Below are 129,003 nucleotides of genomic sequence, written 5' to 3'. Positions count from 1 at the left end.
AAGAAAATAGCATGAAACCAACTGACAGCGGTCCCCAAAGTGTCATCCTACCCGGCTCTTTCCCAGCAGGCTGGGGATTAAGATATAAATGAAACATATGGAGATGGGAAAAAGCATATGTCAGGCCGGCTGTGGCCCGTGTTCCTGTCGAGTGCATGCACGGGGTCATTTTTAATCATGAAAACACCACCAAGCAGACTGCTCAAATATTTCTACAGAACTAAAATTGAACTCAGTGCTTTATTCCTCACACCTTCTTTCTGAAGTCAGCCTCATCGGCAGCTTCCCAGTGCAGGCGTATCCAGAAGGAACCAGAATTCGGCATCCACGCCCCTCCTTCCAAAGAGAGAGAGAAAAGAACTGGGTAGTTCTGAACAGTTCCTCCTGGGTGTGTTTCAGTTGAATTAATTATCTCCAGGCATAATAATATCGACAACAAAAACATATTGAATACAAACCCTCTACAGAGCACTGCGCAGAGTTCTGAGGGTAACACGTATAACAAACTAGCCAGGGCTTCCCTGGTGGTGCAGTGGTTGAGAGTCCGCCTGCCGATGCAGGGGACGTGGGTTCGTGCCCCGGTCCGGGAAGATCCCACGTGCCGTGGAGCGGCTGGGCCCGTGAGCCATGGCTGCCGAGCCTGCGCGTCCGGAGCCTCTGCTCCGCGACGGGAGAGGCCACAACAGTGAGAGGCTCACCTACCGAAAAAAAAAAAAGAATGTACTAGCCAATAAATAGCCCCCATTTATAAAGCCTGGTTTTAAGAGCCGTTCCTTCCATGAAGCCTCTCGGGCTCGGCTGGTGCTCGGCCCATCTCCTCCATCCCCACCTCCACTCCTAGATTCAAATAGCAGCTGGATACGGCCACGCTTTTAGCCCCCGGCATAGACCACCAGGCACTGTTTTGAGCAGCCCTCTCTTGCTGTAGCTCCTCAGACCTCTGGAAAGCTCCAGAGAAGTCTGGAGTCCGATTATCCTGAACTTGAATCACACTTCCGTCAGGTGGGGGAAGAGTAGATCAAGAGGCCAGCCGGAGCCCAGGCGTTTGCCTGGTCTTGCTGTTGCAGAACAGGGTTCCTGAGAGGAAGTAGTGGGAATTGTGTGCAGCAGCAGGTAGGGGCCAGCTCATTGATTCCTTCACAGAAATAACGCCTGTTCAACATCCTTTAAGTGTGTCTTTCTCAACTTCGCGGGGTCTCCATCTGTTTCCCTCCCGTGTCCGTTTCAGTTTCATTGGGAGGATATAGGTCAAATTCCAGCTGGATGACATAGTGGTTCCCAGCACTGGGTCAGCAATTCTCACTTTTTTTTTCTTCTTCCAAAAGATTGTTTGGACAGCCTTTCACTTGTGGGCAGAGGTAAGGGCATTAGATAGGGTGTAGGGAGACCTGGGTTAAAGCAGTGGGAACTTGAGTCAACACGCCTCTCTGAGCCTCAGGGGAAAATGAGAGGACTCAGCTTAGTGGCCTTGACGTTCCTTCCCAGCTCTCACATTCAGTGATGTGTCCTCAACAGACACTAATATCTGGAAACTAAAGAAAAGCAAAGTCAAGGGTATGTGTCTTTCCTGAGAGCAGAGAACGATGGTCTATTCACTTGGCCTCAGGGATGACCTGCTCTTTTCCTCTTCTCCCCCCCATCCACCCCAAGAGTCTTCTCTGAAAACTCTGGAGGGTTTTCTTTTCGAGGGGCTGGCTGTGGGGCCTTTAGAAGTTTTGTTCCGTGTTGTTGCTGAGTCCTTTACCCCAGCTGCGTAGAGATGAGAGCCCTGCTGGAAGCCTGCTTCAGCTCTCTGCAGCCCACGTGTGCATCCCCACAGACCCACGTTTCCCGAAGAAGAGTGTGCGCACAGTTCCCCTTTGTCCTCTTGGGTCCTTTTGTCTCTCAAAGTATACATTCTCTAAATAGCTCTGGGAGCCGGCCATGAAAAAACAATGAGGTTTACAGTGCAGGCTTTCGGCTCTGCAACTGTAGCAGTTCAGCGACAAACAATTGAGTTTTGCAAAGGGGTCCTCAAGAAGAGGCAGAGTTAAGGACACAATTGTTTAACCATTCTGACCCCGGGAAACATTCCCCCCTTGGGTCGTGAGGAGAGGAGTTTCTTCTGCATTTCATTTCCCGTCTGTGATCTGGATGTCTTTACTCCGCCCCCCCCCGCCCCCCGCCACCCCCCCCCCCCCCCCCCGCCACCCCGTACCTATGTTAACTCCTTTTCAAATGTAGGTGTGTATGCACGTGGACTGTCCTGAGCAGGTGGAGGTGGGGAAGAGAAGGAAAACCGTGTATTCAGTGTGTTGTACTACACTCTGTCACAAGAAGCTGCGGTACAAAATGCTCTCAGGCATCCTTGCAGGCAGCTCCCTGTCTGTGATGCCCCTGCCTCCATTGCGATGCTCACCCACAAGGTCTTGGCCAGATCTTGACTTGCAGTGAAACCTAGGGCAAAGTATCTGTCTTCCCCTAGTAAACAAATGTCAAGTATCAGGATGTACATGACACTAGATCTGTATTAGAATTTTTAAATGTTTAGCATCATCAGAGTGTAATGATATTAAGCACTCAGCTGTACTTGACATCACAGTAGACATTCGGTACATTTCCTTAGGGGTATATGTTAGTTATACAACTAATAACACTTAGAGAATCAGAAACTCTGGGAATGAGGCCGAGCAATCTGTGTTTTAACAAACCATCCCGATTCCTCTTTTCTTCTCATTTTCTCCCATCTAGATTTTACCAATTTTTAGCTCTATTAGAAATTCCGAAGTGTCTTTAAAGGGCATTCTTTGATATTTTATACTTTCTGGCATCCCCTGAAGCTTCCTTTATATTATAGGCCCTGTATTTAGAATGAGAAGGCACAGCCCATGTTTGCTCTACTTTATTTGAAGTTAAGAAAAAAAATGAGGACATTTTCTTGCCCTTTGATAATTTTAAGTCTAGACCTTTTCAACACCCCGGTGGCCATCGAAAATTCCCCTTCAGTACTGTGGAGGCTTTCAATACTCTTTCATTCATTCAACAAGTATTCATTGCAGGATAAACAGTGCACTAGATGTGGCACATTTTCCTTTACACATGCATTTTGAAGTCAGTCCTGAGTACCTGGCATTTATGGACCCTGTGAGCCTTTCTAGAAGGAAGGCTGCTTAAGAGGAGTCTTATTTATCTTTACTGCCAGACATGTTAAACACCCATTTTTCAATGGTTTCTTATGGAATAGTTTGAGTCAATCCTAGTAAAGACTTAAGAGACTGCTATAGTGATACTTGGGTTAAGAGATGTAGTTGTACGAAGACGTTACCACTGATAAAAAGTGCATCTCGGGACTTCCCTGATGGTCTAGTGGTGAAGACTCCGAGCTTCCACTGCAGGGGGCACAGGTTTGATCCCTGGTCATCGGGAACTAAGACCCCACATGACACAAGGTGAGTAGCCTGAGTGTGGGGGCTGGATCAATGGAGAAGTGAAGACGTGGGTTAGGAGATGAGTAGACTAGGGCTCATCACCTGGTAAATTGGGAGACACAGTGGAAGGAGTACTAGATATATATGGCTTTGAATCCTGACTCTGCCACTTCCTAGCTGTGCTAACCCTGGGGAGGTTAACTCTTTCCTTATCTGCAAAATGAGGATGATAACAGAAGCTATCCCATGAAGCAGTGGTGAGGATCATATGAAACAATCCATGTAAAACCTTAAGCACTGTGCCTGCCAGTGCGTAGGCACTGGACAAATGACATATTTCTTACTGTTTACTTGTGAGTATCCGAGATGCACCTACTGCTCCAAGCAGATTGCCATCGCTGCCACCGTGCTCTCCCCCTCTGAGGTTTGTCTGATCCAACTGACAGTGGTGCCTCTTCTTCCTCTCCTCGGAAGCTCCCAGCCCCCCACCCTGGTGAGCTCAGGCCATGAGAATCAGTCCCCCACCCTATCCCTGGAAAGAGAGCAAGGTCACCCTGGTCCTCAGTGCAAAGGGAAGGGGAAGGGGAATGGGGGAGGGGTGGTGAAGGGTCATTGTGGGGAGCGGGGGCGAGGTGCTGCAGCAGGAATTCCGGAGCTGGGAAAGCTGCCATCAACCAAACAAGAAATGACCAAAGCCTGAGGTGAGTCTGTAACTGAGGAGAGAAGGAAAGTGCAGATTGGGGAAAAGAAAGGAAAATGTGAGTAGAATTGGCAAGAGGTGAGTCCAGAATGAAACATCACGCTTCCCCCTGCATCACAGCCAAGCTGCAACAGATGCGAGGCAAGAGTCAGAAATGAGAGGAGAATGAAAAACCAGAGCCCTGACTCCGCTGTGTGTGTGATGGCTGAATCCGACAGGTAGTTAAGGATGGAGAGGAACAGCCACCTCAAGGCTGTGAAGCTTAAAACTCTTACTACAGAGCTGTGATGGTGGCAGTTTAAATGCAAATTTGTTAGACTTGATAAGTCCACTGGGTGTTTATTACATGTGAATACAATGTTTTAGTGACACTTCCCAGACCTATTATGACTGTGGGGTTTCTGAATATTTTTCCTGCTGGTATCAGGTTTAAGAGAAAAAATAGCCAAGTAAAAAACTAGTGAGCAGGATTCCAGTTCTTTTTCGCTCACTGGGGAACATAGGCTTTCCAAACGGGGGCAGAGAGGAGTCAAGCCTCCTGGGTTCTTTCCCAGCTCTGACTGAGTTGGCTTCAGAATAGACTAACTCTCCCCAAGCTGGCGGTCTTTAGTTCCACTCATTTTCTGAGAAATGTACAGACAGTCTCGTGGGGGGCTCCTTAGGGAGCTGCCCTAGCCCCAAGGAAACATCTGAGGGGATCTTCCCTGTCTCTTTCTCCCCAATACTGAATGAATGAATGAGTTGTAAATTTCACAGTGATCTGTCAAAGATGTTAGAGGAAAAGAAGAGTTTATCTATAGATTAAAAGAGACCTAAAAGGCATATCAATTAATGCCACGTGTGGACCTTGTTTGGATTTTCATTTGAACATAAAAAATGAGATAATTGGGAAAGTCGAACATTGATTAGCTATCTGATCATTTTATTTGCCCTGCACCCTGTTTTGCAAAACTTTTAACTTTGTCATCATTGTTTAAAAAAAGATTTTACATTAAAACCTAGATTTCCATCTTATTTTGAGAAATAGTGCAATCTAGCCACAGATGGGCGCATTGCCTCACTAAGCTACCTGAGGACCTCTCATTTGGTCCTCAGGTCCAAAACAAGTGCCAATTTTTCCACAAAGCGTTCTCTGATCACCCCAACCACGAGTGATTTCCCATCCCTCTGAGCTCTTGGGACCCATTTTATTTTATTTCTTGAAAAATTTTTATTGGAGTATAGTTGGTTTACAATGTTGTGTTACTTTTAGGTGTACAGTAAAGTGAATCAGTTATACATATGCATATACCCACTCTTTTTTAGATTCTTTTCCCATGTAGGTTATTACAGAGTACTGAGTAGAGTTCCCTGTGCTATACAGTAGGTTCTTGTTGATGGGACCCATTTTACTTACTCACCCAGCTCCCAGCCTATTCCGCCTGTATTTGTTTTCTTGTAGAGACCTCTTATTGCTACTTGCCCCCCACAACACACACCTGGGCAGGATTAAGACCTTTAGAAGTTCTAAATGCTGCAAAGATTATGGAGGGTGCCTCCCTGTATATGTAATGCCAAATCAAGTTTTATTTTTCAAAGTGGTGATGTTTAGAAGTAAGCTGAAGACAATCTTTCTAGATTTAAAATAAATTCTTCAACTTATTTTGAAAAATTTCAAATCCATGTTAAGAGTTGAAAGAAGAGTAAAACGAGCTTCTGTGTAACCACCTAGATTCACAAGTTTTTAATATGCGTGATATTTGCTCTGTTTGTTCCTATGAACTACTTGACAGTAAGTTTCAGACATTATGATGCTTTATCCAGCAGTTACTTCTTAAGAAAAAGGACATTTTCCTACATGACCACGATACCATTCTCACACCCAAGAAATTTGACTTTGATACAATAATATATAATATACAGTTCATATTTGAATTTTCCCAATTGTTCCAATAATGAATGCCCTGTAAAAATTTTTTTTAATCTAGGTTCTAATCAAGGATAATGCATTATTACACCTGGTCTCTGTTGCCTCCTCTGATCTGAAACACTTCCCCCATGCTTGTTTTTAAAAATCTTTCATTTTGAAGCATCCAGGTCAGTTGTTTTGCAGAATATGCCACAGTTTGGATTTGGGCGAATGTTTCCTTATTATTAGATGGGTTCACTTTCAGCAGTTTTGCAAGAAACTACAAAGCTGATGTTGCATTTTTCTAGATTTTCTGTTTGTGAAGTTCCAGATAAATTCATCAAAGCTGAATTTGTGTGTAGGTATATGTGTTTTGCTAGTGCCCCAATCATGTGTCATAATAATCATAGCTCATGCAAAGCATTGGTGTCTGTATATATGTAGCAACAGGGCTTCAGGTGATATAATGCCAAACTTCTTCCCCCCGCTAGTGTTTTTTTCTTTCACTAGTGTCTTTTTAATTGAAGTATAGTTGATTTACAGTATTATTTTTCTCCACTAATATTAAACTACATCCTAACCAACCCTTATTTTCCACTCTTTAATTTTTGCCAAATCTGTAGGTGTAACATGATATCTGTGGTTTCCATTTGTATTCTCTCGAGTGCTTAAGAGTTTGAGCATCTTTTCTTATGCTTATTGACCATTTGTGTTTTCTTTCCTGTGAAAGGCATCTTTATGCCTTTTGCTCACTTTGGGAGGGTTGCCTATTTCTTAAGTAATTTTAAAATCTTTATGCATTCTGGATACTAATCATTTACGAATATTATATATCTATCTGGCGAGATTAACACCAATAAGTCCTCTCCTTCACTTTAAAGATCCACAAACACCCTAAGATAATTCACACAACTTTGAGACCTAATAGTGTCACGATTTATTCTCAACAACTTAAAGTCTTTACTCATGATCAGGACCCCTAGCACCTCACAGGAACCTATCTCTCTCCCAACCCCTCTCTAGGCCTCTTCACCCAACTTGGGCCTTTCTGTCGTGTTTCAAAGACTAGCAAACTCTTGATGCAAGCGCACCCAGGAGGCACTCAGGAAGTGCTCCCTAAGTGAACGAATGAAGAAAGGAAAGAACATTACTGCGTTTCTAGGTAAAAGAGTCGAAAAGAAAAAAGGAATGTTGGAGGGCCACGCCGGCTGATGATTGGCTGGCATCCAGGATGGAGGGTGCTGGGAGAGCGCGGGACGTAGGAGAGGGTTTATTTACACCAGGTGGTCGCCGCCCAGCGGCTCACCACGTGGTGCGCAAAAAGCAGCGCTTCGGCAATCGCCTGTCCGAGGCGCGCGCGGCGGCCCTTTGGGCCCCGCCCCTTCCCGCCCCCCGGCGCCACGGCCCCAGCCCCCGCGGCGGCCGCGCCAGAGCCTGCGCACTGGGGACCCAGTGCCTGCGGCGGCTCCCCGCTCGGCTGATCTGAAGATGGCGGAGCGCGCCGGTGGTGGCACATCCCTGAGGGGGCTGCGGGAACGGATGGGTGAGCGGGCCGGCGGCTCCCGGGGGGGGCTCGGGCCCGCGCGGGAGGCGGGGTTCCCGCGGCCCCGGGGACTGTCGGAGCGGCGCGACCCGCGCCGGAAACCTTCACTTCGGAGTCGCCTCGCGCGCCGTCGGGTGCTCCCCTCACCCCCGCCGGAGCGCCCTGGGACGGGACGGGGCGCCGAGAGGGTACGCGGGCGGGAGGGGAGACGGCCGGCCCGCGCCACCAACGGCCCAAGTCCCGCGGCCCAGCTGCCACCGCCAACGGCCGTAGTCCCGCGGGCGGGCGGGGCGCGAGAGAACTAACGGGCGCTGCTCGGGCGGGAGGGCGGGGGCCTGGCACCCCGTAGCCCGCGGACGGTCCCGAGCCCCGCCTGCCGTAGGGGAGAGGCGGACGCTCTCGCAGCCGCCGGAACGGACGCGCCGCTGCCTGGGAGGTGCGGGCGCCGAGACGGCCCTCGTGGCTCGGGGCAGCCCTGGAATCTTCCCTCTGCCCGGGGCGCTCGCGCTTTCATCCCCTCCCACGGTCGCAACCCCGGTCTCTCCCGCATCCTCCTGGTCAAGGTCTGGTTAAGGTCCGGTGAGGAGGGGGCCTTGGGGGTCTGGCTTTGAAATTTGGGATAAAACTTGGTCCCCCTGCTCCTCCTGGTTTGCCTCAGCACATGACTTCTCCAGGATGTCACCTTCCGTGGGACATCTTGCAGACCCTAGGCTGGACTGAACGGGACTCAGCGCTTCAGAGTGCTTTCTTCTAAACTGGTCCCATCGCCAAAAAGTCCCCCCCCCCCCCGCGAAATCATTAATTTTATAAAATTTGGCAGGATTTGGCATTGCTTAGCCCAGGAGACTGCTTCGCTACTTGAGCGAGATAGTATTTCTTGCTTGTGGGAGGTTGCTTTTAGTTCTCGGGCTAGTTTCCTCCTATATGAACTTGAATAAAACAGCCTTGCTGATTTTACTGAAATCCTTAGGGATTTTTTTCATTTGCAGTTGAAAAATTAGACCGGCTGCGATTTGGGAGGGTTTATGTTACTTCAGAACGCTTTGAATCAACTCCCCAGAGAATAATGTCAGAAGCAAAAACACTTTCATTATTGCATAGCGTGAAAAACTCTTCTGTCTCTAGCTTATTATGGTTCACCTACAGGGAGAGTTTGCAATAAATTCATTGTTTTATTGCTTATTGACACCTAAGGTCCTCTGACATTGAATTATTTCACTGATTTAAACTAACCGGCCTTCTGGATAGCCCCCCCAAAGTATTTGCATACTGAATGTTGAAAAGTATTTTTAAATTTTATATGGGACAGTTGCTTGAATTCACAGTATTTCAAACTAAAAACTTAAGCAAAAAAGGCTTAACCGAGAACCTAGTTGACCTCCTTGCTGCCCATTTTGTATTAGGAATTGAAAACATCACATGTTAAACTTCTACAGAGGACCACCTTGACCAGAAAGAACTTACTTCATGGTCTCAGCATTTTCCTGAAGGGGACAGAGTCAGTGAAATATTCTGCCACTTTGTGGCAATTGCTTCTTTTCTGTTATCCAGATAACAGTGAGTAGCTTTTGTTGCTGTTTTAGGCAAAGCTTCCTGAATCTGCCTTATTTTTGTGGTTCCCTGATTGCAAATGTCTTTGGTTTTCTATTTTTTTCTAAATATTTTCTCACCCTCTCCCTGGCCTAATGACATGCAAACTGTAATAAGGCCATGAAGAGAGACCCTTGGTATGGGTGGAATGGATCTGCACTCCCAACTGCTCAGCTTTGAATGAGGGTGGATCCAGGACTGGGCCGGCAACTGTGCGAAGGGTCAGGGACTGGGCTGCTGGAAGAGAGTCTGCTGCTAGACACCCCACAGCCTACACTTTGAGGGCTACATCCAGCAGGAGTGCAAGATAAGACTTAGTAGCAATTGCTTTTTATTCTGTTATCCAAATAATGGTGAGTAGCACTGATCTGTAGCAGTTAGCCCTAGCCCTTCTTATAATAATTAAAAAAAAACCTTTCAATGATTTTTTTTGCAATCTATGCCCTTTGCTACCTAATGAGAAATACTAGTGTACTAGTTTGTGTAATCTAATGTTTCTAATTAGTACAGAAGAAAGGTCATGGAGAGGTGGGGCTACAGATTTTTTTTTTTTTTTTTTTTTTGCGGAACGCGGGCCTCTCACAGTTGTGGCCTCTCCCGTTGCGGAGCAACAGGCTCCGGACGCGCAGGCTCAGCGGCCATGGCTCACGGGCTCAGCCGCTCCGCGGCATGTGGGATCCTCCCGGACCGGGGCACGAACCCGTGTCCCCTGCATCGGCAGGCGGACTCTCAACCACTGCGCCACCAGGGAAGCCCGGGGCTACAGATTTTAGGTCGAACTCTGACTGAGTGATGTCAAGAGCAGCAGCTGAGGCAGACAATACAGAATTGCTAATAAGCACTGGGATGAGTATTTATCATTGGCATCTCATGGGATTAAGCATTTTGGGGTGATTGTGCTTGGGTGCAGCTTTAGGAAGATTCTTGAACTAATTGTCATGGAAAAGTGTTCTTCCTTCCTTTCTTGCATTTAGCTTGACCTAGTGGAGCAGAGCTCTTGTGACACAGATTGTGTGTGTGTGTGTGTGTGTGTGTGTGTGTGTGTGTGTGTGTGTGTGTGTGTGTGTGTGTGTGTGTGTGTGTGTGTGTGTGTGTGTGTGTGTTGAGGAAGGGGGAGTGGGGTTTCTGGAGAGAAGCAGAAATATTCCACTATGTTGAAGTCAGTAGTGAGCTAAAATGCTTTATGTCCAGAAGGGGCCTCAAAATTTCAATGACATCTTTTAGAAGTCTATCAAGTGTAAAGCATTCTTTAATTTTGGCATGCTAGTGGCATCTATTTTTGGTTCATTTCATTCTGAGGTTTTTATTGGGCTAGATGGCTAGGATGATTGAGTTTGTTGTTTTCCCATCATAGAAGGAGAATGGGGGAATTCCCTGGTGGTCCAGGGGTTAGGACTCTGCACTCTCACTGCCGAGGGCCCGGGTTCAATCCCTGGTCAGGGAACTAAGATCACACAAGCCGCGAAGTGCGGCCAAAAAAGGAGAATGATTTTCTTTTTGTAACATCTTTTACACACTTTCTCTATAAGCTTTTCTTAGCCACAGCATAACAGTGCTTACTTTAGAGGGAAAAAAAAGTAAATGCTTTATTTTAAAATATTTCCATTGCTGTATTTCCAAAGTATATTTTAAACCAAAGCCCGTATATTTCATTTACTTATTGTTGAATAAATTTTATACATTTAGATCTTAATTCCTTCATTGTGATATTTTAAAAAGAAGTAACCTTAGAAGTAGCTGAGGTGGGAATATTAAACTAAGTCATATAAAGGTTGATGTGGGTTTTGTACAGTCTGGTCCTTGATAATTACATAATGTTTCAAAGTTAAGTTGCTTCTTAATCTACAATTAAGTTCTGGTTTTACCAGTTGCTACCTGTGTGATCTGGGAAAGTTATGTTTAGCCTCAGTTTTCTCATCTGTAAAATAAGGAGGGGAAAATAATAATATCCACTTTATAGGATTGTTATGAGAATTAAATGAGGTAATAACCAATGAAAACAACTTCATAAATGGTGGTATACATTATTTGTTATGGCAGATTTTTGGAAATACAGATTAAGATTCATAATTCAGTTTTAGTAATAAACTCTACATGTTTTCTTATGTAATCTCCAGGCAAAAGGTAACTTTTAACTTTAATTTTGGACTTAGAGTTAGTATAAGAACTGTAGAAGTACTCTATTGCACCTGTTACTTTAAAGTGAATTAAGTAAATTCTCTCATTGAATGGAGTTGAATAAAATGTTCATTTTGTTAAGTCCAGACATAAAGGCTTTCTCCCATTGTTTGCACATTTTTAGAGCCTGTTCTTTTGGTGAATGTATTTCTTGCCAGTAGGAATTTGGACGTAAAGATCTAAAAATAAGTTTTGAGGGGACTTCCCTGGCGGTCTAGTGGTTAGGACTCAGTGCTTTCACTGCCGTGGCCCGGGTTCAATCCCTGGTCGGGGAACTGAGATCCCTCAAGTGGTGCGGCACAACCAAAATTTTAAAAAAATAAATAAAAATCATATTTGATATTATAACCTTTATACGATTTGGTTCGTTATTGCCATCACAGCTATTTCTTAGGTTACTTCTGATTAATAAGATCTTAAATCTGGTAAAATTGTACATTTTGAGAAAAATTGTCCTTATGGCCAACTAAATTATGCCAAAATATGGACTTTCGTTAGGATTTTTTTTTTTTTTTTTTTTTTTGCGGTACGCGGGCCTCTCACTGTTGTGGCCTCTCCCGTTGCGGAGCACAGGCTCCGGACGCGCAGGCTCAGCGGCCATGGCTCACGGGCCTAGCTGCTCCGCGGCATGTGGGATCTTCCCGGACCGGGGCACGAACCTGTGTCCCCTGCATCGGCAGGCAGACTCTCAACCACTGCGCCACCAGGGAAGTCCTCCTGTGCTTTTATATGAGAGTAGAAGAGGAGTTTTCAGTGTTATTCTCCAGCTCCTTCCTGAAGATGCCTGGTACTATGGGGCATTTTATTTTATTTTATTTGAAAACTTGTTCTACCTCTTTATTTTATTTTTTAACATCTTTATTGGGGTATAATTGCTTTACAATGGTGTGTTAGTTTCTGCTTTATTACAAAGTGAATCAGTTATACATATATATATGTTCCCATATCTCTTCCCTCTTGCGTCTCCCTCCCTCCCACCCTCCCTGTCCCACCCCTCCAGGCGGTCACAAAGCACCGAGCTGATCTCCCTGTGCTATGCGGCTGCTTCCCACTAGCTATCTACCTTATGTTTGGTAGTGTATATATGTCCATGCCTCTCTCTCGCTTTGTCACTATGGGGCATTTTAGATACAGCCATATATGGAATTAGAGTTCAGGGAATTCCCCAAGAACTTGTTTTTGTATCATCTTAGAATTTTAGTTTTTCTTACTTTCCCTCAAATTGTGCTCCCATACTCTTATATTTCACCCTTATTGAAGTTTATTTGCCATTTTCTACCTGTTCACACAAGATGTGTAAATTTATATTATATAATTTATATTTATTTGCTTGACATTTTCCTACCTAGAAAAATACCATCACATTGTCAATTCCTTGAATGTTTTCTCCACCTTCACTGTGCATCAGAATAGAGCTTTTAGCAACTGCAAAGGCCTGGGCCCCATTCTCAGAGAGTGGAGGCGGGGAGGGGAAGGCTTTGCTAATTTTTTTTAAAAGCAATTTGGGTGACTCTCGTGTGGAGCCAGGGTTGGAAGCCCCTGACCTAGGTAATTTATACATGTACTCCTTATATTGGGCCCAATCTCTGAGGCTCTCACTGTTGACACTTTTGCATCCAAATTCAGATCCATAAACTCCAAATGTTTTCTAAATTCCCCCAATTTATGGTGAAACATTTTTCCAAATCCTTGCCAGCTCAGTTTTTCTAGTACTTGCTGTAATGTCTGTCTGAGGCATTTTTGAAAGCTATTAATCAGCTCTTACTCACCTACCAGCTCGTGCTGCTACTTCTACTGACAACTCTGTGCGCACAGATAGGCTGGCATGTCTACGGTAAACACTGTTAACTCTTTGTTGAATTATTGTTGAACATCATAGGTACTCATTATGTCTTTGCTGACCCAGAGTCTGTCATGATTTTGCCTTGTAGAAGAGATTCTGTCCTTTATCATCGAAGATACAATTGGCTGTGCTTTGCCACCCCTGGATTAGCTGTTCGTATTCTTTCTTTTTTAAAAAATTAATTAATTTATTTATGGTTGTGTTGGGTCTTCGTTGCTGCATGCGGGCCTTCTCCAGCTGTGGCGAGCTGGGTCGTTGTGGTGCGTGGGCTTCTCACCGCAGTGGCCTCCCCTGTCTCAGAGCACGGGCTCCAGGTGTGCAGGCTTCAGTAGCTGTGGCACGTGGGCTCAGTAGTTGTGGTTCCTGGTCTCTAGAGCGCAGGCTCAGTAGCTGTGGCGCACGGGCCCACTTGCTCTGGGGTATGTGGGATCCTCCCGGACCAGGGCTCGAACCCGCGTCCCCTACATTGGCAGGTGGACTCCTAACCACTGTGCCACCAGGGAAGTCCCACTGTTTGTATTCTTAATATCGAATCCCTTTCCTTTATCTCCCTGTATTTTAGTTGCTGCTGCTAATGCCATTGCTGAAGAAAGACGGAGTCAGGGTAGCTTTAGCGCTCTTCCATCACAGCCCTCAAATATAAAATCAGCATTTAAACCAGGTATAATTTCTAGAATGCTTTGATAGATGTCAAAGTGTTATATCCTTAAAGTTTGATATCCTATGTCTAACTGTATTCTTTCTTTTTTTTTAGTAATAGATGGATCTGTGCTTAAAAATGATGTAAAGCAAAGATTAGCAAAGGAGCGCAGAGAGGAGAAAAAAAGACAAGATGATGGTATATTTTAGACTTTTTTTAAAAAAATTAAAATGAGTGAATTTTACGTTAAAGTTATATATTTCCAAAGTGGTTTTACTTACTTTTTAATCTGTTCATATGATAGATTACACGTTTTACAGTATGTGCTCTACTGGATTAAGAGCTTATACTAAATGAGATAAAGAAGGTCCGTGAAAAATATTTGACCAAATTGTTTTATTTTTGAACTAGTAGTTTCTGTTAGCTTTAATTTTCTGAAAATTAAGGTATGAAAATTTCTTCAACATTTGTAGAAACAAGCAAAATGGGATTTCAGAAAAATGACTTAGAAACAAAAATGAGGAAATTCCCTGGCGGTCCAGTGGTTAGCAGTCTGCTTTCACTGCTGGGGGTGGGTTCCAAAACAAAAACAAAAACCAAAAAAACAAAAAATGGAGTTGCTAATAATCCTAACATGGATATGGTATCTTTCACTGATTGCTATGCTTTTCAAGTGTAACTTTGTATCAATTAGGATCTAAAAGAATAATCTTTCTACACCTTGAGAGAATACTTTTTCATCTATGTATTCTTCTCATCTGGCCCTGTAAATCCACTGCAAAACTAGTGCTCAAGTTCCTTCAAATAAAATAGCAATTGTCTTTGTTTTGGTGAGGAGCTGTTTCTTCCTGTAGCTCTTTAGAAGAGTATTTTACAACTTCATAGATGGCTCTCCAGGCTTTAGTGAGGGGAAATTTGAACGCAGGAAAGCATCATGCTGGTCAGTAATGTGGTATGTGCCTAAAGCCCACGAAGGTCAAACTGGCATGCTTAATATGGTCTGTCTAGATGAGGCCTTTGAAAAGAAGTTTCCTAGTAGAAGGGAAAAAAAACATATATTCTGGCCATGTGTTTTTTTTACATCTTGTTTTAATGTATAGCATATTAATCTGATGGGGTTTGACTTTAGCTCAAGTCAGCAGAAACATCACATGAAAGAAAACATTTCTTCTGAATTTGGAATTTTAGTTCGGACAGGAGAGTCATCTAAGCCAATTCAGTTCTCAGGAGTTAAACGAACACCCAGTGGAAATGATTCTTTTGTGGCCATCTCTGTTCACTTATATAATAAGTCTTTAGTCATTAGCACAGGTTATGTTATTTTTAAGAAAGAGAATAAAATATAAACTTTTTCCTTCTCTGTCTGTAATGTGGAAAATTTAAATATTTTCTTGGCTCTTACCTTGCATTTGGAATATTTCAGCTAATAAAGAGACACAACTACTTGAAAAAGAAAGAAAGTCTAAGATCCTATACGAAAAACAGATGGAAGAAAAGCAGCGAAAGCTGAGGGAACAGAAAGAAAAGGATGAACAACGGAGAATATCTGCAGAAAAAAAGAGAAACGAAAAGTTACAGGAAGAAAGGGTACATGTTTTTCTAGGCTGTTAATCAGATGATGCACTGTGTTGCCTGGTTCTGCAGTACTTTTTTCTTAGCCCTTCTCTGCTTTTACTGGAACCAATCCCAATTCTTCTTTCATCTTTCCTTCAACATTAGCACCTCTTGCCCCATCCTGATCCGAGCCTTGCACGTCCAGGGAGAGAACCCTGTCCACTTGCAGGGTGCCTGCGGCCTGGGCTTTGCTCTGAGCGGCTTTCTATCCTACAAAAGTGTTGTCCCATTGCCTAGTATTCACCTATCCACCGTCCCAGGGCCCCTGAGAGGCCCCCTTGTGACCCTGACCTGCTCTGCTTCTCACCTCAGCACTCGGCTCATCGAGTGAGTGGCGTGAGTGGCAGAGGCCCAGCCAAGCGAGAGCCTCGCACTCTCCCACGGTTCCCTGGCTCTCTCCTTTGCGCTCTCTCCCCCCCGCTTCTTGTTCCTTTTTTTCCTCTGTTGTTCTGTAGCCCTGCTGTCTTTTCCTGTGGGGACTCTGCTTTGGTGTCTTTGGCACTCTGTTGCTATGAGTCACCGCCTCTGTCGTGCCCTCTCGTTCCCCCTCTGGCGCTCTTCATTCACTTTGTCTTTGACTGTTGTGTGGGCATCTGGCTGCCTGTCTCAATCTGTATGATTCTCTGTGGCTCCAAGTTGTTCCCCTGTAGGTTGTTCCACAGCTCTCCTGAGTGTCCTTGGCTCCTTCTGAATTCACATGTTCTGTCCTGTTCCTCGCTGTCATTCCCTCTTTTCTTTGTTCCAGTGACTCTCAAGTGTCCCTGAGTGAGCCTTGGTCTGTCTTTGGCTCTCTGTCTGACTGACTGACCTTTTTCTGCCCGAGGCACCTCCCTTTTCTTTCTGCTTTCTTTGTCTTAGCTTCTCCCTCTTTTCTCTCCCCATCTTTATAGAGTTTCTGCCTCTCTCAGTATATGGGTTTTTATCTCCCTCTCTTTTTTTTCTGTTGGTCCAATTTTAAAATGTTTTTCCCTCTCCTTTTCTCTTTGGTTTCATTTCTCCCTAAGAGCCCCCTTCTCTGTGGTGCTCGCTTTTCCTCCTAATTTTTGCACACAGTTGGCTCTTGCAAATGCCTCACCCCCCAGCCCTTACCCCCATTGGCGAATCTTCCTTATTCTAGGACTATTCCTGTGCTGTTTCTTCCCTGTCCATGGTCCACTAGCACCTTCTCTGTCTTTTTTTTCCTTCTAGCACATTCCAGTATTTAATGAATTCTCATTCAGAACTTGTGTCACTCTCTGTCTTCCTCTGTGAAACATCTCCTTAATTTACTTCTCTGTGGTAAAGAGAGTGAAGGCCAGAGAGACTGAACTAGGTAAAGAGAGAACCAAAGAAAGTAAAATAGAAAACTGTGCACAGAGTCGGGGAGGGTCCCTGGAGGAGAGAGAGTCCTGGGGACTGGGAGAAAAAAAGACAATCTTAGAGAAAGAGGAACCTGAGAGAGAGAACACCAAGAAAGAAGAAGCAACAAAATGATACTGTAGACAGAGCGGGAGCCAGAGACAGGGCAGGGGAAGAGGCCAGAAGACAAGGAGAAAGGGCAAAAGAGAACCGACCCCTGAGAGCCAGCATGGGGGAGTCCCAGACAGAGCAGGGACAGGTCGACACTGTGAGGAAGCTGCACGGAGGAAAAGAGGAGTGCTGAGGAGGGGCGAGTGTGGGCGGGGCTGCACGGGAGGCAGGCCGGGAGCTTGCACGGGAGCCACAGGTGCCTTCCTGGAAGGAACCTGAAAGAGCACAGAGGGTCAGCGCATCTGCAAACAGCAGGTTAGAATGCTTGGGAATCAGAGATGTTTGAGAAATACAAGAAGATTCTCTGTTTTTAGTCTTTATTATACTTTTTGGGTGTCTAACTAATTTAGAAAAAAAACTTACTTTCTGTTAGAAAATATAATTTTAAAATATTGCCATTAGATAAGTTTTATTTTAAGAATTGCAGTTGCTTTTCTCAGAGCATATGGGTGACTCTCTGTTTTCCTAGTATGTTTACCCTATTTGCCCTCAGAGAAACGGTGGGAACATCGTAAGGATGATGTTGCTATGAAACGATTGTTGTCAGGGAAGAATAGAAAACCTTCTGGCCCTGAGTTGATTTGCTTACCTGAGTGTAGTCCATGGTATGTTACAGCACAGGGTGAGGAATAGCTGAAAAAAGAAAACTGCCTCTCATTTCCAGCAATGGCCTTGTTTCGCCACAGTGTAGCATTTACATTTGTAGAGCTGTTATCCTGCCCAGTTCAAATTGAAGCTGAGGTCAAGACAAACACATCTCTTTAAAAATTTGATTAGTTAACGCCAGAATTTAAGATGTTACAAATGTGGGTATAACAGATGATCTGGCATAGATTTCACATATGTGTATTAGTTGATTTGTTTTTCCTGCCTCATTCTACAAAGAATTTAAGGTATATTTTAAAAAAGACATACCACAACCAGATGAGAAAATAAGTGGTTGAGGGAATCAAGCAGAGGGGGAAATTAACGTAAGAAAATAATAAAACATAAGGTATAATTAGCATACATCAAAGTGTACCACTCAGTCTTTGTATAGTTGCTAGAATAGGCTACACGTTTGGTTCTAAATTTCCTAATGATATAATAAGCAAAGAGGGAAGCACAGTCAGCTCCTTGATTCGTGTCCATAAGATTAAAACCTAGTTATTCGGGAGAACGTGGATTGATACCCGAGATGTATTGAACTTTAACTTTTTACCTGAGATGTTTCCAGTTCTATCTTTTATTTAAAAAAATTTGCCTGATTGGAAAATTTGGTAGTGGGGGTATTTTATAACCGACAGATCAAAATTATACTAATCAATATAATGCATATGTAAAAATTTGTTGGCGTTTTTTTTAAATAGGAGAGATTCAAAGCTGCCCTTCATCGTACACTGGAACGGAGCAGCCGTATTGATTATCAAAAAAGATGGTCATGGGAAGGCTCTACAACAGTGAACTATCAGAATAAAACTGGTAATTAATACAGCTGCTAAACTTTAAGTTCATTCATTTTCACATGTAAATATTGGCTACTAGTATAAGGTTGCATTTACTACAAAAGGTTTTGAGGTTTGTATCCTAGGTGAAAACACTGCCATGTACTTACTCTTTGGCATGCGTTTAAATTTGTGTCATGTGAGATCGCCAAAGGACCAGGTGAAATTTTATAGTAATTGTATTTTATCCACTATATCCAAAATCTTACCATTTAAACTTGTAATCAGTGTAAAAATGAATAATAATTGATAAGTTTTACACAGCTTTATCCAGTGCATATTTTAAAAATAGTCTTGTTTAATATTGATGTACTGTAAATTTTTCCTATGTGTGGACATAATTCTATACAGTTGCATAAAATGTAAGTAAAATTTATATAGTTTATGCTCCATAGAAGTACATCATGAACTCATTTTGTTTCAGCTAGTGATGCTTTTTTAAATATGAGTACAGTAAATCTTATATCTTTTCTCAGCCAACAGACATTCTGTATCTACTGAAAAGCTTGAACAGGGGACTTCTGGATTACATAAACAAGTGTCATCTGCAAGTCCTCAAAATTCTATTGCCAAGAGTAAGTAGTTATTTCGTGTATTCTACTGAGTTTCAAACCAATGAAATCAATTCTTTATATGTATTTCCACAGTACCACTTATTTAGATTGTAGGACATTTCAGAAGAACACCACCTTGTTTTACAGTAGAGATGGTCATTACTATTCTGTATTTTCATCAGTATAAATACTTGTTTCTTGATTTGTGTACTAATCATATCAGATGGGTTTGTTGGGCTTAGGTAGCCCAACAAATATGAAACATATTTTGACCAAAAGACATTGCCATTAGGTGGTACAATAATTTATTTTAGAATTAATTCATATTCTATTTAACCTATAAATGAAATCACTTTTTCTAGGGACTAGACTGGTCATTCAGTTTTCATTAAGTTTCATGAATATTACCTCATTTAAGGAAAATAATAGCATATATATAGCAGTGGACAGGTTGATCTGCTTCACATATATATAAAGTTGACAGGCAAGTATAATTACCTTCCTAGTTGTATAGTTAAGACCCCAAGAAATTCGGTGATTTCCACTCCTCCATACTTATTTATGGTTTATATTTTAGTCATTTGATGGATGGATCATGGTATTTAAATTGTACATTCCACTAGCAAGTCCATGTTTTCCCCCAAAGCAAATAAAGTGGTAACAGTGTTTAATGAGAGAAGTATTGCTAAGCTCCACTTTACAACTCTTCCTGCAGGTAATGCAGTGTTCTTTAAAATAAAACAAAGTTATCTACTATGGATACTTCAAATACCTTTTGCTCCTAGTGTTTGCACTTTTAATTAGCGTTCCTTTTTTTCTTTTTTTTTCTTTTGGCTGCCCGGCTTGTGGGATTTTACTTAGTTCCTCGACCAGGGATTGAACCCGTACCCTACGCAGTGAAAGCACGGAGTCCTAACCACTGGACAGCCAGGGAATTCCCTAGAGTTCCTTATCTTTAAAAAAAATCTTTACCAGAGTGTGTGTCAGTGACCATTTCTGGCTTGTAGTACATGGTGCTTCTCATTGATAATTGAAATGGATTAGACAGCCATACCCATATGGAGAAAAAAACAGAAGTGATCTGGGCAGGAAAAAGACATGGCAGACATACTCCACATCATTCCCTCAAACTTAGCCGTAAGAAAAGAAGAAATACCACCTTTGTACCTTGTGAATTGAGAAAAAGGCATAATTATAGTTTGAATTAAAAATGTTTCTTTTGTATTATTAGGTGCCTTGGCAGTTTTTTGAGCAATGCTGATTGCTCTAAAATTCCACTACAGCAAAAGATTCTGGACCTCATTTAAAGTATAATTAGTTAATTGTCTAACTTAATAGGAAAGATTTCCATTTTTGTCTAAATATTATAGTTTTAATATGTTGAAAAGGATTTTTGTTTTGTTCATCCTTACGTTATTAGTACTTTTAGAACTCTTACAGTTTCCAACGATGAACTTGAGAGGTCTTTCATTGTTTGTCAGTCTTGGTGCATCTAATTTTCTCTTGTAATGGTCCAATAAAAGTTGATCCACTTTCCACCCTTACCCTCAATATGCTTTCCCAGAGCACTTTTATGTATAGTCCAGGTTCATTCATAGATTAATGTGGGAGGATTTTCTTTAACACCTTGCTTGTCATGTAATTAATTTATTATTCACAAACTCAATCCTTTAGAAAAACTAGGTAACATTCATTGTAATGTTATGTTTATATACTTTCATTTTAATTTATTTTAATTGTTTCATAAGCATTGGCCATGTTTTACTATCTAATTGCTTGGAGGAATTAGCAGAGATTTCTTGCACAGACATTTATTACATTTTTAATATAATGAGCAAACACTAGTGTGTTTTCATTAATATGTGTGCCTGCTGTATCAATGAGACATGTAAAGAGAAGGGACAGGTGATGACTTTCAAGTTAATAATTAGTTGAATTGCGCTGAAGGAACAATTCCAAGTAACTTTTTAATATAAGAAGGTATGTGTGGAAGATACTTTATGAAAGAGTTTGCTTAAAGTTACAGTATATTGCACACTCTGAAATGATGAATGCCGTTAAATTAATGATTCCAATAATTTTATTGAAAATAAAATCAATATTGTCAGTGGCTTACCTTTGTAAAATCCCTTCAAATTGAAATAAAACCTGTTCAATCCAGAGAGATGAACATTTCAAACTCAAATGAAGTTTATAATCTAACCTGTGATATTTTAAATAGCGTTGCTTTAAATCTTGACTGATTCAAATAGTCTGTTTTTCTTCTGCTCACTGCTGACTTATAATAACTGTTCACACTATTTTGTCATTTCTTGCAGTGTGATAATGAGGGATAGGTGATTTCATCACATGGTCGAATTGATTACACTTCTGTGGTTCATGCTGTGCAATTACATTATCAATTCAAGAATTTTCACAAGACGCTATGTTGTCATACGTACTTTAATTTAGAGGTTCCCAAAAGAGAAGTTCTTCTTTAAAGACTTTCATCAGTATCCTGAACCATAATATTTCAAGTGAAATGGAAAAGACACAAAAGTGTCTTTTCCCATATGACTGGTTTGGGTTGATAAAATTGTGACATCTATACCAAATGTTAATGATCATTTTTATTTAAAAAATGCTAGTTAAGGGACTTTCCTGGCAGTCCAGTGGTTAGGACTTGGTGCTTTCCTTGCCGTGGCCTGGGTTCAATCCCTGGTCAGGGAACTAAGATCCCACAAGCCGCGTGGCACAGCCAAAAAAAAAAAAAAACCAAAAAAACCAAGTTAAAACTGAACTATAAATTACTTTAGTAATAGATGTTATGGACTGTGTCCAAAATTAAATGTTGTATATTCCTAATTTGGGAACTTTGATGTTGTCAGTATCAGATTTTCCCGCTTAATTTTTACTGTTTCCTAAATAATTTTATTTCACTTCGTATAACTTACTTAAAGAGTAAACTAGTTTTAAGTTTGGGCATGTAAAATTTCTGCATAATACTTGAAATTTAAATAAGATAAAAAATGTTTGGGAACGGGTGGCTCACCCCTGAAATAATATATATAAACAGCTTGTAAAAGGTAAAATTCTTTGCCCTTGATCTCCAGAAACAACAGAAAAGAGGAGAAGCTCATCTCTGAATAGAAGATGTAGCAAACTGCATTCATCTACAGAACAAGTGGAAGAAAAAACACCTGGTTAGTTATTTCTATGTACCGGTCTTAAATGGTGGTTTAAAAGCATTATATTTATGTCAACATTCAGCTGCTTGAAAAGCCATTCCAAAACATTGGAAGCCAAAATATCCCTTCTTTAACTAAAAAATGTACTTTGGTGCCATGCTTATTTGGCTGAAGCCAGAAGAGTCTTCAAATGAAATATATAATTCTGCAGTGAAGCTGAGGAGGTCACAGAATGTTGGTATAGACAGAGTTGTCCTGAAGCACTTGATTCCCTTCAAATGTTTCATCAGTTCGCACATTGAAGTTCTAAATTACCGGCAACATTTTGAACTTCAAAGCTTTGCTTTCTTGCTTCACAGCATAATCTACATCTATCCTTTGGGTGTGTTTTCACTGCTGATGATTACACACAAGATTTCCAAATTATTACTGAAGTACTTCTTTATGTAAAGTTGTTTCTAACACCCCCCTAAGTTTTCCCTGTTAAACATGATTTTCCTTTCTTTTCCGTAACAAACTGTTCACTTACAGAAGACTCTCCATTTAATTGATTCAGGTCACATCCTCTTATAACAAATGTCATTGTCACAGGGATCTTTTTTCTTTTTTTTATAAATTTATTTATTTTTATTTTTGGCTGTGTTGGGTCTTTTTTTCCGGACATGCAGGCTCAACGGCCATGGCTCACGGGCCCAGCCGCTCTGTGGCATGTGGGATCTCCCCGGACTGGGGCATGAACCCGTGTCCCCTGCATCGGCAGGCGGACTCTCAACCACTGCGCCACAAGGGAAGCCCTGTGTTGGGTCTTTGTTGCTGTGCACGGGCTTTCTCTAGTTGCAGCGAGCAGGGGCTACCCTTCGTCGCGGTGTGTGGGCTTCTTGTTGCAGTGGCTTCTCTTGTTGTGGAGCACGGGCTGTAGGCACGTGGGCTTCAGTAGTTGTGGCTCATGGGCTTAGTTGCTCTGTGGCATGTGGGATCTTCCCGGACCAGGGCTCGAACCCGTGTCCCCTGCATTGGCAGGTGGATTCTTAACCACTGCGCCACCAGGGAAGCCCCCACAGGGATCTTTTTGAACATAAAAATTTATTGGAGCAAGCTATTTACAAGATTTACTTTTAACAGAATAATTCACTCAGTCTCTTGGAGCTATTGGCAATCGACTTGACCAATATGACTGTCAGTGACATACATCTGGAGGAATCCATGTCAGAGTTGTTTTGTCATGTACAACTATTTTCTCCACGTGTGAGTTCCTCTGTAGAGACTCCATACATTGGGTATGGTTCTGCTAGATACATTACCTGGATTCCTGCTTTGGCGTTATTGTGGTATGCTGGGGCCTTTGCCCCTCTATTCAGGTATTCTTTTCCCTAACAGTGTAGTCCCATCAGGTGGCAGTTTTCAGTCCTGTTATATATGTGTGGCTCTCATTGCCTCTGCTTTTAGGCTGGGAAAGTTATCATTTGCAGCAGTTCACATTGCTCCTTCTTGCTTTGCATTTATTTGTGAGACCTCGAATCAAATCCTTTCTGTTTTTTTCTCATCATTTAGTTTGTCAGTTATACACTAGTCTTTGGGAGAATAATTTAATCCGTCTCCTGTTCATCCCAACAAAAGCGTCAGTAGCCAGGAACAAAAGTGCTGTTTCATTATTAATCTCTGGAAGCAGTACTCCAGGTAACAGGCATAGAGTAGAGTGCCTGAAAGTGTTAGTATTTGTGCTTAAAAGTAGGTTGTATCACTTAGTTTTCTACAGTAAGGCATAAAAATAATTTGAATCAATACTTTGCAAATGAGTGATTCTACCCAACATTTTATGTTGCATATTTATGATTTCTAGCAGGGTAGAATAGTTATCAGTTTAATTTATAGGATGAGATAGGGACCTTTGGTTGTTAAATTGTAAAACAGTGGGTTTCTTAACCTGTGTTTAAGTGTATCACAGTACTGTGAAAAGTACTGGATTTTAAAAATATAGAAAAACTTAAATAATATCAAGGGAGAAAGTGTCCTACTCCACCCTTCTTTTTTTCTTAAAATGTGGAAGAACAACATTGAATGGCTCTTTAGCTTTTAATTAAGAACATAAAGATTGTTAGTAAAATAAAACAGATCTTCAGGGTTTTGTGGATTTTCTCATTTATAGGTTACATATCATGTTAGACATGCCTTTAGATAGTAAGTCCTTAGTAATGGAGAGCTCTAGTGCATTGTTCCCATCCTTTTTGTCTTTTTTTCTCCACTTTTTCCTTTCCAGAATATATCCCACCCCCTTTGCTTATTTTTATGTCTATATCCGTATGATTAGTAAACCAAAGTGCTGTCATAGACTTTGTGGTAGTGCAGCTTTACTTCTCTTGGTAATCCTCAACTTTGTTTATGCCTAGTTGTATGTGTGTCAGATTATTTTCTACCAGTCTCCCCTGAGTCTATTGTAAGGTATTCTAATTACTTTCATTTTATTTTAATATATTACTCCTATTAAAAACCTCAATATTTTACCTTAAATTTCTGTAGTTATTAGAAATCTAGTTATTATACTTACTCTATTTTCTGTAGCACAGTCAGTGTTAAATAAGTGACTGTTTAGGCACATACAAGTATGTAAGTAAAATGCTTTCTCTACCAAAAGTGAGGGACTAAAAAATAACCGAGTCTTATATTTACCAAGTCTTTAGAAAGCTACCACCAAACACCTTCCTTAAAATGTTTACTTTAGGGAATGCCCTGGTGGTCCAGTGGTTAGGACTCCATGCTCTCAACGCCGAGGGCCCAGGTTCTGTTCCTGGTCAGGGAACTAAGATCCCACAAGCCACGTGGTATGGCCAAAAAAAAAAAATCACTTTATTATAAAGCAATAAATATTTAGTGTAGAAAATTTTTAAATATAATTTTCTATTATTCCAATACCCACTGATAACTGAATATTTTCTTTGCGTTTACATATTTTTTAATAGAATGGGATCGTAACCTGCTTTTGTTTAAACTCAACATATACTGTTTTCTATGTCCAAAAATTGTATATTATTACTCTTAATGACTGCCTTAGTATAGTCCAAGTTTTGTGTTGAATATTTGGATTATATTTAAATATAATTATTAAATTATATTATTAAACAATGCTGTAGTAAGTAATCTCATACATACATTTTCATTTATTTATCTGATTTTTTCTTCAGAATAACCTAAAAGTGAAATTGCAAGAACAAAGAGTGTGGACTTTTTATTTTAAAAAAATATTGATTGATTGATTGATTTGGCTGCGTTGGGTCTTAGTTGCGGCATGCGGGATCTTTGTTGTGGTGCACAGGCTTCTCTCTGGTGTGCATGCGTGGGCTCAGTAGTTGCGGCACGCAGGCTCTCTAGTTGCGGCGCGTGGGCTCTAGAGCATGCAGGCTTAAGTGCCCCGCGGCATGTGGGATCTTAGTTCCCCAAACAGGGCTCGAACCCTTGTCTCCTGCATTGGAAGGCAGATTCTTAGCCACTGGACCACCAGGGACGTCCCGAGTGTATACTTTTTAGAATGGCTTTTGATACACTATTGCCAACATGCTTCCCAGGGAGCATATACCAATCCATACTTCCACCAGCAGTGCATGAGGTTGCTTGGTTCCCAACATTAGTATTATCACTTTCCTCTATCTTAGCTGGTACCGAATATTAGGACTTTTGTCCATTTGTTAGGCTAAAAATATTTAGATTGTTAAAGCTGGAAGAGACCTTGGAGATCCAGCCCATTCTGATTAATGTCTTATTACAATTTTTAGTATGGGTGAGAAAATGCTTTTTTATACTCTATTTTAAAACGATCATATATAGAATGCCTTATGTAATCACCTGTAATGGTAAGATCCCTGGCCTTGGTGACGTTGTTTAGATTACTTTTAAAAAGCATTGAAGGTCTTGTAATTTTCTATGAAAATCATTTCTGAACTATAGTGTGATTAAAATAGAAATGGCTTACGGCAAACATCAGCTTTGGAGAAGCATCTTATTTTCGTCTGGAGTGGACTGTTTTCACAATGCCTCTCTTGGTGGTGGTGCTGCTTCTGAAGTACCAACTTTGCGATGCTTCTGTTCTGTGTCTGTGATCCATTTCAGTAAACATTTCTGTGTTGTGTGTAATCCCTGTCATTTCCTAATAAACGCAGTCTCTTTGTTTTTATATTGTTACATGGTGCATTTCTGTCTTATCAAATTTCTAGCTGTGTGGAATTTCACTCTCTGTCCTCATTTACCTACAGGCATCCACAATATATTCCAATATGTAAACATGCCCCTGCTTAAGCACAGCAGTGATGAGTTGAAGAGTACCATAGTGCCTCACAAGTCAACAGTGGTAATACCTCCCCAGGAGAAAGTAGACACACCCTCCAAGACAAGCGTGGAAACGGCCCCCAAGGCGAGTGTGGAAGTGCCCCTGGAGGTGAGCGTGGAAGCACCCCCCAAGGCAAGCTTGGAAGTATCCCCCGAGGCAAGCTTGGAAGTATCCCCTGAGGTGAGCGTGGAAGCACCTCCCGAGGCAAGCTTGGAAGTATCCACCGAGGTGAGCCTGGAAGCACCTCCAGAGGCGAGCGCAGGAACACCCCCCACTAGCGTGGAAACATCACCTGAGGCAAGCGAGGATCTGTTCCTTGAGGCAAGTGTGGATCCGTCCCCACAGGTGAGCATGGACTCATCCCCAGAGGTGAGCGTGGACTCGTCCCCAGAGGTGAGCACGGAAGCGTCATCTGAGGCTAGTGTGGAAGCATCTCCTGAGGCGACCGTGGAAGCATCCCCAGAGGAGAGTACAGAAGTGCCCTCTGAGGCAAGTATGGAGGCGCCCCCCGAGGCCTCCCCTGCGGTGACCATGAGAATGTCTTCCAAGGTGAAAATGAAAGACTCTTCACAGGTTCGACAAGTGCCTTTCATTGAGAAATTTTCTATTAAAATCTGTATGTTTTGTTGTATAGATTATGATAGGTCAGATTTCACAACATAAGCAACTTCTTGTTTATAGCGTTCTGTGATAAAATAAATTCACTTTAATAATTTAAAATTATATGATATTCGTTGTTGCAGAGTTTACCCCCCCAAAGCTGGAATATTGGTTAATTTTTAGTAGAAGAGACAAAATAAAGCAGTTTATATGAACTGTGTTTCTAAACTCTGAAGGAACGTTTTTGAGAACTATTGCAAACCTCAATTAGGATTTAAAAATAAAAGTAGGTTTTGAAGTAAAAGAATTCTTTTAAATTATTTCTATGACATGCTTGAATTGTGTAATATAAATTGTTAGTCTGGAAGAATGTATCTCTGTACCAAATGCTCATGCATGAAAGGAAAATTGGGAGTTTAAGGAGCTATAATTATATGTTATTCAGAATATTTTTCTCTTGAAAAGCCAGCTGCAAAAGGTAATGCTAGTAATTTCTTATCTGATTGTATTGATCTGTTCAGAAATCAGGAACGGACAAACAGGCCTCAAACCCGATTACGAAGAAGCGCCTATCACCATCACAGATACCGTGTTATAGATGGTCATCTTCTCCTACAAGCAGGTGGTGTCCTCCATCTCCCATCAGTGCTAGGTAAGTAGCTTATTTGCCACTGTTCCTGATACGTATTTTACCAGGATAAATTTCACATCAGTGTTTCATAAATAATTTAGTATGCATGGTAATGTAAATATAAAGGGAAGAGCCTTTAAAAATGGATTTACCTTTGTTATAAAATATCATTATATCATAAAGTCAAGACATTACAGCTTATGAAATGGTACACTAAAAATCATCACATATGTATTACAAAACCATACCAGACTTGCCCCATTAACGATTACTTTTTCCCAGCAGGCAAATCCAAAAGAATCGCCCCCCGTCACCTTCACCCGCCACGTCAAAACAGTCGACGCAGTTTTCTTTTTCCTGTGGAGTAATTCCTATGCAGCGTACCGTATTTGCACAAAATGCATTAGGTACTATTGGAATGAGAAATGAAGCCATCTCTAACACCATTAACAGCTCTGAGACTGCAAGCCAAAAGGATATGATCTGTGAAGGTGAGTTCGTTCACTAAGAAGTTCATTTCAGCAACACAGAAAAGGTAGTTTGGGAACTGTCAACGTCATTTTACTCCCCAGTGCAGAGAACTTTAGGAAGAGAACTTTCTTTTAAATAAAGAGAATTTCATCAGTCACGCTGGCACACTGCTTTTTGTTTGCTTGCTGGAACTTCTTACCCCCATTTTTGGAACTGATATTGGAAGTATGGATGGGTTGGATGAGTGCCATGGTCTAGGTGGTGCCTGCATTTCCCTCCAGCTCCGATAGTGGATGGCCCTAAGGTATTTTCCGTCCTTGGAGAGAGCACGCCAGCCATTTGTGGCTGAGCAGGTTTCCTTCAGGAGCTGTAGGGCAGTTTCCATACATAGACCATACATGTGTCAGGTCAGTATGTGGGTTCCAAAAAGTATCATATTGGTATTTTGCCATTCTTTTTTTTAATTGAAGTACAGTTGATTTACAATGTTGTGTTAGTTTCTGGTATATAGCAAAGTGAATCAGCTATATATGTATTCTTTTTCATATTCTTTTTCATTATAGGTTATTGCAAGATATTGAATGTAGTTTCCAGTGCTATACAGTAGGACCTTATTGTTTATTTTATATATAGTAGTTCATATCTGCTAATCCCAAACTCCTAATTTATCCCTCCCCCTGCTCCTTTCCCCTTTGGTAACCGTAAGTTTGTTTTCTATGTCTGTGAGTCTGTTTCTGTTTTGTTTTTTTTAAATTTTAATTGAAATACAGTTGACTTACAATGTTGTGTTAGTTTCAGGTGTACAGCAAAGTGATTCAGTTAATACATATATATATATATATATAAATATACACATATATATATATAAATATACATTCTTTTTTTACATTCTCTTCCATTATAGGTTATTACAAGATATTGAGTATAGTTCCATGTGCTATATAGTAGGTCCTTGTTGGTTTTCTGTTTTATATATAGTAGTGTGTATATTTTAATCCCAAACTCCTAATTTTTAAAAAAATTTTATTTATTTATTTTTTATGGCTGTGTTGGGTCTTCGTTTCTGTGTGAGGGCTTTCTCTAGTTGGGGCAAGCGGGGGCCACTCTTCATCGCGGTGCGCGGGCCTCTCACTATCGCGGCCTCTCTTGTTGCGGAGCACAGGCCCCAGACGCACAGGCTCAGTAATTGTGGCTCACGGGCCTAGTTGCTCCGCGGCATGTGGGATCTTCCCAGACCAGGGCTCAAACCCGTGTCCCCTGCATTGGCAGGCAGATTCTCAACTACTGCGCCACCAGGGAAGCCCCCAAACTCCTAATTTATCCCTCCCCACCCCTCCCCTTTGGTAACCATAAGATTGTTTCCTATGTCTGTGAGTCTATTTCTGTATTGTAAATAACTTCATTTGTATCATTTTCTTAGATTCCACATATAAGCGATATCATATGTTATTTGTCTTTCTCTGTCTAGCTTACTTCACTTAGTATGATAACATCTTGGTCCTAATATGTTGCTGCAAATGGCATTATTTCATTCTTTTTTATGGCTGAGTAATATTCCATTGTATATATGTACCACATCTTCTTTATCCACTCCTTTGCCGATGGACATTTGGTTTGCTTCCATGTCTTGGCTAATGTAAATAATGCTGCTGTGAACAATGGGGTGCATGTATCTTTTCGAATTAATGGTTTTCTCCAGATATATGCCCAGGAGTGGGATTGCAGGATCATATGGTAGCTCTATTTTTAGTTGTTTGGTTTTTTTTTTTTTTTTTGTGGTACGCGGGCCTCTCACTGTTGTGGCCTCTCCCGTTGCAGAACACAGGCTCTGGACGCGCAGGCTCAGCGGCCATGGCTCATGGGCCTAGCCGCTCTGCGGCATGTGGGATTTTTCCGGACCAGGGCACGAACCTGTGTCCCCTGCATCGGCAGGTGGACTCTCAACCACTGCGCCACCAGGGAAACCCCCTATTTTTAGTTTTTAAGGAACCTCCATACTGTTCTCCATAGAGGCTCTACCAATTTACATTCCCACCAGCAGTGTAGGAGGGTTCCTTTTTCTCCACACCCTCTTCAACACTGATTGTTTGTAGACTTTTTCATGATGGCCATTCTGACTGGTGTGAGGTGATACCTCATTGTAGTTTTGATTTGCATTTCTCTGATAATTTGTGGTGTTGAGCATCTTTTCGTGTGCCTTTTGGTCATCTATATGGCTTCTTTAGAGAAATGTCTATTTAGTTCTGTCCATTTTTTGATTGGGCTTTTGTTTTTTTGTTACTGAGTTGTATAAGCTGTTTATATATTTTGGAAATTAAGACCTTATAGGTCACATTATTTGCAGATATTTTCTCCCAGTCCATAGGTTGTCTTTTTGTTTTGCTTATGGTTTCCTTTGCTGTGAAAAAGCTTATAAGTTTGATTAGGTCCCATTTGTTTATTTTTGCTTTTATTCCTATTGCCTTGGGAGACTGACCTAAGAAAACATTGCTACGATTTATGACAGAGAATGTTTTGCCTATGTTCTCTTCTAGGAGTTTTATGGTGTCCTGTTTTATATTTTAATAGTCTTTAAGCTATTTTGAGTTTATTTTTGTGTATGGTGTGAGGGAGTGTTCTGACTTCATTGACTTACATGTGGCTGTCCAGCTTTCCCAACACCACTTACAGAAAAGACAGTGTCTTCTCTGTTGTATATTCTTGCCTCCTTTGTCAAAGATTAATTGAGCATAGATATGTGGGTTTATTTCTGGGCTCTCTATTCTGTTCCATTGATCCATATGTCTGTTTTTGTGCCTGTACCACACTGTTTTGATTACTATAACTTTGTAGTATTGTCTGAAGTCTGGGAGGGTTATGCCTCCAGCTTTGTTCTTTTTCCTCGGGATTGCTTTGGATATTCTGAGTCTTTTATGTATGGTTTCATAAAAATTTTAGGATTATTCTGGTTCTGTGAAAAATGTCATGGGTAGTTTGATAGGGATCACATTAAATCTGTAGATTGCTTTGGGTAGTGTGGCCGTTTTAACAATATTAATTCTTCCAATCCAAGAGCATGGGATATCTTTCCATTTCTTTAAATCATCTTCAGTTTCCTTTATCAATGTTTTATAGTTCTCAGCATATAACTCTTTTATCTCCTTAGTCAGGTTTACTCCTAAGTGTTTTATTGTTTTTGATGCAATTTTAAAAGGGATTTTTTTCCCCTTTCTGATACTTCATTGTTAGTGTAAAGAAATGCAACGGATTTCTGTATGTTAATCTTGTATCCTGCTACTTTGTTGAATATAGATGCAAAAATTTGAATTTGTTTATCAGTTCTAGTAGTTTCTGTGTGGAGTCTTGTGTGGGTTTCCTATATATAATATCATGTCAACTACATATAATGACAATTTTCCTCTTTGCTTCCAATTTGGATACCTTTTATTTCTTCTTCTTCTCTGATTGCTGTGGCTAGGACTTCCGATACTGTTGTTGAATAGAAGTGGTGAGAGTGGGCATCCTTGTCTTCTTCCAGATTTTAGCAGGAAGGCTTTTAACTTTTCACTTTTGAGTATTAGATTGGCTGTAGGTTTGTCAAAGCTTTTATTATGTTGAGGTATGTTCCCTCTATACCAACTTTGGTAAGAGTTTATCATGAAGAGATGCTGAATTTTATCAGAAGCCTTTTCTGCATCTACTGAGATGATCATGTGGTTTTTGTCATTTCTTTTGTTGATGTGTTGTATCACATGGATTGCTTTGCGTTTGTTGAACCATCCTTGTGACCCTGTGATGAATCCAACTTGATCATGGTGTATGATCTTTTTTGTGTCGTTGGATTTGGTTTGCTAACGTCTTTTTTTGAGAATTTTTGCATCTATATTCATCAAAGATATTGGCCTGTAATTTTCTTTTTTGGTATTACATGCATTCTTAATATCCATTGACATTACTTAATTTTAAATACACTCGTGAATTTTGCTTTTTGAAGGAATTCCACTGTGAATTCTTTGTAACAGAAATGATCTTTTTATTACAAATTATTTATTCCTGATTTTTTGAAATCTTTTTTTTTTTTTTTTTATTTATTTTTTTGCGGTATGCAGGCCTCTCACCGTTGTGGCCTCTTGCATTGCGGAGCACAGGCTCCGGACGCGCAGGCTCAGCGGCCATGGCTCACGGGCCCAGCCGCTCTGCGGCATGTGGGATCTTCCTGGACTGGGGCACAAACCCGTGTCCCCCGCATCAGCAGGCGGACTCTCAACCACTGCGCCACCAGGGAAGCCCTGAAATCCTCATTTTTGTATGTAGTTTATTTAAAACAAATTCGTCATACTTAAAACAAATTCGTCACATGAACTAAAATGTTATGCCTCCATGTGGTCACTTTATTTTAGTGATAGTCTTGGTTTCTTTGATTATCTACAGTTAGCCACTTTATGATCAACCAAATATGTTAGCATACTATTATCAACAGTTAGCTAAACAGTATTTATTTAGTAAAGATGCTGCACAATGTACGCTGGATATATTTTTGTTTAATTGAGTAATTAAGATTTGTACACTTCAGGGAATTCCTTGGCGGTCCAGTGGTTAAGGACTCGACGCTTTTGCTGCCAGGGCCCAGGTTCGATCCCTGGTCAGGGAACTAAGATCCTGCAAGCTGCATGGCATGACAAAATAACTTAAAAAATAAAAGATCTGTACACTTCATTTGGACCGAGCATAAGCTTGTCTTCCTCTATATTCAGTATATCTTAAGTTTTTTCCCATAGAGGCAATTCAGTCAGGTATCTCAAAACAGCTAAACCAAAGCAGGAGTACATTATTTCACTTTGGAACAGGTAGTTGTTAAAAATCAACAATATGCTACTTCTGTTGTTGGGGGGTGGGGGTGAGGGGGCGGGAGCTGGGCTTTTGAACAAAAGCTGTTACATAAATCACTTATAGTTTATTTATACCTTTTAGACCACGGACATACTGTTTGTTTTTTTTTAACATCACAGGTTGTCTTGCACCTCTTTGTTGGACTTAGAGGCAGTAAGTTCCCTAAACTTAACTGTTTTACATGTTAATTTAAATTAGAGTCTGGTAATAAAAGCACACCAGGGCCTATGAATGCCAAGGAGGCAACAAAAATTTTGGCAGAGAAACGACGCCTTGCTCGTGAACAAAAGGAAAAAGAAGAAGAAAGACTACAAAAAGAGATGGAACAAAGGTTGGCACAAAATCATCCTTTCTATATTGTAAATCTTGGCTGGGGCCTGAATTCTGGAAGTCAGACTTTATCCTCAAGTTAGATGTATTATAATTTCTCAAATAGTAACTGACATTTTCTCCAGTGTGAATCAGAAATGACTCGTCGCCTTTTAAACAAATGTGGGGAGCATTTCAAGCAGACAGGACGCTGGTGTGTAGATGACTGTATGGTCCTTTTTAGTCTCTATGTGTCATGTGCCGTCAGGTGTGCTGTAAAGATGCATAGAGACCTGAACTCATGTCAGGGGCCTGGATCTCAGTAGGAGCACCTGAGTGATCACACAAGACTCTTTCTGTTGCCATTCACTGGCATCAGCCCCTTTCTCTATTTCAAAAGTCCTTTATAACTTTAGAATTTGTAAACCTGTTTAAGAATAAGTTGCATACATCATGACCCTTTCCTACTAAATACTTCCGTGTATACTTCCTAAGAACAAAACCATTCTCTGACATAACCAGAGTATAATAACTAATATCAGGAAAATATTATTTTACTTTCTAATTCAGAGTCAGCAGTTCAATTTGCCATTTGTCCCAGTGACATTCTTAATACAGTTTTGTTTTAGTTCAGAATTCAATCCTTAGATGGTTCATAAAAAATAATACATACACACACATAGAGTTAGTAACTGGTAAAGCAGCTTTGCTTGAAACTTTTTTGTAAGTTTGAAAATAAAAAGTTACCAAAAAAGAAAAAATCTGTAAACCTGGAAAGGATACTTCTTGTGTTTTACTGGGTTTCCAGTGACTTGTGGGCTGCCATTGTCATGTACAGTTGTGTGCATTCTACCTCAATCTAAAGGTTTCTTGATCTTCGATCTCAAGGCCCATTTGATTTGGGGCCTTCTGATGTAAACCTCTGTCCACTGCCTGCAAAGAATAACTACAGTCCTGACTTTGTTTTTAAGTATTAAGTGTTTTTGAATCACAGTCACATGCTTTCCATGTACCTTATATGGGTTTGGGAGAAAGGAGGAGGAGACATTATGAATAGAAAAAACACCCCTATAACTTGAAGAATATTATTCATTGCTTCATGTAAAACAGAGCTAGTTTAACATTTTAAAAGCCCTGAAGACCAGTCACTGTAGACTGGGCTTTTCTCCTCTGAGCACCACCAGACCCTCCTCTAAATTCGTCTCTCACACCCCCATGTGAGACTGGGTGTGAGCATACGTCTAAAACAGTTAAGAAGGAGTGATTTTATAGCACGCGCATTTGTGTTTTAAGATGCAAAGTAGCCCACTACTTGACAGAAATCTTTTTCTACTCCCAAGGGCTAGCTTCCCCCATTTAAAAAAGATGAAATTATGCAAATCCTGTGTAGTAACAACACAGAAAAAGTGGTGAATCTGGTGTAAATAGAAATTGTATTACTATACACAAGCAGCTTTACTATAAAAATGCACATAGTAAGAGTTATTTAAATATTCTGTGTCATCAGGAAAATGAAAGACATAGCAAAGAAAGCAGATGAAGGCCAACAAGAGGAGTTCTCAGAATTTGGAGATGGGCAACCACCAAAGGAGATAAAGAAGGAAGGAAGTCAAGAACAACAAGACCAAAGAGTGGAACTCCAGGTTTGCCGGCTCCCCACTTGATCAAGGGATGAGAACCAGATTCTAAAATTCAGTAGAAACCCAAAGCAAAAGTCTATTTCTCCAAGGCAGAAAACAAGCAGATGCTGCATGCTCTGCTTGCATTCACATTACAGTCTCGCTGTTACCGTGTCTGTGTGAGTTGTTCTCAGCCACCCTTGGCCGAATCCCAGAATGTTTTACAAGTGAAACAGAAGCAGAAAGCAGCAGATTACAGATGAGCAGTCCTTTAGTTCGTCTCCATAAATAATATTACAGCTTGGTTTCGGGAAATCCAGATCGCTCTTCCCAGCCCTGCATTCTGTGGTGACACTTAACACCTGTGCCACAACAGATAAGATACAAATTATGTATGCCTCATCAGATTCACTGATGAGAATGTCACCCATGTAAATTTAAATCACCAGGTAAATAAACCCCCAAACTGAGCTCAGACTATACTCAGTTTAAATTATTGTTGTAGCCTAATTTATATTCCAGTTTTAGTGTATCATTAATCAAAATCAATTAATATGTTACATAAATGATTGTAATGCATTTGCATTCCTCGAGAAAGTACCTTTAGGAATCCTCTTGCTGCTTTTGAGAAGTGTAAGACTTGGCTTCTGATGCCTGTGTCAGTGGAAGACTACACAATCACATACATACTTGAAACAGTCGTGGTCTGACAGCCCTGAGGTCCTGAAGGGGATTAGCATGGCTTGTAAATCCTTGTGATAATAGGCTAGTTCTTGTGTATTTTTGCTAATGGTTTGAAAACTGATGATCCATGAATGTTATATATGTGGGTACTCAATCAAAAGGTTACATTCTTTTATTCTGGATAACATCTTACTGTTTCACTGATGTCATTCAGATATATTGAGATTAAATGATATTTTTGTACAAATTTTCTAGAAAAGTGATGCGAAAATAAAAGCTCAGGAGGAGGCTGACAAACGCAAGAAGGAACACGAGAGAATTATGTTACAGAATTTGCAGGAGAGATTAGAAAGAAAAAAGGTACTCCTTCTCTCGGTTTGGGGGGTTTGATTCTTTGTTTAAAACAATGTTGGGCATGTGATATCAAAACATGTTTTAGAAAATGACAAGTAAGTGATATGCTAGCCTTGGTTGTTTTCCCTCTGTGCTCTCTTATCCAAGGATCTGACCCCTTCTCCCTAGAATGATCTCCTCTTACTGATCATACGTCTCCCTCGTGGACCACTGATGACCATTACAGAGATATCTCTGTACAGCAAATCTCTGGGAACAAAGCTCCTTTGAATAGAGTCACTCAGGTCATGGTAGGGGTTGGTGGAAGTTAGAGTTGTTTCTAAACTGGGCTGGAAATTTCAGCAACTGAGTGAGAAGAAGCAGAAGGTGGAGGCTTCCCTGAGAAGCCAAGGCGCAGGCTGTTTGTAAGGTAGGACCTCACTTTGTGCAACCCACGTGGCTTGTCTGGGAGCAAGGAAGGCTCTGGACCAAGCAAGGTACTTCATGGCGTCTCTGTCAGGAGATCAGTCACCCTGAGGAGGCCAGAGAGCTGTAGCTCTCCTCACCTTCAGGAAAGAAGGGAACTCTTATCCCTCCTGCATGTGCTCCTTCTAGTAACAAAACCTCTGACGGGGTTGCATTGTTGGGGTGCATTCTTTTCATTAACTCGGCTTCACTCGTGGTCTGTTCTGACTAAAATCATGTTCACAAGTTCTAATTGGTTTGCAATAATATGTGCTCAGTCTAAGTAATAAACTTCCATGTCGGCAAAATCAGGAGTGAGAAGTCATTTGGATTTCTGTGTTAGGATAACAAGTACGCCCATCACTGCTCAGGGTGTTTTCTAGATGATCATGAAACTGGGCTTGAAGGAAGGCACCCAGGTGCCGGCCCAGGGTCTTGCGTCGGTTATATCTGTGGCATTGGAGCAGTCACTGATATATATTGTCCGCTTCTGGAACATGGAAATAATCAACTTCTTCAGGACCAGTGTTTTGTTTTTAATCTGTTTTCATGTTTGATTTTTATTTTCCTTTAAATAGAGAATTGAGGAAATTATGAAGCGGACAAGAAGGCCAGATTCAAATACCTCAAAGGTAGTCTGTGTGCTCCTGCCAGCAGTGCATACGAATTCCTGTTGCTTCACATTCTTGCCGACTTTTTCATTTTTGCCCATCTCTGGTGGTAATGAAATAACATGTCACATTGGCATTTCCCTGATTATTAAAAAGGTTGAGCATGTTTTCATACCTTTAGTTAGCTTTCATGTTTTTTCTTGTGTGGAACGCTTGTTTAGGTCTTTTGCCCAAAACTTTCTGGCTGACTTGTCTATTCCTTACTCATTGGTAGTTCTTTAAATGTTCTAGAAACTTCTCCTTTCTTGTATGTGTTGCAGATATCTTCTCCCAGTTTGTGGCTTGTCTTCTTGCTGTCTGCTGCTACATAGAAGTTCTTGATTTTCACATCGCTGAATTTATCCATATTTTTGGATGACTAATGGAGTCGGGTGCCTTATTGGCCATTTGGAGATTCACTTTGGTGAAGTGCCTTTTCAAGTCCTTTGCCCCTGTTTCCAGTCGGTCACCTGCCTTTTCCGTATTGATCTGTAGGAGATTTTACCTGCTCTACTTCTGAGCCCTTGGGACATCTGTATTGCAGTTATTAGCCCCTGTGCAGTAGTTTGCCTCACACTCTCATAATGTCTTTTAATAAACAGAAGCTTATTTTAATGAACTGAAATTTAGCAGCTTCTTTCCTTTATGGTTAGTGCTTTCAGGGTATGTCTCATAAGTATTTGTTTACTGCCACCCTTCCCTCCCTGGCCCCAGTGTCCTGTCTTTTGATGGTTTGCGTGCATCTAAGGTCTTTTGCCCCCAGATTCTGTGTTCTTTACCCTCTGAGCTACAAAACTGATATTTTGCCTATTTACAGTTGCCCAGTTGTGGTCACTCATACCATGAAAATTTAGAATAGAAATGTCATTCCTGAAAAGTGCTGGGAGTTGCCATCTCAAGGATCGTTTAGCCCATTGGCCTGAGATGCCCTGCCTCAAGCAGCAGCCAGGAACTTTTTTAGCCAGGGCCCCACCTTGGCAGATCCCCCGTGCCAGCCCAAAGCTGTTGCCCCTTGGCTCCCACTCAGGGAAGTCTTTCATTCTTGAGTGGCTTTCCTGAGCTGCAAGACACGGGCCACCTGTCCTGTCCTCTGTAGATTCTGTGGGCCAAAGAGGTTAGTTTTTTTTTTTTTTTACCTTTTAACTGAAATGACAAAAATTAGCCATCAATCCAGGTGTGAAATCTGTCTTTTTTAATTTATTTATTTTATTTATTTTTATTTTTGACTGTGTTGGGTCTTTGTTGCTGCACGCGGGCTCTAGTTGCAGCAAGCGGGGGCTGCTCTTCGTTGCAGTGCGCAGGCTTCTCATTGCAGTGGCTCCTCTTGTTGCGGAGCATGGGCTCTAGGCGCACGGGTTTCAGTAGTTGTGGCTCGCGGGCTCTAGAGCGCAGGCTCAGGAGTTGTGGCGCACGGGCTTACTTGCTCTGCGGCATGTGGGATCTTCCCGGGCCAGGGCTTGAACCCATGTCCCCTGCATTGGCAGGTGGATTCTTAACCACTGCGCCACCAGGGAAGCCCTGAAATCTGTCTTCTTTGAAATAACTAAGTCAGGATGACTGAATATTAGATGTAATCATGACTTTCATTTTTCATGGTAGGCTACAGAAACATTCAGCAGTGATGCATATGAGGAGGACGAGGCAGACGATGAGGACGAGTCAGAAAGTGACAGTGATTCCTTTGATGACATGCATCCATCAGGTTTGCTTGCCTTCTGAGTTCTGTTAGTCAGTATTTAGAAGTTGGACTGTCTAGGCTCATCCAAAGGTTTCTCCACTTCTGAGCTGTGTGGATTTGAGTAAGTTACTCAACCTCTCTGTGTTCAGTTTTCCCATCTGAAAAAGGAGAAGCTAATGTTGTTCTCTCCCTAGGGTGGGCATGAGATTGCAGTGAGATCGTGTAGTGCTAACAGTGCCTGACACATAGCAAACTCTCAATAAATATTAGCTGCTGCTACAGCTGTTACTGTGTTTCAGGTTGTGCTGAGAGACTGTAAATGGCAGCTCTTTCTCAGCTCAGTGTGAGGCTTACCAGCATCTCGCAGTTGAGGGCCTTGTGGCGCATTCATGACTGACCATAGGTAGAATGCCACTCCCCGCCTCACTGAGAGAAAATGAGAATCATGTTGTGATATGAGCGGCCCTAAGGTGTATTGTTGAGTCTCGTTCATTCCCTGGTGAGTAGGAACCACTTAATGGCCACAGTAATGGCATTTGAGAAAACACGATTCGTTCACCCTTTATGGCGTAGCGGGTATTGAACACACAAGTTGGGCGCTCTGCTAGCTACTGGGGCCTCGAGGAACCACAGCCAGTGGGGAGCTAGACATGAACAGACCGTGGTGCTGCCACAAGCTGGTCACACGTAAAAGAAGTTTGGCCAGAATGCCACGAGAACGGAGCAGTAGGGGCAGCTGAGCTGTAGGCTCCACCTTAGGGCGTTGGAAAAGCTTGAGGTCGGAGGTGAGACTAAAATAAGAGGGTCACCAGGAGGAGGGGCAAGAAGCGCGGTGCGTCATTCTTTGCTGCCAAAGGAGAGAGGGCAAGTTCCTTAAAGGTGGCGCTTTGTGCTTTGAGGGCTGGCTGGGCTTGTGCACTGGGCAGTAGTCCAGGCTATGCCTCCAGGAAGCGCTGCCACGAGACGGCTCCTGCCTTCAGGCAGGCTCCCTCCCGAGCCGGCAGGCACCTTGCTTGTCTTGTTGTTGAACCTCCAGTTTTAATCTTCTTGCTCTTTTTGTTTTCTCTAGCTTTTATAAATGGCACAGAGTCATCCACAAAACCAAAAACACATTTTAAAAATGTGAAGAACACTCGCAAGCTGGTGTTTTTAGATGAGACTTGTAGCTACATCCGTAAAGAGACAAAAACACTTTTAAATTGTGACATGAAAACCTTCAGACAAAAAAGAGTGAAAGACCCTTTGAATCAGACAAAGAGTGCCAGGTGAGTCCCTAGGTGAGTTCATCAGAATACACTTGGAAGGGTTATGATTGGCATTCTTAGAATGATGCACGAGATGATTGACTGAGCTCTCAGTTTATACCAAACACTGTGTCAAGCACTCGACTTAGAGAAACAAACTGATCCCCACAGCAGCCTTGCTTAGTGAGGATGAGCATCCCTATTTTTACAGGCGAGGAAACTCAGACGTGCAGAGATTATGGGCCTCATTTGCCCAGCATCCCACCGTTCAAGGGCAGAGCCCAAATTCAAACCCAGATACACCTGACTCCAAACTGTGCCTTTATTCATGCTGGTTAGTATTGTCTCATGCAGTCCGGAGGGGACATGGATAGAGTGACTGCAGTATACCAGGCGTTTCAACTATCTTAATTCTCATTGCAACTCTGAGTTTGATACTAAAGTCCTCACTGTACATATGGGAAACTGAGGGTCAGAGGTTAGGTCAGAAGAACAGGACCAGATTCCTGGAAAGGTAGGCTCCTTGGGCGATGGCCTGAAAAGACATTAACCTGCAAGGCCTGTGGAAGCAATCTGCTAAGAGACTCAGTGATGGCGTGGAAAGAGCAGTGGAGCTGGTAAACCCACATGAGTCCTCACTCCGCCTTACTGGCCGTGTCCTGGATCTGCTTGCGGTAGGGACAGCGTCCCTAGAGCCCTGCATGCGCAGCTGCTTCTGGTCCCCTCAGCGTTCCCGTGGAGCCCTAGGACCTGGGAGGACACAATTTGGAAACCAGTGTGTTCTGTGATCTCCAGGGTCCCTTCCATCCAGCCTTCCCATTCTGTGATTCTGAAAGTTTATGTCCAAGGCATTTCTTAGAATTAAATAATAAAACTTCCTTCAGGCAAAGCCTTGGTTTGGGGATAATCTGGATTATAACCAAAATACCTCTTTCCAGATCCTCCACCAAAAGAACAGCCAACCGAGCAGCCAAAACCGGAAAGGCAGAAACCAGCAACACCGTGGGACCTTCCAAGAGCTTACATTCAGAGGCACAGGATTGGGTCTGTGACAAGATTATTGACATCACAAGCGAGATAGAACCACCTAAGTCCAGTATCCCTCCTGATAGCCGAAAACACCATCTGAAAGGTCCCATGACATCCTGCCTAAGTCACCAGCCACCTGTAGACAACAAGAAAACAAGCAAATCTGTTTCTGCTCTATTGGGTAAGGCCTCATCCCATCTTCACTTCATTTGAAAGGTAGTTGACCTTGAACCCTCCTGTGTTTCCAGCTGTTCCAGGGTTGTCTTGGTGAGGGAGAAGACAGTGGTTGGTCTAAAACTAGGTTGATGTAGAAGAGCCCTCCGTTAAGTTAGTTTTGAGAGGGTAAATGACTTGATTCTAATTTTTATGGCCTGCATTTCCTGCCAGATATACAAAGTGGGGTTCATTTCAAACCCCAGACCCCTCAGGTTCCTCTGCGCTCCTGATCCACTGGCTGCTCTACAGCACACAGATCATCATTCAGGGCAGAGGGTTAGTGAGGTTTTTGGAATTAGTCTCTCAACTTGTGTTTCCAAAACCAAAAGCCCTGTGTTTTTCTTTCCTTGAGAAGCTCTCTTTGAAATTGAGAGGAGCTTGGGCCCATTTGGGGGTTGGGGAACGTTTATAAGAGCACCAGCGTGTCAGCAACTCCAGGGGCGCTACTTGAGGGTCCCAGGCGCACCTCAGAGCGGAGCCGGGGCCCACTTGGTGTGGAACCAGCATTTTCTCTACTAACCTTCTTTCTTTTCTTTTTCCCTCTGGTCAGATATGTAAACCTCATCCAGCCTGGAAGAGAAGCCATTCTCCACTCTGGATTTTGACCTCCAGGCACACCTCTCAAAATTTCTCCACCTCCTACTTGAACCTGGCAAAGAAAATGACTCTCAAAAAAAAAAAAAAAAACGGGAAACATCAAAACGTCATCTTAACATATCTCAGAAGATGCTCGTATCATCTTGACTCTTGCCCACAAGCAAGGGTTCTGAGTAAAGAGTCGTTTTGTTTTCCTGTAAAAATCTTCATGTCTCTCGTTCTTGTGTTTTCCTGCCAACACGTTTGAGTATGTATCAAGGGTGTCTTTATAAAATGCTAACTCTTGAGTTTCTAAGAGAATCTCTACCAGAGGAATAGTTTTTTCTCAGTATATATTTGAAATCTTAAAATCACGTTTACTCCATTTAACAATTAATTTACCAATAAAAACTCACATTTGATCTTGTAGAGAACATGACGGCTTATTTGAGGGCCTCGAGGTTCCTCACAAGAGCTTTGTTTGGATTGTTCTTAACGTACAAATACAGAAGGTTGCAAAATACTAAATCACATTTTACCGCTATGTATGTATATTGCTAACTCTGCCATAGTCTGCCAGCCCCATACACAGGCACTGATACCCCCAAATACTGGGAGCCCTAGAAGGTGTGATCTTTAGCATCTTGTCAGTGTTTCATTTTGAAGTACATACTGCGGTTTATCTATAAAAACATGTTATTATGTTTATTGTGTACATAAGGCTGTATTTGGCTGTTGTCTGATGGGGTATGTTTAACTCCTCTAAATGTTTACTGTGTATAATCTTTTTCTGCTTGTGCTCTCCAGGCCTGCCCTTCAGTATACACTCAGGCTTGAGATGTGGAATCAAAATTTGCTTGCCTTTCTCTAGCGGCTGGCTGCGAGTGAGTACAGGAGCAGTGTTATTCTTCGGTCCCCTTGATAGGCACAGAGACATACACGGTGAACACGCACACATGTGTACACGCACACACGTGTACACAGAATATATGTTTCCTGAAATCCATTGAATCCTGCTTAAACCATTGACTAAAACTTGAATTCAAATTAGTGGTCCTAATGCTAATGAGTTTTCTGGTGAATCACAAATAGTTTGAAGCAGGCCTGTGTTCTTTGTAGCCACCAGTCTTCGATTAGTAAAAGAAAGTAGTTATTCTTTGATCCCCTAGTTCTTTGCTATTCAGAGTACTGTATCTCTGTTATAGAATAGAGCTTGGTGCCTTAGGTTTAAAAACTGTTTATACACTTGCTCTTTTATACAAAAGGCAGAGACAGTCATCTTAACAGATGTGATTCTGAGATTTTTCTGTACAGATTTCACATGTCGAAACACTGTTACGCCTTCATATAAATGTGTGTGTTCTATGCAATAAACTTTGCAGGTAAAGCAAGTTTTCTTCTTATTTTAATAATAAAAAATGTACTGGTGGTGGTATAAAGGTGACACCAATTGTTAACCAAGCTATGAACACAGGCAACCGGTATGTTCGATAAGTAATCAGATCCTCTGATAAGTAATCAAATCCTCTGATGCCCCTCTGCAGTCACTTCCGCCGTGGGACGTTAAGATGGGAATTTTGAACTCTGGTCTTCTTCCTGCACCCGTTTCAGTGCTTGTTAACTCTTCCCTGTGACGGCTGTGGCCTGAGGCCAGTGATTAAAGTGTCTCTCTTTCTGCTGTGGTAAAATTCACGTAAGTGGCATTTAGTACCTTTACAATGTACAGCCATCGCCGCTCTCTAGTTCCAGAATGTTTTCATTATCCTAAAAAGAAACCCCGTACCCTTCAAGCAGTCACTCCCCATTCCCTCTCCCACAGCCCTTTTTTTTAATATAAATTTATTTATTTATTATTTTTGGCTGCGTTGGGTCTTCGTTGCTGCGTGCGGGCTTTCTCTAGTTGCAGCGAGCGGGGGCTACTCTTCGTTGTGGTGCGCGGGCTTCTCATTGCGGTGGCTTCTCTTGTTGCGGAGCACGGGCTCCAGGCGCGCGGGCTTCAGGAGTTGTGGCTCGCGGGCTCTAGAGCACAGGCTCAGTAGTTGTGGGGCACGGGCTTAGTTGCTCCGCGGCATGTGGGATCTTCCCGGACCAGGGCTCGAACCCGTGTCCCCTGCATTGGCAGGCGGATTCCCAACCACTAGCGCCACCAGGGAAGCCCCTCCCACAGCCCTTTTAAACATCACATTTGGTGCTGGCTGCACATGAGGCAAACACATTTGCTTTTGAAAGTCCGAGCGTGCACTCGGGCAGTAATTGTGCTCCGTTAACATGCGCATCCCTTCATGACATCACTGTTATGGTGTGTGGCCAAACCAGTGTTTTGATCTGCCCATACATGTTTAGTTTCTAATCTGGAAACATGTTCCACTGCACTAGGTTTTGTGTTTGATAAGGTGAGGTCCTTGTTTATCCCTGATCTTTGGCACCTGGTGCTTTGAGAACAGTGGCAGCCATTCCGCACTTGGCATTCAGTACCGGGCCATCCACTGGGGCTGTTGAACCAGGACATTCCCTGGTGCGCAGACAACCTGAAGTACGGTCAGAGCACCCTGCTGACAGCCCTGAGGTGATGGACGCTAACCCGGCCTCCGTGCTTGCCGTAGGCTGAGGGCAGGCCCCTGGCTTCTCCCGGTGGATTCTGCAGATGATAGCGCATTTCCCACACCCGTGTCATCCGCGCCCCCCACTGCCCCCGTGTGCAGTGAAGCTCTTCAATAGCTCCAATCCCCGGTGACCAGAGAAACGCGGTGAGAACACTTTTAGAAAGGATGCTGGACAGGAGGTCTGAGGACCCGAATTCCTGCCGAGGGGGCTGCAAGCCCTCCAAGCAACTGCGCCCGTCATGGGCCCCTCTGAGCCGTTGCTGTCTGGTGAGCGGGCTGGGGGCCTGCGCTAGGATCTCGGAGGGCCCTCAGTTCTCAGGAGTCGCTAACTCACTGGCGAGAGCTAGAGGGTCGCGAGGTGGGCGTAGAACCGCAGCAGCAGCTGGTGCCAAGACGCACAGCCCGGAGGCAGACTGCCCGGCCTGTCCTATCAGGGCTCAGTCTGATCCCTGCACACCCTGCAGGCCTGGTCAGTCGAAGCAGGTCCCAGAAAGGCCTCCTTGCCCTCGGTCTCCCTCCCCACCAATGCAGTTCCAGTGTTTCCAGATGGGCTCGTCTCATAATTTCCCAAACAACTGTGTTGTAATAACCGTAGTTATGTTTACACATTCTATGTGCCAGGTACTTTATAGGTATCATTTTAAACCCTCACAACAACCCTGTAAGCTCCCTTGAGAAGCAGAGGGTCACCATCCCAACTCCCTACCCCACACCTGCTTCCTTGGTGCCAGGCTCGCTCTCTCTCTCTCTCTCTCTCTCTCTCTTTCCCTCCCTCCCTCTCCTCTCCTCTCCTCTCCTCTCTCCCTCTCCCTCTCCCTCTCTCTCTCACTCTCACACACACGTCTATTCCCCCTTCATAGAAACACTCACGGTTTCCTATAGACAGGTTTTGACTCCTTAGCCCCAAAGGGGTTCTGTCCTTTGATTAGCCCGGGCGTGAGGCTCCTCAAAGATGAGGCCCTCTCCTCCTGCCTCAGCCTTTAGCTGAAGTATCCTGGGGACCCTTCCACCTGAGGAGTCTGCAGCAGACACCCATGTCACTGGGCACCCAACGCCATCCTGAAACGACCACGTGGCGTGGACGGCTTGGACACCCGAAGAACCTGAGCCTCGTGGGTGTGGCTGTGATCTGCAAGCTACCTCCACCTCTGCCCACACCGTCCCCACGCCCCCCACCCCTGAGATACAGAGGCCCCAGTGAGCATCCTCCCAAATGAGCGGCAGCCTCGAGGGGGCGCCTTCTTCCGACGGTGGAGGAGCGGCAGTGGAGGGCACAGCGGCGTTCGCCACAGCTCAGGGCTCTGGGGCGGGGTGGGGGGCACAGGGAAAGGGCAGCCAACAAAATAGGGACGGGATGACTTCTCGATGACAAACTTCAGCTGCAGTTCCCTTCCCGCCTCCAGCCCCCTGGCCAAAGGAAATCAGTGTGCTCTTTTTAAGGGATATGAACATCTGGGAAATGTTATTTTGGGTCAGAATGGGGTTTTTTGTTACTGTTTTTAACTGGATCCAAGTGCTGTTACAGGTTGGTTTTATCTTGTAATTCGTGTAGTTGCACTCAACCGCACTGAACTGAGCACGTCCTCGAAGGAAGGAAAAGTTAGTTGTTCAGGTCTCTGGACCAGCAGTATCACCTCGGAACAATTGCACCGGACAGAATTAGAAGTCGGGAGGCAAGTTATTTATATGCTGCTTTATTTCTGAAAGGATACACCGAACTGTCAGATGATCGTAGCTAATGACAAAATGTAGAAATGAGGCATCGGCTTCTCTAACCACTCCTACGAGAATGTTAATATGCACTGTCATTACATGTGTACTCTTGATATCGTCTCATTATACTATGTAATATAACAATGTAGCTAGAATACAGTAAGTAGGTGATCCTGCATCTCAGGTAAGCGCTACGTGGAAATCCGCTTCTGCCTGCGGGGACAGTGGCCTCCGCATGCCCCCAGAGAGCCAGCTAAGCTCTTGAGGAACAGTGCTTAGAATCCCAAGAGAAGGGACTTGGCGGGCCTGCTTATTAACACACGGACACAGAGCAGACAAGTACTATGTTACAAGGGATTCCACTTGTCACTGTTGGGAAATGTCATATCCGTGTCAATGACAGTCCTGGCGCCTGCTCACCTACCCCTCTCGAGTCTTATGGTTACTTCTGTAGGATGACTTTCAAAACTGCAGGAACGTCTGAGGGGGCTAAAATATTTCCATGCAAGTCTCCAAACCCAATAAGCTATGTTGCTATTAATTAAAACGAAAATATTGTTAATTAAAAAAGATAAAGGACAGCTGGGTTAGTTTTGTTAAGCTTCCAGAAGTATTCGCTGTGATGACGTTCTTCTGAAACAGGCTTGTTTGTTTTCTCAGATCTGCCTGCACTTTCCAAGTCACCTGCACGTTCCATGTTTGAAAGTAGGAACGCTCAGAAAACACGCCACACGGGGAGATCAAACGTTAGTACGGGGGAGCAAAGGTCAGTTGAGAATTACAGCTAAATTCAAATGTTAATTTTCTGGAAGTCCGTGTTAGTCTTTTGAAAGCACAAAAGAACAGAAGGAAGGTTCTGCTGAGGAAGTTAAACCATGCATTTCGCTAAGTTCTTTCTGCTCACAGAACAGGGTGAGCAGCCGAGTTGCAGCAGCCGCTGCAACTCTGATGTGTCGTGTGACCGACACGGTGGGTCCCAGCTGAGCCACAAGAGGCATCTCAGTGGGGGGCTTTATCTCTTAGGCTTCTTGCTTACGTCACTAAGCAGCTACATGGTCAGCACTTTTCTGCTCTATGATAAACATGCAGAAGAGTCAATCTAGCTAAGTGTTCGTTTGCTAATTGCAGCTATGGAGAAATTGACTTTGCTGCAGGGTTGCTTTTTGCTAAATCCTAATAATGATCACTGTGTGCCCTTACTTGAGTAATCACTGTAAAATGGGAGAAAAGACAGAAGGAGCAACCCTGAAGAGGTGAAAGGCCGCTCTCGCCCTATGGGTGGTGCCGGGCAGAGGGCGAGGACACGAGGAACAAGACTCAAATTCCATTTTACAGGACAGGAGCCCCTGTCACTTTACAGCTTTTTGGCACAGTCGGGGCAATACACTTGCTCCTGATGGAAAACAAAGCGCTTGTTGGCCAGATTCATGGAGCATTTTTTGCAGTGGAAGCAGTAGTCGTGCCAGGATTGTCCTTCATAGGCCACCACACTGGAGCCTTTACCAAACCCTGTGGAGGAAACAAAAGCAAACAAAAGCGACAGCTGAGTGGACACAGGTGGCAGCCAGGCCGCCGCCTTGCCCATTCACGGAGCCGACAAGCACGCGGGCAGCGTCCGCCCGGCGCCCGGCCCCCCACTCCACCGCGCACCGTCCCCCGCGCCGCCGGGACCTGAGAAGATGCCAGAGCTCAGTCGAGGGCCCCCTTGCTCTCCAGAACCCACATCCCCTGCCACCGCCATCGCCCTGTGACTGATGCGCACCGACCTCCCAGCACAACCAGTTTCTTTGATTTAGGTCAGGGCCATGGCATCAAAGTGGCCACCAGGAGGCAAACTTGGGCTGTTTGTGGGGTGTGCACTTACCGGGCCTCGAGGAGCTGCTAAGCTTCGATTTTTTCTATAAAGAACCACCACCCACGAGGGACAAGTCCTCTCTCCACCCGGATGCCTGCCCCGGAGGTTGGCGCTGGGAAACAGGGTGAGAGGCAAGCGTTTCCCGTGGCACACTGGGGGCTTCCTAGCTTTAGAGACTGGGTGGCTCACTCTTGACACAGTCCTTTTCCCTGAGGATGGCAAAAGTCTTCTCAAATGTACATTTCAAGGCTCCCCGGGAGATGGGAAAATTGGAGGCGGGGGAGAGGGCCCAGGGCACGTGGACCGCGGCCGCGAGATGAGGAATGAAGTGATTAGCTCGGCTCCTGATCGCAAAAAAAAAACTGCCCACTGGCACCTCTGAGCTAGCCTTCCGCTATGGGGTGTTCTCATCCCAGCTTCTCGCTCTCCGGCCTCCCCCACCTCCCCTCCCCTCCCCTCCCCCACCCCAGCCCACCCCGCTCCTCTCCCCCCACCCCTACCCCCCAGCATCCCCGCGCAGTGCCTGCCCGTGGCCGTGGGTCTCAGGCTCGTGATCTCCGGCAGCAGCGTTAGTTAGTCGGCAGTCGTCAGAAGTGTTCTGTGTTGCAAAGGCTAACCTGGCCTGGGGGAGAATCCAAACTATTTGGGGGCCTTCGGGACCACAGTGGCAGGGGGAGAGGGCATTCTTTGGGGCCTTTGTGGATGAAACCGACGACGTAGGAAAATGAGAGATGGTTACCATGCGCAAAACCTAGCCTGGCAGACTTAGCAAGGACTCTTTAGCCTACCAGTGATGGGGTTCTTGCATCCAGCACACTTCTTGGCCACAAAGTTCTTGTAGCAATCCACGCAGTAATACTGGTCCTCCACAGCGGTGAAACGCTGCCCAGCCAGCTTCTTAGAGCAGGTAACACACACAAAGCACTCGGCATGCCAGGGCTGATCCTGGTAAGTGATTCCTCCAGATGTGATGGCCTAGACCAGGGAGTGTAGCACCGGATTCAGATTCAACAACCATTTTGTTGAGTGCCTACTACGTGCCAGGCACTGTGCTGGGCGCTCTGGTCTACAATATCTCATTGAATCGCCACAACGGCCATGGGAGGCAGGCGCTATTATTATCCCCCAGTTACAGATGAAGACACTGGGGTTCAGAGAAGGCAGGCCCCTGTGCGAGGTTACTACACAGCAACTGGGGGGAGGAGGCTGGCCTCCAGGGCCGGTGTGCCCGCGGACAGCCTGCCTTGGCCTGGGCGTGGCTTTCTACTACCACAGTCTCATCATCTGTAAAACGAGAATAATAATCCCTACGTCACAGGGCTGTCGTGAGGATGGAATGGGATAGTGTGTGTGCAAGTGCTCTGCAAACTGTCAAACGCCTCTAGAAGCAACGGTCAGCGCAGAACTCCCTTGACACGTACCTTGTTGCACTTCACGCAGTGCTTGGCAAACTTGGCCTCGTGGCAAGTCACGCAGTAGAAGTCCTCCCCTTTAGGGAAGAAGCTTCCCGTCCCGATGACTTGCTTGCAGTTGCTGCAGGTGAAGCAGTCTTTGTGCCAGACGGTGCCCTTGTACTCCACGTTCTGATCTCCTGCGGGGGGAAGAGACGGGGTAGCCCCACTGACAGTGCTCTGCAGGGGGCTGCATCCGCTGGCGCCGTCCTGGGCCCTCCAGAGGGGAGGAAATGCAGGCCCTGCAGTTCTTGGCCTCACGCTTCCAGTCACCTACCCGCAGGGGCTTCTCTACCGCGTCCTCCTGTGGTCATGCCAACCCAGACTCTGTCAGGGAGGGGACCCCGGCTGTAGTGATTTAGGGTCAGATGCCTGAATCCCCACCCCCCCACCCCCCATGGCCTTTGTGGACTCCGAGATTCAACGGGGGACTATGTGACCCGGAATTACACCCTAAGGAAGAAGCATGCTTCGATCACTTACTATCCCAAGTGAGAAAGCGCTACATACTTTTCACTTCCTTCTCTTGCCACAGACAGTTCTCTCCAGTGTTCTTTAGTTGCCGTGTGTGCGTGTGTGCGAGCATATATGTGTACACATATATACGTGTATATATATGCGTGCATATATACGCTGAACTCCAGCCGCGGCTCCCAGCAGCGCCAGCCCCATCACCGCAAGCAACCCCACGCCACGTCTGCCCCCAGGGCCTCCTCCCTGGCTGCCCCGGGGCTGAGTGCGGCCGGTACCTGCCACGATGGGCTTGAAGCAGCCCTTGCACTTGGGGGAGTCCTCCCGAGTGGTGCACTTGTTGCACAGGATCTTGTTGTCCTTGGCCACGAAGGTCTCATTGGCCAAGGAGCGGAGGCACTTGGCGCAGCGGAAGCAGGTGTCGTGCCAGTAGCGGTTCTTGTAGTGCACCTCCTGGGAACCAAGCAGGGGGCCGGACGCCGTGAGCGGGGCGTCCCGTCAAGACGACATGGTCCCTCACACCAGAGCCCGAGCGGAAGGGCCGGTGCCCCGTCCAGGTCCACCCTCAGCCCCGCCCGCCCCCGCGGCCGCTACCTTGGAGTCGGCGCCGATGGGCTTGCGGCACTCCACGCACGTGTTGGCGCAGAACTTGTCGAAGCACTTGAGGCAGCAGTGGTGGCCGTCCTTCTGCACGTACTTCTTTCCCTGCAGGTTGTCCCTGCAGTAGTGGCAGTCGAATTTCTCAGCCATGGTGCCCACCTTGTAGCTGGAGGGACCTGCGGGGGACGAGCAGGTGGGACAAATGACCAACGGGAAGGCTGGAGCGTGGCCCGAGGGGCTCTGGGGAGGCCACCACGGGACCCAGGCGACAGGCGCTTCACCGTGACTCCTGCGACGAAAGCGCCCCGCGGTGAGTCCCTGGGGCCCCGGGAGAGAGAGTCCTGCTGGGCCATCCCAACACAGTGCTGCCTCACAGAGGACACTGGGGGAGGGGGACAGGGGTTCTGGCGGGCACGGGGCCCCAAGTGGTGGGGTGAGTGAGGGCAGGGCTGGGACGGGGCAGGCAGGAGAGGGGAGGCCGAGCCTACACCAAAGGACAAGGACACAGCTCTCTGGGCCGAGTCTGCAGGCGGGCAGCCCAGCTGGCAGGGAGGGAGGTGCCCAGGCCCTCACTAGAGACCCAACCAGGAACCCCCGCCTACAACTTTCTCAGCGGGGAGAGCGTCCTCCGGACGCCCAGCTGTCCTCCTACCTGCAAAATGCAGTTCATCTGAACAGAAACTTACTGCTGACCCTGGACCACGCTAGGCACGTAAGCAATGCTTACTAATTTATTTTAGATGGCGACTTTTAAGTCTGCCAGAGCACTTTTTAATCCCTGAAAAGAACCTAAAGAATTATTTCCCAGATAGTTTACTGACTTTTGAGGCCCAAGCGATCAGGCAAGAGAGGACTTATTTAAAAGGCACTCTTGACGCGTACCGGCCAGTTTTGTGAACTATCTGTCACGGTGACGTTCGGTTTTGTGATGCGCCAAAATCAAATCCCCCTTTGTTTAAGCAACTAAGGGTCAATACGGTCAATGAACTATACGATTTAGGACATTTGCAATTTTCAAGTATAATTTGGGGGAAAATGGTTATCCAAGAACCCCTTCCATTGCCTTCATATAACTACTCCCTCCCACCCCACCCCACCCCATCCCACTCCCGCCCCCGGAATCACAGGCACTAAAGAACACTCTGTTAATCCTGCCACCAAAGAGGTACCAAATGTGAGTTTCTATTAGCTCCCAACTTCTGTAAGCAGACGCTAATTTCTTCCTCTCTCCCTGAGAAAGAAACTTACACGGGTAAATAGACAGCAATTATTTAATTTGCCCAGGAAACAGGAAAACAGAGACTATTTCTCCAACTACCCACAAACGTGGTTATTGTGCAAGTGAACAACACCCCAGGAGTAATTTAGAGAGAGAGAAGGAGGGAAAAGAAACGAGCAGTTGCCCGGTACTCACCGCAGCTCTTCCACTAACTGGCCAGCCCCAGACTCCCACTTTGGGTCCCATTCCCAGTTTTTTTTTTAATACAAACACATGTCCAAGTTGTTTGGATCCTGTTGCTGTAGGCAACCAAACAGCAGAGCGAGCTAAGGAAACCACACCCTGTGTCTGAGCACCGCCGGGGCTGGGCTAAGGCAGGGGACTCGCACTCAGACCAGCCTCTGACAAGGGCAGGTGAGCAGCGCCCCAGGCCCATCGGCTCTCCAGACACCTGACGACTGAAGCCAAGCAGTGACAGTCTTGTGCGAAGACAGGTGCTTGGGACAGTCACGTACCAGTTCAGAGATTTACTGAGACTAGAGAATGGTTCTTACCGGCACTTTTCCCCCAAAAGAAAACCGGGGTGTTCCCTTACATAACTGTGTTAGAAAGGAAAAGTAGAGACATGATGAAACCAGGGTCCATCTCCTTGAACTACGCACTGTTTACTTAAGGCAGGTTTTAAACTGTCTTTAGCCCCCGTGTACACCGGAAAGGGCGCCTGTCACAGGGATAGAACGTTGAAAATCACTCTCCTTAATTCATTCTTGTTGGCCTTTCACATGTCACATAAAATCCTTGTCTTATTAGCTCTTCCATATTGAAACTGTGCACTCAGCGAAGACTTACTTTCTTGTTTAGAGCTGTGTAGAGAAACCAAATAAATCTCCGGTAACAGTAAGTGCCAGGAAATTAAATTATCAGTGGGTCCTAAATGCCATTTGGCAGGAAGTCAGAATTTGTAAGATTAGACAGCGCTGGCTTCCTGCGTGGCTAGAGACTATCTTCTTGGACCACATTTGAAAATCCCTCCTTCTCTCTTACCAAAGTCTCTATTTAGAGTAAGTCTGAACCCAACTCATTTTAATATCACTCTCTCTCTTTTTTTTTTTTGCGGTACGCGGGCCTCTCACTGTTGTGGCCTCTCCCGTTGCGGAGCACAGGCTCCGGGCGCCGGACGCGCAGGCTCAGCGGCCATGGCTCACAGGCTTAGTTGCTCCGCGGCACGTGGGATCTTCCCGGACCGGGGCACGAACCCGTGTTCCCTGCATCGGCAGGCGGACCCTCAACCACTGCGCCACCAGGGAAGCCCCAATATCACTCTCTTTTGATGTCATTCAAAGAAGAAATGGATTCTAAATATTTCTGTACTAGAGTACCATACAGAGACCCACCTAAGGGATGGTTCTGTCTCATGGTATTTCTGAATCCTAGCTTTATGGTAAAAATACAGGTACTTACGTCATACAAAAAAACAAACTACCAGAAGACACAGTGGATTCCATTTAGAGCTTTTGGAGAGAAGGAAAACCACTATGGTTTCATACTACCAGAGAGATCTTACCTGCCAAGCCTTTCCCGCCTTAAAACCACATACTTTCAAACTACTATTCTACCAATGCCGAGTTCTTCATTGGTTATTTTTATCGTTCTAGAACACGACTCGCCCAAGAGTTTCTAGGCATCCACACGATGAACTAATCCATGGCTTAGCAATGAACATGGCAGAACCAGAGAGTGTTGAAAATGGAGTCACCGAATCTGTTCACCACTTTATCACACCTACAGTGCAGGGTCGTAAAACCAAGCAGAAGGGAAATTCAGTGAACACCACTACGGAAAGCCCCACCACTTGGTGTTTTTGAGTCCCAGCTGTAGGCATTATTATTTTTTCTTTCTTCAGTATGAAAAGCCCAGGGTCATCTCATATTCCCCGCCAATGTGTACTTAAACCCAGAGAGTGTGTATCCAGATGAGTGACAGATTTCAAAGGGCACACCCTTTAGAACAGCTTTCCACAGCTGCCTCGAGCCTCTTTCACGTGTGTGCGAACACTTACTTGTCAAGATAAAATAGGCACTTCTAGGAATGCAGGCTTTATTGCCTAAGAAGTAAACAGGCTGGAAATACTTAAAGCACGTTAACAATGTCGATGTCAAATTCATGAACTTTAGTACCTTTTTGCAATAAATCCAGTAAGTGGAACTTTGGGCGACGGGAATGAGCTTACCTTGTGGTTTTCTAACCTTATGATTATTTGGTCCAAAACTATTTCAAACCTTCACACAGTGTACTTAGGAAGAAGCTGGAGTAATACATTCCTGCTGATGAGATAGTTACCACATCAGACCTCTGCATAAAATATCGACAATGTGCAGAAGAGCAAAATATTTCGTTACTACTTATCCTCTAAGAGATTAACAACTCTAAGAAAACGGCTTATAAATGACAACGCTGACAGGTTCCTAAAAGACAGCAAATACCCTGATTTGTGGGCTGCACCGAATGAGCCACAGTGAAGCACTGACTTCATGAGGAGAGAGAAGCTCTACGCTTCCCCTTCTTTCCCCTTGTTAGAAATAAAAGAATAGAGAAAAAAATGAAGGTGGCATTTTTACCTCCTCTTTGGGGCTCTCTTTAATCTTAGTGAATGACATAGACTTAGGTGAGGTGTATCTCTTAGGGAACAATTTTTTACCCCCTTAGCAATTTCTAAGTTCATGAAATACAAAACCTTTTAACCTCCCCAAACTTCCAGATCTGTTTGCCTTGACCTATTGCTGTTATCTGGGAAAGGGCGTCATCAATCGTGAGATGAAACACTGGATACATACCAGTAGGACACTACTTCCCTTCCTGCCTTTGTCCAGGACATGTCTGCCCCAGGGAAGCTCTCTGACTAATCTTTATTTTTTTTTTTCCCTGCGGTACGGTACGCGGGCCTCTCACTGTTGTTGTGGCCTCTCCCATTGCGGAGCACAGGCTCCGGACGCACAGGCTCAGCGGCCATGGCTCACGGGCCCAGCCGCTCCGCGGCACGTGGGATCCTCCCGGCCCGGGGCACGAACCCGTGTCCCCTGCATCGGCAGGCGGACTCTCAACCACTGCGCCACCAGGGAAGCCCCTGACTAATCATTTTATAACAAAGATTTCTGTTTTAGAAAATCAGGGGGCAGCGCCTGTGACCCTAAGGTGCTGACGTCTAACTGACAGTCCTTTATAAGACTTAGCCGGGGGCTTCCCTGGTGGCGCAGTGGTTGAGAGTCCGCCTGCCGATGCAGGGGACACGGGTTCGTGCCCCGGGCCGGGAGGATCCCACGTGCCGCGGAGCGGCTGGGCCCGTGAGCCATGGCCGTTGAGCCTGCGCGTCCGGAGCCTGTGCTCCGCAACGGGAGAGGCCAAAGCAGTGAGAGGCCCGCGTACCGCAAAAAAGACTTAGCCGGTTGGAATGCAGTTGGAAATGTGTCAAATTTTAGGTATTTATTCCAAGATGGTAGCCTGATTTTCTTGCTATGCCTGCTTCAAAAGACACATCATTCTTCACTTAATAAACAAGCTTCCTCTTTCAGAAAATTCCTGAAGTACATCCAACATTCTAAGAGGGGCCTATATAAACCTCAGTATCTCAATAAAAAGTTTTGGCTTCCGATTTAATCATGTACAGATACAAGAAATATAACACTGCAACATCTGGGGTTTTTTGTTTGTTTTTTTGATTTTTACTATAAACCTCATTAGAGAAGATCCAATTTGTATTTAATAATCTTGTTTCTGCTTTATATGTATTCTCTCATGGATTTCTTGCTAATCTTCATTTTTCCCCTCCTGCCCAAGTGGCTCAAAATAAGAATATTTAGGGAAGAAGTGAGTATTATTACTAGGTAGCATTTTTCTAACTATGTGCTTTCCCTGAGTGGTATAATGTACAGTATAAACAGTGAACAGCAACTCAAATGGGAAAAAATGCAGGTTATTTCTGGTCTGTTAATGGCTAAGTGCAACATACCAGGACGTTAGTCACTCCACGTATGAGAACATTCAACACACGGAACGAAGCCTTCGCTGATGAAAGGGAGGCTTGCGCAGCAGTCGCGCCTGCGCACCTGGAGGCGCCGCCCCACGTGGGGGATAAACACCTGCACAGCTGCGACAGGGAAGGGCTCACGAGTCACTGAAAAGTGGGCTTTCAGAGAATTTCACAGAAAATCGGAAAGTGGTTTTTCCCTTACAAACAGACCAGGTAACAGTTCCATGTTATTAGCAACTTCGCCGGTACGCTGCGTTTAGGAAAACCCCCGCCAACTCTCCTTTGGCTTTTGCTGGTCACAGGTAACCCGGTTTAGATGACACCCGGGATCAGGAGGGCTGCACAGAGATGATCAAACGAAACATTACGTGCCCCTGAACTTACCCCGGGCAGATCCTATCCCAGAGCCACTCTGTCCTGACACAGGGCTTTTCTGAACGTCGCACACAACACGTGCAGCACGTTCTGCCTCTCGCGCCGTAGAGAGAGGGCTTCTGACCTGGTAGCCAACACAACATGCGTTTTCAGCTTTTCTAGTTGTGGCACAGCAGGCGGTCGTTTGGTGGTCATTAAAAGTACAAAACGTTCAGTTTCACCCTAGACCAAGGCTTCTGACTACCACTTCCCAGTTATTTCAGGAAGCCAGTCCACCGGGTCTGCTCCCCTCGCCCACCCATTCCCGTCACATCCCTGCCTGGAGAGGATGCTGGGTGACTTCACTGCCCTCCCACCCACCCCATCCTCAACCTAAAAGGCCAAAGGGTAAAGGAATGAAATCTGCACAACTTTGCAGACGGTAAGTGTTCAATAACAAAAGGATCAATTCTTGTCCTTGAAACGTCCTCTCAAGTATGTGGATGGTCCCTGAAAACGGAGTCTCATCCATCCAATTATCCGAGCCTCTATTGTGTCCACACAAAGTCCATTTCAGGGTACTGTGGGGCTTCTTTCTGTGAGCACTTCTTTCTCAACTGCTTTCATGGACCTATGAACCTAATGTAACACAAGATGATAGTTCCTGATTTTAAAAATCATCTAGAAGGTGTCAGTAATTTGTCTAGTCACGGTTATAGCCTCCAGATTTACTATAAGAATAACATCGGGATTTGGTGCACTTTAAAAACCAAGGTTGGGCGTGTTATAAGTATGTCACCTTTGAGATACATTTCCCTGTCATTTAATTAGTAAATAAAACGGGGAGTTAACGTGAGTTCAAGGCCCACTGGAACAACTGCTACAGCTGACTGCTGTCTACACCCAGAGAATATGTATGTTGGCCGATTACCACAACGTCAGGCGTGTGGTGCCATGTCTGTAAAATGGCTCCTGGGGGGTGGGGAGAAAAACAGACGGCTCTTGAACCCTTGGGAACAGGGAAGACATTGCACACTGATTCATTAAAGCAGTGCATTCCATCACAGCATATTCGTCTTAAAACAACGAAAGAGAAATTTCTCAAAGTATTTCCACTGTTTAAGTATTGACAGGCAAAAAAATAAATATATATATATATGTATATATATATTATTGGCAAGCAGTTACAAGCTTTCAAAATCAATTTTTCCAAAAGACTGACGCTGATAATCATAATACTTTGCCCCTTAATCTGAAAGCTGGGAGATGGGACAAAGTGCCTGGTTGCTAAGAAAGGGGACTGTTACTCAGGCAGAGGGCAACAGAGCCACGGCGACATTCCTGGCTTCGCAGGAGAGAGTGGCAGCAGGCTGACTCCACAGAACCGGGCTTTCTGGGGAAACTGGCGGTCCTTCAGTCCCTATCCCGGGGGAGTCTTGCCCATGGCCCAAGGGCTTCCTCGGTGTCAGGAAGAGTCTCACGGTAATGACGGTCTAGAAGTTCCAAACCTTTGCCCCTTTTTCTGATCAGAACAATTAATAACCTATGTGTCATGTCAAAAGTATCACAGCAATTTCTTCAGGAAGAAAAGAGACGGCTCAGAAAAGGAGAAGATGTGGTTAAGTCAGTATGGACCTTCTTAGTTATAAATCTTCCTCCTTCCAGCTCCATATTCGATTGACCTTTTCTAAACACTTTAAATTCGATTCATAGCACTGTCAAGATGAAGACTTGTATCTTATAAATAACAAAAAAATTCCTAAAACAACAAAGAAAACCTCCTTCCTCACACAATCTCTTTCAGCTTCATAAGATGTCCTGGAAAATGTACAATACAGTAGTATGCTTATACATTAAAAGAAATAAGGCACTCAAACTGCTGATTTTACTTGAATAAGAATAATCTTTTGTCTTGGAAACAGCATTCGAAGAAGGCAAGGACAGAACAGAGACGAGCTACGATTTACTATTTATAGACAAGGCTAAAATCATTTCGTCGAAAAGTAGCTTTTAGACAAATCATAAGATTCAGTGCCCAAATAAAACTGTGCTTCCTAGAAGATAAAGAATATGCAGTTTTACCTGAGTGTCTATGGGAAGCCATGGCTTAGAGACCAAGTTCAGGAGCGGCACCTAGACCAGTCTTCCCTCAAGCCCAGCTGATAAGGCTGTGGCTCAGTTGTGAACATACATTTAAGGGGAAGCGGCTAACACAAAAATAACCAAGAGCAGATGGCCCACCCCTCCCCAGAGATCACAACCTTAATCCCACTAGAAAATTCTTAACCATTTTAGGTGATCCAAGGGAGAAGAATAGGACCCAGTAAAAATACCAAACACTACATATAAATACCTGTGGGGCTACTCAGCATCCAAATTAGCTCCAGAGCCAGAGAGGCCACATAGAAAGTGATCCCTGTACCGGAATAAAATTTGGACTCGGCCCTGGCATACCTTAACGCTGAGCCACCCTCATTAATCCACTTTATATGCCTAAAGAGCTTGCATTTGGTCCTTTGAAGAATTCATTTTTGTGCCGTTAATGATAAAAGTAACTATAAGAGACAGACTTGTGCTACCAGTGTAATTAAAAGGGATTAGACAGTATGAATATACAGATCAAGGGCATTATCTCTGTCCTACTTGGTCTGCATCAGAGATGAGGAGAATACTGAAGACAGCAATCCTAGCCTCATATCTCCTTAGTGTCAGAGCAGGGCAGGAGGGAGACATACACGCCCGCTATGAACACCAAGGAAGAGACATCGTCCCACAAACGGAATCTCTCGCTTTTCACTGTCAGGAACCATGAATGTAAAAATATGGACGAAAACATGGCGCCCTAACATGTTGTAACAGCTCAGCAGGTCATCCACTGGCCGGAGGCTGGTCATCAGGATGGAGCTCTAGGAGGGGCCTGTGAGTCCCTCCCCAACCCCCGTCCAGATCCTTCTCTAGCCTCATCCCTGCCCCCCTCGCCCTCATGCCTTGCTGGCCCCTGCGCCCTCCAGATACGCCCCACCTCAGGGTCCTGGCGGCCATCCCCTCAACATGGAGCCTCTCCCAGCTGCTCCTCTGCTTCCTTCGAGGCTTTGCTCCAAGTCACTTTCTCAGTGCCGTCTTCTTTGGCCACCCTGTTGAACATCGCAAACATGCTCCCCACCCCCGCTCTCCCTACCTCTTCCCCAATTTGTTCCCCGCGAAAACTCTATGCTGAAAAAATGAATTAAAAGACGTGGAAAGTGTTAACCAAGTCACATATGAAACGGAAACGTAGCCCCACCTGGAACCCAAAAGTGGCTTCAGCCATTGAACTTCAAGGAAAGGGGACGACCTGCGCTCCGGGTCAGGCCATGTCTCGTCTAGCGCTCGTCACTGGTTTCACCCTCTTCATGCATCTTCCCCCCAGGCTGAGGGCCGGGATCATGCTTTACTTGGCTTCCTGCTCCCAGAACCAGCAGGTAAGCGATACACGCTTCACGAGGAATGAATCAATGAGCTTCCCGGCTCTTATGCTCTTCAAAACGTTTAATGAAAAGTTATTCGAAATATATTCTGGACCCTTAAAAGTAAAAATGACTAAGAACACAGCAATATTGTCATATACGGGTTAGATGAAACACACTCAGGAAACACAGCTGAACTGTCTTGGATTATTAAAGTATGGTATGCATCCAACTTAAAAGAAAAAGAGTTATTCTAAAAGATAGCTAAAACTGCCAGTAACTCCTAGTTAGCTGGAAAATGATATAACGGTAAAACCCCGGACGTTACAGGCAGATTTATTACATGTCAAGAAAGTAAAGATTAAAAAAAAAAGGAAAGAAAGCCTGGGAAAAGAAGGGAAGGGGCGCTGCGCTCCCACCACGCCTCCGCAGCCTTTCTTATCTCGGCTGATTGCGTTCTGGCAGGGAGACTGGCCAGTCTGCAGGACGCCACGCCCCTAAAACAAACTCAAACTTTTCACCCAGAGGAAACGCTCTTAGTTTATTAGAGGATTAACCTTTACGAACCCTAAATTTTCAGTTTTAGTGAGGTGTATTTTTAGGTACACCTGAGGTTTTTTTTGTTTTTTTTTTTTCTTTCGCGGTACACGGGCCTCTCACTGTTGTGGCCTCTCCCGTTGCGGAGCACAGGCTCCGGACGCGCAGGCTCAGCGGCCATGGCTCACGGGCCCAGCCGCTCCGCGGCATGTGGGATCCTCCCGGACCGGGGCACGAACCCGCGTCCCCTGCATCGGCAGGCGGACTCTCAACCACTGCGCCACCAGGGAAGCCCGAGCTGAGGTATTTTTAAACGCCCCTCTCGCCGTGCCACGAACAATAAGCTCGGCGCGCCCAAGGCTCTCCTCCAGGAAGTGAAAGGTGACAACAGAACACGGACAGACCGAGAGCCATAGAAAATGAGCAAATACACCTAAATCTCTTTTGCCCGAAACACGAGAAAAAACACAAAAACGAGAGAACTGCTTTCTGACCGTTCATTCATTAGTCAACTCCGACCGGCCGGGGTGGACCGGGAGCTCGGACGACGACAACAGCATTTACTCTGTAGTCTGCGCCAACCAGGTGCAGTCGGCCTTCCGAGGAGCTTCATGAGGTGCGACCAACACCTGCTCTGACATCTGTCCCCACTGCCCATGTCCTCAAGTCACAAAGCTGTAACTTTCACAAAACCAAAACAGAGGAGGCCCTCTGTCAGCTGAAAATCAACTTCTCAGTAAGAAGAGTGGGGGGCTCAGTGGCTCCGAAGCTTTGACGGTCGCTCAGCAGACACCCGAACGGGCACTGCTTTCATCAGCGTCTGAGCCACCTTCATTCTGCATCACCAGCAGGACGTGTACCAGCATCCCTAATAATCACTGTCCTGTTTACAAAGCACCTTCCTACGCTGCTGGTGGAGCTGGCTGGCGTTTCATGAACAAATCGCTTTAGCGTGTGAAGGCCACACTTCGGGCCTTCCGGCCTCCCCTGCTCTCGCGAACATCAGGATGACCTGTCGGTGAGTGCTGTGCATCGCAGCTCCTCGGGCCCCCGTCGCGTGGGGACCCCTGAGGCTCCGCTTGCCTCAGCGTATCTACACACTCCTGTCCCCCAACCACACTGCACTTCCATTTAACCTGCCTTCGGCTCCAACTGTGGAGAGTGCCGCCCCACGCATTCGCTGATTGTATAAGAGCACTTGCTGAACACATGTCCTACTGTGCAGTGCAAGATATTTTGCGGGTCACAAAGAATAAGAGACAGTCCTTCCTTTGCAGTGTACCAAGATCGACATACAGATGACTAGCAATGCAAGGCACAGCACGGCGAGTGCGACCACACAGATGGGAAGTGGTGTCGAGATTTATCACAGGCAGAGATCACAGCGGGTTTGGGGGACCGGACAAGACTAGATGGCTGGGACGGTATGTGCCCTGGTCCCTGAAGAACGGGGGATACTGCAGCACACAGAGAAGGGCAGGGGTCACTCCAAGAAAGGGTACAGCGCGAGCAAAGGTACGAGCAGGGCAGGGCCCGCTCCAGAGGCAGGACGCAATCCCCTGCGGGCGGGAGCGCAGGACGAGACACACAGACACGCGCAAGGGGAGGGCGCACAGCCTGGCACGGAATGGTGCGGGCACCAGCCTGAATGAGGGCACTCAGGGCAGTGGGCACGGAGAGGAGAGCTGGAAGGGACACTGTGGGACAGGACCAAGAGGACGGCTTAGGGGAGGAGCCGTGACCCCTCTGAGGTCGTGATTCTGGGTGATGGGGACGTGGGAGGCGGAGCCGCTGTGGGGAAAAACGGCACTTTATTTTGGGCTTTATAAGGAGGTTCTTCTGAGATGTCAACAACTAAGCCCCTTTAATAGGGTCCAAGTTGTCAAGCCAAGAGAGAACCAGGGATGAGGGTGAGGTTCCAGTGGAATCATGTTTGTGGGGATTCTTGCCCTGCAATCGCACCTCAGAATCTCTATCTCACAAATACCACTGGGAGGATCAAACTTCCGAAGTTCAAAGGGGTGCAACCTAAGAGTCGAACATGACAAATTCAGCGACCTAGTTGGCCCCCATCTCGGGAGTTCCTCACTCACGGCTTGGCTGTGGTCACCCTTCTCCCGACTGCAGTTTTCTTCTCCCGAAGAAATCTGAAAACGTACTCAGGTTCACCTACTGGCTGTGAGTCGCCGCCAGAGGCAAGAGAACGATAACAAGCTGGAATGGAGTCTTTGTGGACGTATCAGTGGTTTCATCTTAATTTTTCTCTTCCATTCTTCTTCTCCTCCCCACGCCTACTACTAATGCATTAACACACGGCAAGTTTTTTCTCAATATAACTTCGTCAGACTCCCCAGTCCCCCCACCAACAATCTTCCCGAGTGACTCCAACTGCGCGATTAAGGCACCTAGTCATGCACCGAGACGCGGTGTGATTCAGTGTTGAGCTCTCCAGAGTATTTCTGGCAAGAAAAAGCCCGGGACAGCTTCTGCCATCTAATGTTCCTGTCAACCTTCAGGGTGGGAAAGAGTACTTTTTCTTACCGAGTAGCCAAATTTTGCATAGTCACCGCTTAAGTGTCACAACTCAGTGTCACAACCAGTCAAAGGATAAAACGAGGGCACCCCCCGGAACCACACGAGGGGCAATTATATCAGGTAAGGCCCGAATGAAAGCAAACCTGGAATTCTGCCTCCCCAAAGGGCCTCTGAATCTTGGAGCGAAGGAAAGGGTGGCTGTGAAAGGGGAAGACCTGTTACAAATGAGATAAAATACATGAAACAGAAGACCCTGGAAATGGCCAAGCACCTTGCAAGCGCTAATTCACTCCAGGGAAGGCCTGTTCATTTCACAATTCGTCAGGGCTTAGAAAATCTCCGTGTAAGACTCAGAGATTAAGCATTTAAACACGTGCCGTGGCCTCTGCCATTTGATTTTTTGAAAATGTCATTCCATGATTAGTAACTAATTTTAAATGTCTCCTGTCCCCAAAGCCTGCCCCTTCCTATACTGCTCCTAGACTCTTGCCAAGATGTAGGAACTGTACCAACCACATCCCAGAGATATTTCTGTGGGCTTCTAACCAGAAATCACCACCAGGACAACATGAACAAATGACTTTCAAAGTTAGCCACTACGATGATCTCAGATTTAAAAATACATATTTGAAGTGGCACTTAAACGAGGAAATAAAGAGAAAGCGATAAACGAAACGAAACAGAAATCAGTAAGAGTTTTAGAAGGCAATACACAATACAAATACAGAATTTCAGATCAGAGGAAAACGAATATTTCATGAAACGGAGAAGCTTGTAGGGATAAATCTTTCTCATATTTTCGGTGTTAAAATTCTCTTCCAGTCTATTTCTACCACCACCACCCACCTGTGATATATCTGTTTTATTTCCATGTTGCCATGTGCCATGACTCAAAACACCCTTTCAATCATGCTAACTCCTGGCATTCACCAAGCCCACCTGTTATGGACATTTCAAGCCTCTGATAGATGCTTGAGAGCTAAACATTCCATGACCCTAGTCTATAACTTAGCCAGCTGATTAGTATCCGTAACAGGACAGAACAGCAGATCAAATAAGCTTCCATCTCCTTACTCTTAATTCTGCTACCTGGGACCGACTGCCTTGACCAGAGGCGTGATCATAACTCACGAGCCCTGCTTTGGGGTGTGAGATCTCAACTAGTAACATACAACCTGTGCTCATGTACCAAAGGACTGGAATTACTACATCCCCTCATTATGCGCTGGTGCTTTCAACTCCGAAACCGGGGAAAGCCCCAGAATTCAGGGTAGAGGTTGGAAACATGAGTGGTTCTGCGGGGTTGGTCATGGGGCACAGAAGTGGGTGTGGGAGCACAGCGGGAGGAAGGGCGTCAAGCTGTGATCTGGGCGTCACTCAGGAAGTCTAGGTTTTGTCAGGCAGCAGGGCTGACGGTTTGATAGCAGGGCCGATCGCGTTCCTGGAGGATCGAAAGCCTCACTTGGTCCCCATCTGTCAAGTTTCGCCGAGGGCCACTGTTTGTCTGCCTGACCCAGGAGGGTGCTGGTCCGCGGTGACTCACGTCTGGGAGAGCAAACGTGAAGAACTTTCTGCGGAAAGAGCTACCCTGTTGGCGACGACAGGCACTATTACCGGAAAACTCAGTGGCGAGACGAGTAAAGGCCAGTGCGCCCTGCCGTGAGGTCACTGCCCCTGTCAGTCTGTGCACGGGGAGGGCGCGGCACGGGGGCACAGGCTCCACCTTCACCAAGACCGCATGATGACAGAGTCGGAAGCGACCTCAGAGGCCTCATCTTACGGACGGGAAAACTAAGGCCCAGAGACGGGGGGTGACTTCCCCACCGCGTTAGCAGCAGCTCTAGGTCTGGAACCCGGGTGTCGGGCCCCCCGAGGCGCCGCTCCGGGCACATCACGCTGCCGCCAGCAAGGGCTCTGCTCACGACGCCGGAAAACCTGCTCGCGGGTTTATTTATGCTCAATGGGGGTCACGGTCCCTTGACCTCTGGTCATCATCGGCAGAGGCTGGGTGCCTGAGTCACCGACACCGAGACTAGGGGACACCTCGTAGGTTCTCTCACGCGACAGCCAGGGTCTAGTCAAAGTCACCGTACACTTCAGCCGAGCTCAGTGGGAAGCGGCAGCTGCTACGGGGCCGAGAGAGCAGGGCCTGGTCGATGGAGGAGCAGAGGGTCTCCCTGAAACGGCTGACACTCCAGAAGCACGAGCGAGTCGTTTCAAAGCTCTGGAAGTCGAGCAGCACATTCACCGTGCCAGGCGGGCAGCACATGACCAGAACGACAGGGACACGAGGTCCAGCAAACACAGCCCAAGGAGCAGTCTGTAGCTGGAGTGGCAGAAGCCACCACAGGTCACGCCCTCGGAGAGATTACATCACGTTCACCTCAAACTCCAACATTTCCTGTTGGTTTTCCAGCAGTGCGACAATCAAAGAGAACAAGCACGTGACTACGGACCGAGTGTAAACAAGACCAGATTGTCGGAGGTAGGGAAACCCAAATGAACAGTGACGGTGATCACCGCATTCAATGGAACTCAGATGAAATGGTTTAGACTGGACCATGACTGTTTCTGAAGGCTTCCACGAAAGAAATTCAAGTCTTAACTTTATACGAGATTGTCTGAGCAACCAACATTGTTCTAAGACAAATAACATAGAATTTGCCCTGGGTTTAATACGGGGTTGTTTCATAAAGTTTCAAGGGAATACAGCACAGTGGCTAAGGGCATGGACTCTGGAGGCAGAACATCTAGAATCAACTCCTGCCTCCACCACTTAGTGGTTGTGTGCGAGCAAGTATTACTTAACTTCTCTGTGACTCAATTTGCTCATCTTTAAAATGGGGATAACAAGAGTACCTACCTTAACAGGGCTGTCATGAGAAACAGTAAATACTGGCAACATTTAGAACAGTGACTGGCACACAGTAAGCACAACGTGTTATTATTTATTCAATCTCACTCTAAAAATACGGATATCCCAAGAAGCAGATTCCTGCAAAAGAGGAATTTATCCTCAAGTTTACCAATCCACAGGGGATATGTGGAAAGAGACAAGAGCTCAGGATCTTGGCCCAGAGCCCAGCTGCAAGGATTATGGGCCTGAGAATGACTGGGGCACCCAAGAACAATGCTGAAAGTCCTAGGAACTCAGAGGAATCAGCCCACAGGGGACAGCTGTACCTCCCATACGGACAAGGAGGGTTTATGAACACGTGACGGAGACCTACGGAGGACAAAACTCTGCCCTTTCGATCCTCTAGTGAAAATAAAAGACCCACTAGGTCTAGGTCTCCTGCTCAGTCTTCGTCTGGGGAGGGATCTTCCCTACATCCCTCCTACAAGTAAGGGCCCAGTGAGCCCAACGGATGATCAGACCTTCCTACACGATGAATAAGGCCTTGCTTCGATGAGACTAATTAATGAGGTGGGGCCCCTGCGGCTCACAGCTCTGATCTTCAGTTGGCCTACGAAGAGCAACAATGAGAAGAGGCTGCCTGTATCACTGGGAGCCACAGCTCTGGCCAGAACACAGGTTAGTCTTGGGTCGCATGAGTTCATTCGGAATGAATGCCAAGGACACGCATCTGAAGACGCCATCTTCTTAGGCCACTTACAAGGAGGACTCAGCAGCTCGGCTGAGGTAAGGCTGCTCGGGGAGAGACTTCGCTTGAGTGAGCACGGTCAGGCCGAAAGTCTCGGGGCGGCAGAACTGAGCTGTGCGTCGTCTATCCCACCCCTGAGCAAAGATACATTGTGCTCAACCCCCCGGGCCCAACCCCAAGACGAGCGCAGGTTTAGGCACCTGGAGTTGGGAAGACTGACAGAAGACTGTTATCTGACCAGCCTACGGACAGGCCGATGCTATGACGGCAACGGCCCAGCACCTGTGAACACTCCGTGACTGGGGGACGAGAGGTCACACAGTCAGGTCCACCGATCTCACCCGAGAGCCCTAAGGCTAACCCCCTCCGATTAGGAATGGCCCCTCAAACCCCGAGACTCAGTTTGACCCAGGAGAGCCCAAGGAAGGGTGTGGGGTGGCTCACTGGCAAGACAGGTTAGGGGCAGGAGTTGCTCTGACATCAGCTGTGGCGAGAGGAAGGGCAGCTGCTCCAAAGATTCTGAGGCTCCTTTGAGAACTCCCATAACCTTCTCTCCTCGTGGCAGGGAGTGGGGAAGGCCTGCAGCCACAATCTCTCAATCTCATATAACTGTAAATCCTTTTTTTCCGGCTATTTTGCTTAAAATTCAATCAACCAGGGCTTCATGTGGGTTAACAATATTCCCCCAGAAAATAAAAAGATCACTGGTGGGTGTTAGTGAAAGTACCTAAAGGATACGAAGTCTTCCGGCGTCATCAGCGATACTACGTAAAGTATTTTACGACGGAAAGGTTTCTTAGGTGGAAACTTAAGAAAGTTGTTCCCTGTTTAATATACTCACGGTGATTCTTAAAGTTTCCATGTTCATGACTTCACCAAGTTGTTTTTTCTTTTATTTACTGGGATACAATTTACACAACGTAAAATTCATCCCTTTAAAGTGTGCACTTCAGTGGGTTTCAGTACATTCATAAAGTTGCGCAAGCATCAGCCTCATCTAATTACAGAACATTTTCATCATCAGAAGACAGACCCGACAGTCACCAGCAGTCGCCCCCTATTCCCCCTCCCCCAGCCCCTGGTAACCACTAATCTGCTTTCTGTCTCTGGGGATCTGCCTAGTCTGGACATTTTCATACCAATGGAATCACACAGTGTGTGACCTTTTGTGGCTGGTTTCTTTCACGTAGCATGTTTTCAAGGCTCACGCATGTTGTAAATGAGTAAGTACTTCATTCCTGTTTTATTGCTGAATGATATTCCATTGTCTGGATATACGACACCCCATTTATTCATTCACCGGCTGATGGACATGAATTGTTTCTACTTTTTAGCTATTATGAAAAATGCTGCTGTGAACATCCTTTTTTTGCACATGGATTTATTGCATTTTTTAAATATCTATTGATGAAAAGCTGGTGAAAAGTCTTCCTCTCCTGCCGGCCCCAGACACCTACTTCCCCCTCTCCATCAGGAACCAATGATACCGGTGTCTTATGTTTCCAGAGGCGCTGGGCATATGAAAACTAGGCAGCCACGTACACTTTTTTCTTTTTCCTTTTTTAAAAACGTAACAGTGAGGTACTATACATACTCTTCTACAGCTTGCCTTTTCTATTCGATATATTTTACAGAGTTTCCGTGTTAGTACATCAAGAGCCTGCACTTCTGTAACATGTACATAGTATTCAACTGTGTAGCTGTACCACAATTTACAGTTCGTTACTGATAGACATTTAAGTTGTTTCCAGCCTGCGATTACAAACAATGATGTAAGGAATACACAAAGTTTAAAACGATGCAATGAATCAATTAGAAAAAGTACCGTTAGTGAGTCTGACCAGATTGCCTTCCCCTAATACCCGACAAGGGTCAGCTGCACTCAAAGAACCGGAGTTGTGATTTATTTAAAAGGAAAGAGAGACAGAGAAAGGAAAAGGATGAAGGGGTCTCAAGTGGATCAGGCAGCACCCCCCAAGGCTTACTGAAGTGGTAGATTATTTTTGTTCGGGCAGAAAAGACGCCATCTGGAAATCCCACGCCAACTATGCTAAGGTTACCCTCAGCTAATAAGCCACCCAGACAGGAAGTGGCTTTTGATTCCAAGTCGAGTGCTCTTTGCACCAAACCACAGGTCTCAGCCAATGAATTACAAGACAATAAACTGAGTCAAACGCTTATCCTGACAACGTACACACGTGCTCACTGTGGTGCACCGTGATGCACTGGTGGCAACGGAGACGTTACCCCTTGAGATTAAGGAGGTGTTTAGCGTTCATCAGGTCTTTAGGTGGAAAAGCTATAAAGTAACTACGGTATTTGACTTTCAAGTGTTCACATTCTCTTCTTTATCTATTGAACAAAATGAAAGGTGGCTTCTCAGCCAGGGTCTGGAGCCAGCGGAGCTGGGCACGGGTGCCCATGCTCAGCACCAAGCCGGTGCAGCTGAGTCACGAGGCTGACCTTCACCTTGCCTGCCTGGAAGGCAACATTGCACACCTTCCTTCTGGAAACCTGTCAGGGATTTTCCAGCTCTGTCTGCATCAGAGCTTTAAATGAACCCTGCAAGAAGAGTAGCTTGATGTCTGTCGTCTCAAAAGTCAGTCTTTTCTGAAACGGGCACTTGGTTTTTAAAAGGACGCATAACTAACGGAAGCCAGGTGACTCGTGCTCTGTGTGTCACTGATTTCGCAACTTAGATTGTACCTCCCTGTTTCTCCAACAAACAAGAAACAGAAGTGTCATTTGTACCCCGACTCCAATCTCACAGTGAACATTTAAAAAATTAACTCTTTGGGTTTCGGGAAAAGGGGTTCATGTTTATAAATCAGCATAATATATGTAAATCATTAAAAAGTCTGTCTACCAGCAGTTTTTGTTAGGTGTTAAAATAGGGGTCCTCAGTCATGGTCTTGCAGCAGGTCAGTGTGGAGAACCAGGGGTATAATAAAAATTGTAACACTAATTCATTTCAGTTCACTTCGAACTGTCTACTCATTTAATGTCATAAACAAATGCTGAATACATGCTACATAAATGATCATATCGGACGAGGCAGTGTACAGAGAAGAGACGAATTCAGGAGCCGTGAAACAGGACATTTAATTCTGAAAGTTTTAGCAAGTGCAACATCAATTACAAGTTAATTCCGTCAAAGTAAACGGAGACAACGTTGTACAAGTTAAATTCATTTTAAGCTGGCATTTAATGAAGAGAACAGTGAACGTCTGGTTGGCTTCACTGTTCTGTAACTCAAGGAATGAGCAACAGATATGGTATCAAAAATCCCAGGTAGAATCCCTGACTCTGTTGACCTGCTCACAAGCCAAGTTATTTTTTCTTCCTCATCGAGAAAATGGGGACATGAGTACCGCTCCTGCTTTCTCTATAGGATTGTTTTGGGAACCAAATTAAATCACGTGCGTCCAAGTACTGAACCGAAAAGTATGAACTGCAAAGTCATGTCAAAATAAAGTATCTGTAAAAGAAAAAATATATGTAAAAACCAGGCTTTGTACCTAAGTAGACAGTGTCTTCTAATTTTCCGAGTGGATTTCAGTTTTCACACGACTTACAAAGTTTTCACAGTAAGCACATACACAGTTATACACCATACACCATAAAATCGAGTAGCAGATCATTGTGAAAAGACTGGCGATCTCTCTCACATTAGCCCAAACTTCCAAGGATACAGAATTTAAAAAATAGTCATATGGGGATTCTAGTTTTACTCAGGATCTAGCTATTTAATCCTCTTGCTATTTAGTTAACATTTGATTCTTTGCAAAGGCACAAGGAGCTGGGTACAAATGTATCATAAGCTAGCTCCACATAATCTTGGTTCTTTGCTTTGATCTAAAAATCAAAAGCATACTCCTCTGCCTGTTTGTAGAGGGTAATTTTTGTTGCTTTAAGTGACTGACATGGTTTACCCTTCATTCTTTACAAAGAGAACAACTTGGCAAGCTCTCAACAAGAGGAAAAATGAAGCCAAGGTTAATCAGAAGACTCTTTTCCCAGAAAAATTAAATAAAACAAGGGACACTTTTTATTTGTTGTCCGAAGGGCTGGAGATTCAGTAACCACTTGAAGAAGTGAGTTTATCCCTTTGTAACACAGCCAAGACAGGGTTTATTTTCCTACTGTTATGATGGTAACTTAGAACACACAGGACAACAATATCAAATATCAGTTCCCTCCAGAGTTGTAACTTTCTAAATGTAGTAATTAGTAATTTGTCAAGATTATCATTCAACATACAAATAGTTTCTACAGAGTAATTTGAACCCTGATGCCACCTTCTATATCCAGTCCTCAAATGCTATCAAATATAAACCAGGTACTGTTTTCATGAAAGAAGAGTACAGGTGTTACACACGGATAAACTGAGACGTTAAAAAGATTAAGTGTCTTGCCTTCAGAGAGGGGAGCAAGGTCGAACTAAGAATAGAAGCTCACACTGTCACCTGTCGTAATCATAAATCTAGAAAACTTTCCACCCTCCTGCCAGCAATAGGTGCACAGTCTAATCAATTTCTATGTGTTTTAAACATCTTGTTTTGCAGTCAGGAGATGAACCTTCTAAACTGATTTGTGGACATATCATTTACTTAAGGGTGGTACTGTACATATGAATGACAGAATATAAAGTATTCATATACAAAACAACAGTTTTCAAACAAAATTAAATCGGAGTGATGTTAATACCTAAATGTTAATCATTCAAAAACTTGAGCTGTAACAGAAACTAGATATACTTTTAAATGTCCCTATTATACTATATACAGTAAATCAGTTTTATTATCGGTGCTTATGAAAGAAACCATCACAGAACAAGTCAGTCACATTCTGAGATCAAAGAGCAAGTCGGTAGTAGAGGAACTGAAACCTCTGCAACCTAATAGTCTCTTCCAAGACCAAAGGGCATTATCCTTCCATGGTGCCAAGGACTTTTTACGGGTTTTAAAGAGTAGCGTGTCTGTCTGAAGGCGCTGCTTAAGGTTTTACAACTCCCTATAGGTAATTTTTAAATTCATGTTCTACTGACACATTTAAGATATATCTAACCGCCCAGTTCTTCACCCACACCCCGCCACCTAGTCCCTGCCCCAAAGATTTTCTCTCCTAACTTTCTGTTCTTAAACATTAAATTTTCTTGGAAGGTCCAGAGATTGGCAGCATCGCAGAGATCTGCTTCTACCAAGGCAACAGCAGCTGGAACTGAGGTGGAAACTGCAGGATTAGCCCCTATAGGGGGAAATGCTTTTAAGGGATCTCCCGCCAGCTAACTCAGGAGTGTGAGGGAAGACTTCCAGAAGGAAATACACCCATCCAGCCCCCCCCCCCCCCGGGGCCAAGGGAGACTGTTTAGACAAGGTTCTGGGGATTGAGAGTAAAGGGAACAACGACGCAGCTTTGCAAGGATGGAGGGAGTGCTTTCCGCATAAAGGGGATAAAAGCCACACACTAAAATCTCTCACCTCCAGCACGGTCTCACGGTTCCAATTGTAACAAGAGTGTTTTTTTTTAAATAATTTGCACTTAACACCTTGACACCAGGGTTTGGGATGGGATCCAGCATAGACCACATTCAGTCCTTAGTTAACTGCTCCCCCGTTTTCCAAATATAACAGGTTTTGTTGGAGTGACCAACACCATGTATTTTGTAACACTTTAAAAGATGATCCTGCCTCTCTACAAGAACTGGAAGTTATCTGGCTCCTGTCTCAAGGATGAAAACAAAATTTACAAGTACAATCCCCGTTCTCTATCAAGAGGTCAGCAACGTCTGAGTCACGAAAAAGTTCAGATTTCAAAATAAGCCAGTATTCTTTTCCAACTCCATGCCAGAATTCCAGAAACTCTGCGACTTTTTTTTGGGGGGCCGTGCTCCAGCATGCGGGGATCTTAGTTCCCTGACCAAGGATCGAACTCGTGCCCCCTGCAGTGAATGCGTGGAGTCTTAACCACCGGACCGCCAGGGAAGTCCCCCAGAAAATCTGTGACTTTTAAGAAAGGCTCCTGAATTGTTTCCCAGTGAAAAGGGGGCATTTATTTGACAGCTTCTTTCACAGGACTCGATGCCAATTTAGGCACATTTGTACAATGTTCGAAAAGCCAGACTCAAAGTGTGTAAAATATATGAACTTATTTGACTGGTGCAATCTGCCACATTTACTTTGAAATGCATCCCCAAATCATATGCATTGATGAGTAAAATGCTAATGGGAGACGACTCCAGATGCTGGGGATACAGGTGTTCACTGCAACATCATTTCAACTTTGAAAATCTTCATAATAAAATGTTAGGAGAAAATAAAATATAGATAAGCAAACATTTTAAAAATCAACTGCAGCTACAAACAAGCAGGTACTGGCCTAGATACAGGCACAGAATGTGGTACCGCCCAGAACAAAGGGACCAAAGTGAGAACGGTGGCCTCCAAGTGAAAGAAATCTGCCAGAGCCATTGTAGGGCTTTGCGGGCGTAATCAAAGCAGCCCTGAAAATCTCATAACGAACCGTACTATTGCACCCATGCATTTTCAGACTTGTGTTGAGCGCTTTGAGCTATGGGCCAAGAGGGAGACCTTTCGAAAGGTTCCCTAATCCATTCACACAGCCCCATCAGAGGGATGACACTGGAGCCAGCCTCCGGCCTCTTCACTACTTCTCCCCTTTTATGGTGGTTTCAAGTTGAAAGCATATACTTGTCTGTTTCCAGGTTCCTAAAGGTACTAGAAAAAAAAATCTAAATATAACAGATGGATAAGTGCTCACTGTAACTGGAAACCAAAATGTAACTCCAGCTTTTGCAGGCCGATGCCCTAACACCATGGCTTTAGTGTAATGGTCTCACTGAAGACCTTTTGTCTTTATTCCCACAACAGAAATATTATCCTGACTTTGATGAATGACACGTGTTATTCAAAATTTTATTTTAAGCTGACATGAATAACCTTTACTTATTTTAAAGTCATTCAGTAAGTGTTCTCCAGTATGTTAAAATTTACTACAAAACACAGTTGAGTCTTGTCTGTTGTTTTTTAGCAGTGCTTTCTAAATAGCTCGATACACTTCTAAAGAAATCTAATTCACGTTAGAGTTTTAAATGTTGGTGAAACCTCTGAAACATTTCTATGAGTTCTAGGCTTCCACGGAATATAACCAATAGGTTAGAAGGACCCTCTATTTGTACTGTTAGTGTTTATTAAATCTACCACCCTTGGAGGATATAAACAGCCACTAAACCCTCTCGAGACCTTGTATAAGTAAGCGGTATCACGCGGGTAACTTCCTGCCCCGCTATCCTCAACCCCAATTCTCCGCTTTTACTCATATAAACCAGACTCTCAACTTTATGTCCTAGACTGGCCTTTCAAATTTCCACAGTACAAATAATGTGACCGTGTAAAGTGGGAGAAAAGGGGCAGTGATACAAAGTGTTTGCTCACTTGCTGGGAGTTAGAAACAAAAACTCCCCCGGGTCTGAAAATGGAGCTTACTTCACATTCAACTTACCATCTTTTCCTAGCCACCAGCGAAATAAATGTCAGAATCTTAGCAAATCTGACAGCAGGGCTAAGAATGTCAAAACCGCAACCACACAGTGATACGCATGCTGCAGTGTTTAGGGGTAAAGTGTACGGATGCCCGCAGGCTGCTCTGAAATGCAGCCAAGAAACGAAGAGGGACCAACGGACGGAGGGGTACGTAGTGAAGCGAATTTAGCAAAACGTTTACCTATAGGATCGGAGTGGTGGGCGAGGAGCGTTCACTGTATAACTTCAACTTTTCTGTCTGTCTGAAAAACTTCATAACCAAGTGCTGGAAAAATGTGATGCTATGCTATAAGGGATTAGGTAGGAGGGACTGTCCTATTCAAGCATATGCTCCAACCATGTCAGGAATACTGATATCAGAGGAACAGGAAGTCAGACAAAGATCCTGAGATCGTCCTATGTAATACCACGGTAATGCTGTGGTTTGTAATTTATAAAATGCCTTTCATTTAATTAACTGTATCTCCAGTAAATGCCTCTGGCATAAATCCTAAATGACTTGGAGGACACCAGAGAAATCATGAGTAATTCTTGCTCCCAAGGAGCTTCCTGGGGAAAGAGAGCACTATGTAGGGCAGTAACCCCAACCAAATCCTTGACTCAATTTGCGCCTTAGATTGTCCTAGTAATAGAAAAGAGCGCACAGGAGAGGACCAAAGGAGCCGGGTCAAGATCCTATGTAAAGTCTACAAGGACTGACGATACAGAGGACACAGCTGGGAACATAAAGGACAGGCTACAAATAACAGAATACGTTGTACTGCTTTCAGGTTCAAATCCATCACGTGAGCCCAGTGCCAAGGGTGGAACTCAGCCTCTCCAATTAGTGAGCACTTGAACCACTTTAGTGAGCAAAAGACGCTATGGATTATGAATCCCCTAGGCACGTACACTGAGAACCACGTACACAAACCCGTCACCAGAATCCACAGAAAAAAACTCCACTGGTTCTGGGAAAGAAACACTTGGAATATCTTAAGTAAATTATTAATTCATAGCCCTGAAGAAGGTATAAAAATGGTCATACCACACACACGTATCACACGGTTTAAGAGGTGTCCACAGACCCGCGAAGGCCACAAATTCTCACCAAACTACCTAAGGACCACTGCTTTCCTACCTCGGTGAAGAACTGTTACAGAAACTAACTGTTCATCCGGTAAACGGAGACCCTTCAGTGAGAGATGTCATACAGAGGGGGAAGCTTATCTGGTTGACAGGACAGGAGAATGAGGCTACTATTCCAAGTACATTTTTATATACTTTCTCCTTTTAAAATTTAAATTGATTCGATCCCTAGAGCTGTTTAAACAAAATGGAAATATTAAGAATTAAAGAGATGAGGAAATAAATTATAACTATTATTGGCACAGTTCTCCACACTAGGCTTTCAACACACAAGGTTGATACGATGGTAATGATGACAACGACAGTGATGGGGATAAACATGCTTGCTGCTCTTCCTCAAGCACTGTTAACAGCTTTGGGCCTTAACGTTTTGATTTCTCTAAAAGCTCTGACCTGAGCTATGCTTATCGTACTGACCATAATAAAATGTATATGATTTAGCTATGGCCCTAATCTCATAAATTTTCTAAGTTCGCAGTTATAAGGCACATGAGCAAGGTTTCAACCCCAGAATTTTATGAGTATCCAACATTCGTCTCGCAAGTATGGATCTCTTTCACAAGTGAGCATCTGTTGTTGGCTTCTCAAGTCTCTGTACTATTAATAGAAGAGTTGATGATGGAGAAAATCTTCAAACAACTTCCATATCCATTGAGTCTTATGATGTTACAAAATCTTAATAAAAACATTAAGTATTCACAAGTTCCTATTGGACTGGAACTGAACTTGATGACAGACCTGAACTCTAATATTTTATCGAGGAATAAGAATGTAAGGGCACTTAAGTTGCTTCTCTTGTCTCAGTCTTTGTACCATCCTTATTAATCATTTACTAACTCCTTTGTTTTGGTTTTAAAGAAAATTCACACATGTGAATTTGTTCCCAGAGAGGATGAAAGGACTTGCAAATAGATAAATTATCCATGAGTAAACTAACACAGTATACGCTAGCATTAAATAAAGCACTCTGACTCGATTTGGGGCACGTTATTAAACTTCCTAAAACTGGAGTGTCCTTGTGAGTCTTAAAGCATCATATGGAAGAGGAGAAAAAGTCTTAAAGGATCATTTGAACCAACTCAAGTTCAAGATGGTTTGACTCCAGCTACCTTAGAGGTCAGAGATCCATGTCTTCATTTCACATCAATTAGGTATGGACAGAACACTAGATCTGAATTCCAATGTCCAAACCTGACTTCTTCCGTGCGAATCCTAGTCGAACCTAACCTTTACTGTGGACTTCCACGGGCACAGTTTAATACGCTTGAACTCTGATACATGGTTCGAACATTTCTATGCATGGAGACGTAGAATCCTGTAATGGATAAAGGAGATACTTTTTAAAAATAAAAACAAATGGAATATCCAACCAATGTTCCCATTGATTTAATATTCTTAGAAAAGATTCTCTTATAAAAAGTTCTCACTGAAAGTTCACCCACATTAACAAACAATAAAGACATGACCCTGGGAAATATTATTGATACCTATATTTTCTTCAATGTGAGACCTGGGGAACCTCAATTTCCTTAACAGTTAAAAAAAAAAAAAGTCAAGTAACTTAAAAGACTGCTTATAGTAGGATTAACAAAACACCCAGAGATCACTTTAAAGGACTTGAAAGACTATTCATTCAGGTGGCTTGCTGACAGTAGCCAACTACATGAATATTAAAACTCCAGGAACTAGGCTAGCACAGAACCAGGCAATGGCCTCACATAATTCAAGTGTACATATTTTATTTAAAGCAAGAAAGTTTCTGGCTCTACAGAAGAGGCATACCCATTCTGATGCTCCTCTTATCCAAGGGGGCAGGTTGAGTATGGTCCATTGACAGAGAGCACTTGGTGTTGAAAACACCGTTCACAAAGAGGACCAGGGTTGGCCAGGAAGGCTGACGGGTGGTGTGTCTGGAAGCAAGTGAGGGCCACTCAAAGAGTCCCCTGAAGGCTGTTGTCCATAACATATGCCACTAGTCCTTTGGAACGGATGATCTGACACCATGTGAGTACAATTAGGAATGCATTTCTCCCTTTGTGGCAGAGCACATGGTCATTTGGGAACCGTACTGGAGCCACCGGTAACGTGCGTGTGTGTGCGCGTGCGCGTATTTATCTAGAAGACTTCTCCACTTTCTCTACAAGTGCTACGTGAACTCGGATCAAAGACAGCAGAAGGATCGAAGACTCTGGAGATACCCCTTTTCCAGAGTCCAGTTAGGACCCTTTCTCTAAGTGAGGCAATTTCTCTCCTATAGTGAAAGTGAATTCCTTCTATATCAGAGGCTGGGAAAGTCAGGAGACATACAAGAGGTCAAAATTAAGTCCATTAAATCCCAGCCCCGGATTTAGTCACCATAGAGACAGGGGAGATAAATAAACCAGCAACCTTAGCAAATGTGCCGCGCCTTTGCCAGACATCTCTCTGACTTACCGTTATTTTTACTTAAGTATCTTTCAGTCCAAACATAACTGACGATGAAGACTACAAAACCAAACAGAACTAGGCCCAAAAGAAACAGGAACACTCATGCAGGCAAAGGGCAGGCAAAGAGTCAAGAGCTGCCCCCCTCAGCAGTGTGCTCTCTGTTCCACTTGAAAAACGATTGCAACACGAAGCTGCAGAGGCAATGACAAATGGGGAAAATATGTGGCGCTACAGCCAGAGGAAAAAAAGAAAAACAGACATGAAGTAACTGACCCAATTAAAGGAGAAAAGTATACTGAGAGCAGGGAGATGGGGAACACAACTGGAGGGGAGGGGGCGCTGGGAGAAGGCTCAGGACACCGAGGTGGAGGTTTGCTGCTTCGCTGAAGGAAACCAGAAGCTGAAACGGGTGTTGCCCTTCCTCGCGGCTCCACCGAGGCTCTACTGCAGCAAACGTGGAACCCGGGCACGCGAAGGTCCGGGCCCCAGCCCTGCTGCACGTCAATGAGAAGCTCCGAGACAGACATTTACACTTTGTCACGTGGGACGCCAAGATGCCTCTCCACCGACCGCAGGAGGCAAAAGGGGGGCTCGGGATGGTGGAACAAAGCAATCCAGAAGGAAGAATACCACTGGAACCCAGCGCTTAGGCCCTGAGCAGGAGTCCTCATCATGTTTCACAGCTATTTACCAAGCACCTCCTGTGTGATCAGTGGAAACATCACTGTTTGTGATGTGGCGTTGATGTAAGGAGGTCAAAGCTGAAGACTCTCAACCGCCAAAATGTACAAACAATAGGACAACAACGCGAACGAAAGCTCAGAGCGCTACTTACATTTGTCCAGGTGCCTTCTAGTTCTTGTCCGTTCGTACACATCCCTTCACAAGGTAATAATCAGAGCACATGTACCATTTCGCATCCTGCATTTTTTAGTAAGGCTGTATTATACGGATTCTTTCATACTGCTCTGCAGGCATCAGAATTTTAATTTTGAACAAATTCATGGAATTCTACTTCACAGAGATATCATAGTTACTTAACCAAAACTATCTGTTGAATAAATGAACCACTTCTCTAACGTTGGATGCTTAAATTCTCATTTTTTGTCCTTACAAATAACACTGTGAGGAATATCCATAACACACAGCTTTTTTCTTTTCTTAGAACAGCTTGTTTCTTCGAACACTTCCCCAGATAGGATTACTGGATCAAGGGGTACCAATCTTTGTGACTTTTGCCATATACTGCCAAATAATGTTTCAAAAAGCTTTTTACCAACTTACAGTGTTACCAGCAATGAGTAAGTGTTTACTGGTTCCAAGGTAACCATATTAGCACTGGGCTTTCTTTTTGTGTTTGTTGACTTAACAGATGGAAAATGTACCTCACTGCTGTCTGAATATGCTCATCTTTGCATACCAGTGAGGCTGAACATTTTTTCAGGCATTCATTTACTCTGTGATAGAACATGAATGTCTTTTACCCGTCCACCTACTGGAGAATTCACTCAGCCAACAGTTACGGAGCATCTCCTTTTGTTCTGTGTTTTCCTTTTCAGTACTTTTCCCCCAGCTCTACTGAAGTATAATTGCAACAATTGTACATATTTAAGGTATACAATGTGATGGCCTGACATATGCACACACTGTGAAATAATTACTGCAATCAAGTTAACACAGCCATTACCTCACAGTTACCATTTTGTGTATGTGTAGTGAGAATACTTAAGATCTACTCTCTCGGCACATTTTTATATATTTGATTCCATTGATCTTTTCCTTTCTGACCGCTTTCATTTTTTTTTTTCGGCTGCACCGCGTGGCTTACGGGATCTTAGTTCCCCGACCAGGGATTGAACCTGGGGCCACAGCAGTGAGAGTGTGGAGTCCTAACCACTGGACCACCAGGGAATTCCCCTGACTTGTATCATTTTATAGTTACAAGGTTATCATACTTCCATGGATTTGATTATTATCCTATTTTCTGTGGTCTTATTTAAATAAGTTTCTAGGAGTCTCTCATAAATATATTCTCCTATAATTATACAATTTAAAGCTCTAATTCCTACTTCATGATTCTTGACCTTTAACATATCTAGCTTTTTTATCAGAAGCACTTAATTTAAAACAAGATTTAAAGTAAAAGTTGGACTTCTTCTCTTTTACACAGGCTATGTTGTATTAAAAATAATTAACTAAAAAAAATTATCCTGCTGCAACCAGAAGTGAATCCAGGTTTGTTAATGAAGATTCAACCCCAAAGAGCCTGGTTAAGATCTCCTTCTCTTTCTCAGGCCCAAGGAAGAGATATTTAGAACCACCACTGCATGACTGCTCTTTCTTAGGACTGCTTTAGGGTAGAGTCCCCTTCGCCACTCAAAGAGGCGAGTCCTCAGAGTAGCCACAGTATGAGCAGCTGCTTGTTGGAACTGCAGAACCTCAGGCCTGCCCCAGACCTGCTGCACCGGAATCTACACGTTAAAGGCTGAAAAGCACTGACGTAGACCACGGGATTCCCCCCAGCTCTGCTGACGCCCCTGCTCCGAATCAGGCACCATCAGAAGGTATCCCTCCCCTCAGATGTCTACCCTCAACCCTTTGAAGGTACCCCCTTCAAATGAACATCACCCAGCATATCGTGCACCTGAAAATTCACATGCTGAGGTTCTGAAAGGAAGGATGGCTCTAACTTTGCAGTCGCAATTTCACCCAGCCCTGGGATTGAAAAGTCACATGCACGTAAGAGCCAAGCAGGTCTTACAAATGAGTAAGACATTCAGATAATGGCACCTGACCCTTGTCCTTAGTGTCAAGGAGATAACACAGCGCTGGCGGCCGTGGCAAGTTTCAGAGTTCATGCTCTATCTAAAGATCCAGCGGCTATCGGCCTCAGCCCAGCGTTGCCCAACAGGAATGCAGGCTCCATGCTGTCAGATCTTCCGATATCTCAAGAGAAGATGAAAATCTGTATTTTTAAAAAAATGTGAAATCTCTCAATTTCTAAATGCTTGGCAATTCACTGAAAATCTTAAAGGAACCCCCTCTGCGTGCCAGATCCAGCCCAGCAGTTTCAGACCTTGGCTCCAGATGGACGGTTTCCAAACTCTTTAAGCCTGTGTGACCCATCTGTGCACCAAGAAGAGAGGTCACGTCAAGATCGATGGTACATGGCACTGACATACATGCGCTATCAAATGTCAAATAGACAGCTAGTGGGAAGCAGCCCCACAGCACAGGGAGATCAGCTCGTGCTTTGTGACCACCTAGAGGGGTGGGATAGGGAGGGTGGGAGGGAGACGCAAGAGGGAGGGGATATGGGGATGATTCACTTTGTTATACAGCAGCAACTCACACAACACTGTAAAGCAATTATACTCCAATAAAGACGTTAGGGGAAAAAAAAGTCAACCAAGTTAAAAAAAAAAAAGATCAATGGTACAAATCAAATAACTACGACTACTGCTTTTAAAAATTTTGTTTTGTGAATATTAAAAACTGCCAAATCAATCATGAAAGTGACCTTATGTCAATGATACAAATATTTCCTAGATGTGAAATAAATGCTCATTAACAATATCGTCTCTACTACAAAAACAAATACGTAGAGTACCCAGCTCAAGTATGCATTAAGAATTATGTTGTGTTCAAGTTTTTGTTCCAAGTAATTCCATACCTAAAGGGCAGCCAAATGGGACAATTTCAAGTCCCTGAATTATCAAGTTTACCTGTGATAAATGCTGTACTGAACATAAAACGGGACACATTACCATTAAAAAATATATATCCTCATGTGGAAACTGCAGAGTCCATTCTCCTAAACTGTCCAATTTTTCCAAATAAACTTTAAAAATCTAGAGTGTGAAATATACAGTTTACATCTGTTTTCATTTGGGGGGCATTTGGGTCCCAGGCACAGCTGCATCTCCAGGAATTAAGGCATCCTTTATTATTTGCACATGCTTACACGGAGGTGGCTCAAGGGGCAGACTGGAGACAGGGACTTTGCTTTGTACGCCTGAACCCATACTGGTCTACTCAATACCGGGCAATTTAATTTAAATAGGAAAATCAATTTTCAGTTTCCTCTTCTGCAAAAGGAAAGTAATCCAGGGATGTCCTATACTTGAAGAATATCAGACGAAAATGTGTCACATTCTTTTTGTTTTGCTCACTCCTACGTTCCTGGCCTAGTCCACAGTAGGGCTGAACGAATGAATGAATAAAAGAAATGAAGAAAGATCATAAGATACCACTGCATCGTGACTGTTGAACTGTGTTACATCAATCCCATAGATTTCTGTCACGGTGAAACAGAATTTAATGGATTCTATTTCATTAACTCACTTGAGAAACTCACGGCTCTAAAAGAAAACCCAAAGATGCTAAGTTTTGGTCAAATTAAAGATGTCACTGAGGTATTCTTAATATCACAAAACCACTTCAAATATGTGTTCAAAGGACTTCAAATTAAAATGTTCCATTTTAGGAATACAGTCTTGTACACATAGTTTCTATTAAAGTTTTTTTTACTGACAAGAGTTTGTCAAGGCTGCAGACTGCTGTGGAATTACTAAGGGCATACAATGCACGCGAACGGCCAAGGTTCACCTGGCCAGCATTTCCCACTCAGTTGACGGGAGGATGTTTTTAACTCATCTGTGTATGGCCTTCAACAATCTAGTCTCTCTTGCTGTGGAAAAATAAAAGTAAGAGCTGTGAAAGGGCACAGAGTGAAAACCTCTGCTCCTTAAACAGGGTACTGCTTTTCAACTGCCCTAGGGCTCCTTGGAGGAGAAGGGTCGCAGCCTCCTACTTGAGCCCAGGCAGTTCTGGTTGGGTATTCTCGGCTGGGGTTTTAGACCTCATGTTTTTATTTGAAGACAGGCTTTTATCATTTAAAAAAAAGTTTGAAAACAACCCTTTTAGGTGAAGGCTGTGGATGATAGTAATGCCAGGGCTTAAATCTGAAGATGGAAGAGCCGACTGAGGCTGACAGCTGAGAGAAACTGCCGCAGCTTTTGTCACAGGGCCAGTTTAAAGCCCCAGGCCCTGGGAACGACTGCCAGCGACCATCGTAATGGATGAAATTGATCAAATTCAGATTAAACACTTCTAAAAAGCTGTCCTACTTTTTCACTCTTTAGGGTTTATATTTTATAGTCGTATTTCGGGTTTAATATAATATACTTGCATATATATTTTAAAATCTCTGGAGAATCCTGCATCAAGTAGATGTAAGAAAGGCAACTCTCACCACCTAGGAAGCAACAACCCTAACTGAAATAAAAGGCCGTACATTGAATGTGGGACTGAGCATGGAATGGGGCAGGGTGGAGGGGAAGGCAAAAACGCAGCAACCTTTCGATGGATGCAAGTGGAAATCCTGAGTGGTCCGGTGCAGCGAATGTCACCACCTCTCTTATAAACATAAGGAGACTGGGGCCCAGGAAAGCAGAAAGACCGTGGCCCCTTACACTGTGCCTGGAGGAACCGTCTTGCAGACTCCCTTCCTTTCCACATCCAAAGGTGAACGTCCCCCATCTCTCAAGAGAGAGAAATGAGTAAGCCGGCACCGTCACAGAGTGTCCAGAAGCCGCCGCGGCGAAAGGAAGAGGACGGAGGATGCCTATCCAGGGCATGTTAAATGGAAGGCCTGGCGCACCCCACTGCTCACACCCACGCGGCTGCACTTAGAACTTCAGTCCTAGCGAGAGAAAGATCTGGCGGCCCACGGTAATGTGGTTCCATGGAAACACTCCAAATCACCAGGTTCTGCAGTGGCAGCTCCGCAGGTCGGCTCGGCTCACCCCAGGCGGAAGAGTCCTGACAGCTGGCCGGGCGGCCCAGCCTTGCGGGGCTCCGGCCCAGGGTCTGCTCCATGCGGCTTTCCTGCTCCCTACTGTTCACGCGGCAGCACGAGCAGAGCTACACCCTCAAGCAGGCCTCTGACCATCCTGCTGTGCTTGCCACACTCACGTTCCATGCCCCCAAATGAAAAGCAAATGAGATGTGTCTGCCCTTGAAAAGGCATTCCCCAGAGACCCAGTATCTAGGGTAAGCGGTGATGTCGCTCAGCTCAATTAAAACAAACCCCCTTCGAGGCTACGGTACAGACAGAGATCTCTGTACAACGTTGAGCCTAACACCACACACCAGGAGGTGGAGATCAGTGTTAAGAATGTGTGGCGACTCGGAAAACTTACCTCACACTGGATGTGTGCAGAACGGGATGTATTCAGTGAGGGCGGGACGCAGCTGACAACAACCTCCGACGTACCTAAGTTAGGAAACAATGAGAATCAAGAGGTCAAGTTACCTTTTCAGAAGAAAAGTTAGAAATTCCTAAAAAACAAAACCAAAAATCAACTTCCTTTGACATGGCTCACGGTAACACGTTCTGCTTTGTATTTACAACCCTTAGAGCTAAAGGAAAACTGCCAAGATGCTCTGCCTATTTCCCCAAATGTCTGTTTATCATATAACATTCGCACCGGCAGTGGATCTGGCCCCCTCATTATCAAGCTGTATTAGCTCAAACACTCAGCATTGTTAGCGGAGTGAGCTCATGGCCTATTTCAGTTTTAAATTAACATTTGGCAATCACCCGGGTAATCAAAACAAATGACTCAGTCGTTTAGAATAGATTTATTAGTTGAGCCTTTTTTTCCCCCCTGTTTTAACAGCTCTAGAATATTTTGCCACAGGAGGGCTCAGATCCAGACAGAATGTAGAGCACAAGTCACCAGAGGAATATTTAGAGGTGTTGCCATGGAGATGAGGTGCCTTGCGACCACTGAAGTTATCTCCAACCAACAACAGGATTAGGACGCAGGCTGGTAGGCATGCCTAGGAAACAGGTGTGCCCTGTGCTTTTCCCATCACGACACAAAGACGGTATACCCTGACACGCTGCCCTCTTCGCACCCGCGAGGCCTCCCCACGGGCACGCTGGCATCACCACCTTAGCCACCCCCCATCATTCAGAAAGGACTGGCTGGGGCTAAGGAGAAAGGCAGTGTGATCACTGTATCATCCCCAACGTGTGAAATCCTGAAACTCACACCAAAGGCACTTTTATATGAACTGTAAAATGTACACGAGCAAATGAAATCTGAGGAAAAGACAGCTCCCAGAGAGGAGGCCCGCCCCCAGTCCCGTCTCCTCTGTTCACTGCTCTATTCCCACACCCAGAACAGTGCCTGGAACACAGGAGGCGCTCAAGAAGCATCCACCCAATGAAATAAGGCAAACATAAACCAAGGATTATAACCAGGCTCATGACTGCCCCCCGCGCCCCAACCAACCGGTTCCAGGCCAATCATCGAACAAGCAACGGTGAGAGATTTTTTCTTTTTTTTACTGTTAATGGGAAAATAAGTACCTGGTCCAGTTAGTTCAATAGGCTAATGGGTTCATCTGTTTAGAGACCTTAATGACAACTGTCACGGTTGAAGACAACTCTTCCAAACTTGAAATGGACAAGTCCGCTGACTATAGGGACAGGGGTCTTGTCCGCCAGATCAAAAGCCCAGAAGGGGCTTCCCTGGTGGCGCAGTGGTTGAGAGTCCGCCTGCCAATGCAGGGGACGCGGGTTCGTGCCCCGGTCTGGGAAGATCCCACATGCCGTGGAGCGGCTGGGCCCGTGAGCCATGGCCGCTGAGCCTGCGCGTCCGGAGCCTGTGCTCCGCAACGGGAGAGGCCACAACAGTGAGAGGCCCGCATACAGCAAAAAAAAAAAAAAAAAAAAAAAAAAGCCCAGAGGAAGGCAAATTTGTGCCAGCGACAAAGAGCTAACTTTCAAAAGCAAATGCTTGAAAGTGACTGACTCCAATAGAATACCTTCTAGTCCCCTTCCCACCTATACTTAAGTAGAGATAATATTTTCTTATTCTATCATATGAATAATGCAGCATTGGTTTTATCTTATACCTCATTTGTCTTACAGGACTTTAAGTTTCTTGGTGACAGGGACAGAAATCCCTGCTTTCTCTTCTATCTCCCGGGACTCAGCACGGTATGTACACACAAAAGCCTTGGCTAAGTCTCTTCTCCCACCACCCACACCCCACTCACACAGAACTCAGTTTCTAGAAGGTGCCACACCCTTTCATGCAGCTGCGGGGAGAATGCAGCATGGCGCAGCTGTTCATAGCAAGGGCGCCAGAGTCAGGCTGCCTGGGTTCACATACTGGCCCCGCCTCATATTAACTGTACAACCTCTGCGAACCTCATGTTAGCTGACCTCACAGAGAGGCTGTAAGGTGGCAACAGGGCAGTGCATATAAAGCACTTAACAAGGCCTCACGCATACAAGGTACTCACCGAATATCAGATATATAATTAACACTACTATTCCAGCAGGCGCAGAGTGAAAAGGTTATCAAAATTGGATAACCATTTCATATGCTGCCTCAGATACCTGGCCCCAAATATACCCCTACTTAGATCGAACCCGACTTAAACTTTGAACCTGAATCCATCACACTCCAGCCTTATTATACTAGTCCATTTTACTCACCCTTCCAGAACCAATTTTTCCTAGAGATGGATTTGATACATGCTGGGCTCTACTTGAAGGAATCCCGTTCTCTAAAGAACCAGAAGAGCTTCCTCCCTGAGACCCCAACCCGGCCAGTACCTTCCCTTCCTTCTCTCTGTCTGCTCCCTACCTCTGCAAATTCAGGCTTTGATGGGGCCGGGGGAGGCCAGAGAACTTGGCATCTAGTAACCGCACCAAGATGCCGGCTCTCCCTCGCAGAGGAAGTCCTTGAATGTCATATTCCCTGATGGCCTCTAGAGGGCAGAAGAGAGAAAGGCCCAAAGGCTGAGCAGGCAGAGCTCTCGCATGGGGGTCCAACTTGGGCCCCTGCCAGAGGAGTCTTGAGTTGCACAGTTCAGAGTTTGACCATCAGGAACTAGCCCACAAAGAGAGATGAAAACGTACAGCAAGATTGTAACAGCATTTCTACGTCCAGTTCACGTTACTGTGTCCCGCTTAACACTGAGTTGGGGATAAAGGCACTCAGAGCCGTAGAGTACACTTTTCAATCTGCAGTGTGTAACTGTGGCTCCGACCAGACATAACACAAATTGCGTTGATGATATTGCGCAAGTCAAAGAGTAAAAACAGAACAGCAGCCAAACACACTGGGTAAAATGTGATGACAGCAAAGTAATCCAAAATAAAACCCAAACACTTTGGGGTCAGTCATGCTTTAAAATAAATCACGTTAATCTTATCCCACCCTGACAGAATTAATAAGTGAAATTAGACAAACCATTTATGTTATTCCAGAAGCCAGAAGCTGTGTTCTAGTGACATTTAACACACACAATCATTCTCCTTCAGGTTTAACAACGGTATTTTGGTCACAGACACTGTCAGTCCTATCACTATGGACAGCCAAGCTTAAATGATCCCCAAATCACCAATCAATTGGGTGAATTACGTGGAAAATAAAATCCAGAGACAACAGCTGTTTGAATGAATCTAAAAGACCCGTTGAATCAATCAAAATGGATGAGCCCCACAGATTCACTGTCTCCTCTAACTCTTTGAATGCGATTGTCATGGTAACCATTCCTTAATCATGTCCTTCAGAATATTCTCTCCTACCTAAGAAACCAAAGAGCAGTGAACCCCAAATATCTTCTTAATTAGGTACAGTTGTGATGGTACTGAGCAGCCGCTTAGACTTCTCATTTATCCTGCTTCGATTCAAATGCTTACGCTGCTATGGTCGTTAGAGACATCGGCATTTGCACCATCCAGAAACACACTTGAAATGTTGCCATAACATGCAACAGGAAATACAAACGAGATGGCCACCGACTTCTTTCCTTTAGCAGAAGAACTGATAAAGTGGCTCTTATCCGGCAAAATAATTAATTGGTATAAATAAACGGTTCAGATAAAAGATGCCTCATTTTAATAATTTCAACATAATCAGGATCTGCAATATCATCGAGTCTTTACCAGCACATTAACTTAATCAACAAAATCCAAGAGGATATTATGTTATAGAGATATAATAAAGTGTAATTCTGTGTCCTTAGACTGAGTATAATATACTCTATACTATGTCTGGAAGACCATTTATTCCACACAAGTTTCTACATCTATTATTTTATATGATATAATATTCTTCAAAATTTGCAAAGAGAAAGGTTTTATCTTTACTCAGTCTGGGAAAAGAGAGGTTATATTTTTTAAAAGGTATCTACTAGATATACTACCCATTTCAAGTTGTGATCCTTCTAGATTCATCCTTAGATTTTTATAGTTCCTTCAGAAAACTAAAAAGTGCACAACTTTTCCAAAGTTAGAGTGGTGACCATTTTAAAATATTGCATTGGAATATATGGAACGCTTTAAAATATCAAATGTGCTGTTACAGGTTTGCAACTAGTAATAAAAGGTCTCTCCTTCCAGATACGGCACAACCTGTAAACTAACAAAAGGATGAAAGGTAAGCAGTGTGCCCACCAGGCCCCCAATAAGCTCTAAGGAGAAATTTCAATGGGCCATTTCTGGATGCAAATTTAAAGAATTTGTGGTCACAAAGGGGGGATAAGAAATAAAAATACACGCGTTCCTTTTTAACTGGCACACTAAAACATGAAGAATACTTTTGCTACAAACACAAAAATAATCAAGTGGGACCACATCAAATAAAAAAGCTTCTGCACAGCAAAGGAAATGATCAACAAAATGAAAAGGCAACCTACGGAATGGGAGAAAAATATTTGCAAATCATGTATCTGATCAGGAACTAGTATCCAAAATATACAAAGACCTCATACAACTCAATGGCAAAATAAACAATCCAATTTAAAAAATGGGCAGTGGAGCTGAATAGACATTTTCGCAAAGAACAAACACATGGCCAGCAGGTACATGAGAAGATGCTCAACATCGCTAATCATCAGGGAAATGCAAATCAAAACCACGATGAGATACCACCTCACACCTGTCAGAATGGCTATTATCAAAACACCACAAATAACAAGTGTTGGCAAGGATGTAGAGAAAAAGGAACCCTCTTACACTGTTGGTGGGAATGTTAATTGGTGCAGTCACTATGGAGAACAGTATGGAGGTTCCTCTGAAAATTAAAAAATAGAACTACCATATAATCCAGCAATTCTGTTTCTGGGTATTTATCCAAAGAAACTAACTCAAAGAGATATCTGCACCCCCATGTTCACTGCAGCACTACTTACGATAGCCATGATATGGAACAACCCACGTTCCTATCAATGGATGAATGGATAAAGAAGATGCAGTACATGTTTACGCAATGGAATGCTACTCAGACATAAAAAGAAGGAAATCTTGCCATTTGCAACAAGATGGATGGACCTCCGGGGCATTATTTTAAGGGAAATTAGTCAGAGAAAGACGAATACTGCATGATCTCTCTTATACACAGCATCTAAAAATTTAAAAACAAAAAACAAGCTCATCGGTACAGAGAACAGATTGGCAGTTGCCAGAGGCAGGGGGTGGGGAAATGGGTGAAGGGGTCAAAAGGTTAAAAAAAACCCAGACTGTACGTGTTTTCTGCGTATGTCTTTACATAACTGCTGGCTAATGAGCTTTATAAGACTAAAGAAAAGGAGAAAAACAAACAAAAAACTAAAGCATTAAGAATACTTAGGAATAAAAAAGCCATCAATGACAGAATAAAGGGAACTAAAATGATCAGGCATGAGGAACAAGTAGGAACAATGCAAAAAAAAAAACCCCAAAAGCCCCAAACCAAAAGCAAATTAAATGGTGAAATCCAGCAAGAAAAATGGAGCAGCAAACATTTGCTAAAGTCAAAAGGTAAAACCTCGAAATTCTTGCCCTTTGCCCTAATGTTCAATGGTATTTTCGTTTTGTTTTAAAAATATGGAGATTGATGTTCTTTCAGTGACTATTACAACGGTTCCCAAATAAAACAAATGATAAAATAAAAATTCACTTAATTGACTGATAGGCTTGAATTAGTCATTGCCAAGTTTACAACTTTCCCACAACTCCAAGCATTCTTTCATCAAGAGAAACAGGATTCCGCCCCCCCCCCGGCCCCGATGACCATGAGTAGCTTTGTGGACGACTATAATTTGTGTCTTTCTATAAGTCACTGGGGAATACACACCCCCCAAATTAGAACTCCAAAATCAAAGCAATGAGGGACAGAGGATAAGTACAGATGCGTAAAACGTGACCATTCTGATCGCTGCATCTGGAGAGCACTGGCTGTCCCAGAAGAGAGGAACTCCTGAGCCAAAGCCTCATTCTAACCCTGCCTTCACCCCACAGCTATCACCAAATCCTAGCCATCTGTCCTGCAAGAGAGCTTTCCTACTTTTTCTTCCTTCTAATCACATTTCTACATTCGCAATTTGGTTCATGATTACTTCACACCTAGACTACTTCACCAGACTTCCCGACTATGGACGCACTCCCGTCTTCGTAGAACCGCCAGAATCACCTTTCGAATGTACCACCTTGAACGGCTCACTCCCTTTCCCCCCAACTTTCCTCCATTGTAATCTGAAGGCCAAATTTCTAGCATGAAATTCAAGGCCTTCCAGTCATACTCGAACCCACTTTTCCCCTTCTCCCACACTCAGCTCTGGTTCTGGCTGACTCCGTGCCTCTGAGCTCTGTCACCCCTACCGAGTAACAGGCGCTCGGATGCACGCCACCGTCCCTACACCAGTGATCCTCAAGTTGGCTGCCCCTGGGGAGCCAGAGCAACTAGTAACGTCTCGGTGCCCCCCGTGTTCCCCCAGAGGAATGTAATGGGCAGCCACGTTTGAGAACCGCCGCCCCGAATTCCTAGAGCCCACAGTCAAAGTTCAGTGGGCGTGACAACCTCCGGGGGGGCGGGGATTATTAAAACACAAAGTGTTGAGCTGCATTCCCAGTGCTTCTGGTTCAGTAGGTCTGGGGTGGGGCCCCTGAATCTGCATTTCTAACGAGCTCCCAGGTAATGCTGGTCCAAGGACCCTACTTTGAGAAATACTGGTCTATAGTCATAACTAGTATAGTTATACAGTATAAATATATATATCATTTACACATAACAGTGACTATCATCTGCATACTTCATCTGGCAAAGGAGAAGGTACCGTCTTCTGGAATCCTATTACTGCCTTGTACTGTTGTTTACCTTTTGAGCCCATTTGTTCGTGAACCAATCTATAGAAAGTCTTAGGGATTATCCAGTCCGATTCCCTTTTTATAAAGTAAGTACTGAGGGGAAGTACTTTGCCCAGGGATCAGATGGTTATCGGTAGAACTTGGGCCAGGATTCAACACTCCCGACTCCCTCCTCCTCCCTCTCAGCGCAGTACTCTTCCCACCACATCCTCTAATCCCAATTAGAATGGATGTTCCTTCCTTGAAGAGATCCTTTTTGCTTTTGACGTCCCCCACAGCATCTAGCACACAGAGCAAGCAGTCAGTAAACGTTTGCTGCTTTCATTTGAGGAAGTGTTTGGACTCATACTCTAGAAGCTGCCTTTGGTACCCTATGAACTGTTTCCTTACGTGCTGGCCACTGGGCGGCCCTGCTCCCATCAATTAGCCGCAGAATAAATCCTTCACATCGGCATGCACGCAGCCAGTGTCTGCTATAGGGACAATCACACACATGTAAAGGAAAATTATAGGGTTTTAAAAGTGGAAGGAGCGATAAGTTTATAAGGTGACACAAATCAACTTTCAAGTTATATGTCAGAAACTTTTACAAGTACCCCAAGTTCCATGTGACACCCAACAGGCCCACGCAGCTGTAACAGCCCGGCAGTGGGCGAGGTCTGGGCTGGACGGCTTCAGCCAAGGGGCCCTGACTTTTTGGTGCTGAGGTCCTGCCTCCTTGTTCCTTCACAGAAAATCCACAAGTAACTGAATCAAGGGTAAACAGGAGATAGAGGGGAAGGGAGATGAAGAGCAGCCGAAGGGCAGCGAGCGGCGACTGGGTGAGCAACGGGGGGCAAGAGGACGGTGTGACACACCCGCCCTGCCTGCCATCGCCACTGCACCTCCGCAGGCCTTCGAGCTATTTCCAGCAGCCTGGCTGAGGGGAGCATGACTGGGCCCGGCCTCCTGACTGACCGGGCCTGTCTACACCTGCGGGGCAAACACAGGATGCTCTGGTGACTTCTGCCGCCTCTACAATGGACAGGAAGTGCTGTACAATCATGTCAGCTCACAGAACCTGGTGTCAGTCGTGAACGTGAGCACAAGGAATGCAGCGGCTGTGCCACCACTTGGTTCACCACCAGCCCACAGTAACCCGTGACCTTGGCAGCCAAACTGGAATCCCCAGCCTCCATCATGGACTGTGGCTCAAGGGAGAGGTTCTCTCTGTCTCCTCTTTCCCCTTCTCTAATAACAGGTATAACAATGAGCATACGTAACAGATCCATACATTAAAAGTTTTCTTCCGATATACAATAAAATTTAATAAGTTAAATAGGTGACCTCTATAACCAACTCCCCCCTTCATGAGTATTTTCGCAGCTAACTGTATGAAGTTTTTGACTCTGGGTCTAATCACAGACCTGATGGACGCATTCCGTGAACAACCATATCCCCAAGACATCCATTCCTTGATTCCTTCACTGCCATCATTTATATTCCAACTCTTGATGCTTTCTCAATTTTTCCTCTTCCAGTGACTTTAACACCATCCTAATGTTTGCTTGTCTCCCTCAGCCTCAATGTCCTTCTCAGGCTTGACCCCCCCCCACCTACTAACGCCTACAGAGAACGTTCTGTTTACACAGCCAACTCAAGGAATCAACATGTACTTGTAGTTGCTCGTAAGAATCACCCAGGTCAAAAAGAAAGAATCACCCAGTTCCAGTATACAGAAACCACTGGCAATAAGACCTTAAAAGACCTCATCTTTTCACATGGCTTCACTGTCACACTGGCCATGCTGAGTAATTGCCCAGAGGTTCTGGTCCCAGGTCCATGCTACTACAAGCCAAGCAACAGCCTTTGGCCGAAAGCAATCAAACTCTGACCTGGATATTGGCTGCAAGCGTTGGCATGAGCTCACGGATTGTCACTGTTGCTAGTGATACCACAAATGCAAGGGTCAAAAAAGGGCTCACTGGGTTGTAGGGCACGGAATTTGTCAAGCCCGGGGCTCCACTCCACCACAAAGATGGCACGATGCCCCAGTGGTGGCAGACAGACAAAGTCCCGACGCAGTGCTCACACTAACCTGCTCAGTAACTCTTGTGCAACCAGACAGTGGTGAACAGCGCTGGGCAGCTCTCCCGGGAAATCACATTTTCACTATTCAGGGGACCCACAGTACAAGTTACAGCACTCACGAAGAGACACTTCTCTTACATTACTAGTACGTAAAAGCAAACACTGCGCTTTTATCTACAAATTAATAATAAAAAGTGACTGATATATTCATTGTCTTTCTGAATCCCAAGTGAAAAATAATAGATTTAAAATAGATTTCTTAAAAGCAGTTTTAGATTTACAGAACAACTGAGCAGAAAGCATTTTCCACATACCTCCACAATACCTCCTTCCCAGTTTCCTCTATCTTTAATATCCTGCATTACTGTATTTTTTTTAGTTGATGAGCTATCACTGATACATTATTATTAACTAATGTCAATAGTTTACATTAGGGTTCATTCTTTCTGCTGTGCATTCCATAGATTTTGACAGATGCTGAAGTTTTTTGTTTTTTGAAACAAAACAAAAAAACCCAACCCTTTCCGGGAATTCCCTGGCGGTCCAGTGGTTAAGACTCCCACACTTCCACTGCCCAGTGCCTGGGTTTGATCCCTGGTAGGGGAACTAAAATCCCACAAGCCGCGTGGTGTGGCCAAAAACAAACAAAAAACACCAAACCAAAAAAACGTTTCCAGTACCTTCTGAGGAGCAATAAATCTCCTTACCTCAAGACCATTTTAATTGCTGTAGCTTTGTAAAGGCAAGTTTCACAGGAACGCTGTAATGTACATCATTCATTTCTTTTCAGTGATTCATGGTTTCAAAGACTGACTATAACATAGCCCTGCAAACATATTCAACTCTGATTATGTGAAAACCAACCATTCACAACTCTCAGACCTCCAGTATGGCCCCAGAAAAACGAGTCTGAAGAAATTCTTGGACCACAAAACAAAAAGTAAGAAAAACAGTCTCCAAGATGACATCTGACATGTTGGAATTAGTCTGCTGATGACTTGGTCTGGAGATGTTTAAAAAACAGCTTTGTCATGAGAAAGCAGAGCAGTGTAAGAGAAGTAGCATCGGGAGACAGAAAAGAGGAGGAAGAAAACTGGGAAAGGAAAGCAGGGACGGGCAGAAACAGTCGAAATCGGGAGTGGCAGATGGACACGAGATGCAGGACAGAGTGGCAGCAATGGAAAGGAGAGCCAGCTAGACATAAAAGGACGGTGACAGGAATTATTTTGAGGGGGTGAGTGAGGAAGGGACAAAGTGCGTCTCAACACTCTAGCCCTTAAATTGCCTAATCATTCATTCAACTGAATATATCAATGGGAAAGCAACATTCAGCATGTTAAAAGCCGGCTTTGCACGTTAAGTGTGTAAAGATGGTACACCTTCCATCCACTGAAAATTCCCTCTGAAACCCATTTCAAATCTTTTGGAAGGCTCTAGGGATAGGGTTATTCCTGAATGATGATTACATACACACACTAGCTGGAGGTATAGACCTACAGGTGTAAAACATTTATTCTGATGCTTTCATTTTTAATTTATGAATAAGTGTGAAGCAAAATTCAAATTAGTTTATTTGTCCTGTCCTTGGGGGATCTGACATCTCACCCTACCTACTTCAGAAGAACATATACTGCTTCTCTGTTTTATCAGGATTGTTTCTCTCTTGGTTCTGATTTCCCTTCAATCCAAGTATGTAATGAGGCTATTCAATGAAGAGACTGTGGTTTACTTGCAGGCAACATCTTCAGTACTCGCCTTTAGGCCACCAGGGAAAGGTTCTAAGAAGTCAAACCTGGAATCTCCTTGTCACATTATTTGATCTTAAATATAGAGAAGAAAACAGCGTTCTGGATTTAGAGCTCGTCTTTGGATTGAGAAAGATCCAGAAACTTTCAAATCTCAGTTTATAGAAAGCAGCTCTCACACAAAAGCAGATCAGTGGTTGCCTGGGGAAGGATGCGCTGCAAAAGGCTCTATGCCTCTGCCGCAACTTGTGAAGTTGTATGCCTTAACTGGATGCAGTTTACTGTACATAAATGATACTCCATACAGTGGGTATTAAATCATCTTGATAATCATTCCACAGTGTACACGTGTATCAAATCATCACATTGTACACTTCATTTTTTTCTATTTTCTTGTTATTTTTTAAACCATTTTTTAAATTGAAGTATAGTTAATTTACAATGTTGTGTTAGTTTCAGGTGCACAGCAAAGTGATTCACTTATCCATATATGAATATATCTATTCTTTTTCAGATGCCTTTCCATTACAAGATATGGAATATAGTTCCCTGTGCTATACAGTAGGTCCTTGTTATCTATTTTGTTTTTAGTGTGTTTTTTAATAAATCTATACTTTCATTAAGACAAAAACTGACAGTGTTGGTATGAAGTTTAACAGTTAAACAAAAGTTTTCACAGAAACCTAACACATGCCTAAAATGATTTTACAGTGGAGTTCTAGATGCAGGTCTAGACGATGTCAAGAACTGATGGATCTCATGATTCAAGACAGCATTTTGGGTTTTAGTTAATTCTTAGGATTAAAAAAAAATTGTTTTGTTTTAAAGTGAACCACTGCCCCAGTATGAAAGTTTAATCTTCTCCTGAGACCAGGGCTTCAGAAATCATTCAACTCCTGAAGTGATTCAGTGAATTTGTGCTGTCAGTGACTGAACCCTGCCACCAATGGTTTCAAAGTTCAAAAAACAGAGGCTCCAAGAGTTTTCCACCCTAAGAGCATCGGCCCTTGCCTTTCCCTACTCTCCCACCTCCTATACCACCCTCTGCCCTTCCCCAAATACTTCAGCCAGTGGCTTGGGTGGAGAAGCTGACATTTATAACTTCGTAACTGGAAAAGAAAGGGTCTTCTTGTCAATTTCAAGAATTAGCACCTCTAAGACAGAATGACCTGCCTGCATATACACTCCAATAAGACTTTTCCTCCTCAACCAGTTTCCATCCCACAGACCACAGCTTTGGTAACTTCTTAACTGGCTTAGTCCTTTGTTGGGAACAGCATTAAGCTCAGGCAGGGAACACGTTGGCTTCTAAGTTTCAGGCATTCACAGCTTTTAAACAGTGTCTCAGTCCTCATTTAGGCTGCCAATGACATTTTTTGAAAGGATGAAATATTCTGGACACAGAACCAAATCATCATTAGTTGTTCTTTCCTTTGTTTCACCACTTCCCCCATCAGGCCCCAAATTTTAACAAAAATGACCCTAACCCACCTCCCTTCTTTCCCACCTCAGCCCTCCCGCCCCAAATAATACACCAGTAATACTCAAAAACTACATACATGCTATGCTGTAAAAATGCAGAGTTAACACTATTGGGAAGAAGGCTGTGGGTTGTGGAGATGCTCTTTGAAGATCTACAGTATCTTTTGCTCTCCCACATCTCATTCTGCAAGTTTTGTCCTTCATAGAAGGCTCTTTGCTTTTCTCAGCAAAGTTCAGAATGGGTTGTCTTGAAACACTGACCGTCCTTCCCCTCCACTGGGATGGGTGTGCAAACTATACAGCATGGAGTGTTTTTAAAGCACTTGGGCTGCTGTAGGGCACAGAAACTATACTGGCTCTTCAAAGGACATCTTCTCAAGCCCCCTCTACGGTGTCAAGACAAGTAGAACTCTTTCTTTCCCCACTTGAAACCCACAGTCAGATGTGACAGGGGCTGGTAGTCAGGAGAGTTAATTCTTGCCATCTTTTTTGTCATCATCCTCCGAGGGGTAGGAATGCCACGTCAGCCTTTTCTCATAGGAGGATATGACAACCTGTGGGCACTTGACATTGGCCTCCTTGGCAGGGACCAGGTCAGCCTCATCAGTTTTTCCACTTCGTCAGGAACATGAGTTCTCCACTGGAGTGTGTAGCTCCAATAATCTGCTCCGGTTCCAAACCCCGGGCAAAGCCTCGTGGCTTTTCTGACTCTTCTTTCTTCTTTGGTTTGCTCTCCTCCCCCTTATCTTACACATCAGAATCAGCTTTGCGCTTGCCTCCCTCTGATTTATGTCTCGTGTGCCTTTTTCTGTGACTGCAGGAACTCGGCAATGAGGCCGGGGCGATCCAGGTTTTCTACTGGTTCCCATGTGCTGTCCTCATCGGAGGACCCCTTCCACTTTAGGAGGTGCTCCACTTGGCCCTTTACCACTTGACGCTCGAGAACTTTTTCCACCACTTGTTCTTCTTCCTCTTCTTCTAGCACCTCCTCCACTTTCTTCTTGTTTTGTTTTCCCCACAGTGCCCTCCAGCTTTCCGGTATAAAGGGTGAGGCTGCTCAGAGCGAGAGGAATCGGTGCCGCCGCGCTACTGGCGCGTCTTGTCGGGCTGGCCGGGGGAGTGGCGACCAGAAAAGCAACAAGCCTGCTGACCGTGGCTGAGCCTCTCCCTGAAGCGTCCCTCCCCTCAGCCGAACCTCTGTTTTGTATACGGTAGTGTGTATCTGTTCATCCCAAACTCATCTATCTATTGTAACTTATTTAAAATAGATTTATTTATTGTACCATGTGGTACACTTTAACTATATACAATTATATCTATTATTCTTTAATAAATTGGGGAGGGTTTGATATTTTAAAAGTGTCTCTAACAAAGGCCGACTGCTTTATCTGTAGATGCGAGTATGCATTTTCACCTCCTATTAGCTGGGCTGCTTGCCTTCTTTCCTTAGTGTGGTTAGGTGTGCTTACTACACTGGAAAATTCTGCATCTTATGGCCTAGAAGGGAAGGGCCTAGAATTTGAAAATTTGAACTGACCCTGGCATCTGGAGACACAGAACCTTTGACAAGGAACTTAAAGTGTCTCCTTAGCTTCTAGAAGCCATCTGCCTGAGGACTTTTTATAAAAATCGTTTTAAGTATGTGAAACTACCATTATTTACAGGGTGTTTCTTACAAACTATTGAAAAACATAAATTTTTGTTAATTCAAATGTCTAAATCCACTACTATGGCTTAGTGATACAAAAATTTTTGGAATTTATGTGTGTGTGTGTGTGTGTGTACGCTTTAGTCTCTAAGAAACCTGGGAGGGGCACCTGTTACTTCAGTTCAACTGGTCACACGAAAGTACAGATGATTGATTATGTCTATAGACAGACGCTGGCCATCAGCTTCCCAAACAAGAATAAAGTCTAATACTAGACCCGGCAGAAATTCAGTGAAAAACCAGCCCTTAACCTCTTCCTAATAAATCACACATTTTTAATCTGACAGGAGCCAAGCAGCCTTATCCGCACTCTAAAAGTGAAAGTGAATAACAAAACTTGTTAATCGAGTAGAGAAATTTACTTTTGTACCATCCTCGTCAAAACAACCTTGACGGTAACATCTCTACACTCCCATCTCTACACTCCCATCTATCCCATGTTCTAAAGCACATTTAGAACTCGGTGGGTATTGCAAATTCTTGTGATGAGAAGGTCTATGGAACATTTTATGCTTTGAATATATGTAAGAACCAGAGTTTTTTTGGTTTGTTTTATTTTTGGTTTGTTAATTTTTTTAACATCTTTATTGGAGAATAATTGCTTTATAATGTTGTGTTAGTTTCTGCTGTATAACAAAGTGAATCACCTATATGCATACATATATGCATACATATATCCCCATATCCCCTCCCTCTTGCGTCTCCCTCCCTCCCACCCTCCCTACCCCACGCCCCTCTAGGTGGTCACAAAGCACCAAGCTGATCTCCCTGTGCTACGCAGCTGCTTCCCACTAGCTGTCTATTTTACGTTTGGTAGTGTATATATGTCCATGCCACTCTCTCACTTTGTTACAACTTACCCTTCCCCCTCCCCATACCCTCAAGTCCATTCTCTAGTAGGTCTGTGTCTTTATTCCTGTCTTACCCCTAGGTTCTTCATGACATTTTTTTCCTTAAATTCCATATATATGTGTTAGCATACGGTATTTGTCTCTCTCTTTCTGACTTACTTCACTCTGTATGACAGACAGGTCCATCCACCTCATTACAAATAGCTCAATTTTGTTTCTTTTTACGGCTGAGTAATATTCCATTGTATATATGTGCCACATCTTCTTTATCCATTCATCTGTCATTGGACACTTAGGTTGCTTCCATGTCCTGGCTATTGTAAATAGAGCTGCAGTGAACATTCTGGTACATGACTCGCTTTTTTTTTTTATATATCTTTATTGGAGTATAATTGCTTTACAATGGTGTGTTAGTTTCTGCTTTATAACAAAGTGAATCAGTTATACATATACATACGTTCCCATATCTCTTCCCTCTTGCGTCTCCCTCCCTCCCACCCTCCCTATCCCACCCCTCTAAGTGGTCACAAAGCACCGAGCTGATCTCCCTGTGCTATGCGGCTGCTTCCCACTAGCTGTCTATTTTACATTTGGTAGTGTCCATATGTCCATGCCACTCTCTCACTTCGTCCCAGCTTACCCTTCCCCCTCCCCGTATCCTCAAGTCCATTCTCTACGGCTGCATCTTTCTTCCTGTCCTGTCCCTAGAACCAGAGTTTTTAGGTGCGTGAATAAAATATAAATCCCACAAAATGTAGAGTGCTGGCAACCAAGACTTACTTTGACTGCTCTTCTCTTTTCCTAGGTTTCACTGCACTTACAAAGCCGGTACACGTGTATCTTCTATCTGTGTATTTTACACCCATAGTAGCTCCAAAATGAAGCTCAAGCAAATCTCATTGGTTTAAATACAGAGCAAAACCCATTACCAGAAGAGCAGTACAGTGTGCTGCAGGAAGCTGGGAAGAGCTGGCGGCTCGCTGACAATGCACATATTCATTAGCAGGCAATAATGAGGAACAGGAGGGGAAACTACTTCACAGCACAGCCCTATAGGCAAGGGGACAATTTTCTCACTTGTTCCAATAGTAAGCCCTTGGCAGTGAGGATCCGTATTCATTATTTCACGTTGCTTTAGCGTTTGCTGGAGCCCTGGCCACAGAAAAGGGATGATTTTGTGTTCACAGGTTTACATGTGTACACAGCCTATGTAATCTCCAGATGTATTTTGTTGAATTCTATTCTAACAGTGACATTTCTGTATCAAGGGACACCAGATCTCACCCGACACCTGTTCTGGAGAGCAGCTTCCCTGACCATCCTAGGCTGGAAAACGGACCTGGCCCAGGTTGGGGGTAACTGTAATACTGGCAAATGCGGGAAGGGGAAGACGCAGCGGCAGGTAAACTTGATGACGACTCTGGAGCCCGGAAAAATTAAAGTGGGCAGAGTCCATTGGACCGAAAAAAGGTCACCCTGAGAGTAAAATAGACACCCAGGCAAAGGAGACACGAAGAGAGAGGGGCCCACACAGCTACAGAAAGCACAAAGAGGGCGAAGAAAGAAAGGGCGGGAAGCTGAAGAACTTATTTTTTTTTTAACAGCGCCAGATTTAAAACAACGACCGCATGTGAGGGTGCGCGCGCATGCGCTTGTGCCAGCATTTGCCATAACTTCCTGAGTTTGGAAGCAAATGCACTTTACAATTTCTTTCCCACAATTTGAACTTTACCACAATTTTAACAGACATTTCGTTTTATAAAGGAAAAGAAAACTTTCATGCAGCGATGGCTCCAATTGGGGTCTTTCAGGCTAGTATGTGTAAAGACTCTTACGAAGTCGTTGCTGCATTTCTGTGACTATGCATATTCCATAGGCCTTGGTACTTGTACTTGCTCCCTAGGCCAGAGGAAATTAAAGGCTAGATGCACAAAAGAGGCTCCCCACCACTAATATTCAATTTCAGTAAAGCAAATAATATGATAAATTTCTGCAAACAACTGTTTTGATCATTTTCTGAAATTAGGAAAAAATTGGCCTTTTTGGTATCCTTCAGTATACAGTTAATATACTTTCACCATAATACCTTGTTCTTTTGAGGGACAAGCCAACAAAAAGTTCTGGCTGTGAAGAGTTTTTGATTAGGAAATTAAAACTTACCTACGTATGGAGGACCTAAAACTTCAAATTGGAACTCTGACATTAACACATCACATGACCTTGGATCAGGTGTTTGGCCCCTTTGAGCCTCAGTTTTCTCACCTCTAAAACAAAGCAGGGGGGCGGGGTCTTGACAGCCCTTTCTAGCGCTGAAATTCTACTACTCAACTTGGAGGAGAAAGAATTTTAAGGAGCTTACATGAGGAGGCCACATGATCATTCTCTAACTCTCGGGTGGCGTTCCCATTTCACTCTTCATGACCATGACTTCTATCTAGAGATGCGACAGTAATTCAGAGGATCTTTTGGTAAAATTTTTAAAAAACCTTAGACTATACTTATAAGTTGGAGATTCTGCAATGGACTTGAGTCCACCATGAAAAAAATCACTGCATTTAACAAAGAAATACAAAACATTGTCACTAACTTCTGGGTGGTGGATTATAACTGACTTTTATTTTCTTTAGGCTTGTCTGTATTTTCTAAATTTCCCTACAATGAAAAAGTACCACTCTTATCATTTAAAAAATAGATTTTCAGAAGGATTAGTGCATTCTTGCAAGTTTTACCAGATCTCTCAAGTCTACTCTAAAATCACGGGGGGGCGGTGATATGAAGTCAGACAGTATCACAATGCGTGTCTGCACACAGTGGTTGATTACCCAAGTGGCTGGCCGCTGTAGTCAGAATCAGGACATCATTATTATAATCAGAATCTATGGCTCACAGTCCTACGTGGAAATCAAAACATACGTTTTAGCTAAATAACTTTTTTTTTCCAGCATCCTGGCCCTTGAGAAGCATGGTTAAAATTCCTTTCCAGTTTAAAGTAAATGAAATGAAACATGAGGTACTTCTTCTACCCACAAAAAAAAAAAAAAAAAAAAAAAAAAAAAAAAAAAAGCTTTCCAGACAAAATATGGTTGCTATTGGGCTGGTTTTTTTTTTTTTTTTCTCTTGCTATGCTCTAAAACACAACACATCAAAAGTTAAAATAAATATTTAGCTGTCAAAACAAAACACACCCCCCATATGGAAAACACAAATATTGAATTTGATGACGCTTGTTATAAAAACAACATCCACAGCAAAAATAAATGTTTAAATTGTGTACAAAGACTACAAAACTAAATGCTATCATTGTTAAGTTCTATACGACAGTCCAAAAAAGGTTGAAGGTAAGCTGCGGAAAGGATATAAACATAATTAGGTAATTTCCAGCTTCACCACCATAAAAAGTACAATTTTCGAGGAAGATAGACAATAAAGTTCCCCAAAATGACAACTGCAGGCTCGGTGAGGGTAGATCTCTAGAACAAACTTCACGTTCAGCTGAATTCTCCTCAGTTGAGGAAGGTATAGCATTATAGTTCACCTCTCCTTTCTCCACCCGGATGTGATCTGTGTCTACAACACATTACCTCCGAAACGACTTTTTACCCAGGACCAGTCACTCACCTCTCTGCAGCAGGGTCCTCGCCTCACTCCCCTTCAGCAACACCAAGCTCCAGACCAAGCAGCCAGGGACAGTGGCTTAGTCACACGACTGAAGTTCAAATCCCAACTCTGCCGCTTATTAGTTGTGCAATCTTAGACAAGTTACTTAACTAGCCTCATCTATGAAATGTGCATCATAACCACTTTGCAGAGTTCCTCTGAGGATCAAATTACATAATGGGTGTAAATTCAACCCACATATTTTCTAGAACTAGCGTAGGCCTTTGAGTAACCAGTTCCCTTTCGCCCCCTACTCCTGGCCACTTACTCCAAGTATGATCAAGTTTAACGTTCATGGTTTTAATTACTCTCCAGCAAACTCAATGGTATATAGCACATGTAGTAATTTTAATTTTGTTAAGACTTTGAATAGAGCACACAGCAAGGGAGACAGTATGACGTTGTGCTCAAAACCATGAACTTCTGAGGGGTAAGACAATCTTAATTTTGATGTCTCCTAACCGTGCCCAGCTGTGCAACCGAGGGCAAATTACTTTACCTCTCTGAGCCTGGTTCTTAATTTAAAAATGAAGAGACTAGACAATGTATACAAGTGCCTGGCACAGAGCTAAGTACCATAAATGGTAGCTTCTATTGGTCTTCATGATTTGGGTCGATGTTCAGGTACTAGTCACTTTAAAGACTAGTAAAGTAAGCTTGGCCAACAACTCAGTCACATCAAGACACTGTTAGTGTTCTCTACTCTCCTGAAGTTAAGTTCTACTGCATTTCATAGAGGAAATTACATCAACCTTAGCACTATTGACAATTTGGGTCAGATGATTCTCCAGTGCGGGGGACTGCCTCTTGCATCCTAGAATGTTTAAGCCCCTTGCCTGACCTCTACCTACTAGACACACCCCAGGCTGTGACTGCCAAAACTGTCTCCAGACATTGTTCAATGTCTCCTAGGGGACAAAACTGCCCCAGTTAAAAACCACTCGTCTAGCACTTTCTGCAGATGGGAATTCTCAGCCACCTCGGTAGGCAGCCCTGCAGGAGGACAAAGGTTTACTCGCCCTGCCATTTAGTCTTATCTACTCCTCTGGGCTCCATCATTCATTAGTACCTGTAATTCAAAGGTGACCATAGAAAAATAAATTTTTTGGCCCAATTTGCTGTCAGAAGCTGCTTTAAGTCACAGGAAGGAATGCTGGCCTGGTTATCTTTTCACTACTCTATACAGTCATACAAAATGCTGAACTTTTAATATCAAGGAGTCTGCTATGTCCTAATTACGTTACATAAAACGTTAAAAGGTCATTGACCTTAAGATGACTTATAAACCATGTTATTACCCAAACTAAGTATGTCTTCATTGGGAAGGTGAGATGGAATTTATGCAGTGACTAATACCCTGGAAAGAAACGGCTCCCCTGTTTGCATGGCTAAAGCATGTTTACTGTACATAAAGTGCTATGTTAAAGTCCAAAAGACTCTGGACACCTCTTGATTATTCACAACGAATTCACTGTCTATTTTTCATTTTAATAACTGCACCAGAAAGCAGGAGCCATTTCTTATCCACTGTGCATCCCAGCACCTAGCACAGAGCCTCCAACAGAGGCGGTCACTCAGTAAATGTTGGTTGAATAAATAAATGGTCATATATTCTGCTTAATTAAGTACTCTGTTGAAAAAAAAAAAAGAAACTTTCTTTGCTCTCGTTCAACAGGAGCTGAAAGAAAAGATCTTTTAAGAGGAAATAATTACAGTCTGCTCCCTTTTACTCCAAACCCAAACAACTGGAAAATTCAATTAACCAAAAAAATTTTGTAGGCAAAAGTTGGGGAAAGCAGCCAAACAGATAAGGCCCAAAGTTCAAGCAAGCACGAACATTTGTTCAACTCCCGCAAGATTATAAGAGCCAAAGCTGCTGGCACAAGAGGGCAAGGAGGCAGCCGGGAGGTGGAAGCAGGAAAACAGGGATGGATCAGCCTCAGGAGGTTAGCTGCCATCCGTCAGTGAACAGTTTTTTTGGTTTTTTTAACGTCAAAACTTTAGAGGTAAGAGTCAATGTCTTACGCAAAGCCTTGACTTACAAATTACTTTTCAAATGGATATGAGCAAAAATTTAAAGAATATTTAGAAAGATATCTGATCATATTTTTGTTAATTTTTCAAGGTTCCTTATCTTTTTTTTTCCCTTCTCCAGTCCCGCAGGGCAAACAACAGGTTCTTAAAAAGCTGCGCAAAAGACACTCCATTTACTCTTTTTGTCTAGAGAAACTTAAGGCCCACCACCATCACATGCTTCTCTCTGCAAAAGACTTCACCACTCTCAGCATTCTATTCATAAGAGAAAAAAACAGTCAGATTTAAATTGTATTCTTAAAGTATTATTTTAAGATCATTGCCCAGTATATAGAATGGGTATCACATTAACATTAGAAATGGTGCAAATAATAGTGTTTAAATGCATTCTCGGGGCTTCCCTGGTGGCACAGTGGTTAAGAATCCGCTTGCCAATGCAGGGGACACAGGTTCGAGCCCTGGTCCGGGAAGATCCCACATGCCGCGGAGCAACTAAGCCCGTGCACCACAACTACTGAAGCTTGTGCACTTAGAGCCCGTGCTCTGCAACAAGAGAAGCCACCGGAATTAGAAGCCCGCACACCGCAACGAAGAGTAGCCCCCGCTCGCCGCAACTAGAGAAAGCCCGTGTGCAGCAACGAAGACCCAACACAGCCAAAACTAAATAAATAAAATAAATAAATTTATAAAAAACAATAAATGCATTCTCGTCCACCTTTGAGACCAAAACCTCTATTTCCACTTAAAACATTTCCAGTTTATCATTTCCAGTACACAAGTAAATTATCATGTTTAAGTGGTCCATTAGTTTGATCCATATTAAATTAGCTTCAATTTCCTGGTATCATATAAGAGGAATTTTCCCAATTTAAATCTTACACCATTTTTTAAAAGTTTCACTCAAAAATCTAGACTTGGTTAAAAAAAACCCAAAAAACAAAAGAGCGCTTTCCTTCTCCAAAAATTCAATATGGGAATGGCAGCCTAGAATTTCAAAAACCATATATGGTTACAGAATCCATATGGTAGTCTTAGACTATATACTTATTGGTAGGTGGTTCACACAAATCATGGCGTATCTGACCAATTTCCTGTTGCATAAAGATTATATTTGCTCTGAAAAATGTTAAATAAGCATTTTTAAAGACTGAAGGTAAAGACTAGATTGGAACCTTATGTAACCAAAATGGGAAAGCACGTATAGCATCACCACATTAAAGGCCTAAACCTTTTCAATATGTATTCTTCCTAAGCAAATATGAGCATGAGTTTCCAAAGGCAAAGCTACCATCCCAGAAGCCCTTGCTTCCTCAGTGTAAAGAATGGGGAGGGTTCTGTTCCTGGAGACGAGCTGGGGAGGGAAAGGCTTTGCAAAATTCCAAGGGGCTCATAATTTAAATGTATGCTATTCTGCAAATGTTCACATTTCCAAAGAACAACATAAAATTTACATTAAAACTGTCTTAATCAAGATAACGAAAAAAAATTATTCCTGGTGCTCTATAAGCTTGCCATAGATTTGATAACCCAGGAAAGAATTACAGGCAATTACAAAATGATGGCTCCAATTAGGAAATCTGGATCTATTCCAAATTCAAATCAAAGGGGGCTCAGATAATCCCGATGGAGTAATTTAAATGAATATAGGGGACTTCCAGCAAAGACATACGTTTATTCTATTACTACGTCTTCTGAAAGCCAAGCAAAATGCTACAACGACGTATCTCTTGCACTTCAGGAAATTAAAAAACCAAACCTGGAGCCCCCCTAATAAACCTTGTTCTCTTCTTTTCCCAAGGGGTCTCGCTGGTACAGGGTTTTTATTGTAAAGGGCAATCAAAACAAACCTGAGAATCCCGCACAGTCTCAAACGCAGAAGATAATATAGCACCGAACACGAACCACACACAATCTTTCCTTGCTGATTTCCAAACCTCCACCTAGTCCTGGATGCCTGAGAAGAGGCCGCGAGGAATGGAAGAGAAAGAGAAACTTCGAAAGCAGAAACCTCTCTCCCAGAGCCTAGAACAGACGGCACCTTGTAGGGATTTCACGCTTTCTGAGACGGAAAGGTCACACCCTGCAGTTTTGAAAATCCACCTTCTAAGGCTCAACCCATGTTACAAAACCTTCCTCCTGCTTCTCTAGGTTTCGCGCTGGAGCTGAAACCCCCCCTCCCCCCACCCCCATTCGCCAACACCCTCCCCCCGCCATCCCCTTAGAGAAGAACCAGCGCGGCTCCCCCCTCCTCCCCACCACAGCATCCCCGACGAGCAAACCTTGGAAGCCCCTCACCTCCACTCCCTCCCACGCCCACCCCCGCCCACCTCGTCGTGCGAACCGAGGCCGGTTCCCCTTCACTCCCTCCCCGTCCTCGAGGAGGAAACCGAGGGGAGCCCTCTACTTCATCTTCACCCGCTCTCCCCACCGTCTACCTCTCTCCCAGCCGGTTATCCTCGTTGAGAAAACCGAGAGGTGCCCCCCACCTCGCCCCACTCCCCCCACTGCCCGCCATCCTCGGCAGAAAGCCCAGGGAACCCCTTCCCTCTCTCTCCACTCCCCACCATTCCGCAGAGGAAACCAGGGAGAGCCCCCTCCTCCCTCCCGCTTCCCCCAGCTCCAGGCGCTCCCAGTCCCCTCCGCCCGCCACCCCTGCGGCGAGAGCCCGAGGGAGGCTGAGGCACGCACCGGCGGGAGGGCAGAGGAGGGGACCCCGCGGCCGGCCATCCCGCAGCCCCCGTCCCCGGCCGGCCGGCCGGCCGAGGCCCGAGGCCCCAGATACCCGCCCCGGGGGCCAGCCCGCGACCGGCGGCGGCGGGGCAGGAGGGCAGCCGCTCCCCCGGGACGCGGGCCCGCTGGGCGGGAGGCACACACGCATGCACGCACACGCGGAGAGAAAGCGGGCTTACAGCCTGGGGATGCTCGCCCGCGCGGCTGTCTCGGCGGCGGCCGCTGCCTGCACCGAGGCCAAGGCGCAGCGGCGGCGTCGGCTGCTGCGGACTGAGCCCCCTCGGCCGGGCGGTGGATCTAGGGCGCGGGAGGGGCGCGAGGGGAGGGGCACGTGGGGGAGGCGGGGAGGGAGGGCGCGCGCGCGCGCGGGGGCGGGGGCGGGCGCGGCTGGCCCGGGGCGGGGCGGGGCGTGCGCCAGCCGGGGCTCGGCCTGCGGGGGCTGCGGTGCGGGGCGCGCGCGCGCGCGCGGGAGCCGGCCCGGCCGGGGGCCGGGCGAGGGCGCCACGCAACCCGTGCGGCCACGTGCCTCCGTCTCGGGGGGCGGCCCGCTGACTGCAAGGCGCGGCCGCGCGGGGAAGGTGGCTGCGAGGAGACAGGGGCGAGCGCTTTCCTGGAGGGCCGGCTCCCGCCCCGGAGGCCGAGGGGAGGGCGGGCTGGGGGCGCCCGGGGACCCCCGCCCTCGCGCCGCAGCCCTCGAGGCCGGCGGGGAGTCACGAGTCACTGCAGGCAGCCGCGGCCGGCGCTGGGGAGGTGGGAGCAACAAAGAGAGTCGAGCGAAGGTGGCCTCACCGGTGGCCTACGCTAGCCAGCACACCCCCTGCAAAGCGGCCCGTGTCCGGAGCGCACCCGGATTCGGCCCAGACTGCAGGAGCCCCGTGGTTCTGAGGGACGCCGAAGGACCCACCGGCGACCCTTTCCCTTAGTAATCGGCCGGGGGGAGCGAAAGGAGTCCCATCATGAGCCCAAAGCTACCATACAGAGGGCTTTGCATCATTCGAAAAAGCACTGATGGCAAAGCGGCACGTGGCTACTCATTCATTCACTCAGCCTTCGGTTTACTGGGCCCTCACCGTGTGCCAGGCACAGTGCCAGGCGCTGAGGATACATGGCAGAGTCAAGCAGAACACCCGCCACCCTGCCTTGGGAGCTTGCAATCTAGTGGGGAGACAGACGATTAAGAAGTGAGAAAATAATCAAATTTGGGATTAGGCCTGTGCAGCAAAAGGAGAGGGTGCAAATTGTGTGGTTAGGAAAGGAGGAGGTGGCATTTAAGCTGAGCCCTGAAAGTTATGAAAGAAGCAACCATAGGAAGAGCCAGGGAAAAGCCTTGCGAAAAGAGGGAGCAGACATATGAAAGCCAGGAGGGGGCAAATCTTGCTGCTTTAGGACTATGAGGTGGTGGTTGTGATTGGCACCAGGAGAGCTGGGGAGGGTAGCATAAGCCTGAACAGACTGGCACAGACTAGATCATGGACTGCATCCTAGTCAACAGACGGTTTTATTCCAAAATCAATGGGAAGCTAGTGAATGAATGGCTTCACCCCTGGGGCATGACATGACCTGATTTATATTTCTTTCCTATTTCTTTTTTCTTTTGGGATAATTGTAGATTCACATACATTTGTAAGAAATAATACAGAGAAGTCCTATGTACCCCTTACCCAGTTTCCCCCAATGCAAAACTATAGTACAAGATCATAACCAGAATACTGACATTAGTACAATCTACAAATCTTATTATTTCCCTGGTTTTACTTGTGATCGTGTGTGTATTTAGTTCTATCCAACTTTATCACGCGTAGACTCATATATCCACCACCTCAGTCAGGATACAAAATAGTTCCATCGTTACAAGAATCCATCCTGTTGCTCCTTTAGCCTCAACCCCCTCCCCAGTCCCCCCAGTCTCCTGCCATTGGCAATCATTCATCTGTCCTCCATTTCTACAATGTTGTCCTGTCAAGAATGTTATGTAAATGAGCCATACAGTTTGTAACCTTTGGGGATTGGTTTTTTCACTCAGCTTAATTCCCTTGAGAGTCATCCAAGTTGTGTGTATCCATAGTTTGCTCTCTTTCATTGTCCAGTAGTATTCTAGGTCCTATTTGTATTTTTATTTATTTATTTATTTTTAACATTTTGATTGGAGTATAAATGCTTTACAATGGTGTGTTAGTTTCTGCTTTATAACAAGGTGAATCAGTTATACATATACATATATCCCCAATATCTCTTCCCTCTTGCATCTCCCTCCCTCCCACCCTCCCTATCCCATCCTTCTAGCTGGTCACAAAGCACCGAGCTGATCTCCCTGTGCTATGCGACTGCTTCCCACTAGCTATCTATTTTACATTTGGTAGTGTATATATGTCCATGCCACTCTCTTACTTTGTCCCAGCTTACCCTTCCCCCTCCCCATATCCTCAAGTCCATTCTCTAGTAGGTCTGCGTCTTTATTCCCATCTTGCCCCTAGGTTCTTCATGACCTTTTTTTTTTTTACATTCCACATATATGTGTTAGCATACGGTATTTGTTTTTCTCTTTCTGACTTACTCCACTCTGTATGACAGACTCTAGGTCCATCCACCTCACTACAAATAGCTCAATTTCGTTTCTTTTTATGGCTGAGTAATATCCCATTGTATATATGTGCCACATCTTCTTTATCCATTCATCTGTCGATGGACACTTAGGTTCCTTCCAAGTCCTGGCTATTGTAAATAGAGCTGCAATGAACATTTTGGTACATGACTGTTTTTGAATTATGGTTTTCTCAGGGTATTTGCCCAGTAGTGGGATTCCTGGGTCATATGGTAGTTCTATTTGTAGTTTTTTAAGGAACCTCCATACTGCTCTCCATAGTGGCTGTACCAATTCACATTCCCACCATCAGTGCAAGAGGGTTCCCTTTTCTGCACACCCTCTCCAGCATTTATTGTTTCTAGATTTTTTTGATGATGGCCATTCTGACCAGTGTGAGATGATATCGCATTGTAGTTTTGATTTGCATTTTTCTAATGATTAGTGATGTTGAGCATCCTTCCATGTGTTTAAAAGACTACCTTGACTACCATGTGGAGAAAGATTCAGAGGAGACTGAGGATCGAAACAGGAAAACTAGTTAAGATGCTTTCCCAATAGTCCCTATCAAAGCGGATGGTGGTTTCGATTAGGGTGGTGCCTGTGTAGGGAAGTGGAAGGATTTGATGGAACGGGTTCGGAGAGGAAATTGGAGCTGAAGTAGAGACAGCATAGTATAGACAATTGTTTTGAGCTGTTTCACTGTAAAGGGGAACAGAAGTGGAGTGGAACGGGAGGGACAATTAGGGACAAGAGAAGATTCCTTTCTCTCTTTTTCATTTGAGAGATGAGAGCATGTGGCGGGATAATCAGTAGGGAGGGATTGCTGATGAGAGAAGCCTGCCTAGCCCAGAGGAAATGACAGCTGGGGTCCACGAGGAAGACGGGCCCTCCATCTGCTTAAAGGAATTCTCCACTGTTAAGATGCCGATCAGAGGGCTGGGTGGAGGGCGGCCAGCCGTAAGTATAGATCAAGCAAATCCAGTCTGATGACTCCTATTTTCCCCAGGGGTACACAAACTGGGCGCTGGCCTCCCTTATGAGAAAGCCTAAGCCCTTGCAAGGTTCCCTTCTCTCTCCTGGCACCAGGCGCGTGGCCCTTCCCTTTTCTCATAACAAGCCCTCAGAAGCACTGATGTTTGGTCTTTCTGGTTGGCAGGAGAGGCTGTGGCTTCATGCTTGCTAGGAAAAGAAGTCGATCTGCCCGACCCTGATCCCAAGAAGGTTCTGAACAATTAGCTCCGCTGCAGGCAACTCCTGGAATAGAGTAGCGGCCCAGCGCCCAGCCCCCAAACAGCCATCCAAGATGGAGGGCTCTATGAAGGGCCCTCTCCCAGGGAACCTTCTGGCCATCCTTTGGCACTCATCAGTGTTAGTTGTGGTTCATTCCTCACAAGATCCTTTTCTTCCTCCCCACTTCCTTTCTCCATCTTTCCTTCCCCCCTCCTCTCCGGCCCCCACCTTCTTTCCTCCCTTCCCCCCTTCTTTAGATATTCCTGATGTGCTCCTACTAGGTGCAAGGCCCAGATCTTCCACGTTGCCCACGCTTGGTCTACACCCTAGGCCAGCCCTGTCTGCCTCTGAACACTTCATCTCCTTGGATTTGAACTCAACTTTTGTGGGTCATGGAAACACAATGTTCCACTTAAAATATGTGGGAGACTGTGTTGCAGAATAAGCAAAACAGATGAAAAGAAAGAGGCGGCCCAAGTTGTGAACTTGTGTGCCACATTCTGGTAATGTTTTCAGCATCAAGAAGCAAAAAGAAATTAAACAGACTGAAATCAGATGGTATGATCTCAGATCTGATCTTTTTCATTTCTGTTTGAGTAATGAAATAGGCCTGAGGAGAAGGGTCTTAGATTTCGACAGAATTTAAAGCACCCTGGGAAGGAAATATGAAGCATTTATCGGCATATGAAGTAGTCGAGTCCTTTGCCTTCTCTTCAAAAAGTACATTCTGACCAATGATTCTAAGTTATTGAAACTGTATTACATACCTGACAGTTTATATGCAGCATTTTATTTGTTCCTCATTTTATTTACTCTTCGCGTTAGACACTATTATCCACACTGTACAGGTGATAAAACTGAGGCTCAAAGAGGTTAAGAAACTTTGGAGCCGGGATTTAAAACCAAGCAGCATGGCTCCAGAGCCCTCAATCCAAATCAGTATACTACGCTTCCAAAACAATGAAAGAAGAGAGTTAATCACTTTTACTGTGGTCATCCAAAGTGGCTGCTTCTTTCTGGTAAATGATTCTTTTTACAAAGTGATGCTGCATATTTCATCTTCATGACTTCTCTATCCCTGTAACCCACAGAGTTCAAGTGTCTTCTTCCACAAGGGGCCTCAAGCCTACTGACAGTTGCACCATTTCATGATCATCACACATGGTGGCAACGGTGGAGTCCAGCTTAACCCCCAGCGAGCACATTACCGCTTCGGCCAGCCTTACCTCCCACCTCTTCCCTCTCAGACCCTATGGGCCATCTGCCTGAGGTCTAGGAGGGTCTTGAAACGCACCCTGTACATCCCCCTTGGAAACCTTTGTTACTTCTGCCTAGAACACAGTTTCAATGTCTTCCTGGACATCTCTACATTTCAAAGGTATACCCCTGATGCCTACCCCTACCCTGACCCATTTCTCTTCCTGTATTCCCTGTCTTTGTTAATGGTGTGCCGCCCCTGCCCTGGTGCCCAAGGTAAACTTCCATTTCCTTCTACTCCTTCTTCTATGTATAATAGGTCTCCAAGTCCTGTAAATTCTACTCGTGAAACAGTCAAGCCTTACCTCATCTTCAGAGTAAACCCTGACCAAGTCAGTCAGAATTAGTTGCTCCCAAGGCAATTGGTTTATACTGTGAGTACAGCAGGTGATCCTTTAGAGACCTGTTGATTTGGGGGATCTTTTCCCCCCACCAGATCATAGCCTTCTTGAGGGCAGGCAACGTGTCTTTCCTGTTTATACCTCTAGTCACTTGGAATATGGTAGGCATTCAATTAATATTTGTTTTAAAAATATTTCATTATAAAATATAAACATATACAAAACAGAGAAAATAGTATAATGAACTAACATGTACCCAACATCCATCTTCAACAATTATCAACACCAATTTTATTTCATTTACATTTCCCTATCCATTTCCTCCAACGTGCACACACACTCTATTTTATTCTTTTTAAGGAATTTTTACAATTTAATTAATTAATTAATTAATTAATTAATTAATTTTGGCTGTGCTGGGTCTTCGTTGCGCGCGGGCTTTTCTCTAGTTGCGGCGAGCGGGGTCTGCTCTTCGTTGCGGTGCACAGGCTTCTCGTTGCGGTGGCTTCTCTTATTGCGGAGCATGAACTCTAGGTGCACAGGCTTCAGTAGTTGTGGCACGTGGGCTCAGTAGTTGTGGCTCGTGGGCTCAGTAGTTGTGGCTCGTGGGCTCTAGAGCGCAGGCTCAGTAGTCGTGGCGCACGGGCTTAGTTGCTCCATGGCATGTGGGATCTTCCTGGACCAGGGCTCGAATCCGTGTCCCCTGCATTGGCAGGTGGATTCTTAACTACCGCACCACCAGGGAAGCCCCACTGTACTATTTTAAAGCAAATGCAACACATCATATTCCATCCAGAAATACTTCAGTATATGTTGCTAAAAGATAGAGATTTTCTTTTTTTTTTTTAACATAAGTGCAATATCATTGTCACACCTCAAAGCAATTAACTAAAATCCCTTTATATCAACAAATACCCAGTCAGGATTCAGAATTTCCCAGATGTCTCCCAAACGTTTTTTACAGTTTGTTTATTCCAATCAGAATATCTTCGAGGCTCATTTATTATATTTGGTTGATATGTTTCTAGTTAATGGTTCTTGGATGAATGGATGGATGAGTTAATCCTTCATACCTTCTCTCACCCACGTCTCCCCTGATCCAAATTGTACCCATTTTACAAAGACCCATCTCTCTGATGCCAGAACCTGTTCAGACTCCTCTCTGATACCCCAGCTGAAAATAACCTCTCCCTTTTCTCATAGCATTTTTCATAAATGTCTCTTGCTCTGATTGCATTTAATATACTCAAGACAGCTTATCTCACCTATAAAGTTTCCAGCTCTTTGAAGTAAGTGCTGTAATCACTGCTGTGTAGCTAGTGAGCTTGACCACCTGTTGCCTGTAAGACCCAGGGCAAATTATAAACTCAGGTGTCTTCAAACTTTCTTCTGGTGACTATAGTAAAAAGAAAAAAAGGTTAAAAACAAAGAAAACATTTTTTGCTCACATGCTCCCTAAAATAATTTTGAAAACCTATTTACCCACTCACATATTGGAAGTTGATATCTAAACGTTTTTCATCCCATGTTTAAATAGTTACAAGGGAAGTTATTGGGGGTATAAAGTAAATACTGACATTCTAAAATAAAATGGTTACATCACTTTTTGAGTCTGTCCAATTGAATCTGAATACAACAGCCGTTTCGTAGCCACCATCATTCCTTTTTATCTCCTTAAACTCGTATCTCCATTCCACTTCTCCCACAGAATTTTGTCCTAATGTAATATATTTTATGTTTATAAGTTGGCTTCTGATCGCTCTCTCTCTACAATTCTCTGCAACAAAAATAAAAACATGAATTAAACTTAATTTATTTTTACTTTTCGATCCCCCTGCCCCTGGCAACCACTAATCAGTGCTATGTGTGAGCTTGTTTTTTGTGTGTTTTTTTTCTTAGATTCCATATATAAGAGAGATCATACAGTATTTGTCTTTCTCTGTCTGACTTATTTCACTTAGTGTAATGCCCTCAGGGTCCATCCATGTTTTTCAAATGGCAAGATTCCATTCTTTTTATGGCTGAATAATATTCCATTGTATATATAAACCATATTTTCTTTATCCATTCATCCATTGATGGACAGTTAGGTTGTTTCCCTATTTTGGCTATTGTAAATAATGCTGTGGTGAACATGTGGGTGCATTTATCTTTTCTTTTAAAAAATATTTATTTATTTCTTATTTTGGCTGTGCTGGATCTTAGTTGTGGCAGACGGGATCTTCACTGCAGCATGCAAAACTCTTAGTTGCAGCATGCATGCGGGATCTTGTTCCGCAACCATGGTTCGAACCCGGGCCCCCTGCATTGGGAGCGTGGAGTCTTACCCACTGGGCCACCAGGGAAGTCCCACATTTGTCTTTTCGAGTTAGTGTTTTTGGTTTGGATAAATACTCAGAAATGGAATTGCTGGATCATATGGTAGTTCTATTTTTAATTTTTTGAAAACGTACATACTGTCTTCCATAGTGGCTGCACCAATTTACATTCCCACCAATAGCCAGAGCAATTCAATTGAAATTTTAATATTTCCTATCACCATAAGGCTCTATGTGTTTTTAAAAAGTTATATGAATAGAGTTATCCTTAATAAACAATTGATCAAAAAAATTAACTCTTATAAAATTTGAAAAATAATTTAAATGTACAGTGTAAAAATGTTTTGGAAATGCATCTTAGAGATGGATAAGGTGTTTCTCAATTAGTTCATGCATTTGTGGATAAATATTACTTATTGCTAGAATGAGATAGGGTTCAGTATCGATTTTATTTTGATTCTTAAGAATCATTCTTTAAGAACGTAAACACCAAGAAGCTTTGGTCCCAGAAACAGAAGGAAATGAAGTTTTTTTCTCACAGCATTGTCACACAATTCTTTGTATTTCTTCTGAGGTGCATACCCAAGATCCCATCGTGATCTATCATCAAAAATTAATTTTAATGCTTTATTAACTGACAACTCCATTAGATCCTTCAGCAATTTTGTTGAAAATAAAGCATTAGAATCCACCTTTGCTGCAAAAGTTCTTGTTAAGCAGTAATTAGGGTCATTCGTTTTTCCACATCAACACCCTTTATTTTGGCTGGTCCCTTTGTTAGGTACCAGGAGGTCCTAACAAAATCAAATTAGCGATGGAGTGGGGCGGGGGAAGAGGGTTGTTTTTCTTTTGTAAAATGTGAGAAGGGCTGTTGACAAAGAGGAGGTGGGAATGCAGAACCCACCTGCGGGAGATTCACTGTTCTCTGCAGATCCATGTTAGGGAGTTGAAGGTCTAGACGTTGATTTCTTTACAACTCAATGTGCGCATGAACTCCTGGCAATTCTTCACGTATCCCCAGTGATATTCGTAACCTAGTTTGGCTTAATTTCCTCATCCCAGTTTCCACATCTGCAATTTGGGACTGGTATTATCTAAATCACAGGCTTAATATGAAGATGGAATTAAATTACATACCACATGTAGAGCAGAGCCTAATGTCAGACATACAGTCGGCAAATATTAGATTCCTTCCCCACCTTTCCACCTTGAAATGCCCATTTTTACAAGTACAATTGGTAAATCTTTCTTTTTTACAGTCTAAAAATCACGTTAGAAAAACGTTATGTGATTTGCTCAAGATTACACATGAAATCAATAAAAGTGGGCTGAAAATCTAATTTGACATTTCCCTATATATTTTTTTAAATTTTCAGACATTTAAAATAAATGTACAAAGAGTAATAGACTAAACACTCATGCTTCTGCCACTCAGAATTAACAGCTGTTAACACTTTATATTTTAAGTCTCTTTTGGGAAATAAGATAATTAAATAGTTCAGATTAATATTTAATACTGGCCACTGCCTTCAGTTCTATTCCCTTCTCTCTCCTGAGTCAACCACTCTTATGAGTTGGTTTTGTTTTGCGATTTTATGTTTGATGTACAATACTGGTACCGTTAGTATATATCATTCTGCAACTTATTTTTGTTTATCTGTTTGACTCAACATCATGACTTTATTCCTCTCCTTCTCTCCCTGCCACCATCATTTTAGAAGTTATCCATTCTATTTAGATCATTTAGCCTACTGGAATGAGTATCTCTATCCTTCTCCCAAACAACTTCTCCCACCTCCACCTGCAACTCTTGCGTTTTTGTTGTTTATGATTTTAGTTCCAAGTTTTGTTTTGCTGTTTTCGTAGAACATCTTGACTTGGTACATTTATATACTACAATATGACTGCCATTATAGCCTTAACTAACACCTGTTGGTTTTTTAATTGAGATATAATTCACCTACCATAAAATTCACCCTTTATTTCTTCATTTATTTTTATGCCGCTCTACACACACTTGATTCACTTACGGAGACATATCAAAATTCACCCTTTGAAAGTGTATAATTCATTGGTTTTTAGCATATTCACAGAGTCGCAACCATCACCACTATCTGATGCCGGCACCTCTTCATGACCCAAAAACAAACCCTGTGAGCAGTCACTCCGCTAGCAATTTCCCATGCCCCGCTCGCAGCCCCTGGCAGCCACTCATCTACTTTCTTTCTCCATGCATTTGCTTATTCTGGATGTTTCATATAAATGAAATTACACAACATGTGGCCTTTTGTGTCTGGCTTCTTTCACTTAGCACAGTGTTTTCAAGGTTCAGCCTTTACAGGGCTGAATAACAGACCACTACATGGATATTTGGTTTGTCCATTCCATTTTGTTTATCCATACATCAGTTGAAGGACAGTTGAGTTGTTTCCACTTTTTAGCTATTATGAATAAAACTGCTACGAATATTTGCATACAAGTTTTTGTGTGGACATATGTTTTCAATTCTCTTGGATATAGACCTAGGAGTGGAAATACTGGGTCAAATGGTAACTCTATGTTTAAACTTTTGGGGAACCGACAAACTGTTTTCCAAAGTGGCTGCACCATTTTACAATTTCGCCAGTAATATATGAAGGTTCCAGTTTCTCCACATTCTCACCAACACTTGTTATTGCTTGTCTTTTTTAGTATAGCCATGCTGGTATGTGTGAAGTGGTATCTCACTGTGGTTTTCATTTGCATTTCCCTGGTGACTAATGATGTTGGTCAATCTGCAAAAAAGCCAGGTGGGATTTTGGTAGAGATTGCATCGAATTTGTAGATCCATTTGGGATGTATTGTCATCGTCACAAATTAAGTCCTCTAATCCATCAACATGGGATGTCTTTCCATTTACTTTAAAAGTATTTTATAGTTTTCAGAGTATAGGTTTTATACTTTTTTGGTCAAATTTATCCCTGAGGATTTTATTCTTTTGATGTTGTTATAAACGGAATTGTTTTCTTAAGTTCACTATTGGACTGTTCATTGCTAGCATATCAAATTACAATCGATTTTTACGTATTGATCATCTACCTTGCAACTTTCTTGAACACATTTATTAGTTCTAATAGGTTTGTTTGTGGGCTCTGTACACACTTTCACATACAAGATCATGTTATCTGTAAGTAGTGATAGATTTACTTCTTTCTTTCCAATCTGGATGTCTTTCATTTCTTTTTCTAGCCTGATTACACTGGCTAGAACCTCCAGTACAATGCAGAGTAGAAGTGATAAGAATGGACATTCTTGTCCTATACCTGCTCTTAGAGCGAAAGCTTTCAGGTTTTCACCATTAAATATTATGTTAGTGGTGGATTTTTTGTAGAGGAAGGTCCTTTATCTTGCTAGTTTGTTGAGCGTTTTTATCATGAAGGGATGTTGGATTTTGAGAATGCTTTTTCTGAGTGTATTGAGATGATCACATGTCCTTTATTCTGCTGATATAGATATTCTATATCAATTCTATTGATTCTACTGATATGTTGAATTACGTAAATTGCCTTTCCGATGTTAAATTAACCTTGCATTCCTGGGATAAATCCCACTTGGTCAAGTCTATAATACTTCTTATATATTTACATGTTGCTGACTTTGTTTTGCTAGTACTTTGTTGAGGATTTTTGCATCTATATTCATCAGAGATACTGGTGTATAGTTTTCTTTCTTGTGACGTCTTCATTTGGCTTTGGTAACGGTAATACCTCATAGAATGAGTCAGGATGGGTTTCCTCCTCTTCTACTTTTTAGAAGAGTTTGTGAAGAATTGATAATAATTCTTTTTTGAATATTTGATAAAATTCACTAGTGAAGACATCTGGTCCTGAGCTTTTCTTTGTGTGAAATTTTAAAATTACTAATTCAGTCTCTTTATTTATTATAGCTCTCCAGATTTCCTATTTTTTTGTGTCAATTTCAGTAGTTTGTGTCTTTCTAGGAATTTTTCTTTCTCATCTAGGTTAATTTGTTGGCATATATTTGTTCATAGTACTCACTTATAATCCTTTTAATTTCTGTAAGTTCAGTAGTAATGTAACTTCTTTCATTTCAGATTTTAATAATTTGAGTCTTCTCTACTTTTTTCCCTTGAACATTCTAACTAAAGGCTTTCAATTTTGTTGATATTTTCAAAGAAACATCTTTTTGTTTTGTTCTATTGTTTCTCTATTCTTTATTCAATTGATTTATAATTGCATGCTCTGATTTCAAAATCTATTATAATTTTATGTATACTAATTTCCCCTTTTTATCATTGGAAATTTTGTGGGTATTTTGTTTGTATTTTAATTTGAAATATTTAACATTTAATTTGAAATATTTAATTTGAATATTTTAATATTTAATTTGATTAATAATAATTTGATTAATAATAATAATTTTAATATTTAATTTCAAATATTTAATTTGAAATATCAACTTTTAATTTGAAATATTTCAAACCTTTCGAAAAGTTGCAAGAACAGTATAATGAAAATCCATATATACCTCACCTAGATTCACCAACTGTTAATAGCTTTCCACATTTGCTTTATCTGTGTGTGGATGTCTATATCCATCTATCTATGCGTCTATGTATCTATCTGTCTATCTATCTACCTGTACTATTTGGTAGCTGTGGGTACACGTGACATGACACTTCACCCCTAAATACTTCAACATGCATTTTCTAAAAATTAGGGCATATGCCTACATAACCACAGTACAATTATTACACTTGGGAAATTTAACATTGATGTAATATCATTGAGTTTGCACCCATAATCAAATTTCCCCAGTTGTTCCAATAACATCCTTTATAGCTGTTTTTAATCCCGAATCCAATCAAGAATCCAGCATTACACGTCATGTCTCTTTAGTCTGCTTTGATCTAGAATGATTTCCCAGTTTTATTTTTTGGCTTTCACAATATTGACAATTTGAAGAGCCCAGGTCAGTTTTTCTTCTAGAATGTACCTCAGTTTAGATTTGTGTGACTTTTTACATTTTGGCAGGGATACAACATAAGTGATGTGTTCTTAGTGCCTTAGTGCATCACATCGGAAGGCACATGATGTCGGCTTGTCCCGTTATTGTAATGAGAGGTTTGACCACTTGGTTCAGGTGGTTTCCACCAGACTTCCCAATTGTAACGGTTCCTTTACCCCTTGTAATTAGTAAGATCTGTGAAGTGATATTTTGAGACAGTGTGAATGTCCTAGTCCCCAACATGATTTCACCTGATAGTTTTAGCATCCAGTGATGATTTTTTTTTTTTTTTTTGGCTGCATTGGGTCTTCGTTGCTGTGCGCAGGTGTTCTCTAGTTGTGTCGACTGGGGGCTACTCTTCGTTGCGGTGCGCGGGCTTCTCATTGCGGTGGCTTCTCTTGTTGTGGAGCACAGTCTCTAGGTGCGCGGGCTCAGTAGTTGTGGCTCACGGGCTCTAGAGCGCAGGCTCAGTAGTTATGGCGCACGGGCTTAGTTGCTCTGTGGCATGTGGGATCTTCCCGGACCAGGGCTCAAAGCCCTGTCCCCTGCATTGGCAGGAGGATTCTTAATCACTGTGCCACCAGGGAAGTCCCCAGTGATGATTTTTGCCTGAATCAGTTGTTAGTGTGGTGGTTATAAAATGACTTTCTATCATTTCTTCTACATTGATCAGTTGGAATTCTCCTATAAATAAGAGCTTTCCCTTCTCCTCCCACTTTTTTTGGAACTTTTTTTCAGTATCAGTATGAACTCATGGGCTCTTTATTTATTATTATTCAATGTGTTATAATTCTTTCCTGCCCTTATTCATTCTGATGCTCACATTATCTTAAATTTGGCTAGTGGGGGCCCCTTCTAGCTGGCTCCTGTCTTTTTTTTTTTTTTTTTTTACAAAAGTCTATCAAATTTAGGGTATTTCCTCACTTTCTCACATAACAAGATGTTCCAGGCTCACTTTGTTCTTTCCTTGCCCTGGACATGGAATGAGCCCCTTTTCCAAGGAGATCTAGCTCCTTTTAGTGAGGAATAGCGTGGTAGTCATGGAGATGTGCCGTCCAGATCACCCTGTAGGAAAGGACTTACTGCCCAGCTGTGGGGAGTGTAGTCAGTGGGTAGCCTCCAGCTGTCAGCTCCTTCAGGGTCTGTCTCAGCTGCAAAACCACTTCACCTATATGTATGTCCTCCTGGAGGAGCCCACAACCAGTGACTGAGTGAGACAAGGATATAAAGACCTAGCTTTTCACCTCGATGTGGGTCACTCTTTGGGGGCAAAATACCAGCTCCAGAGCTCCCTGTTGGGTTTACTAAAGCTTTGGCAGGCTTGCAATCTTCTTTCTCTCCTCAACACTGCTTCCTCCCCTCCCCCATCTTTATACATTTATTGATCCCTAGTAAGTATCTTGTACTTTGAACTCCATCCCAATGTCTGTTTGCAGAGAACTCAACCTGAGGCATGTGGTATTTAGAGTACAAGATCAAGGTGCTGTGTGCTCATCACAACTGGGATGTCATTGCTTCTAAGCCCTTTTAGTAGATAGATACATATTTTAAAATCATGAGTTCATTCTAATAGCTATATGCCAGTCTAACACCACATGGTTCTTCCTCTCTTTTCCCCAAAATGTAGTCTGTACTTCCCTTTACCCACAGTGAGAATCCTGACTCCCAATGTATTTGCTCATTTACAGTATATTTACTTATTTGCTCAATCCAATGATAGGTACAAAATAGCTTCAGAATTGCTATAGCAATATTTTACCAATAATAAACCTACTAAAAATATTCATGATTGCTTTGCAGCTATTTTTTATCTGTATAATGTAGCCTACTGAGGGTGTACAGTGAGAGTACTGCGTTAAAAGTTATTGGACTAATTCCTTTTTATTCTACTATGTAGTTATATTTTCAATGTGATATACAGTTAGGTTAGTTTATTTGTTTATATTAAAGTTTAGTTTTTTTCTCATACTGATTCAATTTTATTTTTAAAAAATCTAAAATATTAATGTAATTAGCAGACAAAATATACAAAAATACCCTCAGAGAAGTCCCATTGCCTTCCCTTGCATCCCATTCATATCCACTTACTTTAGGCAATCAATTTCCTTAATTTCTGGTATATCCTTCCTGCAAAATATATTTTGCAGATATTAGCAGATGCATATATACATATTTCTCTTTCTTTCTTACACAAAAGCTAGCATACTATATAATGGTATTTCACATCATGCAAACACAATATAGTCTTTGAAGATTTTACACAAGCTTGCTTAACGGTCCTTTTTAGACCATTCTGTTATCTCTGTTTCCTCAGATATTGGGTCTGTTGACTACTTTTCATGGTGTCCAACTTCCTATAAATTAAACAGTTTTGTTTGGGAGCTAATCTTCTTTGGGGCTTTTCTTCAGCATGCCTATCCCTGTGGGGGTGGTTTCTCAGCTGCCTCAAGTTACTAGAAGCTCAGCTCAAGGCTTCTTCCCTGCAAGATTTAGCAGTCCTAATGCCCATACCCACATGGCACAAGCCCAGGTATAAGTCTCATGTTAGTTAGAGTTCTCTGCTTTAGCCGCCGCCTAAGACAAGCAGGAGATCCTGGCGCAATCCCCGTGGGTAGGCAGAGGTCTTTCAGCCACTGCTTGCAGGGAGAAAGCATGGTCCTAGACTCTGGCTTCACACTGGGATCCTGGTTCCAGTCCTGTACCACATACTGGGCAAGTTTGGCCCCATTCCCCCATGGACTTGAAGTCCTGGCCCCGACTGCTCGTGGCTTACCACTGGAGTTTAGACCCATGCTGATTTTCTTCTCACATTTGATTATTATGTACTTTAAAATATATCTTTGAAGACCTTATAGATCATTCCTATGTGTTTGAAATAGTGTGGGGAGAATTATGTATATGCTCACTTCACCATCTTGACATGAAACCATTCATTCATTTATTCAACAAATATTTATTGAGACCTACTATGTGCCAAGCACTGGTCCAGAGTCTTGGGATACCGAAATAAATTTTAAGAAATTATCACACTGAGGGTTGTCTTTTCGTCTTATGTTTTCCTTTGCTGTGCAAAAGCTTTTAAGTTTCATTAGGTCCCATTTGTTTATTTTTGTTTTTATTTCCATTTCTCTAGGAGGTGGGGAAAAAAGGATCTTGCTGTGATGTATGTCATAGAGTGTTCTGCGTATGTTTTCCTCTAAGAGTTTGATAGTGTCTGGCCTTACATTTAGGTCTCTAATCCATTTTGAGTTTATTTTTGTGTATGGTGTTAGGGAGTGTTCTAATTTCATTCTTTTACATGCAGCTGTCCAGTTTTCCCAGCACCACTTATTGAAGAGGCTGTCTTTTCTCCATTGTATATTCTTGCCTCCTTTATCAAAGATAAGGTGACCATAGGTGTGTGGGTTTACCTCTGGGCTTTGTTATAAAGCAGAAACTAACACACCGTTGTAAAGCAATTATACTCCAATAAAGATGTTAAAAGTAATGATAATAAAAAAATTATCATAAGTAATCAAAGCTCACATTTCTTTTTCTTTCCACTTTGTTCATTAAGAATGTGAGCTTTGCCTTCATAATACAATTAAAACATTAAAATATATTAGGATTGCTGGGATCTCTTGGAGTGTCCATCTCACCCACTTTCTCCTCCCTCCACCTGTACCTGGATATACACCCTCAAAATAAAAGAAGCTCTTCTATAGAAAATAAAAACTCACCCTGAAAAGAAAGCTTTTCCTTTATCCCTTTAATCCTTCCCTTCAATTGCACTGATGATGCCCTGGAGCCCTTAAATGGGAAAGTAGACCACGTGCAACTGCTTCTAGAAAAAAAACCCGCCACCTAATCAATATTCTGTATTAGTCTGTAGGACCTCTTGTGTAGATGGGAGTCTTAGCTTAATGGTAAATTATTTTAAAGAATTTACTTGTGATGATGAATTCTAGCTTCTGGGCAGACCTCTTACTTTCTGCTGCCATTCTCCCAGCATTTCTCCTCTGACAAACACATACTTAGGCTGTGCATGACATTTTTCCCGATTATTGTGTTTCACATCTTTTTATCCTCCTCTGGAAATGCTAAAATTAGATGCATTTTCAGTCTCTGGTTCAATGCTGAGACAAAAGGCCTCCTCTGCTCTTTGATATTTAACAGGCTGATGTGCTGACTAATTCCGCAGCAGCTTCCTCTATCAGTTCAGTTGCTAAATATAGCAGTGGACTTGGTGTCTGATAAAAAGTTAATTAAACATTACTTTTCAACCATTAATTTTTCAGTTGTTCACTGTTTAATAGCAAACAATATCATTGGAGAAAAAGCAATTCAAAACAAAGGCACATACGTATTCAGAATATTTAGGTGTAATAGTCAACCATTTTTCTGTTACTTGAGAACTGAAAGCCACTGATAACTGTAAAATTTTTTTTTTTTAAATGCGGTCACACGTATCATAGCCTAGCATTCCCTTTTTAGAATTACTAGAGATGAGGGAGGCCAGAGACACCCAGTGAGGAAAAGCCAGCTTAGGCTTGGGAGATTTGTTCTGTTTGGGATTAAATCATGTCAGTATAATTATTTTCTTAGTCCAGATCATCACATGCAGACTCCTACCATATATGCTTATAGTACGAATACACATCACTCTCTCACCCTCAGTTTAAATCGAGCTTAGAGTTGGCTGACTGTTAACAGCAGTTGAATTCTGAAGAGCTAGATGATTTATGTTGTTTATTGATTAATGGGTTTGGCAAAATTGAACAAAAATGGAGGCAAAATAATTCTTGACTTGTTTTCTAGACTGGAATGATTTAGGAGTGAGAGCCATTCTCGGTGCAGTTAGGTCTATATTTGGGAATTGGGTAAGAGGCACTTCTCTGCAAAACTCACTATGAAGATAGCCATGAAGTAGAAGAGACTGACTGAAATTACCATCGCTTTAAGGCATCACTTTTTCTTATCTGCTCCAACCCCCAGTCTCTTAGCTCGCATACCACATTGTTAATTGCTGCTAATTCAGTACAAATATAAACTGCCTTAGTTCTATGTGATTTTTTAAAACAAGGCGGGAATAAAGAAAGAAAAATAGTTCATGTTTGTTGACCACTCTGTGCCTGACATTTTAAAAAGAGCTTTACATGTACAACCTCACTGAATCTTTTTTTTTTTTAAGAAGAGAAAAACAAATTTAATTACTTATGTCCAGGAGCTCCATAAAAATATGAGATCCAAAGGCAGGTCGGCCAATTGAGGCTTATATGCCAACCTAGCAACCCTACAGAGGAGGTACTATATTATCCTATTTAATAGATGAGGAAACTGAAGGTTCAGAGAAGTTAAGCAACTTACCAAGGCTTGCACAGTCAAGAGGACTGCCCGGTATTCAACCCTAGGCACTCTGACTCCACTACACTTAACACAGATTGACTTCTTTTCATGTATGTGTTCCTCACCATTGCATATAATTTTTAAAAGAGATATTGGATCATGATTTACCATTGACTTATATAATTGTTTGGGGGGGAATTTTGGATCATAGATCGGCAAGATTCCCTTCTCCCTGTCACTTTTAATAATAGAAGGAATGGAAGGTTCAGAACTCTGAGACCGCAGCCAGGAGTTCTCAGTGGAACCCCTCTAGTTTTTACTAAGATACGATTTAGTAATCGTCAGCTATGACCAGCTCTGGTTTCTCTGATCTCTACTGGGAGTTTTCTGTCTTAATTTCTGAACTATTTCAATAGTCCGAGCAGATTCCAGAGGCCAACCTCCCCCTCACCAATACACACACCAACTGCTACCCGCAGTCCTCCAATGGCCAGACAAGAGGCTTGTCCACAGCCAAACACTAAAGCCCCACCTGGTCACTGCTTCTCCTCTCGCAAGAGACCTGTTTCTATCTTTTATACCCAAGAGGATGGACACGGACGACATTCAGTTACAACGTCTCCTTTCACGTTTGAGGGGCTGAGGTGCAGGTTTGCTCACTTCTCCATAGAGGTATTACAGAGCTCTCATGACCTATGTGAGAGGTAAAAAGACTGAAGAACTCCTCATGCTTGCTTTATTCCCCTTGTTTTACCCCAGGGACATTATCTCTTGCAAATAGGGCATTCCTAAGCCCTGCCATACCAGGCTCTCCTACTGACAGCCTGCTCCTAGAAGACTGTCCAGGGTCCTTGACTCAATCATCAATTGGCTAATGAATTGATTAGTATTTATTCATGTACTACTAAGTGCCTAACACTGTGCAGTCTGCTGTGGAAGACTCCCAAGAAATATAAGCCATGACCAATATATTGTAAACTGCACAAGGGACTTTTGTCTCTGTCCTCTGTGCCATCCCAAGTGCCTAGATCAGCCCCTGGCATCTCGTAAGTGCTCAAATAAATATTTATTAAATGAGTGAATGCTTAAGTACTAACTTACTTGTTACCCGGGTCTATAAGTAAAGCTTACGAGTTCAGAAGAAGAGAGAAATGAAAGAAAATTGTAAAGAGGAGGTCAGAGTTTAAGTGGGACACAGGTTTAAAAAATGATTCCAAGCACATTTTATTGTTTTAAGATGTGTCTGATCTTTGTTTAGCTGTGGCTCCTTTTAGCTCCTCTCTCAGTTAATTATATTTCAAAAGCCTAAACACACCAACGGAGATGCCATTCAAGCAAGAAAATCCTTTGAACATTTAGAAGAATTAGGTCTTCCCTAATTTTATCTGTTTATGAATAATACTCTTGGCATTTGAGTCAAAACAAATTGAGGAATTGATAAGTAATCAGCTGATGACTAGTTTTGAGCAGTAATCTCCAAGCCTGTCTCCACACCTCAGGAGGGAATTGAATTAGCTCAGGAGTCACAGACTCAAAGGCCTCCTGGGCTCAGACAGGTCAGGCAGGGAGGACCTTGACACCCGGGAGCATGCTTGCCCCCATATGTGCCATGCTGCAGTGTGGGCCTGACATGGCCAAGTTTACCCACTTTTTCAAGAAAAGCCAGAGATCCAGACTTTTATGTGAAACTGCCTGATTTTTCAATGTTGGCAACTAATCTAAATAGTTTTAAAATATTCACAGGGGCCAAATAAAACATGTGTACAGGCTGAACTTGGCTCATGGGCCCTTGCCCTGGCTTTCTAAGTTTCCTTCCAACTTCCCTAATGCCTCCAGTCTATGAAATTTCTTTTTCAAAGTTGACACAAAATCTGGATAAATAATTTAAAGCCCCTAATTAGCACAGAAACCTTTTTTTAATATCAAAAGAAGACATTGTTTCAAGGGAAATATATTAATATTCACTGTGTACTTGAGTTCTGACCAATATACTAGATGTTTTGATGAAGTTGTTCACTATTTAATTAAACATGGAGCAAGGGGAGCCAGCCATCTAAGGATAGGACAGCATGCTAGCTGTGATGTCTTAAGGCCAGGGTGGAGAAGAGATAGAGAGATTAGCCTCTGTAGGTGAGGAGTTGCTGTGAATTTATGTCTAGTGCAAAAACCAAAATTCATCCAGAACTTTAACAGCAGAGTCCTGATCTTGGTCTGTGAGGAAAGTTTAATCTCATTGGATCAGATTCTCAGTTCATTAAAGAAAGGAGGAGATTAATACTGGCACCCGGAATTTTCCATGTCCTCTAGAAAACTATATAGAAATACCCACTCATGAAAGAAACATATTAAATACTTTATTAGCAGACAAGTTTCTGGAAGAACCAAAGTAAGCAGTTTCACATTAACTTTTCTCAGATAGGATGGGGTTGGCTTGGAATTTTTATGATGATATTAAATCCATTAGTGAAGTCAATTGTTTCCACATTACCAAAACATACTAATGAGATAATTTTTTAAAGCTGTATTACTGTGTAAAGTATTGTAAAACATTGGGACCCCTTGAAAACAGCAACATAAAAATATGAACAACCTTTGATTTTATTTATCTTTTTTTTTTTTTTTTGCGGCACGCGGGCCTCTCACTGTTGTGGCCCCTCCCGCTGCGGAACACAGGCTCCGGACGCGCAGGCTCAGCGGCCATGGCTCACGGGCCTAGCTGCTCCGCGGCATGTGGGATCCTCCCGGACTGGGGCACAAACCCGTGTCCCCTACATCGGCAGGCAGACTCTCAACCACTGCGCCACCAGGAAAGCCCCAAACTTTGATTTTAAACTTAGAAGTTGCTCATGGTGATTTTTTACCTCTTATTCAAAATGTCACAGTAACAATCTGAAAATAAAATTAAGAAAAATTCCATTTACAATAGCATCAAAGCAAATAAAATACTTAGGAATAAATTTTTAAAAAGAGGTATAAGGGCTTCCCTGGTGGCGCAGTGGTTGAGGTTGATAGCCAAGACAATACTGAAAAAGAAAAATAAAGTTGGAAGACTCACACTTCCCAATATTGAAACTTACTACAAAGCTACAACAATCAAAACAGTGTGGTACTGGCATAAGGACAGGCATATAGAACAACGGAATGGAATTGAGAGTCAAAAAATTAACCCATTAACATGGATGATCAATTAATTCTTCACAAGGGTGCCAAGGCCATTCAGTGGGGAAAGAATAGTCTCTTCAACAAATGTGGGGAGAACTGGATATCCACATGTGAAAGGATGAACTCGGGTCCCTACCTCACACCATATACAAATATTAACTGTGAATGGATCAAAGACCTTAATGTAAGAGCTAAACTATAAAACTCTTGACGGATAAACCACAAGGTCCTAATGTATAGCACAGGGAACTATATTGAATATCCTGTGATAAACCATAATGGAAAAGAATTTAAAAAAAGAAAAAAATATGGAGACACTGGGAGGAAATGTATCAAAATGCTAATGGGTTATCTTGATGGGGGGGTTATGGGTGAATGTTATTTTTTACTTTATGCTTTTATGCATTTCTAGCTGTCTGTTATGAATAGGCATTGCTTATAAAATTAGAAAGAAAACAATAAATACTATTAAAAATAGAAAGAAAAAAATTAAATACGATATTTTACCTATGAGAATGTTTACTCTAAAATGAGAAACAATCTTATGCTCAACAATAACAATTTAGTGAAACAAAACTAGTACCCTTTATAACAGTCAAATATTTAAAATGGAAAGGAAATAAACCAAAATATGAAGAGAAAAAAAAACTCTTGGAAGAAAATATAGGAGTATATCTTGCTGACTTTGGTTTAGGGAAAACCTTCTTAGATATGACAGCAAAGGCACAAGTGACAAAAGAAAAAATAGATAAATTGGAATGCATCAAAACTAACCAATTTTATGCTTCAAAAGGGCACCATCAATACATATATACAATGGAATACAACTCAGCCATAAAAAAGAATGAAATAATGCCATTTGCAGCAACATGGATGCAACTAGAGATTACCATACTAAGTGAAGTAAGTCATACACAGAAAGACAAATACCATATATCAATTATACGTGTAATCTGAAATATGACACAAATGAACTTATCTATGAAACAGAAAGAGACTCACAG

The 129,003-nt window shown here is 43.6% G+C and overlaps 2 protein-coding genes, 2 non-coding genes and 1 pseudogene across 11 annotated transcripts; 2 read left to right on the top strand and 3 right to left on the bottom strand.

Annotated features, from left to right (window-relative positions):
• The first annotated feature begins 7,435 nt into the window (after positions 1-7,435).
• Positions 7,436-41,948, top strand: MAP7D3 (MAP7 domain containing 3). 5 transcript variants are annotated; one of them, XM_030844978.2, is made up of 18 exons: positions 7,436-7,538; positions 13,712-13,810; positions 13,904-13,987; positions 15,213-15,376; positions 18,262-18,373; positions 18,873-18,971; positions 22,043-22,132; positions 26,362-27,008; positions 27,557-27,687; positions 27,952-28,157; positions 33,205-33,337; positions 34,823-34,958; positions 35,874-35,978; positions 36,995-37,048; positions 38,666-38,768; positions 39,814-40,009; positions 40,927-41,198; positions 41,784-41,948. In XM_030844978.2, exons 1-18 carry the CDS (start codon positions 7,484-7,486, stop codon positions 41,789-41,791), a joined length of 2,694 nt encoding a protein of 897 aa, XP_030700838.1. In that variant the 5' UTR covers positions 7,436-7,483; the 3' UTR covers positions 41,792-41,948. The 5 variants fall into 5 exon arrangements, 4 of the variants coding, with proteins under 4 accessions (XP_030700838.1, XP_030700837.1, XP_030700839.1 ...); XM_030844977.2 differs by having other exon boundaries at positions 27,949-28,157; XM_030844979.2 differs by lacking the exon at positions 36,995-37,048 and having other exon boundaries at positions 27,949-28,157.
• TRNAE-CUC (transfer RNA glutamic acid (anticodon CUC)) lies at positions 10,500-10,572 on the top strand. Its single transcript has one exon. It is a non-coding gene; the product is annotated as a tRNA-Glu (tRNA).
• Positions 41,949-46,090: 4,142 nt separating the features above from the next.
• On the bottom strand, positions 46,091-107,101 carry FHL1 (four and a half LIM domains 1). 4 transcript variants are annotated; one of them, XM_060292690.1, is made up of 8 exons: positions 106,955-107,101; positions 83,546-83,619; positions 50,497-50,678; positions 50,181-50,355; positions 49,402-49,571; positions 48,769-48,955; positions 47,990-48,189; positions 46,091-47,634 (listed from the first exon to the last, which is right to left on the bottom strand). In XM_060292690.1, exons 3-8 carry the CDS (start codon positions 50,650-50,652, stop codon positions 47,551-47,553), a joined length of 972 nt encoding a protein of 323 aa, XP_060148673.1. In that variant the 5' UTR covers positions 50,653-50,678; positions 83,546-83,619; positions 106,955-107,101; the 3' UTR covers positions 46,091-47,550. The 4 variants fall into 4 exon arrangements, with proteins under 4 accessions (XP_060148673.1, XP_060148674.1, XP_030700841.1 ...); XM_060292691.2 differs by lacking the exon at positions 106,955-107,101 and adding an exon at positions 106,734-106,816; XM_030844981.3 differs by lacking the exon at positions 106,955-107,101 and adding an exon at positions 105,893-106,165.
• Positions 79,181-79,253, bottom strand: TRNAE-CUC (transfer RNA glutamic acid (anticodon CUC)). Its single transcript has one exon. It is a non-coding gene; the product is annotated as a tRNA-Glu (tRNA).
• Positions 96,141-106,923, bottom strand: LOC115846347 (chromobox protein homolog 1 pseudogene; annotated as a pseudogene).
• Positions 107,102-129,003: the final 21,902 nt, after the last annotated feature.

The sequence above is a fragment of the Globicephala melas genome, chromosome X (genome assembly GCF_963455315.2).
Source record: "Globicephala melas chromosome X, mGloMel1.2, whole genome shotgun sequence".
In the NCBI taxonomy this organism is placed as follows: domain Eukaryota; kingdom Metazoa; phylum Chordata; class Mammalia; order Artiodactyla; family Delphinidae; genus Globicephala; species Globicephala melas.
This window is presented reverse-complemented; position numbering and strand designations above follow the sequence as displayed.

Excerpts from the sequence above, each read along its gene's own strand:
- FHL1 (XM_060292690.1), bottom strand. The coding sequence starts at position 50,652 with ATGGCTGAGAAATTCGACTGCCACTACTGCAGGGACAACCTGCAGGGA. Across the intron at positions 50,356-50,496 it reads CCATCGGCGCCGACTCCAAG|GAGGTGCACTACAAGAACCG; the intron begins GTAGCGGCCGCG and ends CTTGGTTCCCAG. Across the intron at positions 48,956-49,401 it reads ACTGCGTGAAGTGCAACAAG|GCCATCACATCTGGAGGAAT; the intron begins GTACGTGTCAAG and ends TCCCTGGTCTAG.
- MAP7D3 (XM_030844977.2), top strand. The coding sequence starts at position 7,484 with ATGGCGGAGCGCGCCGGTGGTGGCACATCCCTGAGGGGGCTGCGGGAA. Across the intron at positions 15,377-18,261 it reads AAAAGTTACAGGAAGAAAGG|GAGAGATTCAAAGCTGCCCT; the intron begins GTACATGTTTTT and ends TTTTTTAAATAG. Across the intron at positions 18,972-22,042 it reads TCAAAATTCTATTGCCAAGA|AAACAACAGAAAAGAGGAGA; the intron begins GTAAGTAGTTAT and ends CTTGATCTCCAG.